At 49.3% G+C, this 120,193-nt stretch overlaps 1 protein-coding gene across 4 annotated transcripts; it reads right to left on the bottom strand.

Annotated features, from left to right (window-relative positions):
- Window positions 1-12,036: 12,036 nt before the first annotated feature.
- CPLX2 (complexin 2) lies at window positions 12,037-83,010 on the bottom strand. 4 transcript variants are annotated; one of them, XM_005879393.2, is made up of 4 exons: window positions 82,488-83,010; window positions 17,344-17,461; window positions 17,041-17,216; window positions 12,037-16,283 (listed from the first exon to the last, which is right to left on the bottom strand). In XM_005879393.2, the coding sequence occupies exons 2-4, from the start codon at window positions 17,372-17,374 to the stop codon at window positions 16,086-16,088; spliced, it is 405 nt and encodes a 134-aa protein (XP_005879455.1). In that variant the 5' UTR covers window positions 17,375-17,461; window positions 82,488-83,010; the 3' UTR covers window positions 12,037-16,085. The 4 variants fall into 4 exon arrangements, with proteins under 4 accessions (XP_005879455.1, XP_014405871.1, XP_005879454.1 ...); XM_014550385.1 differs by lacking the exon at window positions 82,488-83,010 and adding an exon at window positions 26,030-26,188; XM_005879392.2 differs by lacking the exon at window positions 82,488-83,010 and adding an exon at window positions 24,657-24,854.
- Between the last annotated feature and the right edge of the window lie 37,183 nt (window positions 83,011-120,193).

The following is a 120,193-nucleotide window of genomic DNA, read 5'->3' as shown; positions in this document are numbered from 1 at the left end:
TCTCTCTCTCTCTCTCTCTCTCTCTCTCTCTCTCTCTCTCTCTCCCCCCACCCCCTCCTCATCTCCCTTCCACTCTCTCTGAAAAATCAGTGGAAAAAATATCCTCGGGTGAGGGTTAACCACAACAACAACAAAAAAGAAGAAAAAAGAAAAAGAAAATGTGGCCAACACACCCGCAGGCCTTGGTGCTGTGGAGTGGTGGCCCCCAGGACAGGCTGGATTATGTGGGGCAGTGGGCACCCCAACCCCTGGCAGCTCAGGCAAGGGGTGATATCCTCTGCCTGGAGGACGTTTGTGATCAGGGGAGCCTTATAGAGGACAGGGCATGGAGCTTTCCCTGCAGTTTGATGAGTTGCCAGGTGGCCTGGAGGCTGGACAGTGGGGACTCATTTATTAAAAAATATTTATTGAGTACTTACTATGTGCCAGGCACTGTTCCAATTGTGAGGCTATAGCTGTGAACAAAATGCTGCCTTCAGGAGAACAGCCCTGGCCAGGTAGCTCAGATGGTTAGGGCATCCAGAGCCTTTGGGTGGCTCTCACAGGGCTGTGGGGTGCAGGAGAAGAGCACAGAGCCTCCCCACCCACCTCCAGTGCCCCACAATTGATGTGCTTGTTAGCAAGGAACGGTCCTCAGAGGAACATATGTGCTGTTATTTTTGGGTGATTAGCTGCATGTTGGTGGAGCGTTTGTTTGCCCGTCGTGAATAAACAAAAGCCATTTGTCAAAACGAGAAGTTCCAGCCTCCTCCTCCCCTCACAGGCCAGTTGCTGCTGCGAATTCCTGTTGCATCAGCAGCCAGGCTAATTGAATGCACGGCTCCTGAATAATGAACACACTCATGGAGCCAAGTCTGTGTGCCAGGAGCCTGCAAACATGCAAACCCTGAAGCCGCATGAGATTCGCAGGTGCATCTTTAATGGTCTCATTTTGGAGTTGGGGAAACTGAGGCTGAACATCTTCCCTGCCCCATCCCATGAGTGGGGACTCAGCCATGTCATGAGTCACCGTGGGGCAGCTCAGGAAATTGACTGACATTCCTCCTTTGGAGCCCAACTTGTAAGTGTCAGCAACAGTCAGCTGGAGTAGGTCTTTTCTCTTTTGTTATTTAACACTTTTTGTTTGTTTGTTTTAAATAGGTAATACATTCTTAGGGTTCAAAAATCAAAACAATATAAAACAGCATAGAATGAAAAGATCTAACGCCCACACTTCTCACCATCTGCTCTGTTCTGAACCCTTCATCACAAATAAACCCTTGTATTAGATAATTGTGTATGCTTCTAGTTTTTTTTTGTGCAGATGCAAACAAATATGACTAGGTATTCTTTCAACTCTCTTTTATTTATAATAGGTCCTGCCTTTGCTTTGATGACTTAATGATGTGTCTAGCAGATATTTTCAAACCTAGAGAGATGCTGGCCCTCTGAAGGGGCCAGGTTCTCGGTTAATGGAAGTCTCCTTTCCACCAGCTTTCTTCTTTGCTTGTCCAGTGGGCCTTTTGGGACATTATAGTTCAGTCTTCCTGGTATATCCTGGGGACACTCAGTGAATGCCAGGGCCCACGGGTGGGGACAAGAAAGTTGGGGGCAATGGGGAGCAAGATGCGTAGGAGGAAGTATTTGTAAGATTCTCTTGGTGGTCACAGCACACGCATGGATGCTTTAGTCTGGCATGAAGTCTCTCAACTGGACAGGAACTTGTACTCTCGTCTATCTCTCACCCAATAGTCTTTACCTATCCCTGTAACCCATCATATCTGACACAAAAGGGCAGTCCAGATGATTTCTCTCCTCATAACCCTCGGCATCACAGCAGGTGTTAGGACTGGCATAGGGGGCTTAACCACTGCTCTATCATATTTTGAAATCCTGTCTCAGGACCTACAAGAAAGCCTAGATGACACTACCAAAAGTTTAGTTCAAATTCAGGATCAGATAGACTCACTAGCAGCTGTCACCCTCCAAAATCAGAGAGAACTAGACCTAACTGTGGAGAAAGGTGGGTCTATGCCTCTTTCTGGAAGAAGAATGTTATTTTTATGTCAATCAGTCTGGCCTAGTCAGGGATGCCACCGAAAAATTAACAGAAAGAGCCACAAAGATTAAAGAATGTCAATGAAATTCATGGGACTACTGGCTAAAGAATATAAATTGGTATACCTAGTTACTTCCCTTCATAAGACCATTAACATTCCTATTCCTCATCCTCGTTTTTGGCCCATATATTTTGCGCCATGTTTCCTTCAGGACTGCTTGTGAGCCTTCGCCAACCAGTCCCTCAGGGAAATCATGCTCCTGCAACCCCTCACTCCAACCAGGAGGAATCCATATAGCGTTCCAGCTGACTACAATCAAGTCCATCCCCCTATGATCTCAACGTCCCCCCTCAGCAGGAAGTAACTATGGAAGATATGCCCTCCATCCCTATTCCATAAAACACAAAGGCTGGAATGTTAAGTCTGATCAAATAATTAAATCAATACCCTCTCCCCTGGGAACTGACCTTTAGACCACTTCACAACGGACATTCCCTTTCGCTTAGACCGCATTCCACGTGCCAAGACCATTATCCTTGCCCTCTGGACCTTCTCAGGGACCCACCCAGAGAGTTCTCTGCCCAGAACAAGCCTGCCTAGAGTCCTTTAACATTTCTGACTCCCCATCCCTGGTTGCTGGTGCCATTTTGTGGCTCAGCCCATCTGGTATCCAGATGATCTAAGAAATTTATAATTCTTTACCACTTTTGGCCTTGTGCGTTCCTTCTTTGGTGACCTTAACAGTGTTATCTTGGGTAAGTTAATTCAACTTTAAGTTTCTGATGTCTCATTTGCAAAACAGGGATATTTTAGTCCCCACATTTTAGGGTTATTATGCAGGTTTAGATGCAACAGCATAATGCCTAGCATATAATAAGCACTCATATACAGGGTGGAGCAAAAGTAGGTTTATAGTTGTGAGTATATGAAATACAGAGTTTATTCTTGTGTTAATATTTATTAATTATTTTGCATACAAACAACTGTAAACCTACTTTTGCCCAATCCTGTATATTATCTTTGTGGGGCACTGAGGTAGGGATGAGACTGTGTGGAAGTGACACTGAGTGGTGTTTTGAAGGCTAAGTAGGAGTTCATAGGATGAGGAAGTGGGAGTAGCACATTCTAACATAAATAGAATGAGTCTCCTGATTAACCTTCAGCTATTAACTCCATTTCAAAGAGGATGTAACTAAATCTCATACAGAAGATGTGACCTGCAGAGCTGTGGCCCACACCCTACTCTGTGGCTCTTTAGGTCCGTGGTGGCTGGGGTAGGGGTTGTGGTGTCCACTGGACACTCACTCATGTTCTGTCTGACTCAGAGCCCAGTGGACAATGCTTAACTCAAAATGTGAGTGTTGTTGCTCCCAAGACTCATTCATGATACAACTCATTCATGATGGAACCACTGGGGAAAAGGCTCCCTTTCTCCTCTGCAGTGGCTTAACTGGCCCAGTGAGGGCCTGGAGCTTCCAGCATAAATCTGTATTCTGGTTTCTTCTGAGTAATTGTGTCAGCAAACCAGGGCCTGGGTTTATAAGTTTGGTTGCCATAGAATGTGGGGCAGCCTTGCCCTCTGAATGAGTGTGCCTGAATCAAACAACACTTCTATGTACCCAGGGTTGTATTATGGACAATGCTCTGAAATCTTCAGGTCTGATCATCTGGTGCTCAAGAGCTCAAACCAGTAACTCTCACCATCTCTCAGCTCTGCCCTACTCTGTATGAGCTTCCCTCCCAGGTGGGTTTTCCCATAAGGTAGCAAGATGTCTGCTGGCAGCTCCGGGCCTTCACTGGGCCAGTTCAGCCACTACAGAGAAGAGAGGGAGCTTTTCCCCCAGTGGTTCCAGTTAAAGTCCCAAGTAGGGTTCTCACTGGTCACACTTGGGTCACATGACCATCCCTGAGCCAATCAAGTGGATAAGAAGATGTGGTCCTCTCATAGGTCAGACCAAGGTCACATGGCCACACCAGAGACAGCGGATCCAGAACTATAGGGCTGAGAGTGAATGAGGGGTAGTCCCCCCCAAGTAATATTGGGGTCCTGCACCCAGAAGAAGGGGAGATGGCTGGCAGGCAAACTCAGCAGATGTTTCTTAGGACACCAGAGATCACAGCCTGGTCTGTGAAGACAGACCTGCCTGTTGATCTCTATGACCCAGATGTAGCCAAGTAGTCAGGGAAGACATTGGGGAGCCCTTTAGGGAAAGCATCAGACTGAGCAACAGCATGTGTGGTACCATTAGCCCCTGACAGTGGAGGAGCTGTGCACTGGCACAGTCATGGTCAGCCCTGTGGATGGGGCGGGCAGCCTCCTGACTCCTCCCACATTGTCCTGATTGCAGTGTGGAGTAAGGAGGTGTGATGGAAGGATCTGAGAATCATGGGCCCAACCATCAGCCTGTCCAATGAGGCCTTCCGGGATATGCAGTGGATTATGCAGAAGAGCAAAAGGGTTTTACCAATTAGTACCCACCCTGGAGGAGGCCAGCCTAAGGGAAGCCAGAGAGGGGATTCCTGTCCCCATGGCATCCACTGACCCTTTGTACAGAGAAACCAGAGTTTCCAGGGCAACCAGAGCTCAAGGTCCAGAGGAAGCAGTTTCATTAGTCTGTCCCCAGGGGACTTGGCAGCCAGTTATTAAATGCTCCCAGGGATGGTGAGCCTGGGGGGCAAGGGAAGAAAACAACTGTAGGAGTTGTGGAGGGGGGTGGGGTTGGCTCTGTTGGGACCAGGAAGCCCCTTCTTCTCATGTGAAGGGAGCACTGAGGTGGGGGGATTTTCAGGGCCTAAACCTGTCACCATGGTGCAAACCTCTCCTTGGCAGTAGGGATGGTGTCATGGGCACCTTTGGATGCTGGCAGAGAGCTGGATCAACTCCCAACCTGGTCCCCAGGGTCTTTGGAGGATACACCCTACCCTGCAGCTCCTTGGGTCCATGGTGGCTGGGCTGGGGGTTGTGGTGTCCACTGAACCCTCACTCCCTGTCCTGTCTGTGTGTGAGAATCCTGACAGTTCTATTTGTAGCCTTTGAGGTATCTTCCTGCTCCCATATTGTAGACTATATCATTTTCCCTTTTCTGGTATAGAGAGAAACCTGTGAAGTGAACCAAGTTCCCCAGGCCTCTTCTCCCTTCCCACCAGCCTCTTGGGCCATCGACTCGTAGGACCTTGAATCTCATCAGTGATAACTCACATCTTACTTCCAGTTCAGACTCTCTGCTGGGCAACTGCCTCCTGTACTCTCCGGGGGATGCTCCCAGGCCCCACAGACTCCTCTTCATCACCACCCCTCCCCCCCACTCAAACCAGCTCACCTCTGAGTTGTCCCATCTCAGAGAAGGGTTCCACTGTCTGCCCACTAGCCCAGACCAGAAAACACAGTCATTCCCAGCTTCGTTCCTTCCCTGACTCACCCTAGCCAGCCACACCAGCCTGTTCCTCTTATCCTTAGCTCTCCACTGTCTCCTTCCTCTCCCTTCCCCACTGCTGTGCCCTCGTACACACAGCTTTTGTTCTCTGCTGGAGTCTCCACGTTGGTCTCTGAGCCGCCAATTGACCCTCCACGCTGCCTGTTCATATCTCTTCTTACTTAAAATCTTCAGTGGCTCCCCAGCACCTGTGGATGAAGTTTGGCCTCTGTGGCGGGGCACTCCAGGCCCCACATGGCCTGCCTCCTACTGCAGCCTCTGCTTTCACATCTCCTCCAACCCTTGTCATGCTCCAATTCCCACAATGTGCCATGTTCGCTCATACTCCGAGCCTTTGTTCATGGTGTTCCCTCTCCCTGGAAAGCCTTTCCCCATCTTTGGTTGTAAATCTCAGCCAACCTGAGAGTAAGCTCAGCTTTGACTCCTCCATGAAATGCTTTCTGAACATGCCCTCTCTCCCCGTCTTCCGCAGGATTAGGTGTCTCTCCTGTGGGCTCTGTAGCATCCCACACCCTTCTGATCATGGCACTTATCAGTCTCCATCAGTGTTGACAGCAGATCTGTCCCCTGCCCCCAACTTGGCTGTAGGAGCCTGGAGGGCCAGGATCCGGTATCTTGCTGGTCCTGCTGTTTCTAGCATCCAGCCCAGAGTCAGGCATATGTTTCTTGTCTGCCTCCTCTGACTAGAATGTCAGCTCCACGAGGGCAGTGGTTTTGTTCTCTGTGATGTCTCCTACTTTTAGAACATTGCGGGGCATATTGTAGGTGCTCAATGAACAATGGTCAAGTGACTCAATGAATACTGTGGAGGTACATGCATCCAGATGGGACTAGCACTTCCCCAACTTTGCAGCTCATTTGAACCACCCAGAGAGCTTGTACGAATACTGTCGTCCAGAGTGCACCCCTAACCAATTGAATCAGAATGTCTGGGGGCCCAAAGCAGGCATCAGTATTTTTTAAAGATCCCCAGGTTATTGACTTGCTGCAAAGTTTGAGAGCCACTGGCTGCATCAGACCACTCGGAGCATGGGGCACATGCTGCTGGGTGAGGACACGCACAGCAGCCCACACACACAGGAGGAGGGAGCCGGCTGCAGCGAGGCCTGGCTCTGGGTGGTGGGATGGAGACTTTTTGTCCTAAGTCTCTATCACACTCTCCGGACACCCGCCAAAGAGGTGATTACTTTGCTCTCACAGAATGGATTTTGGCCACGAGTCAAGAAGAGCTCTTGCTTCCTAGCTAACCAATGGCAAATCAATTTGAGGTCTCTGCTGGAGCTGCTGATTAGGTCTGGCGGCCAGGGAGCCTCTGGCTGTCAGGGCCATGGTGTGGCTCCACTGGGCCTGTGGGAGGAAGTGGCAGCCTTGGGCTCCAAGAGCCCAGCCTTCCCTTGGGGGACAGAGGAGACGTAAGTGGGGCTGCTGCCCAGGTGTGTGAGTACAGTCTCTGTTTATTTAGAGTAGTAATATTAATAGTGTTATTCATCATTTATTGAGAATTTGCTGTGTACTGGGCACTTTAATACATTTGTTGCATTAACTAGGCAGAACAGGTATTATTATCTCTGTCTGGGGACCCTGAGAGGTAAAATAAGGTGCTCAAGGTGAAGTGGCTTCAACATAACGAGCCAGACTTGGGACCAGGTCTGTTTGGAAAAAAATCCAGATGTTTGCTTATGATGCTCGGTGGTGTGTTGGTGTGCATGTCTGGATCTGAGCTCCTGTGACCATGCCACATTCAGGTCTGAAAGGCAGTGCCTAGCCAGTGTTTGGCCATGGGGAGGCCCCTGGAGAAGAGCTTGCTGAAGACACAAAGGAATGGATGAATGAAGGAGTATAGTAGGGGCTGAACAAAGATTTGTAGGTGGGCTGAGCTATGCATTTTGAGGTAGGTGGCCTCCTAGATGGTCCCCACCCCCCAATGATCTTCCATGCTGGTGTTCATGCCCACTGTATCCTCCCACAGTGCATCAGAGCTGGTCTATGTGGACAACAGAATACTGTAGAAGTGATGGTGTGTGACTTCTGAGGCTAGGTCCTGAAAGTCTTTGCAGCTTCCACCTGGCTCTCTTGCCAGCAATGTGACCAAACCGTTGTCGAAGTGGATCCTCCAGCCCCAGACAAGCCTTCTGGTGAGACTGTGGCCCCAGCTGACATCTTTTTTTTTTTTTTTTACATTGGCCAAGGCCATTGGTTGATTCTTTTTTTTTTAATATATTTTTTATTGATTAAGATATTACATATGTGTCCTTATACCCACATTACCCCCTACCCTCCCCCCCCCTGCTCCAGCTGATATCTTGATTGCAACTTCACGAGAGCCCCCGATCCAGAACTACTCCAGAGTTCCTGACCCTCAGAAACTGTGGGAAATGAAGACTTATTAGATTAAGCCACTGAGTTTTAGGATTTGTTATGCAGTGACAGATAACTAATACACATTTCTGAGTCTCTTTTGAGCTGAAGAGAGCTTCCTAGAAGAGACAGTCCCGTCTGTCCTCCTTCTCACTTGTGACCCTTGCCCCATTTTACAGTGAGAAGACGAGATATATCTGGTTTTAAACCAGCCGTGGGCAAACTACGGCCCACGGGCTGGATCCGGCCTGTTTGAAATGAATAAAACTAAAAAAAAAAAAAAGACCGTACCCTTTTATGTAATGATGTTTACTTTGAATTTATATTAGTTCACACAAACACTCCATCCATGCTTTTGTTCCGGCCCTACGGTCCAGTTTAAGAACCCATTGTGGCCCTCGAGTCAAAAAGTTTGCCCACCCCTGGAATCCAGGCTTTCCAATTCACTGTTTGGATGACTTGAGGATTTTGATTGAAATGAATTCTTCTTCTTATCCTTTTCACGTCTTCTCCCTCCTTTCCTCTACTCATCTTATTTGTCTTCATCGGTCTTGCCATAGTAATTGTAGCACCTCATAGTGGTGGCTGTCATTTTTTAAGTACCTGCTGCTTGCTGGGCACTGTAGGGGATCTACAGGTGTGACTTTAGTTAATTCCCTCACTGCCCCTGGTGGCGGTGGTAGAGTTAGGTATGGTTATACTCACTGTTATTTTTATTATTTATTTATTTATTTATTTTATTATTAAAGGTAAGGAAACCAAGGTTCTGAGCAGTTATGTCATCTGCCCAAGACAAGACAGGGAGAATCTGGATTCAAAGTTAGGTTTGTTAAAAAACTGAAGCATATTCTCCTTCCTATTATACACCTCTACTTCTGAGCCTTGGTGCCCTCGTGTGTAAAATGGGCATAATCCTGACCTCACAGATGAGCAGCCAGCCCTGTGGGTGGCATGTACCAGGGGCTTAGTAAATGGAGGCTCCCTTGCCTTCCCTCCTTGCCCTCTTAACCCCCCACCCTCCATGAACTTTAAAATGGGTTGTTTGACCCTCGTGTAGACAGGATCATGCCAAGTGCTTCTCACTATGAGAACACTGGGGAGTTGATGTGGCTGAGAGCTGGAGACCACTGGACCTGGAGTCCAAGCAGATGGTAACACCAGCTCTGGCCCCGCCCACTGAACCTGTATAATGTGCCACCTCTGTGCTTGGAGGGGGAAGTGCCCTGGGGGAGTTCACGCAGGGAGAAAGGGCTGGAGCCTGTCTTCAGTCCTGGAGAAGCCTGTGTGTAGAGATGGCTCCAGCTGGAGGATCCCAGCTGAGAAAACCTTGTCCTTGGGGGGTATCGAATCATGTCTCAGATCAGGCAAGAAGCCCCAATTAATTACAAGTGCTAAGTGAGTGGTTGGAAGCAGGATTTGGCAGTCAATTAAAGGTGTGCTGGAGGAGGCTTCTTTAACCCCCTGACTCCTGGTAGCTTGTGGTGTAGGAGAAAGCTGGGACCTGTCTAACTGTAACCAGCTCCCACTGTGGGGGATCCAAGCAGAGGTGCTGTCTACCAAGATGCACTGGAGGGACTCCGGGGACACGGGAGGGTGAATGTGACTTGGGAACTCCTTCCCATTCCAGGCTTCTTGATTTCCTGTGCTTGGGAAATGGTCAGGGCTGCTGGGGGGGCGGGGGCGGGGGATGGAGTGGGGGAAACACATAAAGTACGGTTTGTGCTTCTCCTCTCCTCCAGTGTGGAGAGCAGATGCCCACTGCCCACTGCACTCTCCTCAGAAGCCCAAAAACCCAGCTCATTATTTTCCTCCAGACCTGTCTCCCACTAGTACTCCCGATAATGGAGAGTGGAGCCACCAAGATGGACACACAGGCATTGGTCCTAGACCAGTGGTTGGCAAATTGCGGCTCGGCAAACTGCGGCTCGCGAGCCACATGTGGCTCTTTGGCCCCTTGAGTGTGGCTCTTCCACAAAATACTGACTTCTGCACATGGGCCACGAAGTTTCAATCGCACTGTACGTGCGCGCCCGCACGTGGTATTTTGTGGAAGAGCCACACTCCAGGGGCCAAAGAGCCGCATGTGGCTCAGAGCTGCAGTTTGCCGACTACTGGCCTAGACCTATTGCTGTCCCCCACATCCAATCCTCAGGTCCTGCCAATTTGCCCTCCTATGTCCCTCTAATCTGCTTACTTCTCCCTGTTCCATTGCCACTGCCTGAGGTCAGGCCTCTACATCTCCAACCTTGACTTTGCACCAGCTCATCCCTGGGCTCCCGGCTTCCTCAGCTAACTCCCAATTCATCTTCCTCAATCTGCACATCTGATCATGTCATACCTCTGCTCAAGATCCTTCACTGGCTCCCTATTGCCTGCAGGTAAAGTGCACGATCCATGCGCTGGCCCCCTGGTTGACATCCCAGGCTCTCAGCTTTTCACCAAGAACTCACTGAGTCCCTGCAGTCAGCCCCTGCTTCTCCATTCACATTGGACCACCTTTGTCTCCTCCGGGCCTTTGTTCATGCCAGCCCCTCTCTGCCTGGGATGCCCTCCTTCTCCTCAGGTTGAATCTTCTCACTGCACACTGACCTCTCCTGACTCAGGGTCCAGGGGACCCCCTACTGAGACCGCTCTCCCAGGGGTATGGGCAGATCTGGGAACAGGCAGGAGTGGTGATGTTAGGGCCTAGAGGAGGGAGGGTCAGGTTCTACCTCCACACCCCACTGTCCAGTCGGTGCAGAGAGCTAAAGGCAAAGTGACTGGCCACACAGTAAATGACATGGAGATTGATTGCTTGGGCCCCTAGTCAGCATTGGGGTTCTGGGATGTCAACCAGGGTGCCAGAGGATGGAGGACACTGAAGGCTAGACTCTGGTGGGTGCTGGGAGGCACTGGGGCGCTAGCCAGTCCTCCCCTGATAGGACTCTCAAGTTAGCGAGAGAGACATGTGCAGTGGCATAAGTTACAGTAGAATTTGCAAAGTGCCACTCCTTAAATGCTTGGCACGCTGTTCTAAGAGTGTGGGTGTGGGACCCCATTTACTTCTCACAGCTGTGGAAATCAGAACAGTTACTGTTATCCCCTTTTACTCATGAACAAACACTCAGAGGGGTTCAGTGGCTTGTTCAAGACCACTCTGCCAGGTGGGACAACCCACCAGCAAAGCCAGCACTGTCTGAGCACCCAGCCGCGATGCTCTGCACTGTGTGAGCACAGCACCAGACTCCGCGGTGGGCCGCTGGCCGGGGCTGTGTCAGGGTGGGCCTCACTCAAGAGGTGACATCTGAGCTGGATCTTGAGACTTTAGAGGAATGCACCAGTTGGGAAGGGGAGAATTCATTCCAGGCAGAAGGAACGGAGTATGTAAACATGAAACAGCATGGTATGTGTGGGCATGCTTGGAGCACAGAGTTGTGTGTGGGTCTGACCTAGCAGGTTGGGGTCGTAGCACATCGGGCCATTTTGACAACCTTGATGTTATCCTATAGGCCATGATGGGTGTTGGGAAGAGGAGTGATGCGGTTAAGTTTGTGTTGTTTTTGGTCAGTTTTCTAGGCCGGGTGGGTGGTGGGGATAGGATGAGTGGGAGGGAAGAGGCAGTGACTGGGAGACTAGTGTGTGGGGATGGGAGGTGCCCAGCCAGGAAGTGAAAAGATGAGGCCTGTGTAAGGCAGGGTGATGGTGGAGGGCAGCGAGGGTAGAGGGGGTTCTGGTCTGGTCCTGATTCCTCAGCAAGGCCTGGGAAGTGTCTGTGTCCAGGAGCAATGCTGAGTGATGTCCTTTCTGTGTCCCCAGCCTTCTGCTGCTGGCAGAGTGGGAACTCCATCAATGTTGGTGGGATGACCAATGACAGACCTTGTTCATCCATGTGACTTGGCTCTGTGCCGGATGTCACACCTGAGGAGCTTGGGGTGGCCAGAGATGGGGTGTGGATGTTGTGACCAGGCTGCACCACCAGCTCCTGAGGTTGTACAGTGGCTTTGAAGGGCAGGAGGTGAGTGGCTCTAAATCTCCAAGGCCATCCCTCACTGTGGTCTTGATTGATTTCTGAGGTCATTTCCACAGTGTCTCAGCCAGAAGCAAGGGTAAAACTGATTTTTTTTGTGGCCTCTTGAGCTCTATGGGTCAGCCCCCCTCATGCCAGCTGGGACCCCATATAGCCTTGTTGGTGCCGATGGACAGAAGAGACCAGACAGACCTAGAGCTGCTGTACAAGGTCTTTTCTTTGTTGTCATGGTTGGGTTGGTACATGTTAGCGTCTGCGTCATACAAAGGGGGAGCAACAGCCATGGCTTTTGGTCAGGTTCAGGGGGGCATAAGGGGTGCCCCTCCCCTCCCCCAGGCACTGACACATTTAAAGGAAGCAGAGCAACAAAGACACAGCACAGATATGGGAAAAGGATACCCCCGCATTAGCAGGATGGTCATCCTCATCAGGGCCTCACTAGGACCCCCACCTGCACCCCAGGACCAGCACGAGCACCTCCCATCTCTTCACCTTGAAGAGGAGTAGAGAGGGGAGCAGGGAACACGTGGTGGGGGGCAAATTGTCAGGCCTGGGAGATGTCCTCTCATCCGAGCCAATTGGACCCCAGCCCCCTTGTGCAGTCAAGGGCCTGTGGGATCCTAGAAGGATGGAGCAACTGAGTGGTGGGGGTCAGCAACCCTGCCAGCTGGGTGCCGGGGGCTCTTGGGGCTTGGGGTCTGTCTCATTGCACTCTAACCACCAACTTTTGGGTGGCTTTGCCCACATGAGGGCCCTGGACTGATAGACTTCTGTTCTCTGTCTCTCTTGCCCTTTCTTTCCCCTTTCATGTATCTGTCTGCCTGCCTGCCTATCTATCCACCCATCTGTGCATCTATCTATCTATATATCTATCTATCTATCTATCTATCTATCTATCTATCTATCTATCATACACACACATGGGAGGGTCTCTTGACTTCCTGCTTGTGTGTGGAGGAGACCCCATATGGCTTTGCTGGTAAGAACACCCTCCAGGACCTTCTGGAACTGGAGTGGAGGATGCCCACATCCTTCCTGTCTGAGGTGCATAACATGGCAAATCCAGAGAGGCCTGGTCCCTCCTCTCTGGCGGTAGCCTTCCAGGCCCACAGCATGTCAGTGGCCTTCCTGGAAAGTACACATACCCACCTCGGGCAGTGCGCACTCCCCTGCATCTTGTTCTGTTCTCACCATTTACAATGATTGCTCTTCCTATATCTCTAGCTAGCGGATGTCTGCTATGTATATTGTGTGTGTGCTGAATTCTGGGACTCCCCACCCGGCCTCCCAAGTATGTCACATGCACGTTGCCCCATTTGTGGCAACACTCTCATCCCCTCCCATCCAGTGGAACACACACATCTCCTACCCCAGGCACATCATGTGATTCTCCCTGCCCTGCTAGAGCCCTCCACACATATTTTGTCTCCTCACGAGTGTGCTGCACATTGGCTGCTCTCCAGAGTCAGGTCTGTGTCAGGAATGATAGTCATCATGTTCTCCTGGACCAGAGAGTGATCACCTGGCAGTGGTTAGAGCCAGGTATGCCCCAGGCTGAAATTCTCTCCTTGCTCCCACCTCCCAAAGAACTCCAGTCCTACTGCTGGGACCAGGCTAGAGGAGTCTGGAGAGTCTGGGAGGTGTCCCAGACTAAGCCAGCCAGCCAGCCTGGAGGGCACTCTCCTGTGGGAAAAGCCCCGAGCCCACTCTGGGGGTGCAGAGGGCTTCAGAGACCACCAGGATGCGCTCTGAGGCTCTGGGGTCCCTCAGGCTCATCTGAAATATCTTGTATGGCTGGGTTCCACTACTCATCTGAGCTCCCAGGCCTCGGTCTCCACTGTCCATTTAGCATGATCTGTGCCCTGGCCCCACCTTCATGATCAGTGGGTCCCTGTCAAGGGGGAGACCTCTTTGAACACTTGGGATCCACCCCTGTGTCCAGTGGGTCTCACACACAGGGTGTGTGGAGGTCTAGGGCTCCTGGACTGGGCCCTGCCTATCTCTGCTCCAGGACCCCAGGGCTCTAGAGAATGACCATCCTGCCCAGGATAATAGACATACTCAGACAAGCAGACAATAGGGGTGCAAGGTGGCTCCCCATCACAGACACAGGCACAGATACAGAGACAGGCCCCATGCGGGGCAGGACATGGGCACAGGGAAGGGGCGGGGGCGAGGGAGAAGGGCAAATCCAGGGAGCTGGAGCTGCTGAGGCCCGGCTCCCCAGAGAAGGGACAGACCAGGTACTTTTCTGGTTCCCTAAACATATGGATTGTTTTGTCTCGTCTTTAAAGTATTGCAGTCTAACTGATATGGCTTTAACTATTGGAAATGGACAGAGAAGACACATGTCTCTCTCTGAAATAAAAGCATAAATCCACTAAAATGGAAAACCTGCAGAATGCAAACTGGGGCCAATGGGGCAGGGGCACAGGGGCAGGCAAGTCGCCCCTCCCTAGCCCCAGCTTTGGGGGTAGGCCCTGGCCGGGGCCCAGCATGGCTTCTTGGGGCACTGCCTGGATCTGTCCCAGTGGACGTGTGAAGACCTCAGGCAGGAACCCCCCAAGGGTGGAAGGACTCTAGGCCAAGGACAAGGTCTCCTGTTGAATGTGGCTATTTGTGACAAATGGTTTTGGGGCCAAGAGGAGGCATCTTACCCATATTTTTTCTCTCCAAGAGCTTGTTCTGCATACACCTGCCTTTTTAGAGCCACATACATGCACACAACAGTCTTAGCACATCTAACAACTCTCACACACATTTCTACAACATCTAACACATACCCATCACTCCTAACACACATGATGCTTTGAAAACACATGCAAATACAAGCTCACACATGCAAGCTCTCCCACACATGTGAGATGGCTAGCACACACATAGGGCACAATGTCAACTCATATATACCACCTCAAACAAGCACATATACACAGGCTGCCTAACATACACAATCTCTAACACAGGGACTAACACACACTCACAGTCTCATCTCTCTCTCTCTCTCTCTCTCTCTCTCTCTCTCTCTCACCATATGCACAATCTCTGGACACATAATTGCTGATGCGCTCTCTGCCACGCATACGCATGCATGCATGGACACACAATTTCCTCTCTTGTTGCTTCATGGTCCTCAGTTCTCACAAAACTGACTGAGCAAGAGGCCTTAACAATTTGTGGTGGGAGGAACAAACACCAGTCTCCCACATCCCAGAGGAGAGTTTGTTCTTGGCCGATGAGATGAATGGACAGATGCCTCTGTCAAGTGGGGACTGGCTTTTCCCCAAAGGCTTGGGGCTTTAGCCAGGAAGGGTCCTCCAGGGGACCATGGGGTCCTGGAAGCACATAGACGGGACAGGGTGGTGGGAATGAGGGGTGGATAGGAATGGGGGCAGCTTGGCTGCACCAATGGGGGGGGTCCCATGGCATGGGCCATCGCTGCCCAATGGCTCCAAGTATTTTCTGGGGGGGCCTGGGCAGCCCCTTGTCTGGGCAAGCTGGGCCCAGACTGGCAGTGGGCCCCCCAGATCTAAGTGGAGGGTGGGGGGAACAAGGAGCTACCCTACCCTGGGCCCCTCCACAGATGAGTTAAAGTCCAAAGAGGATCCATTTGGAGGGACTGGCTTTGTGGGGGCTATACCTTTTCAGGTGGTGGTCGGGGCAGGGGTACTCCTGGGTGTCACCAGGGGGAGTGAAGAAGGAGAGCCTCAGCCTCCTTCCCAGAATACAGGGGGCCTCTCAGGCTGGGCCCTCACAGGGCAGGCTTACCCCGACTCCCGTCCTCAGAGCGAGACAACCCAGAACCCCTGCCCTGACCTGGAACCCACTGGGGGTCAGAGGCCAAAGGTCAGCATGCTGGGCAGGGCTGGAATGTGTCATTACTTTGGCTGGCTGGGGACAGTGGTCCTCCTGGCAGTGGGGTGCATGAAGGAATGTATGGGGGTTACCACACTAGCATGGACCTTAGGCTTCTAGAAGGGTGCCCCAGTGCCTCCCACACTGGATAATGCCCCTGCTGGGGAATAGCTGTCTTCCCTTTTTCAAGAAACTTGGGTGTGAGGTGGGGTTGGATACTCTGGGATGAAGGGTGTATGAGGGAGTGCTAAGGAGATGAGCCCCTAGCCAGGGACAGGTGGGCAGAGGCCAACTGAGGTTTTCCCTGTCAGAACTGAGACTTAACTGAATCAAAAGAAAAGAAAGAACCAAAAAAAAAATAGTAACAAGTGGAGTGGGGATGGGCAGGAGGGCTGGTTACTTCTTGAACATGTCCTGCAGCGGCCCGGGCAGGTATTTGAGCACCGTGTCCAGGATGCTCTCCTCCTCCTCTTCCTCCTCATCCCCGCAGCCCGCAGGGATGGCCTTCTTGGGCCGCGTCAGGCTCCCCTCGCAGGGCTGCTCCAGGGCTGCCTTCTCCTCAGCTTCCTTCTCTTCCTTCTTCTTCAGCCCATACTAGGGGGAGGGGGAGGGCAGACATGAGCATGAACAGGGCAAGGAGAGAGCTGATCTCAAGGTCATGCAGACTCAGCTGGGGCAACTCATGAGAACTCCCCCAGCCTCAGTCCTCTCATCTATAAAATGGGGATAAGGATACCTTCTTGTAGAATTATGTCTGTCCCCAGAAGTAGAGAGGCGGTGTGTGGGGTTTCCTTTAAAATCAATACCTGCTCATAATGACTTCTCTGCTCTTTTGAAATTGCCGAAATCTGAAAGTTCTCCCATATGTTTGGACCCGAATTTTGGTGACAAAACTTGACTTCAACTGATGGAAGGCTACTTATAATCTTGATTTATTGTAGTGGTGTGGCCAGACATGTATTAATCTGTTTGGCATAGGGTGGCAGTCGCAGACCCACTAGGAGTGATACCTAACAGTAACAGGTGCTCAGGGCCCTATGGTACTTTTCAAAAATCCCCAAATTCTGGATTCTAAACATATTTGGTCTCAAGGGTTTTGAATAGGAGATTGAAGACCCATAGCGGCAACATTAGGGAGCACTTCCTATGTGCATCATCATTTGTAATCACCATAGATCCTTGAGGGAGGTGTTCCTGTAACATACATTTTTCTGATGAGAATATTGAAGCTCAGAGAGAACTAGGTCTAAGGTCAGAGCTGGGATTCAGGGGAACTTGAGGCCAGGGTTTGGGGACCCATTGTTCCCCTGTGCCTCCTACACTCCAGGGTGGGCAGGTGGGTGGTGCTGACCTTGTCTCGGATCTGCTGCCGGACCTTCTCACGCTCGGCCTCCATGCGCGCATGCTTAGCCTTGCGCTCCTCCTCCTGCTGCCGCAGCGCCTCCTGCCGCTCCTCTTCCTTTTTCTGTGCATCTGGGTCCTTCTCCTCCTCTCCCCCCAGCATTTTCCCCATGTCCTTGGTGGCCCCTGCAGGGGAGGGGTTGGGAAGGGAGAGAATGAGGTCAGGGGTGCCCAGAGTTGGGATAGCAGTGCCTGGTGCCCCGAGGGCCTCTCCCATCTGGGTTCAGACCCTGGTTGAGGGGTTGGGCCTCACCTCCGAGGGCCTGCTTCATGACGAAGTCCATGCCTATGACTCCGGTTAGCGTGCCCTAGCCCACAGCTGAATTTGCATGCAGGGCTCCTGGCAGGCCTGGCTGGGGAGATTTGCCAACCTGCAAAAGAGGAGTTGGGAGTTAGATGGGAGAGACCTCTGCACAGGCAGGTTGCTGGAGTTAGACAGACGGTGGCCTCATCCAAGTTCACAGGCACCATGGGACACCATCAGTCTGAGGCCAAGACGCAATGCCCTTGAACCGCAGGGAAAGGTGCTATTTCTTGAGCACTTGCTATGTACCAGGCACACCATATGCTGCCAAATGGCTCAGATCCCTATTTTATTTTATATATATTTAAATTAATTTCAGAGAGTAAGGGAGAGAGAGAGAGAGAAACATCAATGATGAAAGAGAATCTTTGATCATCTGCCTCCTGCACGCCCTGTACTGGGGATTGAGCCCACAACCTGGGCATGTGCCCTTGACCGGAATCGAACCTGGGACCCTTCAGTCTGCAGGCCAATACTCTTTCCACTGAACCAAACTGGTTAGGGCTAGATCCCTATTTTAAAACCATCTTGACTGTATTGCTTGAATTTGATTATAGTCAGGAGTCTTAGAAAGAGCCTCTCATTTGGATGCAGGCAGAGCAAGGTTCTACTAGTAATGTCACCCTCATTTCTTATTTGCTATGTGTCTTTCAGGCAAATTACTGAACCTTTTTGAACCCCACTTTCCTCCTCTATAAGATAGAAATGGCAGTGCCTCCTTTCCCGGAGCTACTGTGGAGACCAGAGAATTCCAGCCTGGGCCACTGGATTGACCCCTAGATGGAATGAGAGTGTGCTCAGGGCCCCACAAATCAGGGCAGGTGAGGAAGTGAAAACAGCTAGCTTGGATGAACATATCCAGACTTCTGAAAACAGGCAAATGGAGAAATACATTATTTTTATTGTAGTATACATGCAAGTTTGTTGTTTATAGCTTAATATTTATTTTGAATTACACATAGGGGGTTAGAGACATGATACTCTTCTTGGGGCTTAGAACCTTTAAAGTACCAAGCACGGGGCCTTATAAGCACTCAGCTTATGTTAGTCCTCCTTCCCTCTCCCTAAATCACTGACTTTCAGTTTTATTTTATTTTTTAATTGTTATTATTTTGCCTCAGAAGATTTTATTCAAATAAAAGCTTAATGAGAATCTCAATATGCAAAATATGTAGAAGTGGAACTATTCCAGTGGTGGGGGCAGGGGTAAAGAGCCTGGAGCCCCCCCTCCACCCTTGGCCTCCTTTGTACCCTGTTTCCTCCACATCCCTAAGAATTTGAACACCGGTGCTCTAACTCCTAGAGGTTTCCTTTTTATTTTAACCATTTAGTATCACTGGTTCTTTCATAGGCAAAGCTGCCATAAATCTCCTTTTGGGTGTGGATGGGACATCCGTGAGCTGTCCAAAGTGTGATGTGGCTTGATGGTCAATTGAGGGCAGAATGACTTCCCAAGGCCTTTCATCCCACACAGCCTTGGGGTCTTTGTGTTTTGCTAGAAGGAAAAAGGTCCTGCGAAATGGTGGCAGAGAAGCCAGACCAGATATTGCAACCAGGTGGAGTTCAAGGTCACTTGGTTTTCAGTTGCTGATGGATTTCCCTCATTTCTTTCAAAACGAGAAAACATATTGTCAGAGTGAGATCTTTCCATAAAATGGGGCCTGAGAGTCTACTTGAGATGTCTTCATGGTCAGACCACCTGAGAAGTTGGTTGTTTTGAGGAGGGAAAATCATGATGGAGTAGAAAAAGTCCCCATGGGCTTTGGCATCAGACACACTGGCTCCAGTACTGACTGGGTCCCTGGGAAAGCTTCATTGTGTTCCCTACAAAATGGGGTATGTTAAGGCTACCCTTCTACTGGTGTTTGAAGGAGAAGACAAGAAACTGGCCCAGTGCCTGGTGTGTGGGAACTCATTAATATTAGCCACTGCTGACTGCATGTTGACGAGGACATACCCAAACGGACCAGCACTTGTAGGAAATGCAAGAGAACCCACCCTGACCCAACATTCTGAGCTTGAAGATTGCTCAGCTCAGTCTATCAAGGTGTTTCGTTTGGTTCCAAACATTGTAAAGAGACTGCATTTCTAAGAACAGGGATAAAACACACAACTTAAACATTGAATGGTTCCAGGAACCATTGGGTTCCTCCTCCTGTGTTTACTCGCTGCTCAAGGAATTGCAGGTGGTGGTAGAAGACACAGGACTCTAATTCGAGATATTTCAAATTGGTTGACAGGGCACCTGGACTTTAGTTCCAGCCTCCTCCCGAAGTTGCTGCTTTGGCACGTTTCTCGTGACCAGGTGTTCCTTCTGAGCCCTTTCCCGGGCACTTCTGTTCTAAAGTATTTGCACTGCTGGCCACTCCACCGTATCCTTAAACCCCTCTCCTCTCTTGGTTCTGTTATTCTCTCTCCCCACCACCCCATCTCCTACTGCTCTCTCTCCTCTACTTCTCTATTTTCCTTTCACTTCTGTCCCCTCTTCTCTATCTCTGTCCTTTGCTGTCTCCTCTTCTTCCTCTTGTGTCTTCAATGAAGATGTTCTCAGGACTCTGGACTTAGCCATTTCCTCTCTCACCTTCCCCTAGGGAAAAATGATCCTTTCCAGGGGCTTTAATAATCTCTGATACTGATGATACCTAGATGTTTTTTTCTGGGCACTGCTCAGACTCAACATGCTATCTTTCTACACCAAACCGTCTCCCTCTCCAGACTCCCCTGTTTCCATTCATTCATTCATTCATTCATTCAGCAAACACTGATTACCACCCCTCCCCCCCAGTATGCAGTGTATCCACTCAAGGGCTGAGTCTTCTCCATGCTTATGTCCATATTGCTCTAGGTGCATCCTACTCCGGGACTGCTGGGATTACTTAACCAGGCTCCTGGGGTCCTCCCCAGAGCTTGTTGCCCACTCCCCGTATGGTCCTCTCAGCTCTTAAGCAGTGTCTTGTTCACCCTGTCAAGACTTTACTAACCAATATCTCAAGGCCCAATGTCCTCTTATACCATCCCGCTCAGCAGGTGACCTTCCTCCACACTTCATGTGATGCAGGGGAAGGCTCTGTGAGCTTTGGGGTCAGGCATACCTGACAGGGATCCTCAATCTGCTACTTTTTAGCTGAGTGATAATGAGTAATTGACTTAACATCTCTGAGTCTCAGTCTTTGTTATAAAGTGAGGATTATAATACCACTTTGAAAGGTTGGAACAAACCTAGGAATGTGTTTGGCACATGATGGAGGCTCAGTAAATGGTGGCTGTTATCATTATCAAAATGATTAATGCCAGCTAGTATGAGCTCCTGTGACTTCCCCTCCTCCTAGCTCCTGAGGAAGAGGACCCCTCCTTCCCTGGGAGCCAACCCATCGGCCTTCACTCCAGATTTTCTCTCTTCGCACCTCCTCCTCGATCCATTCATCACTCCCTGTCCCTCACATCTCTAACCGCATCCTTAGGTCTTTTATCCCCTCCTTCTCCAACTCTTGCCCTGACCCCATCCTTTTCTTAATCGCTGCCCTCTTACTTCATGGCGAGAGTCTTTACCTGGTGTCTCTGCTTCTTCACCTCCCAGTTAAGCCCTACAGCTCTGTGAGATCCGGGATTTGCTGCTTCTGCAGTGCCACCCAAACTACCCTAGTCAGATTCGCCAGAGGCTGCCTAACCGTTAGACCCAGGAGTGTTTTCACAGCCCTGGTCCTCCTCCATCCCTGTGTAGCATCAGATGCTGGAGATGACCCCTACCTGCCCCTGCCCCCCAGGTTTTTTCTGCTTTCTTGAACTTCCTGAATTCCATGACACAGCACTCTGTGGTCTTCTTATCAGACAGGTTCTCTCTCTCTCCTTTCCTGACTCCTGTCCTTTCAAACAGCAATTTTCAACTTCTTTCATCTCCTGGCTACATAAACTAATTACTAAAATTCTGGGCACTTCAGAAAAAATATTTTTTTGCCAATCTGACAGAAAAAAAATAGGTGTAATTTTGATTCATTCACACCAGATGGCTATTGTTGTGTTGGCTGTTGTCATTTTTTGTTTCACAATCTGAGGGAAAAGAGGTCAGTGCCCCTGACTAAATAGGCAGGTATTGCATATTTTAAACATTCTTGCAGCTCACCAGTGTGCAGTGGCATGCTAGTTGAAAATCGCTGCTTTAAAATGTAGCTGTTCATTAGGGAATCTCTCTTCCTTTCCCCTCCTACTGCCCCTCCCTCCCCCACTATTTCCTTTGGGAATCTCACCTACTCTTATAGGTTTATGTCCTTTTATAGCCACAGATTGATTCCTCCCCCCCATCTCACCCTCCTCCCTTCACCCACTCTCCTCAAACCTGCACATTTAACTCTCGGCTGGGTATTGTCACATGGATAATCTCAATTTATCCTGTCCAGGGAGCAGTCTCATCCTTGCCTCCCCCACCCAACTATCTTCTCCTCCAGCATGCTTGGTTACACTTGCCTCAACTGAAAACTCTAGACTCAGCAACTTCTTCATTTATTCACTCACACACTCACTCACACTATAAATATTCTTAGAGCACCTGCTCTCTGCCAGGCATTGTTCTGGGTGCTGAGGCTGTGGCAGGGCACAAGGGAGTCCCAGCCTTTGCTGTCACAGCATTCAGCTGGCTGGGGAGGCAGACACTGGACAAAGACCACACAAGGAATTGGTGAGTTACAAATGGGATGGGTGCTGAGGGAGAAGTCCGGAGACTGTAGCTTCACAATCTGTGTTCACACCCTCCTCTCTCCTGTGGCTGCTATAATGCCTTGGTTGGGGCCTCAAGGCTCTGGATTTGTGCATACATTTAAACTGTCTCTCCTCCAGCTCTCATCCATCCTCCACACGACCGTCTGATTAATCTTTCTAAAGGGCAGGTCTGCTCATGCAAACACACCCTGCCATGGCTCCACACGACCTGTTAAACCAATCAGAGTCCTTGTGCTGACCTTCAAGTCCAGCACAGTCTAGCACCTGCCTGCTTTGCCATTCGTTTCCCACACCTTGCATGTGGCTCTGCCTCAGCTGTGCCCCAACACAGAGTATGCCTTCTAAACCCTGGGGCATTTGTTCATGCTGTTTCCACAGCCTCGAAACCTCTTAACCTCATCTCTGCCAGTTCAAATCCTGGTTCCACTACTTATAAGTGACCTTAAGCAAGTGATTTAATCTTTTCTCATTTGTAAAATGGAGACAATAACACCTATGCCCAAGGCATGTTGTGAACATTAAAGGAGATAATGCAGTGTTTGGCACATAGTAGGTGCTCAGTACATATTGGCTGTCATCACCATCATTATCATCATTGTCATCATCATCATCAGCAGCAGCAGTACTCATTTTCAAAGATGCCTCTAATTGTCACTCCTTCCATGAAATTTCCTGGGTCTCCTCAATGAGATATGATGATGTCTTCCCCTGTACTTGCTAAGGCAGCCTTGACTACCTCCAGCTCGTGCCCTCTGTCCAGTTATGTGTCTTTCTCTTCCCGGTCCCTCTGGGCTCCTCCCTGTATCTTGTGCATTTTTCCAATCCCAGTGTCTGCAGCATCTCCTGGTTCATGGTGGAGCCAGCTGGATTGAATTTAATGTTCTGTGTCAGCAAGTATGTGAGGATGTACGCGTTCGAGGTATGATCTGCATTCTGACTCTGAACTTAGGCAGCGTGTGTGCGCGCGTGGGCGTGTGCAGGCGTGTGTGTAGGGATTTGCCATATGCCTGTAGGAGTGCTGAGGTCCAGCAGGTTGTGTGCAGTTGAGGATTTCGTCTAGACCGCCAGGAGGCGCTCCTCAGCGGTTCTGCGGGGAGCTTTGGTTTATCCCGCTGCTGGAAGGGTGGTGGTGGTGGGGATGCTGGGCTGGGGGAGGGGAGGCAGAGCAGGGGGTGGGGTAGGGCAGCTGCAGCACCCGGTTTCCTTGCCTTCAGCATGCCCTGGACCCAGATCGCATCTGCAGCTTCTCCCTGACTCCCTCCCAGCGGGTCCCAGCCCGTCCCAGCCTGAAGGCTGCAGAGGCACCTCCTCAGGCTCTGCCTCCTGAGCCCCAGCCTGTTTAGGAACTGGGCTCCTGCCACCTGACAAGTAGACGCGAGGCACCTGCAGTGTGTGTCCTTGTAGAGGTTTTTCTGTTTTTTGTTTGTTTGTTTGTTTGTTTTTTAATGGCTCAAGTCCAGGCTACTAGTATATTCACTGAAACTCAATTCAACACTCATTTGCTTTTTTGCCACCCTCAACTAACAGGGATTGTCCGTCTATCCCCACCCCACCCCAAGCCCCTGGAAGGAAGCACTGGGGGAGGGGAAGGGGCTGTGGAGAATGGAAGGGGGTAGGGCACCTGCTCCGGGAGAAGAGCAGAAGTGGCTGGGGCTTTGAGCCCCCTCCCCCCCAACCCCCAGAATAGGGAACAGGAACCCTGGCGCCCCTCTCACAGACCAACATAGCCAGCACCTCTGCCCAGCTCTTCATAGGCCACCGAGAGTGCCCCTCCCCCAACACATAGGCTCCAATCTCAAGACCCAGCCAGGTCTCAAACTTTGCCAGGGGAGGGGGCAGAGTGGGGCAGGCGACGGCATAAAAGAGATTCTCCCTAATGACCCTAGGCGGCTTGCTGTGCTGCCCAAACCTGCGCGCCTCCTCTGAGAACAAATAGTCCCTTTGGTCCCCCACCCCCAAACGGTGGTTAGGCTTTCCCCTCCTCTTTGGTCTGTCTGCTCCTCTCCCGCCGACCTCTGACTCACTCCGGGAGCCCGAACTGTACCCCACGGGGGGGGCTTCCTCCTCTGGGGGGAAGAGGGCCCTGGCAGGCTCTCGCTAAGTAGCTTGGATCGAGATCCCCACCCCCACCCCAGCTCGAAGTTGTTCTCTGGGTTCAGACTTGAGTCTCCCATTGCCCTCGGGGCGGTCCTGACTCCCCAGGAGCTGGGCTGTTTGGAGCTTCTGCCCATGGCGGGGGCGCTCCTGGGGGTGGGAAGGGGGCCCATACCTTTTCCCAGTTTATGCGGCTTCACTCCCTTTCAGCCTGCTCGCTCCCCCCTCGCAGGGAGCTGTCCTTTCAGTACCACGGCCAGCGGCCAGCGCGCCCCGGGAAGGTGCTTGCTACTGCCATGCAGCCTCCCAATCCTGTGCCCGAGCAGTCTTGGGGTACTGTACCCCCAAAGCAATAAACCCCAGCCTCCCGGGATGCCCTGCGGCCTCGAGACGAGAGCCGGGACCCTGTTGCCCACAGCCCGGCTCCGCCCTCCCGGCCCATGGCCAGCACCGACCTGGCGGTCCCTGCTACCGTCTGAGCCACTGCAGGGCTCCGGCTGGACTCAGCGAGGCGGTTGCTTCTGCTATTCCAGCTCCCGCCGCTTCGCAGCCTCGTGCAACTCCGCCTGGCGAGCTGGGGCCGCTGCTGCTGCCAGAGACGCCCTCCAATCAGGCCCCTCAGCCAGGCCCTGACGTGCTACTGCTCCCCTTTCAGATGGGAAATTCAAATCTCTCTCCCTCTCTCTCCTCTCATCCTCTCTTTCTCTGCTCTCCCCCCTCTCTCCCCTCTCTTCTTCCTCCCGCTCCCTTTCCCATTTCCCCTGCTTTCCCCCTCTCTCCTCCCTCCACTCCCCTTTGTCCTCTACCTTTGCCTGCCCTCCTCTCCTTGCCAATCCCCCCTGCTGCCACCTGTCCTGGCCACATGTCTTAGGACCACAAACTAGCTGCTTTAATGCCCTGAGGGGCAGTGGGAGCAAGGGGATGGAGGAAGGGTTCTTTAAAGCAGAACTCAAAGGCCATCTGTGCAGGAAAGCCCTCCTTGATTCCGCCAGGTGGAATTGGGCGCACTCTCCTCACGGTTCCCACCCCCCTGAGACACACCCCGTTCCAGGAGCCCCTGTTCCTCTGTTTGCACGCCTCTTTCCTACAGGACAGGATTGCCACCAGATCATCTCTGCAGCCTCTCAGTACAGTGTCCCACTACATGGGCACTCAATGAACATTGCTGAATACTGGTCAGGTCCCCATAGGGGTGAGGAGCCCTCCACGTGGACCCCGAGGCTGAAGACAGCTGCAGCATTGCCGTGGACCGTGAGCAAGCCCCGCCCTTCTAGATCTGCTATCCTGTGAAGAATAAGGAACCCTTTGGGAAACTTTATTCTGGAAGGCCATTTCCTTCTCTCCTAGGCCCAGGGAAGAAAAGGGGACTCCAGGTGGCAGGACAACATCTGCCCCCACCCTTGGCCTTTCCTCCTCCTCTCCCACTCTTTTTGTTTGTTTGTTTGATTTACTACTGTCTCATAATGAGCCTTTCCATCCCACCTGCCATCTTTTGGCTCTAAAATGAGTCTTTTAATCCAGCCGGATGTGTAGGAAAATGGCTTCAGAGAGGAGGGCCTTGGCCCAGGACTTTAAAAAATTTGCAAGAGATTGCACATCAGTCAGGGTCATGCCAGAGTGGGGATGACTTCTGCGTTGTAAGGGGATGGCTTTTTTTCCAAGGAGGGAGCGGCAAGAGCTGCAGAGGACCGGACCTGGGAGAGGAAGGAGGCATGCTTTTGTTCCAGTGAGGGGGGACTGTTCCTTTGTACATGTTCACAGCAGAGGCCTCAGAGTAGGGAACCCCCTCCCCACAAGTCAGAGGCCATTGGTAGACCCCCTTCCTCACCTGCAGAGTCTCTTCTGAAGCTCATCTCTGTTCTCCCCTTACAGGCTGTGGGCTGGTATAGGGAAGGTCCTTCCTTTATGTCTGAGTGCCCTGCTTGGCACCATGTTGGGCCAATGGCATACTCATTCTTGATTTCTCTTCCCTTTCCTGTGGCAGACACTAATGGAGAGGGGCAGAGGGGAGAGTGTTTGGTTAGAATGACAGATTTGGCACTAATGCCTGAAGGGAGTTCTGGGCAGGGAGATCTGACATCCTGCCATTTCAGGAGCCACAGTCCTTCCTCCTTCCTTCTTTTTCTCTGTTCTTCTAGAATGGGATCTGGCCGGGAGCCTGTAGTTACAATTGGGGTTTTTCCATAACAGACATTGCCTTTGACATGGATGTCGACCAAGCTGGGCTAAAAACCCAACTTAACTTTCAGAAAAATATGGAGCTCAGTTCTGGGCACCACAATTTAAGATAGAATTTGATAAGATCAAGGCTGTTTAGAAGAGAAGGGGGTAGTTTGGTGTGGGCTCTGGACAGGTCAAATGAGGGAAGGTTGAAAGATCTGAGGATGTCTCCGCTGAAGGAGAGAGTACTGAAGGGGGATTAGCCCTCCCAGGGCTGGCAGGTCTTGCTCAATTTGTAATACTAGCACTTATGGTGCCTGGCGAAGTAGGTGCTAAGGATATGCTTGTTGGATGAATGAATGACCATTGAAAAGGAAGAAGAGTACTATTGTTTTTGCTGGTGCTGAAGACAGAATTAGGGCAATGGGGGAAAGGTAAAGGGAGCAGACAGATGCTCTAAAGACCGTCTACCAATTGCAGCTGTCCAGCCATAGTATGAGGTGCCTCATGCGAGGTGGTGAGTTCCCCAGCCCTGGATGATGGCAGTTGGGTGACAGGTGACAGCTAAAACCCCCTTTGAACCCAAGTTTCTATGAGTCTATTAAAACTGCATGAGCTGACACGAATCATATCTAGCTGCAGAAAATCTTACTGATGAATAAAAGGACAGTCAGTCAAGTTTTGGTGGCTTCATCCCTATTGAATGATTAGGGTAAATCATGACACATTAGCTATTGGTGCTTCCTGTCAAGAAAAGATGGTGGAGAGATGAGTACTTGCTCCTTATTCAGTGTTACCAGTTTGGACATGGTTCCCAAATGCTCTGTTATCACTGCAGAAAAGTTGCTAAATATTATAAGCATTTCCTAGTGATTATAATACTACTAATCAAAGCAACCAACTGGGTCCCCAATATATCTCAGGAGCTCGTTTTGGTGCTTTGCATAAATTACATCTTTCCTTTAGTTCACACAAACCCCTATTTTCAAGATGGGGAAGACAAGGCCCAGGGTAATACAGTGAGTCTTGGGCAGAGCCAGGATGCCAGCCCGGGCCTGCCTGTCACCGCACGCTGGGGTCCTTCCACCACACGAGTCTGCTCCTCTTCTGACACATCCCACAGCCTATGGAAATGTAACTTTTGCTCTGCAGATATTTTTTTACATTGACATTTACAGTCTTTCCTATCTCCAGTTTCTCACTAAAAAATAAAATAAAAATGAATTCACACCCAGATCAGGGTCCTCATGTCATGTGGGTTGTCAGCATTTTCTTCAATCTCCTGCATCTTTAATCCAGCCAGCTGCCAGTCACCTCCCCCACCCTGGCCTCCGGTCCTTGCAGAGCCTGCTCTCTGGACAGCTAAGAGTCACCTGGTAAAATATGGATATGGTTCTGCTTAAGGTGGCTTACCCTGGCTGCTGCTGCTGAATTTCTTCTTTTATTTATGAGCTCTCTGGGCTGGGGCAGGGGGCCAGATTTGAACAGATTTTTAAAATGATATGTACATGCCTTGAATGTTCACTAGGCAGCCAATCAAGAGAGCTAATGTCAGTACTTTGTGTGGGGATCGAGGAACAGCGTGTGACGAATGACAACTGTCACAGACCGTAAATGTGGTGATCAGTGAGAAGGGTGCTCGTCCAAAGGTCGGCCAGTTTTTTCCTGCAACTGCTTCAGTCCAAAGGGCACTCTGGATGCCACGCAGGAGGCCAGGAGGCATCTAGGAAGCGCTGGCTGCCAGCCCTGATCTGGAGCCTGCTGGCTGGGCCCCACCTCAGCTGGTGGGTGCAGGGAGACATCTGAAAGCTCCCAGTGCCAACTCCACATCCTGCTATTCTAGCGTGAGCCTGAAAGGGCAGAGTTGCTCTTGGTTTGATGGGGTGGCCATGTGCCCCAGACAAAAACAGAGCTGTGGGGTGGTGCACAGGGAAGGGCCCTCGGCCACCTGGCTCATCTGATGAGTGCTCCCCCCCTCTTGTCACTGATAATGGCCAGGGTGCCATCACTGACAGGGTGTGTGCTTAGGATCCCAGTCATTCTCACAGCATGGAGGCAGTGGTGCACTTGTGTGGGACCATGCAGGGAGTGATGGAACCATGGGAGAGGGAACTAGGTGCTAGCAGGGCAGGTGTGGGTCTGCGCCATGTGACTCAGTGTGTGGTGGTGGTGTGTCCCTCCTGATGGGAAGTGACTCTGCTGGAAGTGTATTGTCTGTGGTAGTGTGCAGCTAAGCGGGTTATTGTTACAGTGGAATATGTCAGTGGCGTTGTGCGATGGTTTGGGTGTAAGGCAAGGGTACCACATACAGTGTGCATGCTGTGCAGTGTACAACCACAGAGGGTGGCATTTACATTGACTGTGCCAGACACAAAGGCTCTGGGGACATGACACCATTTCTGTGTAATGGTGTACGTCTAACTATTGCTGACAACAAGAGATGACACAGGTGATATAGGATGTTACCGTTAGTATGAAGTGGTGCCCCCATTGGTGGTAAGTGTGCAGATGTGTGTCACAATGGGCTGGCACATATATCATTGCCATTATGTGGGGCAGCAGGGGTGTATGTGTGCAGCCAGGAGTGTGTCATCACCTGTGTGTAAGGCACGCAGGCTAAGTGTGTCGGTGAGAGTGACTAACCCATCCTCTTCCATTCTCCCCCTGCCAGACAGGCCTATGGCAACCCAACCTGCTAGCTCCTGCCCTACCTGGCAAGCTGCCGAAATCTTGGATTCTCTATTCTCTACTTTTGTTTCTCAGAAAAGGGTCCCAAGTTCCCATCCGAACCCTGACTCATAGGGGGCGCATGGAAGGTGTGTGTGGGAACTTCCCGAGGAGCTCCTCTCAATCACAGAACCCTCCCCCCACCCAGAGCCCCTCCCCAGCCCATACCCGCCCACCAGTTCCTCAGAGGTCCTCTGCCACCCTTCATCCTGTCCCCACGCTGCCAGCTCCAGGCCCTCATTAGCATGTCAAAGCAGTCCTCTGCCAGCCCATGAACAGTACCCCAGGATGTCCCCACACATTTAGCTCCCTCTTCTCTTAAGCTTTCTGAACCATGCATTTTTATCTCTGCCCCCCAGCCTGTAGTTCCCCCACCACCCAGCTCTACAAGGGTATTTTGGTAATAAATTCTTTCCCCTTTGCCTCTGGTTCATTTCAAGACCTCTCTGCTGTCTCCCTTCCTCTAACCTCAGCCCTTCCAACTCTCTGGGATGTGGTTGGACCTCCCTGTCCATCAGGAATTCTTCTTGATGACTCCAGATGCTCACATTACTCCAGAGCCAGCCGGTGACCCCACCAAGCCTTCTCATTTGAGTCCTAGTGCTGGATGTGCTCAGGCACAATGGAGACAGCATCAGAATTTGCTCTGTGCCCTCAGGAGGGTCCCCTTCCAGAATGTCCCTTGACCCTGATGGCACTTGTTCCCTTTTCCCCTCTCCTTGTGAAACCCATGCTCCGAAAGAGTCTGTACACCTTAGCATCCTCTCCTTAGGCACATGGAAACAGAATAACAGCGTTCCAGAACACTAGGATCTTAAGCAAAAGGCCATTTTATAATCACATCTAGAATCACAGAATTTACAACAACAGGCTTTCTAACCACTGTTTGTCCAAGAGCGGCCCACTCCTGCTCAGAACCACGGGGGTGGTGACTTGTTAGAGAAATGGCAGATTCTTGGGTCTCATTCCACATAGACTGAACCAAAATCTCTGAGATGGAGCCCAGGAATTTGCACCAGGCCCCCAGGTATTTCTGATGCACCCACTAGTTGAAAACCCTTGGGTCAACAGAATCTGAGAACCATATGGTTCTGGGCCCAAGTCTTATAGAAAAAAAAATAGCAAATCATGGAATCATAAGCTATATTAGGATTAATAAGAAGCCTACATTCAATGACACATATTCACTCACAACTTCAGATTCTTAAATTCTGTGAATCTTATCGTCCAGAATTGTGGAGCTGGAAGTGACCGTGGAGGGTGATTTTGTTCCTGGGCTGGGAGGAATTTCCCTTTTTAGCCTTGCTGCTCCTGTGGGAATGGAAGACACTTTTCCTTGTCCCTTGCAGGCCTGCCTCCAGGGTATCACCTACATTTGTGAAGATAAATGTTCTTTCCATCTTGGTGCAAAGGCAGCTGGCAGAACTCCTATATTCATGGAGCAAGTGAGCTGGAAATGACTTCTCGTTTGCAGTTAGGGCCAGCACACCCTGGCTCACAAGACCGATCTCCCTCTTTGATAAAATGAATATGAGGGGCATTATTGCTGTTCCACTAAAGCAGGCGTATCTGAGGAACACGGACAACAGAGACTAATAAGCTCTGGAGCTTCTGCTCAAGGAAATGAAAGAGAGAGAGATCGTGTGCCTAGGGACAGCAGAACTCGATCTTGAAGATTGATGGGTGGGCGTGTGTGTGTGTGTGTGTGTGTGTGTGTGTGTGTGTGTTGGTGGGGGGAGGAGTGGAGTGAAGGGAGGAGAGGAGAGATGCACAAAAAGTCAGCAAATGAAAAGGTACCTTTTTAGTCATCTAATCCAGATAGGAAAACAGAGGCACAGAAAGGGGATGGGACTTTCTCAACATGATACAACAAGTTAATGAAACTCCTAACTCCTGGGAAAATATCCCTTCCCAATTATAACCCAGTGTATAGCGCCACACTTCTTAAAACACCTCCAGCAGCCCAAGCATTGTTACAGGTGTCAGCCCTTTCAGCTGCATGGCAGCCTGGGGTGGTAGGTGTTTTCCACTCAATTATTGATTTATCAGACGTGTGTGGAGGGCCTATGACACGCCAGACACTCTCCAGGAAGACAGAGATGTGTAAGAAGTTTCAAAGTTACTCGTTCCCCTCTTTATTCTGCAGCGAGAGATGCAAATACTCTATAGAGAGACAGCACATGGACCAGTTCAGACACTCAAGAAGATCCTTTCCTTTTCAGAGCCTCTGATTGAAGCACTCAGAAGGGAGCGGGGGAGAGATGCCCACAAACAGTGGACGATAATACAACACGCTAAGCGCTGTCCTAGTGAAGAGGCAGCTCCGAGGAGGGGAGGCAAATACACACAGCTTGCGAGACAGATGGGACTGGAAGCCCAAAGCAGGGAAGGGACAGGGTGGCTGGCTCTGGGGCTGCCCAAGTCATCTCAGGTGCCGTGGAGGAGGCCACAGAGAAACATGGGTTACATCTCAGCCGCCCTCTGCCCCTTCCAGATGGCACCACTTTACTCGGAGACCCAGTCTCCTCCTCAGCAAAATGTGGGGGATGGCCCTGACCTCCCAGGGCGATTGTGAGGCTCAGATAAAACAATGCTAAGGAAGCAGCAGCACAGTCTCAGCGAATGTTAATTCTCTTTCCCTCCCACACCCGAGCAAGGCAAGGATTTCTCTGGAGTTTGGGGCAGTGTGACTATTAGACAAAGCCTCTTTCTACGATCTTCTTGGTCAAAGAACTCTGCCTCATGATTTTCCTGAGTTTAAGTTGGAATTAGAAAGACAAGAATTTGAAGCTTAGAGGAAAATGGGGAGATGTTTCCTCTTCTCCTTCACCCTTCCTTGGAAATGAAGGTACTGGGATATTGTATTCCCAGATGGAAACTGCCTGAAGGAAGTCAAGAGGGGGCTGGGACTTCAGGCTGAAGAACAGGAGGGATTTCCCAGCCAAGGTCTAAAAACAGCTGCTCTGTGCCACTCGACCTCCAGTTGTTTTTTCCTGGCAGAAAAACAAAGTAACCCCCCCCCCCACCTTTTATCTGGCAAACAAACAAGGGGTTGGAGAGGGCTAGGGAAGATGAAGCCAGGGAAAGGCTTAAAGGACTGAAGAGGAAGGACTTTTCATTTAATGAGCCTCTCACTGCTGTAGGGGATTCACAGTCTTTATTTGATTGAATCCCCACACCAGGGGCTCCATTACCTTAAATGTCATCACTTCAACTTTATATTCAGACAGGGATATTCAGACTCAGAGAGGTTAATTAAACACCTTGTTCAGGGTAACAGTTGAGAAATAGTGTTATCAGTGTTTGAACATGGTGGTGTCTACAGGTGGCCACATTTCCAGAGAGGGATTTGGTGGGTTTCTGGAAGCTGATCCTGGGTCTGCAGCTTCGGGCAACTGGCCCCAGAGTTTGGGTGACTCTGCTAGGGGCGCCTATATGAGAACCTTGCCACAAGCTGGTGCTTAACAGGGTTGGGTTGTCTAGGTCTGAAGGTGATCAAAAGTGATAGGGGCAGGCCCTGGCCAGTTGCTCAGTGGTTAGAGCGTTGGCCTGTGGACCAAAGGGTCGTGGGTTTGATTCCTGTTCAAGGGCACATACCTCGATTGCAGGTTAATTCCCCAGCCCAGGTCAGGGCATGTGTGGGAGGCAGCCAATCGATGTGTCTCTCTCACATTGATGTTTCTCTCTCTCTCTCCCTTCCTCCTCCCTCCCTTCCACTTTGTCTGAAAATCAATGGGAAAAAAAAATACTTGGGTGAGGATTTAAAAAAAGTGATGGGGCAGTAGGTCAGGACTGTGTCCTAAGGATTTAAGTAAGAAGTCCCCTCTGTAGCAGCCCTGTTCTCTGTTTGGCTCAGCCTGGCTCTTAACACCAACCATCTCACCATTGCTCCTGCTTCTGCTCTTGCCTTCAGATTGGCTTCCAGAGCTGTAGGAGAATCATAGCTTCTAAAACATGGTCTGATTGTATCATTCCCCTTCTTAAACCACGTGGTGGACACAGCTTATTTTGCTAGCTAGCACTCACCTCTCCCTTGTGTGGCATCAGCTTTAGAGGAACCAACCTTTGTATTTCACTTGAACCCATGGATGGATCATATGACCTGGGCTAAGCCAATCAGCATGAGGTCCCCTGGCCCCTGGATTAGTTCAGGGAGAGGCACAGGACTCAAATCAGACCGGTCAGGGCCAGAGAGACTCAATTCTGGAACTTCTGCTTCAGCTAAGAGAAATGGACTCTCCTTTTAGCTCCACTGTGACGTGAAGTGGGGTTCCCAGGAGCTGCCACATGGAGCCTCAGAATGGAAACCAGCTCGAGCCTGCAGAGCCAAGGAGAGGAGAGCGAGAGCCCCCAGCCTGATGACATTGTTTATACCTTGGATCAAGCTGTGCCCACAGCTCTGCCAGGCCTTGTTGTTCTTATGCGCCAATAACCAGTCCTTCCCTTTTGTTCCTGTTAAAGCCACTTTACATTTTTTTCTTTTACTTGCAACCAAAGAATCTTAACTGACACAAAAACCCTTTACTTGCCTTTAAATCCTTTGATTGTCTTCCCATTGCCTTCAGGAGAAAGTTTGAACCCTTTGAATTGGCCTTTAGGACCCTGCACCATCAGACCCTGGCCACTCTCTCCAATTGCTTCACTAGCCATCTGTGCTCCATGTCGCTCCAGGCACAGTGTCAACTGGCATTTCTGAGCCTTTGCCCATGCTGCTTGCTCCTGGAGGAATGGCTTTGTCTGCTCTGCTCACTTGACAAGCTTTTACTTTGTCCACCAGAGTTCAGCTAAAGCATAAAGAAACCTCTTCTGGGAAATAGGCTGAGCCAGGAGTGTCCTCTGTGCTCCCACCTGGACCTCGTCATCAAAGCACCAAGGAGACTAAACTTGACCCTTGTCTGACTTGCTCTCCAGATTTTGAGCTCTTTGAGGATGGGGACTCACTGAGGCTGAGAGACGTCCTTTACTCAAATACGAACTGAGCATCTACTACATGCCGGGGACTCCTCTAGGTGCTGGGGTTACCACAGTGAAGAAATAGACTAATTCCTGTCTGGTCTGGTAGGGGAAGCAGATGCTGCTCTAGTAAACACACATGGGGCCGGGCCCTTTCAGAAGATGGCTGTAACATAAGACAAGGGGATGCCTGCTTCATGTTTCTGGGCTCCGAGCCTAGAGGAAGGCCCGGCTCCAGGCAGGCCCTCAGGAAGTGGCCTTTGAATGAAAGAGCAGGAACATTCCTGGACACCCTTCTGCCCTCAGCCTTCCTTTGTGACTATCACTCTAGACTCTACCAGAACCTCTTTGTTAGCGACTTATGCCCCACTTCCAGCCTACACCCCTCTTGGGGGAGTCATAGTTATATAAATGCCATTTGTGTGTGTGCGAGACTCACCTTTCCTGATGGGAACTGAACAAAGCAGCATTCTTTGACTTCATGGGGCAGCTCTGTCCCCATCTCAGTCCAGCATCAGGAAGCAGTGTGCTCTTTCGCCTGACTTTGATCAAGGCTCCCCTGGCCGTCATCTTTCCACTCCTCACTCTCTGTCTCCCTCCACAGGCCTGTTGTCAGCCCTTTGATCATCTCTGTGACTCTCCTCTGGGCTTTGTCTGGCTCCATTAAGACGATGAAGCTTCTTCCTGCTTGTGTCACTCCTCTGCTCAAAAGCCTTCGATGACTCACCATTGCCTATGGCATCAAGTCCAGGCCCACAAGGGCCTCCCTAGATCCAACTTCTGCCTCCTGTGCCAGCCTGTTCAACAGGACCAACTCTTCTCTTACAGAGCACTCCCTGCTATGGAGCACTCAGCACCTTTGCTGTTCATTTTATTCTTTTATTAACTTGTACCTTTTTGGTTCCTCCCACTGGATCATAAGCTGCTTGAGGGCAAGGACGGTGTCTTGCTCAACCTTAAATCCCTAACATCAAACCGAGGGCCTTCCTCACTGTGAATGCTCAATGAATATTTCCAGAGGTGAAATCCGTGCATGGCATTGCCCTACTTACTTGGGTTGGAACAGCTTGTCCTGGCCCATGGGCCTTGAGGTGCCCATCTCAGGGTGAGACTTGCAGACCTAGGCTCTTGCTGGGCCCAAAATCACATAATAGTGCTGCCATCTTTGTTTAAATCTTAACAAATCTTTTTTTGTATTCTTGGTCCATCCATATAACCCCATGATTTCCTTCCATGTTTTAGTCGCACCACTGTGGCATTTTGTCATTGGGATGTTTTTGGTGTCATATGCTGTGGTGACATGCTTTTTTGGTATGTTTGGTATCTCTGGAGTCCCTGTACTCCCCCACTCCTAGGCTTTATGGTCTGGGTAGGGCTGACTTCACACTCTATTTCTGTGGTGGGCATTGGACCCATAGCCGGACAATTAGAGCACTATTAGCACTGGCCCCTGTGATTGGCACAGGGAGGAAAAAAATAACACAAGCTAAGCCAATGAGAGTCAGCCCTGGGACTTAGCTATATCCAATGGGAAAAGGCTTTCCATTTCTATGGGATTTGTAGGACTGGCAGAATGTGGGCCTGAGCAGCTGGACTGTTTTGCTACTACCTGGGGAGAGCCTGCCCCAGGATGATGCCATCACAAAGAAGAACAGAGTCAAGAGAAAAAAGGGAGACATTCATGATGGCAGCGTTCAAGTGCCTCAATCTTAATTGCCTTGAAGGCTCATCTGCCCATGTACCTTTCTGTTATGTGACCAATAAGTGCCACCTTTCCCCTTAAGTTGTTTTGAATGAGGTTTCTGTGTCTGCTACCTGGAATCTGTACCTTTGGAGCTGTGTGTCCCCCTCCTTCAGAAAATGTCTAATCAAGCAGGCCCTGACCCTGGAAGGACCCACTGTTTAATCGTCTCTCATTCCAGGAAGTTGCTGATCACTGCTCTCTGTCTCTAGGCTGCCTCCTGTACTTCGTGGCCCTATGGTCATGTCGACTTGAGAGAAGGAGCTCACACTGTGGATCCTTGCTCGAAGCTTTGCCAAAGCTCAAACTTCATACCCACAGATCCCAGTTCATATATCCACATCCCCTCAAAACTGCACATATTTTTTGGCCAATAGCTCTGCAATTTCACCCTTGAGTGGCATCTGCATTCTTGGGCTGGTGCCATCCGTGCCTGGCGATTTGTCTGCATCTCGTTTGTCAACTGGAGTTGGAACATTTGTCTGCCGGAGCAGTGCCTTTGGCGCCCCTACTTCCAAAGGACAATCTGGTAGCAGGAATTTCCCTGAGGAACTCCTCCATTAAAGCTGAGGCTGAGGCTTCCTCAGATGTTCCGGATCTCTCACTCTCATCTCTGCTCTCCCCCAGAGCTGTGATCATCAAGCATCTCGCCGGTCCTTTATCTCACCTCTTTCAATTCGATGGATTTGAAAGACCTCTGATTTTTGGACCCACAGTCCTTCTCAAGGTGATTTTCAGCGTGTCTCTAGACTGTATCATTTTAGGCCTCACTGCTTCAAATGGGCTTCCAGATTCTAACTCATCAGTTTTAAAAGATTTTCCAAAAGATGCCTTTTCCCTTACAATAGCTTCTTAGACATTTCTTTTGTTATGTTGTTTTGTTTCTCATGGTAATGTTCAGAACTTCGCTGTGGTTGGAAGAAGGAGGAGGTTCTGTGTTATCTTGTGAGGGCACCATCTCAACATGACTTCCAGGTCACTGTGTAGGAAGAGAGCTGGAGTGTCACAGAGGTCCCCATGGCTGGGAGGTGATCTTCTTGGATAGCTTCATTTTGCTCCTCCAGATCCACACTCCCCTCCCCATCCTCCTTTGTGCCCAGGAGGCTGGCCCAGATGCCCAGTCAACAGGCACCCTTTGTCCTCAGGCTTCTGGTTGTGTTCTGTCAATGGGAGGTGCTAGCAGGGATTGGAGGCAGGAAGAGAACAAGATCAGAGTGCCCCTCAGCCGAAGGCCACCACTCCTATCGTGTGGTCCTTCCCAAACATCTGTCCTCTGCAGACTGGGCAGCCACTTCCTCCTTTTACTATGTTGTTAGGTTTAGAGGTAGTAACGGCTCCCCACTGATGCTGACCCTCCACGATCAGAGAGGTGGGGGATCCAGGCCTGTGAGTCCTTGTCAGAATGGTGAGAGATCTGGATGTTACTGAACTGGGATGGGGGCCATCCATTGGGAGGCTTTAAGTAGCAAGCCAGACCTGCAAAGAGTCCCTGGTTGAATTCTCCTGTCTCCAGTCCCAAGTTCTCTGACCTCATTTGCAAATTTCTTTAGCAAATTGCCATGTTTGGAGAACTGAGAGCCTTCATTAAGGATCCAAGCATGTTCCTACCTCACTTCTGGGGAAACAAAGGCCCACGGTTTGTGAGGTCTGTCCCACCCATCTCCCTCTGAGGGAGACCACAGCCACCCTGCCTCCCACCCCAGAACCTGCTGTGCTGCAGGTGTGGTGTGACCATGCGCATGAGCTGTTTCCACTGTTTCCGAGCTTGGGCTCCATCTCCCGGGAGGCTGGCATCCTCATCTCCATCTGTAGATGAGGAAACGGAGGTCCCAGCATCTCCCACTCCCTCTTCACCTCAGGACATTTCCCGCTGTCATGCGACAACCCACACGGCATCCTGTAAATAACTGCATGTTCCCAACACCTCTCCTCCTTCTCCTTGGAAACCTGCTCTCTCTTTGGACTCGCTTCGGGTTGTTAAGTTCCCGGCTTGGCTCCGCGAGGAGCGTGGCGGGAGCTGCCAAGTGGCCCCAGCTCCGTGGTTCACTAACTGGATGACCTTAGACAGGTCACTTCACCTTTCTGAGGCTCAGGTTCCTCACCTGAAGGGAAGGGGATAGTAACTAACATCCGTGATGGAGATTAAATGAGAACTTGTATATAAGTGCCTGGATGAGTGTGGGATATACGCAGTGATTAATGACTTTCCTCTTTTCATCCTCTCATTCTCTTTTCCTTCTCCAATCAGTTCTGCCTCCTAGATATTTCTGGGGGTGGGCAGGGTCTATTAGTATACTCCCAGAAGCCTGCAGGTGACAGACAGGGACACTGATCGACTCCTTGGAAATGGCATGGGAAGAAGCCAGCTTCCCAGCACTAAGCCTGTGACTGGGGGAGGCTGGTCACTGGGAGGATGTGGTCTGGATTATTCATGGATCTCTAATGCCCCTTCCTAAGGGCGCTTTAAACTCAGGCTGACACCCCCGGATTGCAGGATCCACTCAGAGTTTCTGCTGCCCCAAAGTTTCATATTTACATTTGGTTTCATCAAGTGGAAGGGAGAGGTCAAATGTGCCCTTTCACTGGCTCTGACTGGATGTTGTGGAAGAAGTGGGAAGGGGCTTTACCTGCGAGGAGGGGTGAGTCAACATGGCCCTCGACATGCAGAGCCTGTGGAGTGATGATGATAATAGGAGCTAACTGACTGAGCTGCTCTGTGCTGGCCGCTCGTCTCCATGCCTTATGTATATGGTTTAAGCTGCACAGCAACCTTATGATAGGAGTATTCGTTTTATGCCTGTTTCACAGATGACAAAGAGGCAGAGAGAGGACAGGAACTTGTCAAGGTCACACAGCTAGAATGTGCCATTAAGGATTTGCATCCAGGCTGTCTGGCCCTGGGGTCTGCACTCACCTCTCTGCTCTTCTGGGACCAGGATGTCTGAGTGAGAGATGGGGCTCAGTCCATGGCTGGGTGCAGAGTGAGGAGACACATTGGTGACTCGGCACCCTCAGTGTGTCGCCAGCTCCGGCAGCACGGTGGCTTGTGTCTCTGTGTCATGGCTATGGTAGACATAGGTTGTCCTGTAGCCTTTCTTCTGTATGGTACCTTAATATTCCTTTGGGGATCCACCCTTCCCTTGTTCTCTGACCATGTAGTTTGGATGGAGCTCTCAACCCCCTTCCTTAAACTGTAGGGATTGGCACACAGTCCCAGCCTAGAATCTAAGGATGGACACGTGACTCAAGATGGTCCAGTGAGAATCAGTCTTGGAGCTTATTCTGGAAATATTAGAAATATTTCCCTTCTGTTAGAGTTACTGAACTGAGCGCACGTCTGGGTCACAGTATGGAAAGAGCCTGCCTAAGGTGGAAGCCAGGCCAGAGAAAAACAGAACTGATCGACACCGAGGAGACTGAGCTCGGATGACATTGCGTAGCTCCTGGAGCATGTCCTTCCTCAAGTGCAGTATCTGCCCTTGATTTTCTCAGTTATCCAAACGGATACAACCCTTCTTTTGCCCTTAAACCATTTTGATTGATTGTTCTATCACTTGCATCTAAAATAGGATTGACTGGCTCTGTGTTAACCACTCCATGTATGTTACTACATTTGGTCCAGTGAGGTAGTTGACATGGTGCCCATTATGCAAATGAGGGAACTGAGGCTCAGAGAGATATATTATGTTGGCTGAGGTGTCACAGCTAGTATGTGGCAGGCTGAGATGAGCCTTGCCTTACGGTAGAAGACTGATTTCACACCCCTACCCCAATATCTCTTGTAATGTTTCCTCTCCAGGTCTCACCCAACTGCTCTCCTTGCTTCTACTCTCACCCCTTTAATCCCACTTCCTTGGGGGAGAAGCCTTTCCTGGCTATACCTTTAGACTAAGTCTGTTTCCTGGTAGGCATTTTTATGGCACAATGTACTTTTTTTATATTTTATTGATTTTTTACAGAGAGGAAGGGAAAGGGATAGAGAGTTAGAAACATCGATGAGAGAGAAACATCGATCAGCTGCCTCCTGCACACCCCCTACTGGGGATGTGCCCGCAACCAAGGTACATGCCCTTGACTAGAATCGAACCTGGGACCCTTGAGTCCGCAGGCCGACGCTCTATCCACTGAACCAAACCAGTCAGAGCACAATGTACTTTTTCTTCTTAGCTCGCCTGAACTTCAACAATAATTTTTTCCAGGTTTATCTCCTCCTCTGGGTGGGAGTCCCATGGGGGCAGAGATGACATCTGTTTGGCCACTGTTGCAGCGCCAATGTCTGGCGCAGTGCCTGGCCTGTGGTGGGCACCTGGTAAATGTTTGCTGAATAAATGAATCGTGCCGTTCTTTCACTGCCCCTGTGGCCTGAATCCGTGTACACCTGCTTGACTGAAGTGCTGTGGCATTCTGACACTGCACAGCTTGCTCCTACTCTGCTGTTGGTAGGCTTTGACCTTGCACTCTTACTTGTCTTTGTGTACATATAGATGGTTTTCCTTACTAGACGGTGAGGTCTTTGAAGACAGGGGCAGTGTCTCCCAGCATCACCCTTTGAGTCATAGCAATAGCAACAACAATACAAGGAATAATACTAATAATGAGTACTTCCCATCTGCCAGGCCCGGCTCTAAGGCTTTGCAGGCATTGCCTGATTGGAGCCTTACATCAACTATCAACTGTCTGTGCAAGTACTATTATGGCCCCATTACACTTAAGGACAAACTGAGGCTCAGAGAGAGTATGGGGCTGTTTTGTTTCTCCAGTTTGACTGGGGGTTCTATCTCATGCAATCAGAGCAGAACCAGTTTTTCCCAGTGACTTTAATGGGGCACTGTCAGGCTGGGTTGGAAGGCAGTAAACGAAGCAGGATGGCCGATGGGGAGCTAACAGGTTGACCCAGCAGATGGAGGCCTGGTTGTGCTCTGTTGAAAGGAAAAGAGACTTCAATCTGATGATCAAAGGAGGGATGAGCAGTGAGGAGAAAGGAGGGAGCTTAGGGCAAGGGAGTGGGGTTGGGGGAGACCTCAGGGGTGATGGAGAAAAGGCACCAGGCATGAAACCAGAGAGCCTGGGTCCCTACCCTGGCCTCAGCTCTTCCTGGCTATGTGAGCTGGGGTAAGACACGCACCTCTCTGAGCCCACTTTGCAGGGCTGATGATGCCAGCCTTGACACACCTAAAAATTGCTTAGCCAGTGTCTGACACAGGGTGACGGCACCATGCATGGGGCACAGGCCAGTAGCCAGGGCTGCTGTAAGTTCTTCACTTGCATGAACCCAGGTGATCCTCCCAATAACCCTTGGAATGGGACCCCATGATGACCCTGCTCTGCAGAGAAGGAGATTGGGTAGGGCAGTACAGCCACTTGCTGAAGGTCATTTATGAGGCACCTGGGATCTGAGCCCTGGCTGCATGGCTCCAGAACCTCCACGCTACCAACCTGACCTTCTCAAAAGGTTTGAACTTTGCTATCATTACCAGCGAGAGAAGGGGCCATTGTGGACATTTGCTTACTTTGTACTATCGTCTCTTATGGATTCCAAATTTCTGTTTTCATGGCTTACCCTTGAGAGACAATCCCCCCTTTCCCTAGCACATCTCAGGATTCTGGTCAGCAAACCTGTGGTGGCCTGTGCTGGCCGGGAGCCCAGAGATGAACAGAACCCCGGGGCCCAGCCATTCAGCAGGAGGGGGCGTTGGAGCTGGGTTTCTCAGGTCCCATCAGTGACTCCTGGTGCTGCTGTGTGGGCTGGTGTCAGGCCTGGCCCAGAGGCAGGAGCCAGCACGTACCGCCCTCACTCTCCAGAGCAGCACCTCTGTGGTTTTACCACATTTAATACCACCTCTGCTATTTACTTAACACTGTCCTCTCATTTCACTCACTTGCAAGAATAAAACCATTGTGTTCATTTAAAAAGGAAACCTCATCGTGCCACTTTACACCGCGAACCAGCATCACTTGCTAAGAGTGGGTCACAACACATATAGACACAACGACAAGGAAATGCTAGCTGAGGTCCAGCTCTGTCCAGGCCAGCTCTGGCCCAGTCAGAGCCTAGCCCTCATGTCCTGTGAGGGACCCACTGGCACCAGCTGGAGACTCTCTCATGGGCACCACTGAGGCATTGGAAGAGAACCTAAAACAAGGAGTAAGTTCCTCCATGTTCGATTTGCTATTGCCAGACCACCTACAGTCACTGAGTACTGAGGCTCCCGCTCTGGAAAAGCCAGCAGCCTCCTGGCCCGCCCACCCTGCTTCCTCTGGGGCCAGTCTCACTCTCCCTCCGCCTGGGCTCTCCTTGGCCTCAGCTCCTCCAGCATCAAGGAAGCCAGGGCCTTGTAGTGGAGCTGCCGAGTGCAAGACCCCAGGCTGAAATGGTTTGCCTGGTAGCCAAAGGGAAGGCACTTTGTCCTTCTGATCCTCAGTTTCCCCATCTAGGAAATGGGAATAACATTTCCTCTTGCCAGGGCTGTTTGAAAGATTAAAATGAGATGCTCTGTCAGTGACTTTGCATGGTGCCTGCCTGGCACAGTGAGTAGGGACTTGAGCACATGCCTTCCTGCCCTTTGATCCTGACCTGATCAAAGTTAGAAACTGTGTGCCACCACCTTTGCTGCAACTCCATTTCCTCTCTCAGGCTCTTTCTCTTCACCTAGAGAGTCTGACTTGGACTCAGACCTCTCTTTCATCCCCTCCAGGATCAACTAACCTGTCTGAGCCTCAGTTTGCTCATCTTTAAAATGGGAGCAATAGCAATTATCTCACCATATTACTGTATAGGTGAGAAAGTACTTTGTCACTGGTAAAGTTTTGTACACATGTACAGATATTTTTTTATTATTTGTAGCCCTCCAGGATGGAAGGGTTATTGGAGTCTTCCTGGGCTCGGACTGCCTACTCCCGGGGGAAATTATCTGAGTTTGAGGCCACATGGAAGACTTCCTGAGTTCACGACAGGCTGCGTGCTGATGTCTGTGTTGTTGAGGGGAGTGTTGTGGGCTCCAGCTGAGGCAGCTTCTGTGTATAGCTGGAGCCGTTGTCGCTCAGCCCCCCATGTGGAAAAAAGAAATGCCGCGCAGAAATAACCCGTCCCAGGGGCTGCCCAAGAGAGGGCTTATTTTGACTCAGGATGTTGCAGAAGCTGTGGCAGGCTTGTCAAAATACATCTGCCTCTTCTCAGGCGGCCCACAGAGCCTCAGACTCATGCCAGGACCTAAGCTCGGCTGCCAGATGTGCACATCTGGAACCGGCCCCTGGGAGCTGAGTACAGTCCCAGCTTTGATGCCAGTAGTAACCACCTCCCAAGCATCAGAGGGCAAAGACTAGGTACCCTATTTTGGTGGCATCAAGGAGCCCACCTTGGTGTCGAGGCTTATTTGTCTCTGTGGGCCCTATGGCTGCACAGGGCTTGGCAGGGTCTGGCAGGGATGAGGGAGTGTCCACAGCCATTTCTCTGTGGACCCTGCAGAGGAGGCAGCAGTGGGGGTTGTTACACCCATTTTACAGTGGGGAAAACGGAGGTCCAGGCCATGAGGGGACTTCTGTGATGAGATCTTACTCTTCGCTGAGCCCTCCTCTGCACTTTGAGTGGCTGTGGCCTCTGTCTAGATGCCCTTCCTCCTCTTACAACTGATCACGACCCAGGACACACGTCACTTCCCCTGGCTGGAGTCGGTCCTTGCCTCCCTGGGACTTGGTGCAGGCTTCTTGATGGCCCTTATTGCCCTGCCAGGTGACGGGGCATAGCTGCTTGTCTCTAAGAAGGCGGTTACCCCTGAGGAGCTACCCAGGGGGGACCTGGCAGATGTTACTGATGGCCTTGGAGTGTTTCGTTGAGGGGCTCCCCAGCTCAAACTACAAGGTCAGCTGAGTGCTCAGACAGGGAAGAGAGGGTATAGGACCTCTCCCAGGCTCCTAAACAGAGAGCATCCTCAGGAAGACAAGGGAACAGGCTCTCCGCTCCAGAGTGGTACAGCCGCCTGCCCAGCCCATGACATTCTGAACTGGCTTCTTTCATCTCCACCAGAACTGCCATAGGTGGTGGCTCTGCCATCTCCCTGGTTCCTCAAACTTAAAGCCCTGGTCAGTGTGGATGTCACCCCATTCCATCCCTCCCTCCCTGCCTCCTTCCCTCTCTCCATCCCTAATTCTTGGGCTATACCAGCTGCTCCCTGCAGCAGCCTCCTCCTCCCACTTCCCCACGTTCACCTGTTCCCTTGGCCCTGTCTTCATTCACATCCTCTCAGATCCTCTGTGAGCTCAGATCGGATGATGCAGCTCTGACCCTGCTCAAAACAGTCCCCTCCTTTCTCCGCTGGCATCTTTCAAAGTGGATGGTGCAGGGGTTCTGTGAATAAGGGGCCCTTGGTCAGTGAGTGGGGATTGCTGGGATAAATGCAGTCAAACAGATTTTTCCCTGCAGGAATTTTTAGAACCTTTAATGTGCTCTCGTGGGTTGTGAGTCTCAGAGAGGTGACAGAGCGTGGGGCATTTCCAGAACTTACTTGATCATGGAACCTTTCCATGCGGAACACCAAGGGAAGGGGTGTTCTGAGGAACACACCATGGGAAATGCCGTTGTGCTGGCCAGAGCCTAACCTCCCTATCTTGGAGGCCAAGGTCCTGCACAGGGTGGCCCGAGCCAACCTTTCCAGCTGCTGCTCTGGCCATTCCACTAACGTCCAGAAAGTTCCAGCCAAAAAGAAACTCCAGCTGCTCCCTGTGCCTGCTGCGGCTCTCTGCCTCTGCCTGCCGCCCACTCACCCTCCTGCCAGACTCGCTCTCTTTGTGCATCCAAGGCCGCCTTCCTCAAGGCCCAGCCCAAATGTCACCCCTCCCCAAGCCTTTCTGAGTGAGGATGGCATGGGGGATCTCTCGGCCCCCTCCTGCTCCATAGCCACAAACCTGGCAGACTTTAGGTCATTCTGAGTGTGACGTCATTATAGGGAAATTTTTGGATCCACTCTATTTTGCTAAAAAATAATCATTTGCAAACTTGAGTATTTCAGTCGGCATCAGTGCAGCCCCTCCCCCATGGTGCATCACTGACATATCTTGACTCAGTGTTTGTGGCCCTGGCCCACTGCATAGACCAGTGATGGCGAACCTTTTGATCTCGGCGTGTCAGCATTTTGAAAAACCCTAACTTAACTCTGGTGCCGTGTCACATATAGAAATTTTTTGATATTTGCAACCATAGTAAAACAAAGATTTATATTTTTGATATTTATTTTATATATTCAAATGCCATTTAACAAAGAAAAATCAACCAAAAAAATGAGTTTGCGTGTCACCTCTGACATGCGTGTCATAGGTTCGCCATCACTGGCATAGACTGTTTCCCGAGGAGTTCCCAAGTCAACTACCACAGACAGCACCCAGCCCGAATAGACAGACATGTGTGCTCCCCACAAAAGGGACAGTCTATTAATATTCAGGAGGGGACCGGTGTTTACTGAGCGTCCGCCAGTAAGTGCAGGGCCCGGTATTTGGTGCTTTAGACACGTGCTGTAACCTGATGGCCGCAGCTCCGAGGAACTGAGCCTGGGAGGGCTGAGGGACCTGCTTGAGCTCACCAAAGCTGGGAAGTGATAATGCCAGGACTCAGCTGAGTCCAGGGTCAAACCTGGCGTCTCCTGTTAGGACCCCAATCAGGACTCATGTCAGAGGACTTCTGCTGGGGCCTCGCCCAACACTTACAAAGGGCCTCCTGCGCAGGGGGCTGTGCCCCTGCCCGGGGAGGCACTCCCATGCTCGGGTGAACCTCAGCTTGTGTCATCTCCCCCTCCAGGCTGGGAGCCCCTCATGCACCTCCGACATCTAGCCTGGGGTTGGCTGCATGCGTGAGGCTGTGTGCAGGAGGTGAGGGATAAGTGTTCGTTCCTAGGCCTGAGGAAATTCTGAGCCTTGTGGGAAGAGTCCTAGGGAGATAGGGACTGAGGTCCAGGGCTTTGAAACCACCATCCTGCATCCTTGTGAATCAGCAGCTCTGTTCCTCTCTTGTCGCTTAAAAGTAGCTGGCCTGCCAGATGACAAAGGACATCACTTTGAGCTGCAGACCCTCCACGGGAGGTGGCTGGTGACAACGGACAGGTTGGCACTACCCAAACACGCAAACTGACTGTTGTTCTCTGCTGACACCCTCTGAAACGTGCATGGTGCTACAGCACCCACAGTAGCACTACCTGGCATTAAACCACACACCGACACAGAATCCCCGTGGCAGGAATTCTGCAGAAACACAAATTAGATCATGGCACACCTCTGTTTAAAACCCTCTGTTCGCTTAGAAAAAACCACTGCACTTAGAATGAAATCCAAAGTCATTTCCTGGGTTCCCAAGTGCCACCTCTTCGTACCTGCTGTTCCCTCTGCCTAGAACGCTTCCCCCCACATCCTTACTTGGCTGGCTCCACGCAGTATTCACTTTTGGGCTTGGCTGTCCTCTCTTCAAAGAAACCGTCCCTCTTTTAATCTGTTTAAGTGAGTATGCCAATTCCTTATCTCGTTACTCTGTATAATGGTCTTCACAGCACTTACCATTGTCTGAAATGATTTTATCTTATTTGTTTATATTTGTTTGTGTGTTTATTGCTTGTCTCTACATCTAGAATAATCTCTAGGAACCTCATACTTCCTGTTCACTGCTGTGTTCCTCCACCTCCACTCCTTATAATACCCACTGAGGTGCAAAGAGGACAACCAAGATAACTGCTTCCTGAGCAGAAAGACAGCAAAGTGGGTTAGAATGCAGGGGCCAAGGTCCGGGTTCAAATCTCAGCCCTACCACCTACTGGCAGATGACATCCCCAATTTATAGATGAGGAAACTGAGGCAGAAGGAGGTTAAGTAACCTGCACAAGGGCACACAAAGTGCTCACTGTGGCCCTGGGGTAGGGTCATGGGCCCCCATCGCTAAGGATTCAGCAGGGGGGAAGGGGGCGGGCGGCAGGAGGGTAGAAGCTGTCAGTGTGAGGAGTTTGAAGCTAGTGTCCTTACCCTGAGGCCCCCCCCCCTTAGAGTCACCACCTCTCTCACCCACCATCCAGCTTGTCACTAGGCCACTCCCATGTGACCAGACCCTCTGCAGCCAGCTGGATTTTCTCTTGCACTTTGGTCTCACCTGTGGCACCCCCACCCCCAGATCTGCGTAGTGTCACCCCATTGAAAGAACACTGATAAAATCCCATCTCCTGCAGCCCTCCAAGGTCTTACTCCCCCGTGCCTCCCTGCCCCTCCATTAGTCACGCTGAACTGCCTGCAGTTTCCCGAAAACACCCTGTTTGCTCCTGTCTTTGTGCTGGATACCTCCCACTCCCTTTGCCTGGAGCACCTTTGCTCCTCTTGTCTCTGGCAAGACTCAGCTCAGCATCATGTGGTCTGGGCTGCTTACTGTCCCCAGTGGGTCTATCAGTCCCGTCCTGTTCTTGGCCCCTCGTTGTACCTCAGCCTGGGACACTCCTCCTTTCCTGCTCACCCCAGTAGCTGGCCATCCTGTGCTCCCCACCCCCGGTCCGAGCAGGTACAGCGGGCTCTGGGAAGCCTTCCTGAGTTCCTCAAGTATTTGCCTCCATCACAGCACTTCCTGAACCTGCAGCTTCCCGCCTTCACCACCAGCCTGTGGGCTGCAGGGCCTGGCACAAAGCAAGCACCGGAGACGGTTATGTGAATAAGCAGGGATTATCACCCCGGTGAGGCAGATGCCAGGAGGGGTCTGGAGCACTGGGGGCCAGAAAGCTCGTGACAGCAAGAAGGCCTGAGCTTCCCAGGGCACTGCCAACCACAGGGATTGGGGGCCCAGGCAGGGCCGGCAGCACCCCTTCTCCAAAATGATTGCCTGTGGCCTTCTCTTCACCCTGGTCACTAGCAGGCCTGGGAAGATGGGGTCAACCATTGCCTTTGGTACCAAGTGATGGTATCGGTGATCTGGACAACTTGTGCTCCTGCCCCTCCCAGGCTAGAGGGGCTCGGCTGAGCCAGGCCCCCCACTCTCTCTAACCCTGACCTGGACCAAGTGAAGCAGAGGATGTCCCCCTGAGGGACAGAGTTCTGGGGACTGTCCCATTTCCCCTGGAGCAGTTGTGACTCTGCACAGAGGGGCCCTGGCCTCAATGCCCTATAGCCCTGGTGTGAGTCCACATCCCAGCTCCCCAGCTTAGCTGCCGCTCTGAGCTGGACAGATGTAGCCAAAGGGATGTACCGGAAAGTGTGTGATAATTGCCAAGGGGCTGACGCAGCTCCCTGGACCATGCTATTGGCCCTGGGGCCTTGGACCCTTCTGGGTAGGGGAAGAGGAGGCCTGGGACCCGGTCCCTGCTTCTCAGATTGCCTCCTAGGAGGGCTGGGAGAGGGGGCCTCCTTTGTAAGCGTTTTCCAGCCATACGTGCTGCTCACACTCCTCCACACAGCATCTCCCACCCAACCTGGACTGTGTTGCCAGAAGAATCTTCCCAAAATACTCCTCTCATCATATCACTCCCCTGCTCAGAAACTTCCTGCAGTGGCCTCATGTTGCCTGGGATGCGCCCAGCCCCTTCACTGGCCCTGACGCCCTCCATGTGTCCTTGGTGCCATCGTCTTATTGATTCATCTTGATGCCCTCTAAGATAAGAGGCACTCTCCCTCCGTTGTATTTGGGGCTCAGAGAGGTTGACCGATTTGTTCAAGGTGTCCCAGCTGGGACCTAGCTGCTCCTGGAGACCTCCCGGGCCTGAGCTCAGCTAGGTCTGCAGTGGCGCTAGCCCTGCTGCTCTGAGGCCTTCCACTGCCAGGCGGCAAATCATCCCAGCAGCCCTGGAGGGAATCGGTGCAAAAGCAACCTTTTCAGACAGAGAAGGCATGGGGTAGTGGGATCAAAAAAGGCTCAGGCAGCAGAGGCTTTTAGAGCAACTGGTAAAGGGGAGCGTGGCAGACCTGGTGTAAGTCCCAGCTGTGAGGCAGGTCTCTATCCCTCTGAGTCCCTGAGTGTCTTGATGGGTTTGCTGGGAGAATACAGCAGGTTTCAATAAATATCCAGCATCTAAAAAATCCCTTTATTTCTCTTTGGAGCTGGAAGATTTCCTTTGCAGATGAGGGAACTGAGCCTCAGAGGAGGAAAGTGCCTTGCCCAACATCACACAGCTAGAGGGAAGTGGAGAGGGCTGGGTCCTGGGTCCTTCCGCTGTTCCTCACCCAGCCCTCTGGCCTCTTTCCACCACCACAAGGCTGAGCACGTGTGTTCCGTCGCCCCTGGGAACCCACAGGGATAGAGAATTGAGGTGCTGTGCTTGTCCTATGGAGTGAGGACTGTGATTCTAGGGCACAGAATTGCCAGTGTGGGGCTCTGTGCCCACCTTGGGGAGGCCTGGCCAGGCACCTGGCCGAAGTGTGCGTGTGCATGGCCCACAGTGTATGGCTGGCTGCAAGCCAGGCTCCAAAGTGAAGGAAGGAAAGAGCCTAGGGAGCCACATGGGAGCTCATCCCCTGACTAAAGCCTGACCCCAGAGATTCCAGGAGGGGAAGCGGGGTGAGGAGGCCAGTCACCTGTGTTACTCAGACTGCTGAGGATGAAGTCACAAATGACTCCCCTCTCCTGGGACCAGGACCACCCCTCCCTGGTTCCCTCAGAGCCCTGAGATTTCTAGCCTTAGAAAACCAAAGGCCTGGGTGCAAGTCATGCCTCTTTTATCTGATAGCCACGTTACCTCGGGCACATTGTCCACCCATCAGTCCCACAAATATCCCCAGGGCAGGCCCTATGGACCACTACCAGTGAGATCCCCCTGCCCTTAGGAGACTCACAGTCGATTAGGGGCAACAAATAATAACCTAAGCAAACAAAAGACAAGATAATTTTAGATGGTAAGTAAATAACACAGGGTGAGGTTTTGGGGGGATGGGACATGGGGAGGGTTTACTCTAGAGCAGTGGTTCTCAACCTGTGGGGCGCGACCCCTTTGGGGGTCGAACGACCCTTTCACGGGTCGCCTAAGACCATCGGAAAACACATATATAATTACATATTGTTTTTGTGATTAATCACTATGCTTTAATTATGTTCAATTTGTAACAATGAAATTGGGGGTCACCACAGCATGAGGAACTGTATTAAAGGCTCGCAGCATTAGGAAGGTTGAGAACCACTGCTCTAGAGGGAGTAGCCCTCATGAGGAGGCAACATTGCACGATGGGGGAATTTTGCCAAGGAGGGGAAAAGGAGGTGCAAAGGCCCTGGGGCAAGAAGGTGCATGGTGCTTCAGAGCATTAGACAGAAGGCTAATATGGCTGGGGCTGGGGAGCAGGAGGAGGGTTGGGGGAATGAGCCAGGAGAGGCCAGCAGCAGCCAGATCACACAGGGCCTTGGGGGTCCCAAGAGGACTGTGAGTTTTAGTCTGAGACTAGTGGGTCCTATAGGGTTGTAAACAGCAGAGGGACCGGTGGACACGTTTGATTGCCTTTCAAGAAGACTCCTCTGGCTGCTGTGTGGAGGACAGATTAGGGGAGGGGGCTGAAAGTGGGGAGGTGGTTAGAAGGCTCTTCCTGCTCCCTGTGAGAGACGATGATGGTGTGGACTAGACAGTGGAGATATAGAGAAGTGTCCTGTCTCCTAACACCTCGGAGCTTGAGCTCTGTGATCTGGAAAAGGGGTCTCCTAAAGGGGCCTCCTAAATACAGTGCAGCCCAGAGACTCAATTCCCAGCCCCTGCTGTTGACAGACACCCCATTTGGTCCTCCTCAGTGTCTCACATCAGCTGGCCCCTCCCTCCCTCTGCAACTGCCCTTTTCTACTCCCTCACCCCTTTTTAAGTCATTCACTTGATTTCAGCCACACAGTGGTTTTGTTCTGTTCCTCCAGGTGTGACAAGTTCTTTCTAGCCCCAGGGCCTCTGCATTTGCTGTTCTCTCTGCCTGGGCTGCTCATTCAGATGGCAAGACAAATGCAGGCCTCCCCTCTGAGGGCCTAGCTTTGACTTCCTACCCAACAAGCTGCCCGCCTCGTCGCAGTTGAACATTTTTCTACTTTATTTTTTCCATGGCACTTACTGTCATTGGGCCTCATCTGTCTCCTTGTTGACTGATTCCTCCACTAGACAGAAGCCCTGTGAGAGTTGGCCTCTATAACCCCAGTGCCTAGTACAGAGCAGCAGCTCAATGAAGGTTTATTGAACAAATGAATGACCAATTCTGTGAGATAGACACTCATTTTCCTGACGAAGACACAGAAGCTTCTTGCCTCTCTGCCCCCTCCCCCCCCATTTCTATCAGTGTCCCCTCCTGATTCAAAACTGTGACACAACCATTGGCTAGTCCTTCTTGCCTCTCTGACCTCTGGCTGCTATTGGTAACTACCATTGGACAGAGCTTTCTGTCTGCCAAATGCTCCCCAGATAGCATTTCATATAACCCACACCTCCGTTTTAACAGGCTCATTCACTTTGTCCTACAGATAAGGAAACTGAGGTCAGTAGAGATACTGGGTGTGCCCTAGGTCAGGAGGGTCCTTTCTGGAGTGGGTACACAGATCCTCTGTCCTCACATCTTCACCACACCAGGCAAGACCTCAAAAGAAGTTGCAGGGAAACAGAGGGGAGAGGAGGTCTCAGGGGTGGAGGGTAGCTGGGGCCTCCTCAGAGCTCTGCACTCAGGCAACCTTCTTTATCACTGGCTGCCCAGCCCCAAGGCTTGGAGCAAGAGGGGCGATCTGCATAATTTTGAAGGGTCACTGCTTAGCTCACACAGAACTGACCCTGGGTCCTACAGAGCCAGCCACCTGCTCCCTGCTCCCTCTTTAACCCTTTGCTGGTAAGGAGCGGCCACCTCTCCCCTGAAGACTTCCTTAGTCCTTTAAGTGATGGAGTTAGGTGAGGATTGGGGTTCCCTTGCTCAGGAGCCCCTCTGCAGGGGGAAATCTGAGTGCTTTCACAATAAACGCCTGAGCACCAGGGCGCAGTGTGTGTGTAGCATGTGCACGCGCGCGCGCGCACTTTGATGTGCAAATATGGGCGTATGTGACTATGAGAATGTGTTTGTGCAATATTACACAATATACATTTACATGTGTGCATGCATGTGTGTGTGTGGGGGGGGGGAGGAGAGGGAGACAGAGGGCTCAAGCACACAGTGTGCTCTTGGGGCCACTGTGTACAGCTCGGGGCATTCTGGCCAATGCTTTGAGGAAGGGCTGGCAATCACAGTGATGCATCTGAGCTTGGCGTGTTTCCCTCTTCTTCCTCGCGGGAAGGCAGAGATGGAGAGGGAGGCTTGGAGGAGGCTGTGAGCCAGGGCCAGCTTGCTGTAATATGACCAGCTGACCCTATCCAGCTGACTCAGAGGCTGCCAGTCTGACACTGGGTCGCTGATGCTGTCTGCCTGGCCAGCTGACCCTCCCGGACGCTGGCTGGCTGACCCTGTGAGGCTGAGTGACTCATCTTGCTCCCTAGCCTATTCTCTGGGAAGACTGCCTTAGTCAGAGCTCAGTCCTAGCTCAGCCCTGACTCCTGATTCCCTGGATGTGACAGCAAAAAGGGTCTTTGGACCTTCACACTCATTGCTTCCCTAGGGCCTTTGGCTCTCACTTCTGGGGCCTCTGGTCTTCCTTTACTCAGTTTTCTCCTCTGTGAAATGGTGTCACAAGTCAGAGGTGTAGTGAGAGCATCTTAGAAGGCAGAGCAGGCAGATGCACCAACACCCAGAGGTACAGGCCTGCTCTGGGGCCATTGCAGAGCCATCGTGCAACTGCTGGTGGGAAACAGGGCCTGTGAAGCAGGCAAGCAGGTCGGAGGGGGAGAGTTGGGGCATGGGGAGCACTGACCACAGGACAATCCTCCCACAGGTGCTGAGTGTTTGAAGAGATGTCAGGTCAGGAGGATACAGTGTGGCCTCTGTGAACTCAGGAGGAAGGCAGTCAAGACATGGGGGCTGTTTGTTACAGCAGCTAGAGGGGGACATAGGGAAAGAGCATGGAGTTTGGAGTCAGGTTTGACTCAGATCTCTGTGACCTTGGGGAGGTCATGTTCCCCCTATTGGTTTCCTTTCCTGTAAGATGAGATAATAATAGCTTCTTGGATGTATTGTTGGGAGCATTGACTCACTGAGTAGGAACATCTATTGGAAGATGTCTAGCACATAGTAGGTGCTCAATAAATAGCAACATTGGTAGTGGTAGAAAAATAAGATTGCCTGGGGCTCTAGGAGGCTTGCTGTCTTCATTGATATGTGGCCCTGTGGCCCCTCCTGCAAGGCAGCTCCAGCATCACCCCCTCTGGGCAGCCTGCTCTGCCACTTCCTCCTGTGGGCGCGTGCCCCTCCTCTGCTGCACTTTCTGTTGGATGGTTACCTCGACATTTGTATCTCTGTCTTCTCCCAGTCCTGGAGGGGAGGGGCTCTGGGAGGAATGTTTGTAGCTGATTGAATGGTGTTAGCCTGTCTGCTGCACTGAGCCCTGAGCACTGGGAGGTATGGTCAGGGGAAGATGGTCAACGTTTATTCAGTCTGTACTAGTACTAGATGTTCTACACACTTTATATTATTTCTTACTGAAACCTTGTAAGATAGGTATCATCCCCCTTTTGCTGATGAGGAAATTGAGGCTGACAAGATACTAGTTCAAAGTCACTCACAGCTGGGCAGGAGGAGCTGGATTCCCACCCATTCTGTTCTTCTAATCACTGTGCCATTCTGGTTTGGGGCAAAGAAGGGAGACCCCTGCCCACGTGTCTGAAAGCCATTGAGAAGACGCCTCTGCAGCTGAGGCCTTGATCCTCTGGAGCCTGCAGGGCGGAGGAGGCTGGGGGGCCTTTTCCTTGGTTCTACCTTAAAACATATCTGGCATGGCCTTTCTAGTTAGAGAGTTTTCGGTTCAAATCCCAGCTCTGCCATTTGCTGTGAGGGAGGCTGCTAAAGTACCCACTTTCCCTGGCCCTGGTTTCCTCTGTCAGAGTGTTGTGTCGACTGGAGATGCCCCCTGTGTGCCCAGTGCAGAGGGGATTCTTTGAGCTGAATGTGCTATAGGAAGAAGTCTTGCCCTGGCCGGTTTGGCTCAGTGGATAGGGTGTCAGCCTATGGACTGAAGGTCCTGGGTTCGATTCCTGATCAGGACACATGCCCGGGTTGCGGGCTCAATCCCCAGTAGGGGGCATGCAGGCGGCAGCTGATCAATTATTATCTCTCATCATTGTTGTTTCTGTCTTTCTCCCTCTCTGAAATCAATAAAAATATATTAAAAAAAGAACAGAAAGAAGTCTTGTCAAACCAGGTGCGATCCCTCTTACACGCATGTAACGGGGGTATTTCCTGGACACCATTGTAAGAGTCTCCTTGCTTCCTGGCCAAGCTTGTCCTTTTCTCTGGCACCAACTAACACAGAAGAGGCGAGACCCCCCTAGACCCGCTGCATGACTCAGAACAAGCACCCCCCATCCTTGGCCTTGGGATAACGTGCCTTGCATGGGCTTTCTCGACTCTGCCCTGTGTTGAACTGTGCTGATTTTTCATCCTGCATGGATGGCTAGACATTAGTTCTGAGACTGAAAAGAGAGGTATATTCTATTTTAAAATGAATGAGTTACATAGAATTTTTTGCAGCTACAGTCTTGATAAACTATGGTGTGACTTTGTTTGGCAGATCTTATGACCTCAGGCAGGGTCCACCTGGAGCTGAAGTTGGATATTGCAACCCAGCTCTACTCTGCCTTGTTAAATACCCGGGGGAAAGATTCGGATGAAAACAAATGCTTAGGAAGTGCCTCCACTGAGCCAAGAAGTGCATTGTCTTTGTCCCCATGTGGCCTCCTGTTCTCTGGTCAGATGGAGCCCCATTTTATAGGTGAAGTGCCCGTCCCATTCAGGGTCGCTTGCTATTGAACGATAGAGCCAGGATTTAGGTCTTGGTCTACTCCAGTCGTCTCCACAAAGACAGTTATTTTGCAACCTCTTTTAAATAAACAGAATCCTATTTTCAGATGAGTTTGTTGCGGAAGCCAAACGGGTAAGAAGGTTAGAACGAGGTAGCACTGCCCGAAGTGGTGGGGGCGGGCCTGGAGACCCTGGAGTGGGGCCCCTCTCTTCCCTGAGGTGGGCCCCAAGCCCTGCTGTGGAATCCCTGGGTCTTCAAAGAACAGCGCTGGAAAAGCATGTGGTCCCAGCCTCCAACTGCATAAGAAAGGCCCAGCTCTGCAGCTCTGATTCGGGACAGCTGTGTAAAGGTAACTGACAAAAGAGGGGAGAGGTGAACGTGCTAGAAACAACGGACTCCTACCAGGGAATGGAAGGGTGGGAAGCTACTGGTGTCTTGGGTTTGCCAGGGTAGGTTCGGATGCCCTCACCCCAACAAAATTCCTGGACCCAAGATTCTGTCCACTGAGGCCATTTCTTCCACTTTGGGACCAAAGCTCTGCTTTCTGGATGAACATTGCAAGAAACAGGAGTCACTTTACCAACCTGGAGCATTTTTGAAGTGTATCGTGTTTTAAAAAATACGATTACAAATTGTTTCCCAACAACCTCTCTAATTACCAGCTGTAATTCTCTTGCTTATTTGTTTATTTTCTGAGTATATCTGTCTCTCCAGTGTAGCCTATGAGGCATTAGGGAGCAGGAGCCTTGTCTGTCATGTTCAGTGTGGACACTCGGGCCTGGCCAGTGGCTGACACATGGTGTGCACTCAGTCAACATTGGCCAATGACCAATCAAACCAATAGGGAGCATTATTTCCACAGAAACCAAGGCTCAGAGAGGTTAAGGGGCTGCCATGCTCAGGCAGCTGGTAGACAGTCAAGTCACAATTTTGATCTAGCTTCCGGCTTTATTGTTAGCTGCGGAGCACTATTGAATTGGATGAATTTACTCACTCCACCCCCATCCTGCTACTAAGAGATGGAGAGCGACCAGGTTCTTGCCCATTAAGTCCCAATTCCACCCTCTAGCCTCCTAGCCCAGATCCCAACAGTCTGTCTGTAGAATGGGACACAAAGACAGGATCTCTCCGGGGCCTGGGGAGGATTAATCAGCAATTAGTGTGCAAAACATTTTCCAGGCAATTGTTAAGTATTATTAGTATTTAAATTCAGTTTCATCTTGCCTGGTATCCTGACAAAAGGGAACAGATGGCCCTGGCTCCAGGTGGAGAGGGGGTGGGGGTGGAGCAGCCGCTCAGTGCCAGGCAGGAAGTTTTCAAGCTCCAGGCTTCCAATTAGCCCCGGCCTGATGTGGGGCCCAGCGTAGCAGGGAAGTCTCTCTCATACAAGCTGAGTGAAGGTCGTGGGAGAGCATGGCTTAGGGTCTGAATTCCCTTTCCCAGCTGGGTGACCTTGACCAGGTCTTGGCTCCTCTCAAAGCCTCAGATCCATGAGATCAGCCTTTCAGGGTTGGAGTGGGCAGTGAATGAGACCCAACGTGAGCAACCCCTGGCTCTGGCGCCCAGGCCATGGCAGGTGCTCAGTGAACCCGACTTTATTCTCTCTGTTATTTAGGAAACCCAAGCTCAGGTCTGGCTTCTTCTAGAGAGGTTTTCTGAGAATTGAAAATACCCTGGGACGTGAAATCTTGCAGGTCTGACCACAAGTTCTGGCCCCACCACTGTGTGCTCTCCTGCAGCCTGGACTTCATGTTCCTTCTCTGTCTGACACTGGCACCTGCTCTGAAATGATGGCTTTGTAAACCGTGAAGGGCGGTACCAATGGGAATGATCACTACCACTTCCTTCCTGTTTCCTGCCCCGGGTCTCTGTCATTTCATCTGTGGAAGAAGTACTTGGACAAAATTAGTTTATAACCCACCCTGGCTGAACCCCAATTCTGGGCTTCATTCTTGCCTCTCCTCCCGCCCCCCATTCAGTTAGGAGTCCAGAACTCAGAACGAGAGCAGTGCAGCCAACAAGGCTGCTCCATGTGCAGACCTGTGGGAAGTGAACTTTCTACCTCCACGGTGCCCTGTGTCAGACCTGATGCGGTGAGCCCTGTTCCCAAGTGGTCTGTGGATTGTGGGCCAATCATGGGGCAGGGAAATGATGTGGTGCGAGACGCCAATCAGGTGTGTGTGGGTACATCCTGTCCCAGCAGCTGGTTTCCTCCCCCAGACCTCACTGTCTCCACCTGTCAGATGGGGGAGGCATCCCCAAGGCTATGCATCATAGTGTCTCCAGGAACAGAAGGGCTTCACACCTGTGGGTTTTCTGGGCTGCTTGGGAACCTCAGGATGTGCATGCGACAAAATCTGCCTGAGCCTGCAGAGGCTGGTGCGAATGTGAGGGGAGGCAGTTAGAAGAGGAGGAAGCTACAGGGTTATCTAGGTCACCAAGGCTCAGAGAGGGGCAGGGCCTTACCCAATGCCACACAGTGAGACTGAGCTAGAACTGCAGCCTGGCTCAGGAATCTCCTGGTAAGGAGGAGCTGAGGTCATTTGGTCCAACTTCCACCTGAGAGTCCCTTCTTACACACCGCCAGGGACAAAGAGCTCACTGCCTACTATGGGAGCATATTCATTTTGTAATAACTCTGGTCCTTAGGTATTTCTCTTTCACATTGAGCTAAAAATCTATTTCTAATTACTTCAGTCTCTGCTCTCAGGATCAACATGTATTGCTTCCACAGGTAGATCCTTGACCATAAAGATCACATGCCTGGAGTCTTTTATTCTCCAGACTCCAATTTTGCAGTTCTTGTCCTAATAGGACAGATCTCAGACTCTCACCCTCTTAGTTGGTGAAGGGACCATCACACCTGCTCAGGACTTAGAGCCAGATTTCCCAAGAACAAATCATGAAAACTCCAGAGGCTGCCTCAATGTGAATGTTCAATAAATGCAATAATCATGTATTTTTTAGTGAAGACAGAATGAACTCAGAAGTAAAGGGAATTTCAAAGACCTTTTCTGTTAGTACTTTTCATGTGAGTCAGCTAATCTGAAAGCCAATAAAAACATCGAAGTTCCAGGGGAAAAATGTAATGAAATGCATTTTTTGGAGGGTAAGTCTGACTCTACTAAGTTAACAGATAATTTATACTTAAAATAGACTCTACTGACTGAAATCCTTGGCGTATTTCTGTCACTAATGGCAGGCAGAGCTGGCCAGAGCACACAGGAGGCCAATGATTGTGTGAATTAATAGTTTCAGTTGGTGGTTATTTTGAATGTGCAAAAGGTCAAGTGCATCTCCCCACTTATTCATCTCTTGGACCTGGAGGTGTGGTGAGCAGGCCTAGTTATAAGACCATGATGTGGATACTAGATGCTAGAAGGAATGATGGCCACTCTGGATAGCCCCAGGCTGCAGGGCAAAGGTGATCAAGAGGATAGCTAGTGGTTTTGCATTCCAACCATCCATTACCTTTCTTTTAATAACAGCACCCCAATTTCTTTTGAGGGACTCGCTCTTCCCACAGTCTCCTTCCATGTGGTTTAGATGGGGCTGAGCCCTCAGCTTGGGGCTCCAGTAGAGGACATATGACCAGGGGTTGGCCAATTAGTGCTGTTCATTCCTCCGGCTACAATGATTGGTTCAGGGATGGACACGTGACTCAAGCCAATGGGACTCCGTTCTGGAACTTTTGCTGGTGCTGTTGAGCAGCCTGCTTTTGTGGTGGGTTGCTATGTTAGTGGGATCTAACTCTGGAGCTGCAGGAGACCCCATGAGAATAGAACCTGCCTGAACATGAAACTAACAGGATAGCAGAGCCAAGACTTGGGAAACTGAGGTCTTCTTTCATCATTTGAGCTTCCCTGATCCATCTGTGGTGGAAACCAGTTACCCATTGAGTGTCTCATCACATATGTTAATAAATTCCCCCTTTTGCTAAAGTTACTTTGTGCTGAGTTTCTTTCACTTGCAACTGAAAGTGTGTTGACCAGTATGGGAGTACAGGAGGTAAACTTCTTCTCCAGTATTGAAGGAGACAGCTTTCCTGGGGACCTGGGTAAGCCTGGACATCAGTGGGTCCTCTCTCCCCACCCCAAGCAGAGTAGAGGGACAGGTAGGGTCCCAAAACCAGGGTACCATCCTGAGAAATACCTACCTCTCTCATCCGCACATCCAATCAACTACCAACTTTGATCCACTCACCCTCCATAAACCTCTCCTGCCTAGTTTCTGGCCCCTCTGATTTTTGCATGGACTATTACTCCTGCTTTTAGACATCTGCCTCCAGTTTTGTCCTTGTGAATCTTTTTCTACAAACAGGGAAATCTTTCCTGAGCCCTAGTCTGACCACAGACACTTGTGCCATAACTCCCTATGGCCAAAGCCTGAACTCCATTCCCCCTGGCAATGACATTCAAGACCTTTCACCATCTGACCCAATCTAGCTATCCCTTGCATTAGGACAAATCTAGAATCTTCCTTAAAATGCTTTCTCATAGTCCTATCTTTCCATCTGGACCTCTGTCTGAAATTGCCTTTTCTCCCCAGGCTTAGCATAAAGGTTCATCTTCTGTGAAGCCTCCCCATGCTTCCTTCTCCACTCAGTCAGCCCTCCCCTCTCACAGTACCCTGCACATCCCTCTATCACAGTCCCCAAACCATCCCTTGAGGGCAGGGCAGGCCCTGGCCCCATCCCTGAGTCCTTAACACCCAGCCCAGCCTGGCACAGAGGTTTGCCTCACAGACCTCTGATATGTTGCGTTGTGCTTAAGGAACTGCTTAGTGCTCCTGCCCACGTCCCAAGTTTGTTACACTTATTTAAAACCTCTGCCAGGGGAGGGTGGTGGTGGAAGAGAATCAATTATTCAGTCCTCCACCTTGTTAGGGGAGCAAGTCTGGCAAGTCCATGAGGCCACCTTCTTTACCTTCTGGGAGCTGAGGTTCCCACCCCACCTTTCTTATGTTGCCTTGGAAATTAATTGGGTTTCTAGGAGGATGGTGGGAATTTTCAAGCTTTTTTTTGACCCAATGCCAACAAAAGCAGATGTGGAAGCAGATGATGATGACCAAGAGAGCATTCATGCTAGAGGGAGAGAGCCTCAACCCACAAGAGAGCCCTTAGAATTACTGGACCAGGGGAGGATAGTCCATTTAATTGATAACAGAGGGGAACAGGGCAGTGCTTTCCTAATCCACAGCTCAGGAGCTCCCCAAAGACATCAGCAGTCGGATCTCTCACCCTGGCTTCTGCCAGCTTGGATGGAGGATTTTTAACAAGGGAAGGGAAGAAGGGAGGAAGAGGACCCATCTCCAGCACTGTGCCCCAAGCTCTGTGTTGGGGCTTGAATCTCATCATCTCTTCTTGCCCTCCTCGAACACTCAAGGAACAAGATGCTATCCTGGGTGAGGGGAGGGAAGCTCAGATGGGTAAAATCAGTAGCCAGATTCACACAGCTGGTAAGTGGCGAGTGGAACTTTAAATCTGGTTTAAATGACCTCCTCGCCCTCATCCCAGCCAGACCAGTGACGTAGAAAAAGCATGAGTTTTATGGTCAGTTGCCAAACCTGCTGGAATCCAGATCATTCACTTTTCTGCCAAGTGGATTATGGAACCCATGGAGCCTCTTTGATACTCATTTTGCTCATATGCATAAGGGGAATGAAAGTCCCACCTCTGAGGGCTGTTGTGTGAGAATGAAACGGGAGAAAGCATCTACTGGGTCTGGCGCATGGTGGGAACGCAAAGGAATTCCTGGCTACAATGACTTTTTTTCCTGCCTTGATATATTGATTTCAGAGAGGAAGGGAAAGGAAGAGAGAGAGATAGAAACATCAATGATGAGAGAGAATCATTGATTGGTTGCCTCCTGCACACCCCACACTGGGGATTGAGCCTGTAACGTGGGCATGTGCCCTGACCGGGAACTGAACCGTGACCTCCTGGTTCATAGGTGACACTCAACCACTGAGCCATGCTAGCCGAGCTCCTGCCTTGCTCTTGACTTTATGTCTCTCAGATTACCTATTTCATTGCCAAATTCTAAGTCAGTTGAAACTAGAGAGGATCCCACTGATCCTGTGACCTCGGGCAAGTCCATTCACCCTTCTAGGCCTCAGTTTTCTCCTCTGTGAGATGAGAGTGCTGGGCAGGGTCCCTGTTCCCCAACCTGGGGTTCTTGTACCTGTGGGGTTTTCTAAAGATAGTCATGGATGGGTGGGACAGGGAGAGGCAGCAAGGTGGGCCTGGCTGACAGTGTTGTCATATTTCTTCCCTTTGGACCGGTGTGGTATCACCTCATGTTTTATCTCTTGCCAATGAAAGCTCTGACTGGCAGTTAAGTGTCTTTGATTAATAAAAATGGGGAAAATAAATTAATCATCATTTAAATGCAGTGTGTTTGGGAAACAGAATCTGCAAAAACTCAAATCCACTGGGGCCAAGGGAGGAAAAAAAGGTGTCCTTGATAGTGAAAGTTTGGGGACCCCTGGGTTGTATGTCCAGGAGCCCTCCACTTGTGGACAAAGGACCTGTGTGGCCCGGGGCCTCTGGGTGTTGCTGCTAGGTTTGGAAGGCCCGGTCCCTTTAAGGCTCCTCTCCCCCTCACCAAGCCCCAGGCCTCTGCGGAGGAGGACATACATTATTGAAAGCACATTTCAATACCTATTCACTTTCCTCCTCCTCCTGTGGGTGGCAATCACAGTTTACATAATCTGTCTCTCTGTCCTCCCAGGCAGATGCTCCCTTCTGGCTGAGTGGTTTGAGGAGTGGGAGGGAGGGGAGAAGGGACAGGCATTAACTCTGTGCTGCCACCTCAAGTGGTGGCCAGGTTGCCTTGGGATGAGGGAATGAGGGCAGGCTTTCACATCACACAGCCCTGGGTTCAAGTGTCACTATGTGATGTGTGACTTGGGTGCTCCACTTTGGCCTTTCCCTGGTGATCTTGATGATTGGTTTTGGGGCCTCCATTATCATCTCCATGTTAATAGCTCCCAAAACTCTGTTTCCAGCCCAGACCTCTCTGCTGAGCTCCAGGTCCATCTGTCAGAGGCTTGAGGGACAGCTCTGTTCATAGGTAGCCTAGGCTTAGCACATCCCAAACTGATCTTACCAGTTTTCTCTCTGTCTGTTTGTTTGTTCTTTCATTTATTTAGCACCCATCTATCCATCCATCCAAACACCCATCCATCTAACCACCCAACCATATGCCCATTATTTACCCATCTAAGCATTTACAAAGTGGTCAGCATTTGTCAGCATTGGAGGTACAGCAGCACATGAGACAGGCACTGTGTTTGCCCTCCCAGTACAGCATTGTGCTGTGAAGGAGACAGGTCAACAGAAATTATAATAAATGTGATGAGTATGATGATAAGGGAAGTGTAAGGTGCTGCATGAGCATAGGGGGATACTCAACACAGCCTTGGGGGATCAGAGAAGACTTGTTTGGAGGAGATGACAGCTCGGCTGAGATCGGAGGGATAAGGAGTGAACCTTCTTTTCCTTTGTGTTTCTTGTCTCCATTACCCAAGGGGATTGACACCCAGCTCCCATTACCACTTCTTTTGGTAACAGTGTAGCAGCACATCTTCAAGAGGACCTACTCCTTTCCCACTTATGGTCCTTATGGATTAGGGGGGAAGATGACATCATCACCAGCTCCAGGGGTGAGCGTGTGGCTATAGGGATTGGATAGGGATCAGTCCACTGAGATCCAATGCCAGAACCTTTCCGGAACCATTGGGAATGGGGTGTCCTATTTCCATTGGAGATGCTTAGCTGGGGGACAGGTGGCTGCTGTGTTGCCATTCCCAAGCGGGAGAGCCCACCCGACAGTGATGCCGACTAGAGGACAGCAGAATGGAGCTATGCAGAAGGAGAGTCCGCCATCATGTGGACTCCTGAATCCACATGTGTCTGACACCAGCAATGTCAGACTTTTCTTTTTTCCTTTCAGCCATTTAAGTTGGGTTTCTGTCACTTGCAGTCAAATTGCCCTCATTAACAGTAAAGAGTCTCATTAACAGTAGGAAAGCATTTTCCTATCCTTTGTCTTGTTTGATTTTCACAACCGCCCTAGGAGGCTGTTTACAGATGGTGAAGTGAAAGCATGAAAGCTCAGAGAGCTGAGTCAGTGGGACTCAACACCAAAGTCCATGCTTTATTCAGAAGACTCTGGGGATTAAATAAGAAGGATGCTGGAGAGTAGGATTTAGATTTGAGAGGGGAGGGCACTGAGCAACTCACCCATGGGAGAGGACCTTCCTCCCCACAGTCAACCCATATTCTGTTGCATGACCATGTTTCAAGGTCTGGCTAAAAGGTCACCTCCTCCAAGAAGCCCCCAAGAACCCCCCTCTTTTCTTGCTTTTCAGCCCCCATCAGTATGTACTTTGTAACATCGGTCACTTTGGGCCTCCCCACATCACTTAAGTGCATGACTCATTCCCTTCCAGGGAAGTCCATGCTGTACTCATCATCGATTAGACCCACGCTCCTTGCCCCATGCCTGGCACCCAGTAGGAGCTCAATGCTCTTTTTTTTAAAAAAGGGATTTGAAGTAAATTAATGTCCAGATAAAAAGTACATTTCGGATGTGAATTAGACTGGCAGGAGATAGAGGGGGAAAATTGAGATGAGACACAGAGAAAGAGAATGAGTCAGTGAGGGGGTGAAAGCCAGAGGAAGGGTGATGCCTGTGAAGGAGAAAGAGAAAGAGTCCTGGATGGGGATATCTGGGGCCTGCCAGTCTTGATGGGTTCAGTTGACCTGAGTTGGTGTTTTATGTGGGAGCCATCTGGAAAAGACTTGTTTTGCTTCAAACCCAGTAGAGTTAGAGGGATAAACCTATGACATGGGTGGGGAGAAGCTGCTGGAGATAGGAGAGGCAACATAATTGGGAGAACTGGTAGACCTGAGGAGTTGGTAGATTTGGCAATGAAGAAAGGGGAGGGGACAAAAGAACTGGGGTCAGCAGTAGCCGGACCTCCTGGGACCACATCCTGGGACCTCCGGTGGTGGATGCAGTACAACCCTTCCCCCAGGACCTGAATTTGGAGCCCAGGCCAGAGAAGGACACACCCTTGAAGGCAGAGTTGTCCCACTCTGCTCTGGGGCTGGGTGGTTGACCAGCTGCCCCTCTCCATTATAGCTTTGCCCTGCACTATCTCTATGGACCCGAGCACCATCCAAATGGATCCTATTTATTGTATCCATCTGCTTGTTTATTATTTATCTCTTCCCCAGTGGAAGACATGGCAGGGAAAACACCGTGAGGACAGGGACCTTCTGGGTATCCCAGTGCCTAGCACAGCACCTAGCACGATGCCTGCAATGCTCATCAAATGCTGATTGGATTAATGAATGGAAAGACAGGCAGGATGGCAGTGCGTGGTGTATGTGTGTGGTGGGGGCGGGGGCATTGCTTGGAGATGGCATTGACAAAGCACTTTACCAAGCAAGGCTCCCAAAATAAAGGCATCTGGGCTCTAAGATGAGAGCCCTTGAGAAGAGAAAGGCCTTCTGGGGCTGATTGTGTGGCTGTCAGCCTGAGTGCAGCAGCCACAGCAGCGAGAGGGAGTGCCTGGGGGAGGGATGCTCTTCTTGCCCCCGGCACACCTGCTCTTGCAGTGAGGAAACCTCGCTAGGGGCCTGCTGTAGCTGCATGAGCCAAAAGGATGCTGCCTCACTGCTTTGGGAGGAGGGAGCCAAAGGTCTGGGCTCTGAGCAAGACAGAGAGCCCCACAGTTCTGTTTTTGAAATGATGAAACTGAAGCTCAGACATATGAAGGTCTTGCTATAAATTTGACATATTAGGAAAGAGCTAGCATTTGAACCCAGGTCTTTCTAGCTCCCAAGCTTGCCCTCTTTCTAGAACATGTCTAAGATGTTTTCATTCTAAGGAAACATCTGCTGTTGGGTTGTGCCCAGCCTGACAAAGGCATGGCCAGTGCCTCAGAACCTCCTGCGGTGGTGTGTGTGTGTGTGGTGTGTGTGGTGGGGGGAGCGGCTGATGCACTGTCAGCCAAGTTTATGGCCAAGGCTGACAAGAAGGGTCAGGATCCCTGAGTGCATTGCATTTGATCACAGAAGAGAGACCCTTTGAGCAGCTGCAGTCACTCCCAGGTCATCATGGACCTCAAATGAGATGCCAGGTGGCCAGGTGACAATTTCATTCTAAATGGTTTGCTCATTGGCATTTGAACTCTGTGTTCTATCAACTTGAGTTTCATTTCCTAGTTTTTACTGATTGGAAAAATAAGGAAAGGTAGAAAGCTCAGGCTAATGAAATTCTCTCCCCATTCCTTTCCCACTTCTCTGGATGTCTTGAGTAAAACCTGCACATTAAGAGGTGCTTCCATGCACTGACCATGAAGAGTCCCATTATTATCCTTGAAGGCTGGCCCTGGCTGCCTCTGCCCTACCCGCATCCTGAGTCCACCTGTCGGACCCCTGAGCTCCCCAGCGCCTGCAGCTGCAGGCCAGGGTCTGTCCCCATGCACCCCACTCATATTTCTAGCCCTTCCTATTGAGACAGGTTATAGGACTACTGCTGGCCAGTGGGCTGTACAGAGAGCCAACACATACTACTTGTATGCTGTGGTATTTAGGAGTGGGTGTGAGTTCTTTAAGCGCCTTTCCCCCTTGCTTCCTAAGGGTGGAGCCAGCTTGCACCCCTGAGTCATATTTTGGAAGGAAGCTGCCTGGAGAGTTTCCAGCCCCACAGCAGACTTCATACAAGCAAGAAACAAACCTTCATTTTATTAAGCCACAGAGATTCCAGGATTGATTTGTTACCATTGTATAGCCTCGTCATCTTGACAAATGCTGTCCCTACAGCCTCTCTTTCATCATGCCACAGTGCCTGGTGTCAGGTACCATTCTGAGCATGGACATAAGATGTGGTGGGCGCCTATTAGGAGGTACAGTTAAGGAGCAGCAGATGAGAACCAATGAGCTTTTATAATGTAGAGTATCAGTGCTGTGATAGGAGGAAATACAGGGTCTGTGAGAGTACAAAGGAAGGATGGCAAGATAGAGGGAGGGGCTCTTTCCTAATGTGCCAAGGCTTCCTGGAGGAAGAGACTTCTCAGTTGGGTTGTAGTAGATGAGTACAAGTCTGCTGGCTATAAACTGGTAGTATGTATTGTTTGGTCAGCCCAGTATTTAAATTTTTTTCTGGTTGTTGACAATATTTAAAAATTAGAAGGTTCACATAAAAATCTGGATTTGGGACTTCACTTAAAATAAAATTAGGATATTGACCAACACCGGGTCTACGTGCCTGTAGGGCAACAACTGGCTGCAGCTCCCCTTTAGACAGGCATGCGTTTTCCAGGTCACCACTGCTCCCTTCGTGCATTTGCTCCCCGCGAGCCCTGCAGACTTTTGGGTTTGCAACCTTTGAGTGAGTCAGTTCTCATTAGACTTTCTCATCCCGGCAGATTCTTTTCAACCATGGGGCCAAGGAAATGTTTAGCCATTTCCCTCCCCCAGCCCATCAGAGGCTCCAGGGGCCCCCTCACTGGAAGCCTGCCTCGGATATTGCTGACTACTGGCCCAAGACAGGGACAATGGCCCTGGTCCAGCCAGGGTGGCAGAAAGGAAGCCTCAGGGACAATCCCAAAGAATCAGGCCCAGGGGACCCCATTGCCTGGTCCTCCCTTGGCTCCTCAGAGTGGAAATTTGATGGTTTTGGCTGCCCAGAGTCCATTCCTCCCTCTTTTAGTATCAGCCCCTTGATTTTCTTCTTGAGAACCACTCCCTCAGTGTTCAGTCTTGGAGGGAGTATAATCAGGCCTCTGTGCCCTCTGCCAGCCAAGAGGAGGACATGGGATCCAAGCCAGACTAGCTGGTATCCATCCTGAGGCTGTGAATCCTGAGCAGAGTGGTGCAAGGAGGGAAGAACAGTTGTGGCTGATGCATCTCAGAGGGGAACCTCGAAAAAACTGGCCTCCATCCCTGCTCCCAGCGCCCTGGTCGGCTCTGGTTCCTGTCCTTTCCTGAGCCTGAGCGCCTGCATGCCCTTTGATTCTGGGTGCTTTCTGATAACCTCTCCATCACTCCCACTTTTGTTTGAGTCGGGCAGATTTGATTTCTGTTGCTTGCTACCGACACATCTCATCTCATACACAGCCCCTCTCAAAGGCTGGCGTGAGTGGTTTGGGTTCACACCGGATTCCTCTGAACACCAAGCTGGCACAGGCTGCAGAGTCAGGCCTTGCCTGTTCTTACCTCCTGCTCCTTCTGCACCTGTGCTGGGTCATCCTGTGCAGGCCCAGCCAGAAACCAGAGACCTGGGATCTCTTCCAGACCCATCCTCTGAGCAGCCCTGACCGTACTGACTGCTGCTGGGCCACTCCCCTGGTCCCTGGACGCCCGGCTCGGTCTGGAGGCTCTGGGTCACCTGCCCAGCAATCTGGGGTCTCCTTTGTGCTCCCCAGGACAAGGCTTGCCTCGAAGCCTGTGGCTGAGCCTAGGGGCATCCTGCTTGTGGGCCCAGCAAGGGCTCTGGAGCCACGGACTCCTCTGGCACTGGGGTTTCCCTGGTCTTTGTCCGTGTGCACATCCTGCTTTATCTTGTCTCTGTGTGTACATCCTGCTTGTACTATGATTCACTTTATACTGAGCAAACCCTCTTTTTAACCTTTAATATATATATTTGAAAGGGAACATAAGGTTATTCTCATACACAGGAAGCCTGTATCATGGTCTATAAATAGAAGGTAAGAGTAAAAATAAATACCTGGAAAATACAATGTTATTATTTAATTGCAGCTAGATACTGCTGCCACTGAGGGCTGAGCCTCTGTTGAAAAAGAAGACCAACATGTGCTAGAGAGGCTTAATTAAGGAGATGCTCTCTTCCAACGGAGGCTGTCTCCTTAATGCAATCAACTGAAAAGGAAGTAACTCTCACCCAGTGGTATTTAACTTGAGCCTGAATAACTCTTAAAGTGGCCTGGTGGACCACTGACGGTTGGTCCCACTCTTTGGAAAATGCTGCCTCAGAAGCCTCTACCTGCTCTGAGATCATGTGACCAGCTGCCTGCCCAGACTTGACCACTATTACCCGCCTGGACTTGACCACTGCTGCACGCCTGGACCTGACCACTGCTATCATCTTGGATTTGAATCTGTTGCCCATTCTCACTGTGTTCCATAAGACCAGGCCTGGGTAGCTGCTTTGTCCCAGTGAATGAGCTTGGTTCTTGCTCCAGCCATCTCAGGGAGTTAAAATCAAGAGAAGGATGCAAGCACTAACCTTTTTGAGCTCTTCCTAAGTGACAGATGTTATGATAAGTGTTTTACACAGATTAACTCATCACCCCCCCCCCATTTCAGACATGATTTCTGCCATATCCGCACTATTTATTTACTTAGTATTTTTATTTAAATTGACTTGCCCTTTAAGAAGGACATAATTTTATTTAAAAGAAAATGCTATATTATTTCCATAAATCACAGAATTTGGTGTGCTAGTAAAATAATAACTATTCATCCACATACCACCTAAAATCATTGTGTACACCATCAATCACACATGTGCCAGACTTTGGGGAATAGTGTAGCATCTCAGGTAATTCTCACGCATCCCTAGAAAGATGTTTATAGACAAAAATATGGAAGCTCAAAGGGTTACCTGCCTGAAGTCCCACAAAAGGCTTGGGGTGAGATTTGAATCCAGACAGTCCTACTAAAATGCCGAGGCTCTTTCAACAAAAGTGCTTTCCAAATATCTTTTTTTTTAAATTCAAAGAATTCTTTAAAAATGAAAATGTGTGTGGAAATCCAATATATGCAACAGATCAAATTGGAGCTTTTAAAATGTAAATGGATTTGTTGGGTCCAGAGCTTCTTTTTTTGGGAACTTCCCTTGCCCCAACCTAGAATGGCCCTTGAGAGCCCGTCTCACAAGCCTGGGACTCTGAGGAACATCATTTAAAACCCACAGCACACCTCCCTGTGTCTTGACTCTGTTTAGTCAGATTTTCCCTGTTAGCCAAACTCCTGAGGGACAACTGCTGGGTCTGTGCTGTCTTTCCTGGCTGGGCACCTCTACTTTGGACCTTTGCTATGTTGAAATCTTGAAAATTTCCTTCTTGCCATCTTGAAGTCTTCCATTGGCGCTGTAAGCCATATTCAGACCTAATTATTCATTCATCGAACACTGATATCTAACCTATACCCAGGTTTTCAGGGGATAGGAGAGGGGGGAGATGTAGTGCCTCTGATGGGTTCCCAATCCAGCATGTAAGACAGACACGCACAGACACAGCCAAATACAATAAGGGTTTGAGTAGCTGCTGCTCACTAAATGTCACTGTTTCCTCAGTCCCTGCCTCTCTCAGGTGCCTGGTTGCATCCTGTGATGGGCAGTTCCTGAGATGGAACCAGCCGAGGGACCACCGTGATGGCAGCTCTCCATATTGAGATGCCAGAAGTCTTGTCTAATTCCCCACTCTGGTTCCCCACAACGAATGCCTGATGTAAAACTGGAGTTAGAATCATACCTTACTCAGAGACTCCCAAACTCTCACTCCAACAGGAGGACCAATTTATAACTGTGCCAACATCTACAATATGAAACTGCCTGGCTCCTGGCCTCAGTCTGCCTTCTCCTCTCATGGCGGAGTCTGTGGACACTCCCCCCACCCCAACCTAGAGACCATCTCCCACCGATGAGGGTATTCTCAAAGGATCCTTCTCTGTTGTGAGGAGAAGACTCTGTCACTCTAAAACTATGGAAAGAACCTGGCAGACTTCCAATAAGTTTTCAAGATTCCTAAAGGAATTCAGCCTTGTGGTGACCCCTGACCACGCCAAGATGGCTCTTTTCTTCAGTCCTCTCTGAGATGCCTCCATCTTTGGAAGACCTCACAAGTCCCCAGAACATCACCCTTTGGGTCTCCCCTGTGTTGTGGGATCAGGTTTAAGCTAAGCTTGAATTACAGGAAGCTTCTTTTTGGTAGGCCCTAGAGTTGGGTCCATTAACAAACTCAACACAACTCAAGTCAGTTCAAGCCAAGTCAACCCACTCAAGTCAACTCAACTAAAGTCAAGTCAATTCCACTTAATGCATACTTACTGTGTATCTCTCTTTGCCTATTCCATACTCAGCCAGGCTCTAGTTTGGGGGAGGAAGAATTGTACAATTAACAAGACACAATCTGTACTCTTAAAGAGTTGTCCTTTTTGAACATAGATTCCAGACTCAAACTTTTCCTTGAGCTGAGGAACTCCTTGCACAAGGGGCTGGAGAAAGAAATATCTTCTCTAGCCTGGAGATAGCCCCATCAACAGCCTAATTCCTGGGGTCCATTCCCCAAGACTTCTCAAACTACCCTCCTGGGGTTGTGTGACTTCAAGACTTCAGACTGCGGAGTCAGTTGGTGCCTCACCCATATGGGTCCTGAGTCATTCATTCATTTATTCCATCCATCCATTCATTCACAAACCTGCATTGAGCACTTACTATGTGTCAGATACCTTACAGACATTATGTCATTTAATTCTCAGCAATCAATGTGGACATAGAACCAGTATGCAGCCGGCTAAAATTTAACTCAGCCCTAGTTTCAAAGCCTGTGCTCTTTCCACCTCATCCCACTGTCTCTTAGAATAATTAAATAGATTTTATAATACAGGATGGACATCACTGAATGCTTAAATAAGCACATTCTATATGGAGGGAAAGAGGGCAGTAATGAATATTTTATATAAGGTGAAATCCCACCTGACCAGTTTATTAGAATTCTTTGAGAAGTGAACTATATCGGGAGATAAAGGGTGACTTTTACAAAAAAGCCTTTGTCAAGTTTCTACCCCAAAGCCTATTAATAAAATTGATTCATTGTAGAATTGGGCAGAGGTGGGTGGTGAGTGGGAGGGAGTCTATTTTTACATGGTTAGAGAACTGGCTTAGAGACAAGAAAGAGAGGGTGGAAATAAATGGGTGCTTGTTCAAATGGAGAACGAGTGTTCCCCAGCAATTGGTACTGTTTGGTCTTATATAATACCCAATGTGCACGCATTGAGCACTCAGTGTGTGCAGGTCATGCATTAAGCATGGGGGGGGGGGATACCCAAATAAGCCAGCCTCATCTCCCCTCCTGGAGGAGCCCAAGGAAGGAAGTACTCTGTGATATCTCCAAGTTTTCAGAGGACGGGAAGCACCTCGGTGGAGTGACATGGCAGGACATGGGAGATAAAACTGAAGAGGTGGCCAGGGAAAGGGAAGGCGCCCCAGGCAGCAATCAGAAGATGTGAGCTCTGGGACCAGCAGCGTCACTGACTTGCTGTGTGACACGAGGCACGTTCTTCCCCTCTTTGGGTCTCATTTTTCTCTCCTGTACAATGAAGGGATTTGCCTAGAAGCCCTAGATCTATGAGGATGTGGTGCTTTGGATGGAGAACAGTGACTTGAAAAAGGACCTGGTGATGAGAGTCTCCATTTCTTGTGGCCAAAATGTCCCCTTCTGTCCCTGCACCATGATGGGGACCACTCTTCCTCATTCATGAGCAGTGAGGAGGGGGCAGGGAGCCATGGGGTCTGTGATGCTGGGGCTTGGAGCCCAGCCTGGAATCCCTCAGTGGCATTAGCTACGAGTGACTCAGCGTCATAAATAGCTCCCATCTGGGTGAGCAACGATAGCTACAGCGATCGAGCGATCTCTGTATCCACACACACACTCTCTGTGCAAATATGCGGCTCTCTGTATGCTAAATATGAGGTGCCCTGGAGACGTTCCTCCTCTTAAAAGACTATCTGGTATGAAACTCAAGACTGTTTATTTAAAGAAACAAGTTTACAACTCTGCACGTTGAATTGCTGGTTGTGGGTGGTGGAGAAGAGGCGATGTGGATGAAGGGACGCTGGATGTGATCTGAGCTTGGGGGCCCTGGAAGTGGGGCTGAGGCTGCCTGCTCCACCTTCATCCTCTGTCCGCAGCTGGAGGGGCTGACGGACACCACACACAGATGCTTGAGATCCTAGAGTGGGTGTGTGTGTGGTGGGGGGAGTGTTGAGCCATAGTTTAGCAGAAATTGCATAGGAACTGGGAGTGACAGGAGAGCCAGGTTCCAGCACTGTTGTGTGCTGCTGTTGATCTGGGGCAGTTCATGAATTCACTCATTCACTCATCGAGCATGGACCAAGCACCTGCAAGGTGCAGAGGCCACTTGCGGATACAGACAAGAAAAAGTAAGTCTAAATTCAGGCTTAGTGAACTACCAGCTAGATGTCTTTGGGCAAGTCCTTTCCCTTCTCTGAGCGTCCGTTTCCCATCTCTGAACCGGGGAATAATAAAGCCACCTAAGGTTTTTGGGGGGGAGCATCACTGAATAAGGCAACACACAAGGAAGTGCTTCTTGGTTGCAAACAGCTCTAAAAAATGCACACTAACGCTATCCCACCACACTGTCCAGTTGATCCATCTCATTCCTACTTAGGAGTGTTCTTGGTGATTGTGGAGAGGAAACATCATCATGACCCCTGTACCAGGAGTGGGGGGCACTGGGCACCACCCATGGGGTGGCTCTGCAAGTTCCCTTTCCTTTGCTTCTTGGCCGAGCTGGGATGCAGGGACCTTCAGTCAGTGAGCAGAACAGATAGCATGCCAGGGACACACAGCTTCCTGGGGGAGGAGAGAAGGTGTTGCGGGTGATGGAGAGAGCTTCTGGGAAGCTGGCTTTCTGAATGGCACTGAACCCCAGACCCACCAAAGGTATGCCCTTGCCTCTCCTGAGGCCACCACTGATACTGTCGGTTCCAGCAAGGGGCTGGGCAGGATGCAGACCTGCCGGGCATTCCCCTGGCCCCACCTCACCTGCTTCCTGACAACAGTTGTCCATGTTGGTCAGTGGTTCAGCAGTGCTTATATTATACCACTGACAGCATTGCTTTCTGGCTTAAATGTGATTTCTGACTGGTGACAATGGATGGAATTTATTGTCAGCTATATCTGGGTTGGAATTCTGGCTTAATGGAAATCTATTACATCTCTGGGATCCTCAGTTTCCTTGTGTGTAAAATGGGGCTACTGATAGCACCAGTCTCATACATTAGGTGCCATGTAAGTGCACGTTATTGTTGTTAGTGGTGAACAGATAATGTTTGTGAGGATGTCTACCAAGTTGTAGCCCTCACATTTTAGTTACCATCCTCTGCATTTTTCTAGGAGGCGCCTAGCATTCCCCAAAAGGCACGGATTGGGACTTACATGACTGTTTCCACAGCCTTTCACAAGGCCTGGCACAGAGCGGGCACCCAGTGCGACCTGCTGACTGCACAGTGCCTGAGGAGTGTGCCTTCGCAGCATCGTTAGGGCTGGTGAGGACCCTGTCCCACTCTGTCCTCAGATGAGGACACAGGTCGGAGAGGGGAAATGTCTGCTCAGTTTCCCACAGGGTGAGCGGGGAGCCGAACAGGGCCCTCACTCCCCGATCTTTCCACCCTCTGCAGTCAGAGCGTTTCTTGGGTGGACACCAAGGCTCTGGCCAGTGCGGGGGCCTGAGATGTGTGCTTGGGGGCCCGAGTATAGCCTGTCGCTGCCTCCTCGATGGTTTCCCCTTCCTTCCATACAGCCCTGCTCATTGTGCCTCAAGGAAGTGGAGATTCTTGTCTGGTCGACAGAGGTTGGGACAGAGGACTTGGCCCAGACAACAGAGGTGGTCCAGGAAGCAGGGGTTCCAGCAGATCAGCCGACCAAGGGCCATTTACATTGCCGGCAGCCTTCCAGGAGCACCCTGGGTCATCCCACATCTAACCCCTGAGTCTCAAAAAAAACCCAAAAACCAAACAAACAAAAAACACAACAAAAAACAAAAAAAGAAAGAAAAGGAAAAAAACGAAACCATGACCCCTGGGTCTCAGCTATTCCACAGTACTATTACTTCCTAACCCAATCTCCTCCAGCCCCATCCCACTGCTAGGAGAGGAGCGCGGTGAGGCAGGGCCCCACTAGTTCCCCAGAGCCTGGCACTTAGCAGGACTTGATAATTATCTGCAGAGAGCATGAATGAATAAGTAATGAGTGGCTGAACGACTGGGCCCAGCCACGTTCTAAATGCTGGTGACTCCACAGTGAAAAGGGCAGGCCTGTTCCCTGCCGTCAGGGAGCTGACAGTATTTGAATTTAAAACTAGCTACTGGATTGCAAACAGGGCAGATGTTACTGTTTTCTGGCCAGCAAGGTGGGGAAGTGGGGAAAGAGTGTATGTGGGCAGAGCCTGCTGACTGCCCAGGGAGTGGGCACTGGGGAACAGAGGAGCCTCCCGGCCGCAGGCAGGGCCACCTGCGTGCTGGGTCCTGCGGCTGACCTTTAAGAAGGCGAGGAAAGAAAGGCGGAAAGACATTACGTGTTTAATGTCTCCTCCTGCTGAGTCCCAAACAGCCTGCACATTGCCTGGCACACAGTTGGTATTAAATACATATTGTTCAACGAATGCAGGGTGGGCAGAAAGCATGTCAGGATGCTTCAGGTCTGGAGGCTTGTGAGAATCAAGTGTTAACGATCAGAATTGTTATGACTTATACTTGAATGGGGTTTTACTGTCCACAGACCCCTTTCAGACAACAGCTATTATTCTCACAGGTGAGGAGGACAGTCAGTGCTCGTTCATTACCGAGCACTCGTGTGGGGCGCTAGTAGTGTCAACATAAACCACAGGGCAGCGGCAGCACTTGTCACGTATCGGCCATGTGCCAACCCCTTTACATCCACAGCCTCTAATACTCGCATTAGCCTGCAAGGCCAAGGCCATAATCCCCATCTCACAGAGGAGAGCATGGAGGCTCAGAGCAGTCTTGATCTTGCACACCTGGAACCTGGTCTTACTCTAGGCGTGAGGCATAAAGAGCTCACAGCCTAATGGGGACACAACAGGAAAATGGACAGTTAAAACACAGTGTGGCATCCACGCAAATGCAGGCTTGTCAGTGGCGCCGCACTGCAAGGAGGCCGTGGTCAGGGCTTCCCTGGGAAGCGGATGCTTAGAGGACAGTGGAGCCGGAAGGGCATTCCAAACAGAAGGAACAGCATCTACAGAGACATGGAGGAAGCCCGGTCTTCCCAGGCACTCGGAGGAATTTGGTTTGGCCTTGGGGAGAAGGAGGAGGCTCAGAGGTTGTTGGGGCCAGTTATGAGGAGCCTTGGTGGGGCGTGGGCTTTTAACAGGATTCTTGCTTAGTGCTCTGGAGCGCTCCTTCTGGGGGCAGGAGTGGGGGTGGGGGCATGGGAGGGGCAGGTAGCAGGACTTGTGCTTGCTGAGTGGTGGGGTAGTGAGAGAATGGACTCAGCTTCCAGGCTGGGGTGGTGCGTGGAGTGTGGAGATGCTGGTGCGGGAGATGCTGTGAGCACCAACCCTCCCATTGGTTGACCCACCATGTGGAGTTGGAGGTCCTCCTCCAGCTCCTGAGAAGATCACAGTGGCAAGTCCTGGTCTCTGCCCGAGCCCCAGCCCCAGCTCTAGCTCTATCCATGGCCTCTTTTGCCACCTGATTGCTCCCAAACTGTGTCCTAGCAACCTTGCAGCCCTCACCTTGGCAACGCGGGCTTCTGCACACTCATGATCTGATTGGGCTGCAAGGGAAGGTGGAGCTGGAATGCCTTGTGTCCACCAGGCATGCCCAGGGAACCAGCCCTGGCCGGCTGTAGGCTGTACCCCTGGGCTCAGCAGGCGGAGGCTGGCCAAACAGATGAGGGAGGTGGGTCTGGCCACTGGACAAGACTCTGGACTGGGAGCCTTTAAAGCTGAATTCTGACCTCAGGGGGATGGTCTGTCTGAGTGACCTTGGACTAGTCTCTTCCCCTCCCGGGACCTCAGTTTTCCCTTCTGTAAAATAAGGAGGTGGGATAACACCACCTCTAGAGTCAACTATTTTCCCATTTTTTATCTTTTCCATGGTTATTGCTTGGATGCTCTATTCTTGGCACGAATTTTAGTGTCAGACTCCAGGTTTTTAAATCCTGGTTTACTTGGACAAGTCACTTCACCTCTCTGAGCCTGAATTTTTCCCTCTGTGAAATGAATATATCTCATGCTGTCTCACCCAAAGTGTTATGAGAATCAGTTGAAGTGGTATAAACAAAAGTGCTTTATAAGTGACAAAGAGCTATACTGTTGTTAGCTGTGCTCAGTAATGATTTATTGAACTCCCTTCCACCCTCACCCCACCAGCAACAACAGTGTGTATTATTGAACACTTAGTGTATGCCAAGCATTGTGCTGAGGGTCTTACTCATATTATTTCATTTTATCTTCACAACAACCATATAAGGCACTTGCTATTATTATTCCCATTTTCCAGATGAACAAATAGAGGGCCTATATGGTTATGTATAGAAGGAGCTCAGCCAGGCTCTCTGGCTGCAAAACATAACCATTTAAAATGTTGTGAGGTGGCCATCTCAGGATCTTCTTTCCATCTTGGGTTTTCCTCTTGCCTGAAGTCAGGATCTAACTCAGCACTAGGTAGGCAGAGGCACTGCCATTTGTCAAGCATCCTTCCTCTATGTTACACGGATTGGTCCGCGCCTTAGACTTTCACATGCATGCCAAGAGTGTCCTTACAATGAAGATTTTGATTGAGGGTCTGGGGTGCAGCTGAGGTTCTGCATTTCTAATAAGCTCTCAAGAGATGCTGATGGTGCTGGCCTGTGGACCACACTTTGAATAGCTAGGTGCTAGAGGATTTAATTAAAATAGCATCTTATTGAATCCTGGAGTCTTGGTCTTATTAGCCCCAGGGTCACAGATGGGAAACTGAGGCTGGAAAGGCAATACACCTTACTCAGGGTCCCACAGCATTACTAGTATAAGGCGTCGGTTCAAACGTAAGCCCCTGTCAACCTCTCTGCCCTCATCTCTACCACCCTCTCTCTTGCTCACTTAATTATTCTTCTAACTTGACATTAACAGTGTCTGGGGCAGCAGGCCAAGCATCAGCTCCTGGCTGTGTGGTCCCTGCTCAGGTCTTGACTCCATGGCCGAGGCGAGCAGTGATCTCTGAGGCCCCTACTAGGAATCCTATCTTACTTTCAGTTCATCCTGAGCAGACCAGCTCCAATCCTGGCTCCCAGGATTAGATCCTGTGTATGTATGACTCATTCCATTTGCCTCACCCTCAACCTAGTTTTTTTAGAATCCTGGCTTTATTTGAAAATTTTGATATTTTATCCATCATGGATATTTTACATTAATCTTGTTTTGATTGCACCAGATGTTTACCTTGATGACTGAGTTTTTAGCATTTTGTACCTGAGGCAGGTGCCTCTTCCCTATCTCACCCCAGCCACAGCCGGCCCTGTGTCTTCTCCCTCCCCCTCCTGCCTCATGGCATCAGGATGCTGCCTGCACTGTGGTGCCCACCTGACAGCCAGCCAGCCCATGGATTTACTTCCCAGCAGGGGAACCCATTACTTTGTTTGCCCTTTGGCTGACCTACTCTAGAGATGGCAGCAGGGGCTGTGGGCCTGAAGGGCGGGGGGGTCCAGGCATTCACTCTGACCTGGGCTTTGCCTCTCAAGCCCCTTACCAGTGGGGTGGCAAGGGAATGACTCAACCACCGTTTAGATTATGCCAGCCTCTGCTTCCCCCAGTCCTCAAGGCTTTCCTGCTCTGGCCCCTGTTAACCTCCAACCCCCATCTCTACCTCTCTACCTCTCTCTCTCTCTCTCTCTCTCTCTCTCTCTCTCTCTTGCTCACTTAGTTTCTATCTTGCACCCTGTCAGGCTTCCTTCTACCCCAGGACCTTTGTATTTTCTGCCCGGACACTTGTCCCATAGCTAGCTGCTTCTTCCCATCCAGATGTCAACTTCAATGCCTCTTTCTTCAAGTTTCCCCTTCCTGCCTTAGGTGAACAGCCACCACTTTCCTTAGCTCACCCCTCTTTTAGTTCCTTCCTAGCACTTATATAACTTGGTGAAATTATTTGTTCACTCACTATTTTCTCTCTCCCCATTAGAATGTGAGCTCAGTAAGAACACAGACCCTTTCTTATTATTCATTTTCTCTCCAGCTCCTAAAATATTCACTGGCCCATCAGAGGTGCTCAGTGAGTGTTGAGAAATGAATGAGCCATTCTTGGGGCTTCAGTTTCCACATTTGTGAAATGGGATGACAACCCTAACCTCATGCTGCCAGAGTCAACAGCAAAATGGCCCAGGGGCGACGGCAGTGCTATCCCCATTTAATAGATGATGAACTTGAAGTTCAGAGAAGTGGTGGGACTTCCCCAAGACCACCCAGCCAGGAGTGCCAGGGCTGGCGTTCTCTGCAGTTTGGACGAGCACCTGGCTCCATGCCCTGCTCCAAGCGGGCATTCAGCACCCTGGGAGCTGGCTCTGACTTTCTCTGAGTCTCCTTCCATCTGCTGGTTGAACTGCAAGACCCTACTTGCCCACGTGGCTGTCCCAGCTTCCTGACGAGTCAAAGACAGGAATTATAATGGCTGGTTTTTGTGCAACACAAAGGCCTGCCTCTTGCAAATGTGGAGATAGATTTTCTCTGCGTTGGCAATTACTACGCTGAATGTCTGGGGAATAGTTTTCATCTTTCAGGCATTTTACCAAGATTAACTTCTGAACCCTGTGCTGCAATGCTTGTTGCAACTTGAGGGGGTGTCAGGGGGAGTGTGAGTGGCAGTGGCATTTGTCACAGAAGCTGGGGTTCAGAAGGGCTTGAGCCCCCCAAGGCACCATCTCTAGGGGTTTGATTTATTTTCCTGAGAGAGGTTTCACCACTGTCCAAAATGCACGGATTTTCTTGAGGATTCAAGGTTTTTGGCTTTTCCTGCTCTCTCTGGCCATCAATTCAGCAATGTATTCCACAAATATTTACTGAGAATATCCTAGGTATTCTTTTAACCCTGAGGATGCAGTGAGGGGACAAACTATATTCTGCCCTTGCCCCCTGCAATATTGGATCAGTAGGGGGGACAGATGTCAGTGCCCTGACAGTGACTGTCTATGTGACTGTGGATAGGCCCCTTTTCCTCTCTGGGTCTTTGGGTTTTAACTTCCTCTCCTTCCAAATCCCCCTGCTTAAAAGCCTTTGATGGCCCCTCATTGCTTAAAGAACAAGATGGGCATTTGGGCTTGATCTTCACCCCTCAGAGTCCAGCTCTAGTCAACTAGTTGACTTTTTACAGCACACGTTCTCTGCTTCCCTACCCCCTTTCACTCATTTTTATTTAACCAATATGTCACGTTCTAAATGCTAGGCACCAAGTGCTTCACAAATTTTAACTTTTTTAAAACATTAAATATAAATTTGTATTAGTTTCAGGTATACAGCATAGTGGTTAGACAATCATATACTTTACAAAGTGACCCTCCCAATATTTCAAGTACCCACCTGGCGCTATACATAGAATTTTAACTTGTTTAATTGTCACAGGAACCCCTTGAAATAAGTAGTATTGTGATTCTCATAATCTCCACTTTAAAGATGAGGACATTGAAACACAGAGAGGTCAGGAACTTGCCTATGTTCACACAGCTGCTAAGTGGCATGGCTGGGTTTGAACCCGGGCAGCCTGACTCCTGGTTCACACACTCCCCTTCAGGCCTTCTATTCTTATGAGCTTATGGCTCAGATTACTTTGAAAGGGAAGCTCTCACTTTTGTTTTATGGGGCTCAATTTGTCTTTTGGTCAGCTTGCAAATAGTTACTGTCCTCTGCCATGGTGTAGATAGGAAAGATAAACAATTTTGGCTTGGTCACACCTGTTGAGGGTTGATGTACACCCCCCCCCCCTTTTTTTTTTCTGAAATAGTTTCTCTAATGCACGTGGTTCATCTCCATGGTGTGGCCTCTCTCAAAACTTTCTGCTAAAAAACAGGAATGTTCAGAACAGATCAAGGAGGGAAAGTCATGATTCGAGTTAGTGGAACAACAACATTCGAATGGCAAAGGTTGTTGTTGATGTTAAAAATCCTTCTGCACTGAATGATGTGATGTCTTGTGTTTGCTTTAAAATAAGTCTCTCTGTGTGTATGATGAAACTGGGTGTAGGTATGGATGAAACAAAATTAGCCAATTGTTGAAGCTGGATGATAGATAAGTGGGGCTTTCTTATACTATTCTTTCTATTTAAAAAAATGTGTTTGAAATATTTCATCACAAAAGGCCCTTTGGAGACTGGCTCCAGCCTTTCTGTCCATTCCCATTTCACAGTTCCCATCTCGAGGCCCCTCTGGCACAGTGACATCACCCTGGTGGCTGTGATTTCATGCCTTTAGGCCTCTCCACACAGTCCCATCTGTCTGAGGTCCTTTTCTTTTTTCCCCACAGTTCATTGCTCCTGTATGGGAGAGCCCACAGCCTGGTATCCTCGATTAAAGCACTTACCACAGAGCAGCTGTTTTCTTTTTGGCTTCCTCAGCTGGTCTGTGTCCTTCTCAGGACACTTCCCTGTCTCCCTACTGCACAGCCAGTGCCCCAACACAGAGCATGTTTACCAAGGGAATAATAACAGGAATGGTAGCTACCATGTTTTTTGAGCATTTACTATGTGCCAGGCTCCATCCTAATCTCATGCAGGCTTTTCATTAAACCCTCATAAGTGGGACCATTAACTTGTCTTCTCAGAAGGGTACTTGCCAAAGGTCACGTGCCAGTGACAGAGCTGAGATTTGGACTCAGAATAAAAACCACTCAGCTCTGGGGCCGGAAGGAGTCAAATACGTATGGTGAAGTTAACGTTTTAAAGTCTTTAAATATACAGTGAAATTCAACAAAGGATGTTCCCCCACCCCCAGAACATCCAGTGGGGCTAGCGATACAGGACTGATGGCTCAGTGGGAAAAATACAGAGTCCAAACCTGCGTCATCCAATATGAAAGCCATTTACCTACCACCTGGGGCTTTTGCGCGCTGGGAGGGAGGCTAGTCTTTGGAAGAAGTGCTGTAACTGCGAAGTACACACGGATTTCTGAGATCTTGGTAAGAACAAAATAATGTGAGCTACCTCATTGACGACATTTCATATTTTTTGGATGTGTGGCATTAAAGAAAGCGTTATGAAAATCAATTTCACCAGTTTCTTTTTACATTTTTTAAAGTGTGGCTACTAGGGAATGTTAAATTGTATGTGCGGCCGTCATTTCTGCCTGGAGACAGACCTGTGTTTGATTCTCACGTCTTCTACTTACTTCTTACCCTCTTGTCACTAAGGTGGCCTTGCTTAAGGACCCACGAGCAGACCTGTCCTTAAAAGTTTGAAAATCTGAGATCCAGAGAAACCAATAAAATATTAAGGCTGTGGTCTTAAAACTTGCTCATAAAGATGGCAATGGTGATGGGCTTTTTGAATTCAAGAATGGGAACTCTTGAGCTCAGGGCTGTCCTCTGCCTGGCATCTCAGTGAAAAGGAGAGATGGACATCAGTCTGTAGCTGCCCCACACCACTTTGGTTTCAGCCTTCCATAGACTGACGCAGCTAGGCAGCACAAATGAGGAATATTTGTAATGTTGCTTGCTCAAGACGATTAAAAGGAACTATATTTGCAGATGGAATTAAGGTGGATTTTAAAGAAAAACAAAACAAAACAAAAAAACAACCACTCAGCTCTTCTCCCTGCATCTCAGATTTTAAAAGGCTTCTGTATGAATGTTATACAACAGACCCAGGATTTGGGGAGCCTGGGCTTTAGGCCCAGTTCTGCTACTAAATTGCTGCCTGACCTTGGGCAAATCCCTTCTGCCCCCTAGGCGGGGTCTCCCAGTGAGACCAGCAGTGAGCGGAAAGGATCACATGATCCAAGGGACCTCCCAGCCTCAGCTCACAGGGAAAAGGTTTCCACTTTCACATTTGGTTTTCTGCCGCTGAACTGGCTTTTCTATTTGGGAACCTCTCAGCTTCTCATACTTCTTCAACCTCTTTTCTTGCTAATTGCAACCTCCCAGAGCCAAACCTATTCACAACCTGCTGCCTACTCCCCTCACCTCCCTTCCTTGTGGCTTCACTCGGGAGGTATGGAGAGGAAGCCTGGGCAGGAGGGAAGAAGAGCATGTAGCTGCCCCATTTGTGAGGCTTCTCCGTGGTTTCTTGGTCCCCCTCCCCCACGGAAACTCAGCCTCATACTTTCTAGGGATGTTCTGGGGGCAGCCGGAGTCAGTGATTGCAGCTGCCAGCCTGGGGCATCGGTGTTAGACTCCTGGAAGGAAGTCCGTGGTCTTGAGCTAGAGTGGAGGTAGGAGCTTGGGGTAGAAGAGGGGGTGGCATCCTCCTTCCCCAGCTCACCCAGCTGGAGCTCAGGACCGTCTGTACCTATCTCTCCTCCCACCCTTTTCCTGACTTCCAGCTGGAACCCGCCATTGTACTGCCAGGCCTTGGCGAACTGTAGACCGAAGAGCGATCGCGACTAGGCCCCCCTCCTCAGCTCGCCCCTGACACTGCTGTGGGGGCGGGCGGAGATCCCCTAGCGATGCAAACACCCACCCCCATGGAGCGCGGAGGCCCCCCCGCCCCTCGGCTTTGTTTGGGGCTGGCGGGAGCTGTCCACTGCCGCGGTGCTGATGCGCCCAGCTGACAAGGAGCGGAGCCTGAGGGGGCGAGGGACTATCCTCCGAGGCCCTGGTGCTGAACTGGGACCGAACGGGAGAGGAGCCCGCGGGCGGGGCGGCTGCTGTCTGCCCGAGCAGTGCCGACCCCCACAGTGCACGGAACTGCCCCCGAGGTGGTGCTGAGCCCCGGCGCTCCCCACCTTGCCCGGAAGAGCCGGCGGCGGTGAGAGCTACGGGAGAGGGAAGGAGAGCCGAGGAGAGGAAGCCGCTGCCGGCAGGGAGCTCTGCGGCGCGGGCCTGTGACTAGGGTCTCTCGGGCGGAGGAGGTGGCGGCTCAGCAACAGAGAGCGAGCGCGCGTTCTACGAACCTGTTGGAGGCTGCAGCTCCTCTGTGGCCGACCTGGAGCCCGGACCGGACCGAAATTCTGGCACGCCTCTCCTCCCTCTTTTTGGACTCTTCCGCGGAAGCGCTTCCACCTGCCTGGGCTAGCACGTGTGCATGTGGGGTGGGTGGGTGGGGGGACCCCGAGCCCCTCTTCCGTCAGCCTGAATGTCAGCCGCTGAGCAGCAAGGCACAGAGCAGAGGCTTCCCCCTAGGGCAGACCTGCTCCCGGGGAGACCCAAGCTTCCTGAGAAAGGAGGCGGGGGCTGGTGACGGGGAGGAGAGAGGGCGCCAGCAGAGTTGTCTGTGAAAGCGAGAGGGAGACATGGAGGAGTTCCCCACAGTCAGTTCTGCCCTGAAGTTTGAGGACTTAGGGTCCTGTTACTTAGGGGACAAAGAACATCCTGCCTTGAAAATATCACACCCCCCTCCATTTCTGTGTCCAATAACCAAATGCAGGCCTTGTACCTGCTCTGCTGCAAATTTGACTCACTGTTCTAACTGCCTCTCATACATCATTCCTGTCAATCATCTACCATGCCTTAGAGCTTTCTAACTGTTCCATGTATTAGTATAGTGCATCTATAATAAGATGCAGTCTTCATTCCTTCACCAGCAAGACCCAGGACCTCCTCTCCAACTGTGTTCTTATCAGGACAAATGATCTGACCACTCATTCTGAACAGGTACCTGCTCTCCTTTTGGCTGGAATGTTCTTCCAACCATACTACTATGCTTTATCTTCAGGTTAAAGCATGCTCATTCAAATATTTTATTTTTCTCTGTATCTCCTCCATCTACTAGCGTGGTGACTGACACACAACAGATGTTGAATTACATCGGAATGAATGTACATGTGTGAAGCAGAGGGCAAAATAACTTCTTTTCCTTCATGTGATTGTTCATTTGTTATATATATAAAGCATAATACGCTAATTAGACCGGATGTCCTTCTGGATGAAGCCGGGGCTGCGAGGGAAGCCGGGGTCCCAGGTGCTAGAGGGAAGCTGGTGCCGGCAGCCAGGGGAAGGAAGGCCTACTCTTGCACAAATTTCGTGCATTGGGCCTCTAGTGCATATGATCTCCACAGCCTGCAAAGCCCCACATGGCAGCATCCTGGCCTAACCTTTCTGCCTTATCACCACCAACTCTCTCTTGACTCAGTAATTCTACCTCCAGTGGCTTCCATTTTGTAACAAGCTGCTTTTTAAAAACAAAAAAAATTTTTTTTTGCTGTTTGTTATTTTGGGGACCCTTATAACCTTGATCTTTACATAGCTGAATCCTTCTTGTCCTTTGAATTTTAGCTCAAACATCACCTCCTAAAGAGGCCTTCTGTGGCCACTCTAATATTTGCTCCCCTAGTTAGTCTATAACATTGCCTGTGTCATTTTTTCTTAGTAATTATTATTCTTTGAAATTATTTTACTGACATGTTTACTTGTTTATCATTGGATTTCCCTCAACCAGATTGAAACTGTCCAGGGGCAAGGATCATGTCTGTCTTGCTCACTGCAGGGTTCTCATTGGATAGCGTTCTGAGAGGAACTTGCCTCACACCAATGCATTCAGAGTCCCTTTCTCCCTGTAAAGGCGTGAGCTATTGTGAACGTCACTGTGGAACCTTCTGTTAGGTATAAATCAACCAAGAATGTTTTAAAAAAGAGGATCACATCAGTATTCCATGGGATAGGGGAGAAGAGGAGGGCGGAGGGCCACAGGTCTGAGGCTGTAAGATGCCAGGCCTGAATCACAGCTCCCTTTCACCGTAGATGGCAAAACCGTGGCAACAGCTCACTTCACAATCTCATTTGATATTCGTGACAAACTTACCTGGTCGGTATTATTCTCTCCAACACTGAAAACATCTGAGGCTGAGAGAGGCATACTGACCTGACCAAGACCACACAACTTGTGAGAGATGACACTCTTCCTGGTGCTGGGCTGCAGGCTGGGGATCTAATACAATTTGATGGGTCATAATACAATTTGATGAATACTCGGCAGTGATTCTCAACCTGGGAATGGCTGGGGTGAGCAAGAAATGGACAAACTGCCAGGTTCAGAATAAACCACACTTCTTTTCAATAATAATGACCATTCGTTCATCGCTTCCCAGATGCCAGATACTATACTGAGTGTTTTACACACTGTGTCTCAGCTAATCATTCCTGCCTATTTCTATCCCCATTTTACAGAGTTAACAGTACCTTAGGGAGGTTAAGTAACTTGGTCAAGGTCATGAAGCTGGTAAATAGCTGAGCTGAGACTTAACCTGACTTTTTTTTTTTTTGACTCAAAGCCTGGGATCTTAACCATTATGTACCCCAGACCTACTGAATCTGAGTATCTGGTAAGCAGGGAGGGGACTGGGATTTGAAGATGATTTTTTGGTCATTCTGTTATATTTTAACCCCTACTGAAAAAAACTCATGTCAAGAGTGCTGTGAATGGAGTGGAAGGAAGGATGGACCTATCTGTGGGGAGGAGTTGCAGAGGTTGAAATTAGATCTCGAAGAATGAAGTGGGAGTTTCCAGGCAGACAGGTAGAGAGAGAATTTCAGACAGAAAACAGAATAATCAGGGACCTTGGGGTATAGAAATGAAGGGACTGTTAGTGGTTTCGTGTGGAAGGCTGATGTAAGGGCTAGGGGATGGGGAGTGAGGCTGGAATTCAGTTTAAACTTGGCTGTGTGCTTTTATCCTGCAGGCAGTGGAGAGCCACTGAAAGGCAACAACAGCTGTGCATTAAAACTGCCACTGTCACCTTGATTACCCACAGTAGCAACATGGAGTTAGTCCTTTACAGTTTACAAAGTGCTTTCTACTAGTAGAATATCACCCTGAGTGATGTGGACCTGAGGCTCCACGAGGGCATCACACCTGGGGGTTGTTCTAGCAGAGAACCAGGAACAGTGTAAGTACTCAGCATTTGTCCGAGGGGAAGAAATTGGAGGAGTCCAGTGTAGAGGCTGCTGTAACAACTCAAGTAAGAGGGAAGTGAAGAGAAGCATCACTTAATCAGAGTTCTTTGAATTACTCCAGAAAGTAAAAACCTCTGGCCCCTCCCTCTGAGCACCTGGGGGAGACTGGGATTTAGCTGTCCAAATGGTTGCTGAATAATTACCATAATTTTCCTTTCCGACATACAGAAGAACATGTTGTCACCAGGTGGCCAACACCCCGCCAAACCAGGATTACCTCTGTTGTACGCACTTTATGTCTTTTGGCTCCTGGATTTCGGTCCTGATGGTCTCTATTATGTGGCAGTAACATATGCCACCCTTGGTTTCAGTGTTTTAAAGGGCAATCACTATGCTTATGAAACTCAGTCTTGGCTCAAGAATTAAAATCTACCTTCTGTTTCTCCATGCCTGTGTGAAAGTCCACATGGGCCCTAATAATGGCTAACTTACAGACAGATGACTTGTATCTTGTATCAGACCCCTTGAAAACCCACCGTGTACATTAACCCTATGGAGGTAGATATGATTCTTATCCACACTTTACAGATGAAGAAAAAGGAAGTCAAGAGACTTGCCCAAGGTTGTACCCTTACAGAGGCAGGCTTCAAACCCGGGCTGTGTACCCGACTGCCTCCCAGAGAAAACCTTTCCATTCTGTTTCCTCCGAGGCCTTATAAAACTGGAAAAATAATGTCATCTCTGAGAGTCTCAGCTTCCTCTCTGTAAAGTGGGGATAAAAAAATAGCTAACAAGGAAGGCTGCTGTGGGAAATAAATGAGGTAACATATGAAGGCATCTGAATAGTGCTGATTCCTTTCCTGTCTTCCTCCTCTGGACCATTGGTTCGGCATCTACCCAGCTGTGAGGGTCATAACCCATGGGCCACTGTTGAATTCTTCCGTTTCCTCAGCACCCAATCTATCAGCAAGTCAATTAAGCTCTTCCACCAAAATATATCCTAAATTAGTCTACTTCTGTCTCTCTCCACCTCATCCCTCTCGTCTACACCATCACAATCTCCTGCCTGGGTTACTACGATAGCTTCCTGACTGGTCTCTCTGGTTCCACCTTTGCTTCCCAGAGTGATTTTTAAAATATATATCCCATACAAAAAAGAGCACCAATCACGTGTACAGTTTAATTATCACAAAGTGAGCACAGCTGTGCAACTGGCACCCAGGTAGTGAAAAGGAAGATGACGAGTCTCCATCATGGCACCCAGTTATTATTGCCCCATTACTCCTCCTCAGAGGTAACCACAATCTGCCTTCTGACACTATAGGTTAATGTTGCTGATTTATGAAATCATACAGTATGTTTTATTTTGTGTTTGGCTTCAATGTCATGTTTGTGAGATTCATTTATGTGTGTCCCGTGTCTGCAATGTTTTACTTTTCCTTGCTGTGTAGTATTCCATGATGTGACTACGTATTTCTTAATTTGTTGATGCATTTTTGGGTTGTTTCCAAAATTTGTATAGATCTTTTGATAAATATATGTAAGATTTCTGTTGGTTATATTTCCAGGAGTGAAATAAATGGGTATGGTGTGCATACATTAGCTTCAGTGGATACTTTAAAAAGTATAGATACCAATTTATACTCCCGTAAGCTGTGTACTAGTATAGTAGTTGCTCCATATCTTCACCAACACTTGCTATTTCAATAAGTTCTTACTTTTAGCCATTCTCTGTATGTAATGAATATGTAGTGGTTTTAATTTGAATTTAAGTGATGACTAATGAAGTACTTTTCCACATGTTTAATGACTATTTGGAAAACTTCTCTTGTGAATTCTTTGTTCATTTTTTGGGGTTTGTTTTTCTATTGTTACATCTGTTGTTTTCTTATTGATTTGTGGGAATTCTATATGTATTTTGGCTAGGAATCCTTTGATATGATAGGTATAGGTATAGATATCATATATATATATATAATTCTCCCAGCTTGTGGCTTGTTATTTTCCTCTGTTGATGATGTCTTTTGATAAACAAAGTTGCTATTCTATAATAGTTAAGTTTATCAAATTTTTCTTCATGGTTAGTGCTGTTTGTACTCTGTTCAAGAAATTTTTGTCTATCCAACATCATGAACACATTCTCCTTGTTATCTTTTAGAATCTGTATTGTCTTACTTTCTATATTTATATTTACAACCCACATAGAATGATTTTCGTGTATAGTATACAATAGGGATTAAGATTTCTTTTTTTGACCATATGGCTTCCCTATTGACATCACATCATTTATTGAAAGAAATCATTTTCTCTGCACTGCTCTGTATGTTATTTTTGTCATGGATCAAGTGTCCATATTTGTTTGGATCCAATGTGGCTTTTAAAAGTATGAAAGTTATTAGCCTCCTAAAATTGTAAAGGCATTATTTCTGTTGAACTCAGAATAAAATCCAAACTTCTTATCATGACCTATGAGGTTTCACATGGTCTGATCCCACCTATCCTTCCAATCTTATTATTATCCACTCCACGCCAGCCAGAGTTCTTTTTCCTTTCTTGAGTGTACTAGTACACCTCTCATTCCTAGCAGCTCGGGGCCTCAGCTCTTTCCATGGCTGATTATTCCTCAATATTCAAGCCTTCGTACAAATGTCTTCTCTAAGAAGGTTTACCTGCCTACATTCTCCAAAATAGTCTCTTCTCCTCCCAAGTTACCCTTTATATGGTTACCTGTTTCATTTTTGGTAACACTTGCTGCTCTCTAAAACATTTGTTTGTTACTTTCTGTTTTTCTCACCAGAATGTAATCTCCATGAGAACAAGGACCATGTCAGTTGTGTTTATCTCTGAACCCACAGTGCTGGGAAAAGTGACTCAATGAATGTTTGTTGAATCAGTGAGAATGACACCTTTCCCACTATTTTCCATGTCATCTGGTCTAGTGTTAGTGCCGCGCATCACATCTCAAAAGTTATAGCATCGTGTGACACATTGAATAGGTTGGTAGACAATTTCCAACATTATCAATTTCACACTTGACTTATTTTCCTATATTTTATTGGTGTTCCTAAATCCCAGTTGTCATCGTTTCAGTAAATCAATTTGTATTAATTCTTATGGAGAAAAGAAGGAAAATGATATTTCTTAAGTAGTTATTATATCTCATTCAGTCCTGAAGGGACATGTGCTCACCCCCAGTTTTCAGATGAATAAACAGGACTCAGAGAGGCAAGTCTAGGAAGTGCTTGCAGAAGTTGTTCAATCAGATTGCCTAAAGATTACTCTAGTGAAGCCAGTTCAGACCATATCAGAATATTTCACAGAAATCACGGCACATGCAATGGAGGCATTTAGCAGAGGGTCACATGGGGCTTTGGAGAATAGAACTTGGGTTCTTGGACAGTTCTTACCCCTCACTGACTTTGTGACATTGTACAAACCACATGAAGCCAAATATTCTCATATGTAAAATGAGAACAAAACAATCAATTTTTTTTGAGGGGGGGCGGTTATTGAGAGGATTAAATGTTAATGTGCCTGTAAAATGCTTGCATATAAAGAGAGCTCGGTAAATGTTGGGTGATATTATTCTTGTTTTATGTAGTGCTCCTCCAAGATGTTGCTGAGGAGTTGCAATAGGAGGTAAGAAGCGTAGAGGCAGTTAATTTGGAGCTTTACAGTTGTATGTAAAATCTTCAAACCAGAATTTGGGAGTGTTCCTTTTCTGATGTCAAAGAACATATCTTAGCATGTCTCCACTTCCTTGTGCAGAGAAAGGTGACAGGCTCAGAGAGGTGCAGTGACTTGTCCAAAGTCACAGAGCTTGGATTCAAACCCAAATCCATTTGACTTTCAAGCTTTGGTAGAATTTAAGTCTTGAAGGTGCTGGTCCCCTCTCTCTTAGGATCTAAAACCATAGCCTGTGCCTTCTCCATTTTGTCTACCACAAGGCTAGAGAAAATCCACAGAGAATCCTGAAACCTCCTTTAAGGCTAATAATCACATGCAATTATGTCTCCACCAAGCTGCTTGTAGCAGTGGTCAGGGCCAGCAGCTTCTCTGGGTGCTGCCTGGCTGAGGGTCGAGAATGTTCTCATGAATGGGTAGGAGGCAGAGTCCCACAGAGAAAACAGCAGGTAACCAGACCCCAACTCACTGTCTAGGGGAGGCTTCCTGGGGCCGAGGACAGCAATACCCACAGCTCTCTGGGGCAGCTGAGAGACAGGTAATTTGTCCAGTCTCCGAGACTAGAGGGGAAGGACTTTCTGAGCCTCAGTTTCCCTACCTGCAAAATGGAGACACAGACATCTGTGTTGCAGAAGGTCCTTCTGAACATTCAGTGATACGATGTATGTGTAACAGGGTGTTAAAATAGACTGCTTCTATCTCAGTGTCAGCTGAGGCCACAGAGGCAGAAATCTATATATATAAAACCCTAAAATGCAAATAGACCAAACGGCGGAACAACCGAACAACTGGTCACTATGACGTGCACTGACCACCAGTGGGTGCAGAACATGGTGGGCGTCGGCTACAATGGGATGTTAGAGCAGGTGAGCGGGGGAGCTAGACCAAGACAGGGCGCCGGTCGCTGTCATCAGGGCGAATCTCTGGTGGTTACTGAAAATTCTTTGCTCCCACGTGCCATGGTCCCACTAGGCACTCACACCTGCTGCTGGCGCCAGCCCTGCTCACATCTGCTGCCAGCGCTGGAGCCACTGCTCACACCCGCTACCAGCGCCCGGCGCCGGCCCTGATGGCTTGGCGCCGTCAGTGGGTGCGAGTGGCAGCTGCCAGCCCTGATCGATTGCCCTTCAGGGCTTCTCCACCTCCCCCTGCTGCTGAGGGGCGATCAGGCAGAAGCTCGCACCCACTGCTGGCACCAGCCCCGATCGCTCCTTGCTGTCAGCTGCTGCAAGTGGGGCCAGTGTGTCAGCGTGTGGGAGTGGCAGCAGCAGGAGCGGGGCTGCCAGCAGACAAGGGACCAGGGGCTGCAGCAGGAGGGGCTGGGCGGGGGTGCGGAGGATGGGCCGAGACCTGCCCCTGTGCCCACTGCACCTTGAGGCCCACAGTTCCTTTTCAAGGTGCACGAATTCGTGCACTGGGCTCCTAGTAAAATACAGGTGCTAAGCACCCTCAGGCAAAGAGAGGTGCCAGTCCCCCCAGGAAGGATACACTAGTTGAATTTCAAGCAAGTTTGTGCAGCCTTGCAGGCATAAAAGGGTGAAGTTAAAGAGAGATGGAGAGAGGGTTTCTTTGGAGTCAGTGGCATTCTGGGTACCATTTGACCCCCCCCCCCACTGTCATGGGGATGGGAGGAGCACCTCAAGAGAGAAAGGGGCTCTAACGAGGGTCTCCTGACATGGAGGGCACTTAGGCTGGTGTCACCCATGTCTAGGAAACCCTAAAAGCAAGAGAGTATGTATGTATTGATAGCATTCACCAATTCCACAAATATTTATTGAACACCTACTGTGTGCTAAGAACAGTTACAGGTACTTAGAATTAATCAATGAATAAGGCAGACAAAGGCCCTGCCTTCAGGTGCTACCTTCTCATAGGCAGGGAGACACACAATAAACACATAAAGGTATGCAGACATTTGTCATGATAATTGTCATGGAAAAAAACTATAACAGGAATGAGGCTGGGGATGTGTACATTTGTTCCGATGGGTCAAGAAGACCTCACTGACAAGGTGATGTTTAAGAAGAAACTTGAAGGAAGTGAGGGAGTGAGCCATGTGGGTAGAGAACAGGGACTGCAGAGCCCTCAGGGGGGATTGTGCCCAGCATATCTGAGGCGAAGCCAGCTGGCTGGTGTGGCATGAGCGAGGGGAAGTGGTGGCAGGGGAGGTCAGAGGAGTAGAGGTGGGAGGGCTTGATTGCTCTGGTGAGGGCATTGAGGTTTAGTAAATATTTTATAAACATGAGATGAAGAAGACAAGAACAGAGTGGAGCTGGTTTGGGGACAACCAGGGATCTGACCAATGGGAGACAATAGTAAGATGTCAAGGAGCCTGAGGGTGGGCATGTCATCTCTTGGACTCACAGGTGGTGGAGTTCAGAGTGTCTAGAACCATGGAGGTCATAAAACAGGCTGTTGGGCATATTTCTGTGCCGAGTGGGGGACCAAGACCTTGTGCTCAGACCATGTTTTGCCATTTGGGGCAGCTTTGAATTTGTTTTTCTAGCAACTCATCTCCTAAGAAGCAAGTGGCTTCGTTATGAACAAATATGGACTTGAGGAGTTTAATCCCATCTTTGCCACTGACCAGTTATGGGCTCTTGGCCTGGATCTCAGTTTTTGCTCATCTGGACGTCGGGGTTACCAGTGTTTTTCTGTCTGAGAAAATGTCAGGCTCCAAGGAGATAAAGGATGGAAAGGAAAAAGTGAAAAGGTGTGCAGTTTAGTAAGATTTCATGAGTGTCAGCCAATGACAGAGGCCAGGTTGATAGACTTGATTTGATTTGGTCAAGAGTTAAAATAGGAAATAAAATTAATGATGCCTTAAGTTTAACAGCACATCAGTCATAATTGAAAGCATGTGCTGATTTTAAGGACAAACAAGAATCAATTTAAGTATTGGATTTTTTGAGGGTATGTATATTTTTTTCAGTAAAACTTGACAGCTCATTACAGAATTCTTTATTTTTCGTTTGACTTTGGCAATACACTTCTCAAGAGGCTCATTTCTGCACAAATATCATGAACTAAAAACATTTTCCCGAGGGTGTCTCTTAATACTTTCATATCAAAATCCTTGAAAGTGCCTTTTCCTCTATTTCATAGCGTTCCAGTTACTCTTGCTGCACAGTAAACCGCTCCAAAACTCAGTGACTTGAAAAGCCACACTCATCTGTATAAGTTACAAAAGCCAACTAGAGCCAGTTTAAGACTGTCGGGATAGAAGCACTCTCTCTCTCTGTCAGTAGAATGTACTAGTAAGTCTGGGGCTCCTTCAAGGGAAGATCTATGTAAAAATAAAGCAATTCTGAAGGACACAAGAACTGAGGGAGGTGATTTCTGATGATGTTATTTGAGCATCTGCTTTCTGAAGTCAGATCTACTATTAAACTTTTCAGTTACGCTTTGAGCCGATACATGTTTTTCTTAAGTTGGCATTCGACGAATGTCTGTCATTTCCAATCAGAGAGCCCTAACAGAGTTTCTCCTACACAGCACTTACAACGATCCCATGAGGTAGATTTACTGTCCTTCTTTTATGGATAAGGAAACCAAAGCCTGGAGTGAAAAGTGACTGCTGCAGCCCACACAGCTGGTAAAGGGCCAAAGCTCGATAAAAATCAAGCCTTTTTCGGGCTCCAGGTTTACTGAGTTGCACATTCCTCGCCCTGGATGAGGTCCACGTTCCTTCCCAGCTCTTGGGTTCTATCTCTCTGTCCTCAGAGTTGGACGGGTGCCGGGTCGGGGGCAGCAGGTAGGGGACCAGCTGCTGCCTGGGTCAGGAGCCCAGCATGCTCTCAAGGACACAGATGGGCTGGCAGCCTTGTGCATGGGCAGGGAGCCTGAGGTGGGGGTGGACACTGGTTCCTGGAGAAAAAGCTCATTCAAGACTCACTGATGCTCAGCCCTGGGCTCTAAGCCCCCAGGGCACAGGTTCGGCATGACTTCTCTATGTGCCCAGAGCCCAGCATGGAATGTCTGTTTAACTCAGCTCTCGAGAGCTCCTACGCAATTGGGAAGAGCCCCCCTTGGTGATTTTGACTGTCCGCTTGGGTGTGTGTGTGTGTGTGTGTGTGTGTGTGTGTGTGTGTGTGTGTGTGTGACAAGAGAGAGAGAGAGAGAGAGACACAGACAGACAGACAGACAGACAGGGAGAAGCATGGGAAACTCAGGAAGGTCCTCCTAAATTCCTAGCACCTATCACAGGCCTGAGCCCCCAGGGGAGCCAGGAAAGTCTTGTTGAACTGAGATGAATAAATATCTGTTTCTCATATCCCTTGGAATCACTCAATGCGCCCCCCCCCACACTCCAGAATTACAACTCTTTGACTGCTGTAGGGTTAAAATAATAGGTGACATTTTATAGATTACAAATAAAATACTATTGCTGGTTACTAGTTAGCATCATTTATTGAACATCTACTATGTTCCAGGCATAAGCTTGGTGCTTTATATCTATTTTCTCATTTGATTCTCAATATAGTCCATGAATGTATTTTTACTTCTTTCCATGTCATAGATAAAGAAACAGAGGCTCAGAGGAATGGAATCATATGTCCAAAGCCACATCAGCAGAGCTAGGAATTTCTACCCGGATCGGGATGATCTCAAAGCTGTGGCTTTTTCCACGCTAGCTCCTGCTGGGAGGTATTGAATGGAGCCAGGCCATTAGATACTGTCAACTCAGGGGGTGGTTTTCACCTGATTCAAGCAGCTAGAACAGCTCCTTTTCTAAAATGCCATCTACTCAGTAGGCCTGAATGTTTCTGGAATTCTCCTTATGTCTGCCTCTCAAGCTTATTAAATGGCCAACACAGAAGCCTTCATCTTCTTGACCCCAAAGATGCTTTCACTCTCATCTTCCCCATCTTACTTGGTGGATGGGACCAGTTGGTCAAGAATTCTCTGGGCATCATCAGAGACTTGCCTTTTCATTCCTCGTGTCTAATCCATTGTTGGACCTGGGATCATCTCCCCATTCCCACCTTACTCCCTGTCTTAGCTTAAGCCTCATCATCTCTTGCCCAGGTGACTGCAGCAGCCTCCTCAATGCCCTCTCTATTCCATTCTCTTCCAACTAATTCTGCATGTCAACTTCCTGGGTGACCTGTTGTTAGCACAGATTCAACCTCAGTCACTCCTCATTGCCTATAGGATCAAGTCCAGATGCCTCAGCCTGCTATCCAAGATCTTTGCAAACCTATGCCTGCCCACTCCCAGCCTCATCTTCTACCAGGTCCTCCTGTCTTGCCATCCCCTCACAACATGTGCCCTTTATAACTTCCTGTCACCAGTATGAGACAGGAACCATGAGCTGAGAGCTCTGAAAGTGTGAGACATGGCTGGGGCAACAAGCTGTCTCTCTGGCACAGTGACCCTGCCCACTAGTAAAGATGGTCTGTTCCATGTTGTAGGATCTTGCTAGTTAGTTCATGCCTTCCTCTTGGGAAAACAAGAAGGGAGACGAGGAGCACCCGGAGCATGGTCAGGTCCCCACCCCAAGTAGATGCTGTTGGGGATGGGGCTCCGAAATAGAAAATGTCGTCTCTAGCCTCCACGTAGCTGTCTGCACTGATAAACGACTCTTTCCCCTATTCCCTGAGGCCGGTGGCAGGCTGAAAACCAAGGCCAGGAGGTCACTCTCCAGCCGAGTTGACACAGTCTGTATGCCCTGCCAGCCAAGTCGCAGTTTAGCATGAATCAGTTCTCTTTGTTACCTTACAATAACTCATTTTTATGGAGTGTTTCCAAAGCGTTCAACTTAGCTTTCATCGGAACAATGACCTGTTTTGTGTGTGCTCATATTTCATCAGTTCACATCACATTTGGAAAATAAGCATAAAAATCTGGAAAGATTCTGCACTCGGGTTGCTTTTTCTTGTTCCATGTTGAGGACACCTCAAATGTTCAACTCCAGGTTGGGGCACGTATGGGAGGCAACCAATTGATGTTTCTCTTTCACATTGATGTTTCTCTCCTGTCTCTCTAAGAGACAATAAAAGCATATCCTTGGATGAGGATGAGAGAGAGAGAGAGAGACAGAGACACACCACATAGAGCTCCCTTACCCCTCCCACTATGGGAGGGTATAGCAAGAAGGCGCCGGCTGTGATCCAGGAAGAGAGCTCTCACCAGAATGCAACCATGCTGGCACCCTGACCTTGGACTTCCCAGCCTCCAGAGCTGTGGGAAATAAATTTACGTATTTTACAGGTCACCCAGTTTGTGGTATTTTGTTATAGCAGCCAGAACAGAATAAGACAAGCAGCATATAGTTCATTATTCAAATTATTTCCCACTTTAATTGACTTTCTTGATTAACTAGTCAACTCCCAGCCCCAACTGTGTAAATTCAATTATGATCACTATTGCAGCGCAGAATGGGGTGACAGGTTTGTTCAGGGAGTCTAGGCCACAGGAGACCATATTACGGAGATAGAGAAGTAAAAATATAGCTATAGTTATACACGTAGTCGCCATCCTGCCACAGTCCACTCATGAAAATTCTCTGTGAAGTTTTTCTTGCCCCTTCCCCAGGTAAGTCATTCACTCTGTCACCTGTGCCCTTTTATTTCGCTCTTCACACTGCATGATAACTATTCCTTTTACATTTGGGACATCCCAGTAGAGATAAACTTGGTGAAGTGAAAGGAGCCTGAGTTATGAAATCAGGTAGACGTGGGTTTGGAGCCAGTTGTGTGAGCTTGGGCAAGACTCATGGCCTCTCTGAACCCAAGCTATGACCTTCAACAGGAGCACATATAAGGCTCCAAATAAAGAAGTGGCCGCTGTTATAATTTTTATTTATTATGGGATACTCTATTGTTTTGTACATTTCTGATGCTGTATCATTTTTCTCTGGAGATCTCCAAGGGCAGGACTGTGTCATATTCCACTTCGTATCTCAATGCCCCTAGATCAGGGTAAGAATGCAATGAGGGTTTATAGAATTACATCATCTTGTACTTTTTGGTCTTAGTAGTTTTTGGATCATCATCAGAGGCCTCGGCACTGCTTCCGTGAAAGTTTCAAGGGGAGGGAGTATGAGGGAAATGTGGGAGAAGGAGTCTGAGTTGGAGAAGGGCAGTGGGGGGTAGGGGGAGTGGGGAGGGGGGGAGAGAGAGAGAGAGAGAGAGAGAGAGAGATCAGACCTGGAGGATCCGGGCTGGACCTGTCCCAGCCCCTCATGGCCTCATTAATTCTCGGTATCCAGGCGGAAGGAAGTTGCTGTGGCCAGGGCCTGGGCAGGCTGGGCAGGCTGATGGAGATGAAGCTGCTCTGTCAGCCAGAATGTCAGGTCCCGTCAGTCACTTGGGTCCCTCTGGCCAGGAATGAAGCTGGTGCCAGGAGCCCCAGGGGAGGCAATGACAGATGCACTGAGGGGGGCAGGGGAGGGAATGATGGCATTTTCTGAGGACTCACTGTGTGTTTGGCATGGTGCCGGGAACTTGTACACCATGCTCATTTCCTGCTCCCATCAACCCTGTGTCCTGAGGACTGAGGCAGTAATTGTACTGCCAAGTTCTATGTGGGAAACGGAGGCCCAGAGAGGTGAAATGTCCCAACCAAGATCGCACAGCTAGGAAGGCGGTTTGAAACCAGATCAACCTGAGACTGTGGACTAGGCTCTTTTCACAAGTATCTTCTAGTCCATTCTATTCGGGCAGACCTGACCAAGACATCGGGTCCTGTTGAGTGAACATCCGCAGGATGCTGGTGATGGAAAGGGCACTGACCTAGAGTTAGGAGCCCAGTACAGAGGGCCCAGCCCTGTGACCTTCGTCTAGCCATTTCCCCTCCCTTAGCCTCGCTTCCATCATCTGTAAGATGGAGGCAGTGGTACGCATCCTTGACTACCAAGTAGGCATTTGGGAAGATGGAAAATATTAGTAACAGTTATGGAGCACTTGTCTTGTGTCTGGTACTGTGATATGCCCTGCACATATTATCCTATTTAAACTTTACACAAGCCTAGGGTAGGGATTACTATTGGCCCCAACTAAAAGACATGGAAACTTATATGCATACATGCATGACCCATGGCACAAATAATAGTACGGTGAAGGCCTGGGTGGGGGTGTGAGCGGGGTGGAGGGAGTCAATGGGGAAATAAAGGGGTCATCTGTAATACTGTCAACAATAAAGATAAATTTAAAAAGGAAAATAAAAGACATGGAAATGTTATATAACTTTCTCCCGTCGGTCAGAGTTGGAGCCGAGATACATCTCAGACCGCCTGCTCCAGAGCCTGAATACTCACCTGACTCTCAGATGTACACAAAGGCTTTTTAGAACAAAGTCTATGGCTTATTAGGGCTATAAAGTGCCAGGTGTGCCTGACCCCAGTGGTGGCTTCATCTGCATCATTCCACATACTCCCAGCTGCCCTGGGAACCAGGCCAACAGTTATCATTACTGATCTGCTTTTTTATTTTTATTTTTATTTGAAGGGAGAGGGAGAGAGAGAGAGAAACATCAGTGATGAGAGAGAATCATCAATTGGCTGCCTCCTGCACACCCCCCACTGAGGATCGAGCCCGCAACCCAGGCATGTTCCCTGCCTGGGAATTGACTGTGATCTCCTAGTTCATAGATTGATGCTCAGTCAACCACCGAGCCATGCCGGCTGGGTGTCACTGATCTGATTTTAAGCTATCTTTCTACTTGTGTGATCTTGGTTGGAACATTTAACCTCTCTGGGCTCAGAGAGGTTAGTTTAGCTATCTAAGGTCACACAGCTAGAACTGGCAGAGCTGGGATATAAACCTGGGGTGCCTAACCCCAAAACAAAGGGATGATGCTACTGCAGTTGACAATGATGGTGACCGTGGGCCTGGGCCTGGGGTGACTGCAATCCAGAAGGCTGGCCCAAGGTCACCTCCTGAGCTCCTGGGATGAGGTCATGTCCTCAGCGGCACTCCTGTGCTCCCGCCTGGGGATGTCCCTGTCGATGCTGTTGTTTTGTTTTCCTTTTTGTTTTTCCACGAATGTTTCAGCTGGGCTTTTCTGTCCCGAGGCGCTTTAATCACCAAGGGCCCTGCTCCAAATGTGCTGTGCATAAATACCGAGGGAAATAAATAATGCCTGCTGCTGCCACAACAAAGCCAAGCAGGCCTGTGCGGTGGGGGCTGGGGGCTGGGGGCTTGAGCCCAGCTCTGCCTCTGTCCGGCTGCATGGCCTCCGACAGGCCTCTTAAGCTCTCTGTGCTTCAATTTCCTAATTGGCCAAATGGGGAGAAAAGCTTTTTGGCAATCCTCCCAGAGATGGTCAAATCAAATAGTTCTGCAGAAATGTTTGGGAAATTGTGAGCTGGTGAACACGGCAGGCCGAGGGAGGGACGGTGGCGACGACTGCTCACTGCCCTGCAGCTTAGTTTCTCGCCATTCCATCTGCTCTTTGCCGTCATCCAGCGAGGAAGCACCAGAGTCCTGGTTTCGCAGGCTCTGAGGGGAAGTGTCCCATGCAGCCTCCCGGGCCTGGGATCGAGGGCCACACCTCGTGTCCCCAGAGCTGTGCTCTTTACAACTTGGGGAACCTATGGCGAGCAGGTGCCCCAGGCTGTTCTTCACAAGCCCAGACATTCTCCCGGGAAAGAGGTTTTCCCTTGAGCAGAAACCTGCAGACCTGCCCAGCTCCTGCCAAGATATACACAAGGGTTTGCTGACGTGGACTAGGAAGGGCTTGGTGCCTCCCTGGGCCCCATACTTGCAGATCAGACGTCCTCAGAGATGCTTGGGGTGAGTGGGGGTGAGGGATGGTCTTGGAGGGAAGTGTGCTGGAGCTGGGCCCACTGTGAAAAGAGCAAGGACTGCCCAGGGTCGGGGGCAGGGGGGATGAGTGTGGGACAGGAGAGCATCCCCATGGGCCACGTTGGACCTTGAGGTCCTGGAGCCATCCAGCCCCACCCCCATGTTATCAGGAGTGCGGGCTCTGGAGGCCCTGGGATTGGGTACTGGCCTTGTCGCTTCCTAGCTGTGATCTTAAGCAAGTGACCTAACCCTTCTAAGCTTCTCTTTCTTCATGATGCCTCACAGACAGTGTTTAGCGGTTGGGTGAATATATATGAAGACCTGGCAGGTGTGAGCACTCAAGGAATTTTAGCTGTTATTAATGTTTGCAGAAGCAGCATCTGTATGTCTACCCAGCCATCTACCCATCCACACGTTTGTCCAGCTGCCCACCTGTCCATCTGTTAGTCCATTTGTTCTTCTTTTCTTCATCATTCATCCCTTTATTGGTGAGCTGTCACGGAGCCCTGACCATGTCTAGGTCTTCCCGGTGCCGACCACTGGGGTTCTGAGATTAAAAACAAAACAAAACCAAATGAAGACACACTGCTTTTGTGCTCAAGGATCGCAGATGTGAGTTGGGGATTGATGTGTGTGTCAGATCAGGGTTGTGTCAGGACCATCCAAGAAGGGCAAGTGGAGAGAGCTCAGTGAAGGGGGCATTTCCAAGGTGGGGACCAGGTGAAGGCGCTAACAGGAGATGGTCTACCACCCTCAGGGGCCAAAGGACAAGAGGAGGAGGAGTTATAGAGCCCTGCCAGAGTGGTGGCTGAGGAGAGAGGCCACGCCACACAGAAGCTGTGGCCTTAGGAAGAGGAAGTCAGGCTCTGCCAAGAGGGCCCTGCCAGGAGGAAGCCAGTGGGGGCTCAACACTGACCTTGCTCTCTTTCCCACTCCATCCTTGCTGGTGTCTGACACTGCTCAGCCAACCTGACTCAGAGGGCCAAGGGGCCCAGCTGAGAGCTAGGTGGAGAGGCAGGGATGGGGAGGGGCCTGAGGAACACCATGCTCTGTAAATAGACAGGTGTGGTGTGCACTGTTTCGTGGAGGGACATCCCAGCTTCTGTGGAATCACAGAGGAGGTTCCTTTAAATGCTGGTGGGAGGTAATGAGGGTTTCCTGGGGGACGGGGCATCCGAGTCCAGAGATGAGTAAGACTTTTCCAGGCAGAGGAGAGCTGCATGAGCACAGTGTTTGGGGTGAAACATGGAGAATGGAGGGATGGTGGAGAGTGTCAGCATCCTGGTGTGTGCACAAGAGAATGGGAAAGATAAGGGGTCACTGAGTTGCGGGGAGAGGACTGTCTGGTGGTCCTAGAGCAGTGATGGCAAACCTATGACACGCGTGTCAGAGGTGACACTCGAACTCATTTTTTTGGTTGATTTTTCTTTGTTAAATGGCATTTAAATATATAAAATAAATATCAAAAATATAAATCTTTGTTTTACTATGGTTGCAAATATAAAAAAATTTCTATATGTGACACGGCACCAGGGTTAAGTTAGGGTTTTTCAAAATGCTGACACGCCGAGCTCAAAAGGTTCGCCATCACTGTCCTAGAGCAAGCAGGGGAAGGGCTGGGGTCAGATCCAAGTCTCAGGGGCCTGCCCAGTCCCTTCCCACCTTCAGGACTGCATTCCCAGCTAGAGCAATTTTTGAAAAATTAATTTTTAATGACACAAATAAGCCCTGAATATATCCTACTTGTCAAAAGGAAAGCACTCTGGATCCACCACTCCTGCTGCACAGCCTGCCCCACACCTGGCGTTTGGGGTGTGACTTCCAATCCTTTGTCTAGTGGTTCTCAGCTGGGAGTGATTGTGCCTTGCAGGGACACTTGCAATTTCTGGAGACATTTTTGGTTGTCACACTGGGCATTGGTGCTACTGGCATCTAATGGGTCTCAGGCCAGGGTTGCCGCTAAAAATCTTACAAGGTACAGGACAGCCCCCCACAATGAAGAATTCTCTAGAACAAAATGTCAGCAGCACAGAGGTTGAGAACTTCTGGTCTAGGCTAGGAGTTCTTAACAGTTTTTTTCACTATCACTCTCCTAGAGTCTTTTGAGACATTTTCCCCCTAAACAGCCCCCTCCCAAGTGAAGTATCTTAATACTCTCGAGGTATCATTTATTGTTTGTGCACTCTATATCTGTGCTTTATATACAAAAAGGGTGAGATTTCTTAGCTTCTTAGCCCCCCCCCCCCCCCCCCAGGAATCTATTGTCAACCTGTTTGTGGCAATATCACCACCCTAGAGAGGCAGGGTGAGGGCATTTATACAGGAACCACACAATATGTGTGCATTTTAATTTTAAAAAAAAGGCGTCATACTGTATAAACAGTTCTGCAATGCAGCTTTTTAGGCCAGAGATACTTCTTTTTTCTTTTGGTTCTGCACAGTATTCTATTTTATGGGGCTGACATTATAATCAACAATTTCCCTATTTAACATTTAGCTGTTCTGATTTTTTCCCCTCTGAATATAAGCAATGCTGCAAAAAGTTATATTATTTTTTAATAAAATTATTTATTTTGACACAATCATAGGTTCACATCCATTTATAAGAAACAATACAGAGAGATCTCTTGTAACCTTTATTCAGTTAACCCAATAATAAGATTTTGCCAAATTATAGTACAATATCAAAACCAGGATGATATAGTGGAGATACAGAACATTCTATCACCATAGTCCCTCACATTGAACTCACTTATTAGGTTTATTTATATTTTTTGTAGATTTCTTGGTATTTTCTACATACCCAATCATGTCATATGTAAATACTGTCAGTATTATTTTCTTTCTGATCTATATACCTGTTATTTCTTTTTCTTGCCTTACTGCACTGGCTAGAACTTCCAGCACTATATTGAATAAGAGGGGATGAGGTCAGACATCCTTGTCTTGTTCCGGATCTTAGTGGGGGGGAAACATGCAATGGCCTTTCACCATTAAGGATATTGTTAGCTGTAGGTTCTGTGTAGATGCTTTTATGAAGCTGAGGAAATTCCCCATTTTTATTTTTCTGGGAGTTCTGATCATGAATGGGTGTTGAATTTTGTCAAATATCTTTTTGTATCAATTGATATATTATGTGATTTTTCTTCTTTAGTTGATTAATATGGTGGGTTACATTAATTGACTTTTCAAATATTGAACCGATATTTTGTCATGGTGGATAATATAATAATAATTTTCACATATTGCAAATTCTACTTGCTGATATTTTGTTAATGATTTTATACCTATATTCATGAGGGATATTAGTCTATAGTTTTTGTTGTTTGTTTTTTTTGGTGTTGCCGTAATACTAGCTTCAGAAAATGAATTGAGAAGTCTTTACTTTTCTATTTTCTGGAAGAGATTGTGTAGGGTTGGTATTAATTCTTAAATATATATATATATGTGTGTGTGTGTGTGTGTGTGTGTGTGTGTGTGTGTGTGTATATATATATATTATTGATTTCAGAGAGGAAGGGAGAGGGAGAGAGAGGTAGAAACATCAATGATGACAGAGAATCCTGCCTCCTGCACGCCCCCTACTGGAGATCAAGCCTGCAACCCAGGCATGTGCCCTGACTGGGAATCGAACTGTGACCTCCTGGTTCATAGTTCGACGCTCAACCACAGAGCCACATGGGCCGGGAGATATTAATTCTTTAAACATTTGGTAGAATTCTCTAGTGAAGCCATTGTGCCTAGAGATTTCTTTGTTGGAAGTTTCAAAATTATGGGTTAAATGTCCTTAATAGTTTTAGGGCTACTCAGATGATCTATTTCACAATTCAGGGAGTTCAGGGTAGTTTGTGTTTTTCAAGACTTGATTCGTTGCATCTAAGTTGTCAAATTTATGCGTGCAGTTATTGTAGTATTCTCTCGTTATCCTTTTTTTTTTTTAATATATTTTATTGATTTTCTACAGAGAGGAAGGGAGAGAGAGATAGAGAGTTAGAAACATCGATGAAAGAGAAACATCGATCAGCTGCCTCCTGCACATCTCCTACTGGGGATGTGCCCGCAACCCAGGTACATGTCCTTGACCGGAATCGAACCCGGGACCCTTCAGTCCGCAGGCCGACGCTCTATCCACTGAGCCAAACCGGTTTCGGCTCTCGTTATCCTTTTGTTGTCTGTAGGGTCTGTAGTGTTTCTCTACTCTCATTCCTGATATTAATAATTTGTGTCTTCTCTCTCTCTCTCTCTCTCTCTCTCTTAGTCTTACCAGGGGTTTGTCAGCGTTATTTATCTTTTCAAGGAACCTGTTCTTTGTTTCGTTAGTTTTTATTTGATTTACTGTTTTCAGTTTTATTAACTTCTGCTCTTGTGTTGATTTTTTTTCTCTTTCCTTGCTTTGGGTTTATTTTGCTCTCATTTTCTAAGTTCTCCAGGTGGGAGCTTCGATTATTAACCTGAGAGTCTTCTTTTCTCCTAATGTATGCATTTAGTACTAGACATTTCTCTCCCAGCATTGCTTTAGTTGTGCCTCAAATTTTGACATATTCTATTTTCATTTTTGATGGGCTCAGTGTATTTTTGGGTATCTCTTGAGACTACCTCTTTGACCCCTGGATTATATAAAAGTGTGCTGCTTAGTTTCCAAGTGTTTGGAGATTTTTCTGTTACTGATTTCTAGTTTTACTCCGTTGTGTTTAGAGAGCATACTCTGTATGCATTCAATTGTTTAAAAACTATTGAGTCTTTTTTTTTTTTTTTTTTAATGGCCCAGGATGTGGTCTGCCTTAGTATGTGTTCTGTGGGCACTTGAGTGTGTATTATGCTGAATACATTGGTAGACTGTTCTATAAATGTTGATTAGATCTTGTTTGTTGTTGGTGGTGTGATTTAATATCCTTACTGATTTTCTGTCCAGTGTTTTATCAGTTATTGAGAGGGTGTGTTAAGGTCTCTAAATGTAATTGTGGATTTGTCTTTTTCTCCCTTCAGTTCCATCAGGGTTTGCTTTATATTTTTTGGTGCATACACATTTACTAGTAAAACTGATCTCTTCTTGGTGGACTCTTTTATCATGATATAATGTTTTCTCTGTCTCTGGTAATTTTCATTGTTCTGAAGCCACTTTATCTGATATTGCTATCACCACTCTTGCTTAATTTAGAAAACTCGAGAGGATAAGGAAACTATATTGCATTTACCCATATTGCTTTCCTTGTTCTCCCTTTCTGACATTGCAAGATTTCTTTTATCATTTCTTATCTGTTTAGAGAACCATCTTTAGCCATTCTTCCAGTGCTTTTGCTGGTGGCAATTTCTCTTAGTTTTCCTTTCTATGAGAATGTCGATTTCCCTTTCATTCCAGAAGAATATTTTCAGTGTATACAGTTCTTTCCTTTCAGCACTTGAAAACTGTTGTGTCACCTCTTTTTGGCATTCATGGTTTCTGACCACAAATCTCACGTCGTTAAAGTAGTCAAACTGATGGTTGCCAGATAGGAGGGGGGTTGTGGAGCCGGGTGAAAAAAGGGAAGGGATTAAAAAGTACACATTGGTAGTTACAAAACAACCATGGGAATGTAAAGTACGGCATAGGGAATATAGCCAATAATATTGTAATAACAATATATGGTGCCAGGTGGGTACTAGACCTATCATGGGGATCACTTCATCTATACTAATAATAGAGAAATATGCAATTATCCGGGACACCGTCACAATAACAGTAATGACCAAACAGCAGGCTGCAATGGATGACAAGGCTGGCAGGGGGGTTAGTGAGGGATGACCAAATGACAGAATAGCAGGCTGCATGGGGTGACCAGGTCGGCGGGCCAGGCTGGTGGGGGGGGGCAGTTGGGGGCTATTAGGCCGGCAGAGGTGGTTAGGGGTGATCAGGCTGGCAGGGGGGCAGTTAGGGGCGATCAGGCAGGCAGGCAGGTGAGCCGTTATGAGCCAGTGGTCCTGGATTGTGAGAGGGATGTCCAACTGCCAGTTTAGGCCCGATCCCCGGGATTGGGCCTAAACCAGCAGTCCGACAGCCCCCGAGGGGTCCCAGATTGGAGAGGGTGCAGGCTGGGCTGAGGGGACCTCCTCCCCCGCTCCCCCGTGCATGAATTTCATACACCGGGCCTCTAGTAAGTGCTATAACTAAGTGCTATGTCTAACTATTATGCTGTACACCTGGAACTAATTAATATTGAATGTCAACTGTAATTGAAAAGTAAAAAAGCATATGAAAAAGTAAAATGAAATAGTTTTTTTCTCTAGAGGTAAAGTGATTTTCCTTATTTCATTCTTGTGTCTTGTGCAGGGTTTGGTCAGCTTCTGTATGTTTATGTCTCTTGCCGAGTTTGGGCAGCTTTTTGCCATTATTTCTTCCAGTGCCTTTACAATCCTGCCCTCTTTTTCTTCTCCTCTGGGACATCAATGACATGAATGTTGGATCTTTGTTACAATCCCATATGTCCCTGAGGTTCCATTAATTATTTTTCTATCTATTTTCTTGCTGCTGTTCAGATAGGGTAATTTCTATATTTCTATTCTATTTTCAAGTTCTCTGATTCTTTCCTCTGTCCTCTACATTCTACTGTTGAGCCATTTATTGAGTTTTATTTTTTAATTTAAATTATTGCATTTTTTAGTTCTAAGTTTTCCGTTTGATTCGTGTGTGTGTGTGTACTTTTCTGTCTCTTTGCTGAGACTTTCTGTTTCTGAGCTCAGCTTTCTATTTCTTCGTTTGCTTCCAGCATGTTCATGATTGCTTGTTAAAGCATTGTTAGGATGGCTGCTTTAAAATCCTTGTCACGTAGCACTAACATCTATGTCATGTTAGTGTTGGCATCTGTTGATGCCTTTTCTCCTGAGATCTTCGTGGTTCTTGGTATGGCAAATACTGTGATTAAAACATGGACATGTTGGGTATTATGTCATGAGACTCTGCATCTTATTTCGACCTTCTATTTTAAATGGCTTTCTCTGAAGCTTCTCTGGCAAGGCAAGTGGGTGCTACCTTTTACTGTCAGATGGAGGTGAAGTCCAGACTCCTCATCCAGCCTCCTTTGACACCTGAACTGGGGGAACTCCTTGTGACTGCTGTGTGGGTGTGGGAGTTCCGACTCTTCACGTGGTGTCCACCAACACCATGGGTACAGGTGGGGCTCATTCCTGCCCCCTGCTTGGGGTTTAACATCCACTGGGAAATGGGGTGGAGACGTGGGTACCTTCTTGTAGTCTGGTGAGGATGGAAGCCTAGGTTCTCCATGGCCTTTGAGGGTGAGGGTAGTGATTATCTAAAAGTTTCCTGTCTAGCCCTAACCGGTTTGGCTCAGTGGATAGAGTGTCGGCCTGTGAACTGAAAGGTCCCAGGTTCGATTCCGGTCAAGGGCACATGCCCAGGTTGTGGGCTCGATCCCCAGTGGGGGACGTGCAGGAGGCAGCCAATCTATGATTCTCTCTCATCATGGATGTTTCTATCTCTCTCTCCCTCTTCCTTCTTCTCTGAAATCAATAAAAAATATATTTAAAAAAATAAAATAAAAGTTTCCTGTCTTTCTAAGAGACCCATTTCCCGGACCTTTGGCTGAGAACGCAGGCTTTGGTTGGGCTTTTTTTTTTCTTCTAAATCTATGCTTGTTGGCATTTCTTTGTTGCTGGCTTCTTCAGCTTCAAGTCTGGGATGAAGGAGGCAAAAAGGAAACCCAGGAACTCACCCAGGCAACGCTGTTTCTTGGGTTCTGAGTTTCCTCTCCAGTCTGCCTTCTCTCACTTTTCAGAGCCTTTTAATGTTTCTTTTATATGTAATGTCTAGGGGGTTTAGTTGCACTTAGCAGACTCCATCTTCCTGGAAGTTCAAGTCCTCTTTGATTGGTTGATTTTTTTTAACATTCCTCCTTGTACAGACATGAGGATGTTTTTTTTAGGATAGATCTGAGTAGAATTGCTTGGTCATAGGCTATATGTGTTTTACGTTGGACTTGCCTTCCAAGATGCTGTGAGAGTGTACACTCCCACTAGCAGGGCATGAGTGTACCCCTTTTCCCCCAAACTCTTGCAATATATACCACTGTCAAACTTTTAGAATCTTACCAACTTGGGTGAAAAAAAATCACACCTCCTTGTTTCACTCTGCAATTTCTTTAATTACTAGTGAGGGCAAACATTCTTTTCATAGACTTATTGACTAAATTCATGGATTTTATATTCTCATGAGGGGGAGAGTCCAAGAGCGAGCAAACAGAGCAGCCAGGCATTTCAGAGAGTGATAAGCATTGTGAGGAAGGTAAAACAGGGTGGTGGGTAAGAGAATCAGGGGTTCAAGGGCGTTAGGGCCCATCAAGGGGAGAGATGACACACAGCAAGCTTTAGAAGGTTGCATGAGAGAAGTTTCTCAGAGCAGGAGACTGTCCCTAGGCTTATGGTGAGGTGGCTACATCCAGAAGGGGGGTGGGAAGAGGGGCCAGATGTCCAGGGTCAGGGTGTGACCCAGCAGCACAGCGGGAGCCTCTGGGTCAGAAACTTGGGTCTTACAACCACAGGCGCTCTCTTGTCCATGGCCAGATGTTGGGTGTAGTTTTGTGGAGTATGCAAAGCAGCAGGCCCTGAGCAAGTGAAAGTCTTCTTGCTTAGACTGTTTTTAAAGGGAGTGGATGTGTACCATTTGAGTTTGGTACCGGCTGGCTTTGTGCTAACAGGTCCTTCACAGCCTGCTGTGAAGAAAGGACCTCGGGCCCAGTGTGCAGGGAGCTGGCTTTGGCTCATTTACATAACAACCGTTATGGGGGTGTGAGGGCTGCTTTAGGTGAGGTGGTCAGGAGAGCTTCTCTGAAGAGGTGACATTTGAGCTGACACCTGAAGAGTGAGGAGGAGGCAGCTGTGGGAAGGTACAAAGGCCTGGGAAGCAGGAAAAAAACTCAGCCTGTGTGTTCAAGAGACAGAAAGAGGCCCGGGGGTGGGAGCTGAGTGAGGGAAGGTGGGACTGTGATCAATGAGATGAGGGGGGAGGGGTCGTGAGGCTGGTGTGCCAGGAAGGGGCGTGGACTTCTATTCTAAGCTCAGCACAAAGCCATCCGAGGCTTCCGATGAATATTTTAAACATTCTGGTTTATATTTAGAAAAGCTCAGGCTTTCGTGTGGAGGGAGAAGGCTGGGGTAAAGGGAAGCAGGTCTACCCAGGAGGATGGCCTCGTGAGTTGGGAGGTAGCCAGGGAGATAAGTGGGCAGAAGGCGGGGGCAGGATGGAGCCTGCAGCCCAGGTGAGGGGCGGGGTGTGAGGTGTGAGGAATGGAGACAGTTCAGGATGATTCCAGGGGCATGGGGTTCTGTTTCCCGAGGAGGAGCAGCCCAGGAGAGGGTGAGTTTGGAGGAAATGGAGACTTGTCAGTGTGAGTTTCATCCTTTCTGCAAGGTGGGGCCGGAGGGCAAGAAGAGCCCGAACTGGGCTGTCAGCTCCAGAGATGACTGATTCTTGTTTGTAGATTTAACGGGGGCTGCCTCGCCATGTGTGCAAGACTCCAGGGGACAATGTGTAGCCAACCAAGGAAATGAGAAACCAAACTTTAAACTGTCATTTAATCAAGCAGCAAAAATAAATTCTTAATTAGCCTCTGCTCACTGCATATCAATTGCAGTTCCATTTAACTGGCTTCTTCCTAAATGGAAGGGGGGGTGAGGTGGGGAGAGGGAGGAGGTAGGAAGCCGGCAGTGTGCAGGGTGCTCCTGCCCTTCTTCTCCATCCTCCCAGCCCTCGTGTGGGTTCTGTCACCTCATCTTGCACTGGGAGAAGGACCTCGGGATCTGAAGTGACTGGTGGGGGTCCCACATCTTGGAGCAGCAGAACCGGGATCAGTAAATCCTGCTATTTGGACTCCCGAGCTTCCTGCTTTGTTTTGCCTTCCCTGTCCTGCGCCCACCATGATGCATGTCCTCATTTTCTTTAAATCGGCTGAAATCCAAACCCCATCCCACCTGACAGACCAGCGGTCAGTGTCGGCCATTAGGCGAGCAGCCTTCCCCCGGGTTTAAGGCAAAGTCCACGCCCGCTAAGGCTTTACCAGAGCCTCCAGGAGGTCCCCGTGTCCCTGGGCCTCGGCAGTGCCCATTGCTCACGACGGAGACGTTCCCAGTCCTAACTCCAGCAGCACTGGTGGTTCTGTGGTTTCCGTGCTGCTCTTGGGACTCAAGGGGCTTTGCCAAGGGGGGGCCCGCCCAGGCGTGGGGAAGCCGCTCTGACGTCTCTCTCCCCAACTGAAGACACAGTATTTCTGCCTTCCTGCCCTGCCCCAGCCTCCCTGCGAGTCAGGGAGCACAAAGTCCGCCAACCTGTTTGAGATGCAGGAGGAGAAAAAACACAAGAAGCACAAAGCTCCAAGGATCGCCTCTGCTCCATCGACTACCCGGGAACACTCCCTTCCGCCTCCTCCAGGCCCGTCCTGGGCTCCAGGTGGAGCGTGCTGGCACCTGTCAGAGCAGCCCAACTGGGAGCAGCCAGGCGGCTGATTTTTCTTAACATCGTATTATGGACATTGCAAACCTCTCCTCTGCACAGAAGTAGAGAAACAGTACAGTAAACCCTCATGGATCTATCACTGAAGTTTCAAGAGCTCCTGGCCAATCTTGTTTAATTCAAATCTCGACCTGCTCTCTCCTCCATATGATCTCAAGGCAAACCCCAGATATTGTATCATTTCATCCATAAACACTATTTCAGCTTGTGTCTTTAGGAAGTAAGGACAGATATCTATCTATCTATCTATCTATCTATATCTATATATCTATCTATTAGATAGATATATAGATATATAGATATGTAGATATAGATATAGATAGATAGATATACACACATTTAATTGACAGATATACATGTTTTTTTAAAATATTTTTTTATTGATTTTAGAGAGGAAGGGAAGAGGGAGAGAGAGATAGAAACATCAGTGATGAGAGAGAATCATTGATCGGCTGCCTCCTGCACGTCCCCTATTGGGGATTGAGCCTGCAACCCAGACATGTGCCCTTGTCTGGAATTGAACCTGGGACCCTTCAGTCCGCAGGCAAACGCTCTATCCACTGAGCCAGACCAGCTAGGGTGACAGATATATTTTTAAAGGAAGAAAAAATTCTCAATTTCTCAGCTAAAACCTTTGCTTATTTGAAAATGGAAGACTGTGACCCCCCGTGAGGGAAGAGAGAGTCCAGCTCTTCTCAGTGCAGGTCAGTCAAGTCCCCCTCACTGCTGCCCGTTCCTCACCAACAAAAGACAGAGTCCCCACTTTACAGCAGAGGAAACTGAGGCCCCGAGAGGGAACAGGATTTATCCACAGTGGCCACAGGCAGGCTAGCTGGAGACAAGTGGGTCACTTAAGCAGACTAATATTTTGGTTGCCTTCAAATCAGTATTTTCTAAATACTTGGTCGACATTTAGAGATGAGGCTGGGTGCTGCTCAGGGAAGGCTGGAGAAGGGGCTGATGGTCCCAATGCCCTGCCGTTAACCTGCCCACCTTCCTTGGACGGTGGTTTAGCAACCACTTGTTACTCAGTTTGCACTGCGTCTCACTCTTATCCCAAGCAGCTTCTTCAATGATTCCTCCTAATTCTTCAGAGTTGTCTCTCTGAGGTGAGTTGGGGGTGAACCAACCAGGACTATTTCAGGTATAAGAGACAGAAAACCTAACTCTGACCTCAGCAAAAAGGGAAGTGTATTGGCTGATGTAAGTCCAATAGATTTTTCTTCAGGATTGGTTGGATTCAGGGGCAATCTGTTGTTCTCCCCTTGCTGGCCTCGTTGTCCTCGATGTTGGCTTTCTTTTCAGGTAGGCTCTGCCCTCGTGGTACAAGATGATGGCCTAGTCTGGTCCACTTTGTCTCTTTATCAGCCCAGCAGAAGGGCAAGACTCTTTCCTGACTGCCATTGGCTCATTTTGGGTCATGTGCCTGTGCCTGAGCCAGTCACCATGGCCTGAGTTGAGATGTGCTTGTTGGCTTATATCCAGGTCATCTGGAGGTGGGTCAGCCTCTGCCCAACCCCAATGGAGTGAGACTAGAGGAGGCTGGGTTCCCTGAGGAGAATCCGTAGGCTGTTCCTGAAGAAGAGGGAATGGATGCTGAGTAGGCAAGTCCCAGATTTCCACTCTGATTATATTTCCAGGGATATTGCAGGTCTCTTGATTGTGCCCTGGGCAGCCACCAGCTGCTCTGTCCCTCACGGCAGCTTGCTTGTGTCAGAGCTGTCAGTAGAACCGGGACTCCTGGCTCTCAGCCCAGTGCCCCCAGGTCCTTTCCTCCAGCTCTCTCTGTGCCCTTGGGCAGGGCCACCTGGGCCTCTCATCTTGGCTCAAAGTCTCTCTCAGTCTGAGGATCCTTTTCCTACTGGACCTGCCACCCAGTTTGTCTATGACCCTGAGCAGGCCCTTCAGGTTTTCGAGCATCAGGTTTATATTTTGGAACGTCTGTAAAATGGAGCTAGTGGTGCTGCTCACCTCCCAGGTCTGCGAGAGGCTGAAGTGAGCTTGTGACCTGGAAGTGATGGTAAAAACGGAAAGAATAATACCAACGATTACTATTGCTACCTGTTTCTTCCCAGGAGAGCAGCAGCGACTTGCTCAGGGCTTTGATCAAAATGAGTTTTGATGGCTTGGAAGCTTTCAGGGCCGCCCACTCTTCCTCCCCCCATCCCGCTGAGCCGACAGTTTCGCATGACATCAATTCCTCTGACAGCCGTGTAAACAGATGGTGGTCCCCGCTGCCCGGGGTGCTGGGGAGCGATACCATGGTAACACGTTAAACTGTGACAGGTGCCAGGACGGTGGGAAATCCAGGGCCTTCAGACATGTACGCACATGGCTCAGGCAGCAGGCTCTGGTAGTGGATTTACCTCCAACACTGGCTTGAGAACAGACCCTGCCCCTTCTCAGCCATGTGCCCTTGGCTCAATTGCTTCTCTCCCAGTCCATGGAGGGGTGTGTGTGTGTGTGTGTGTGTGTGTGTGTGTGAGAGAGAGAGAGAGAGAGAGAGAGAGAGAGAGAGAGACAGAGAGAGAATATGGTTAGCCCAATCCCCACCCCAGAGTAGCAGGAGTGTGGATCTAAAAGTGCCTGGCTCCAGGAGGGGCACGTTGCTGATGCCCAATAAACATTTGTTGAATGAAAAAACAAATGGCTGAGAGGGACACAGAGTCTCGCCTACCTGGAAGCTGCTTGTTAACTGGGCTCCTTGCAGGGCCTGATTGGGAGATGGCAACGTGTGCAGATGGGGTCTGAGATGCAGGGGCAGACTGCAGCTTTCAAGGATCATCCAGCTCCTTCTGTGAAGAGTTGAGACCTAATGCTTTGCAGGTGGTGGGACCACCATTCCCCAGTACCCCCCACCCCTGTCTGCACATGGCAGGGAGGGTAATTAGCACTCTCCACTGGGAATCTGGTAAGTGGGCCTGGGAACATCTGGGCTAGCTCTGCCTGCTTGCCTCAGTTTCTCCAATTGTCCTCTCTTCCTGGCTGGGCCTATCTCAAGCTCAGAGAGGGGCAGTGACTTGACTACACAGCCAGCCATACAAACCACCTGAGCATGAGGCAACCAGACCTTTTTACGACAAGGGTCCTCCTCAGCCTCCCGTTCGCTCTGTGAGGTCTGCTCTCTCGTTCACACGGCTGCCCCCGACCATCCCGCACTCCCGTCTTCCTCATTGTCCTCTGGTCCCACAGGCCTCGAGGCTGGGTTTGTCTCCTGCCTGAACAGTAGGGATGACAGCCAGGCTCTCTGCCACTGACTCGCTGTGGCCTTGGCCAGGTGACTCAGCTGTGGAGGTCAGTTCCTTCAGACATCAAAGGGGAAAGATGAATCCGATGGATTAACTTAGGTGATATATGCAAAGTGCTTGGGGAAGTGCCTGGTGTGCAGCAAACTTTCAGCAAATAGTGATTTTTGATCTGATGAAGATGAGATTCCCTCTGTGTTCTGCAAAGATTGCTTTCCACAAATGGGATTTACTTCACGCAGGATGCAGAGTGGCAAAAGCACAGGTGTGGGAGAGCTGGGCGTGGGTCTAGCTCCGTGACCGTGGCCAAGCCACTAATCTTCTTGGAACATCTGGAAACCGGGCTAATGATGCCACCCGCAGAGTTGTTGGGCCTGGGCGGGCACCTGGAGCAGGGCTGACAGAGCAGGGGCTCGGACATGCTGATGGGCTGCTGGTCGTGCTAAGTTCTCCTGGAACAAGGGTTGTTTCAGAGCCATTGAGTGCCCAGGTCACCCAAGACTGGGATGATGCCTCACCCTGCATTCCTGGAAGGCGGCAGTTGGCCGCTGCTTGCACAGCTCTAGTGACAGGAAGCTTGTGGGACAGCTCTGCTAGAAGTCAGTCTTCTGCAGAGTTCAAACTCGCCTCCATGTGGGGTTCCTAGTTCTGCCTTGGGGGCCACCAGGACCAGTGTCCCTTCCGCTCCACGGGCGTGGCATCCTGCTCCTCTATGTCAATGAAAACTAGAATGGAGGAAGTGGCCCAGGCAGCTGCCTCACGGCATCCCCTCCCCGGCCCCTGCCCCCTGAAGAGCTTTCTGACCTTGTTGGCCAGGCTGGGAGGCTTGAAGGGCTGGCAGGCAAGCACAGGAGATTATCCCGGGGCAGGCTAAGTGGGCCATCTGTCCTGGCTGAGCCTCAGGGCTGGACCCGCAGTGGAGGCCCAGAACATGGCTGTGCCTGCGTGGAGACCAGCGTGTGAGCTACACAGTCTCATGGGCCCCGGCGTGGGTCCAGTTCCTTGAGTTATGGCTGGGTTGGGGGGCAGGTAACAACAATTCTTGCCTCACAGAGTTCTTCTAAGAGTTAAATGGCCTGAGATGCTTTAATGTCTAACATGGCTTTTGGAATCTACTAATAATCGTTTCTTTAGAACCTGTAACCAGTGAATGGGTTAATCTGCTTCAGAGAGGAGCTTCAAATGAGCCAAGCTTTTAAACATTCATTACTCTTTCAGCTTCCAGGTTTTTTTTAAAAATTATTTTATGCTTCTTTTAACATTCATCAGCTTAGGGAAAGCTGGCTGCCTTAATAATAGCACAAAGAAAATGTTGATAAGGTTCTGCTAATAACAGATATTTCTCTGGCAGGGAGGCAGCATCCAAACAGTTTCTGGAGATTTCCAGTCTTCCCTTTTGATCTTGGAGCAAGATCAGACACTCTAGACCAGGGGTGGGCAAACTTTTTGACTCGAGGGCCACAATGGGTTCTTAAACTGGACTGGAGGGCCGGAACAAAAGCATGGATGGAGTGTTTGTGTGAACTAATATAAATTCAAAGTAAACATCATTACATAAAAGGGTACGGTCTTTTTTTTTTTTTTAGTTTTTTTCATTTCAAACAGGCCGGATCCGGCCCGCGGGCCGTAGGTTGCCCACGGCTGCTCTAGACCCTCTTTCCGGGGCTGTGTTAGCCACCCTGATGTCACGTGGCCACCACGGTCCCCACAGGGGACAGGGCAATTGGAGGGAGGGCCAGCAAAGACCCAGAGAAAGGAGGAGGTAGGCTGTAAACCCACCCTACTTGTGTGCTAGGTTTGCATAAAATCCGGGGACTTAGACAATAGTTCCTTTCCCCACTTTTGTTCTCATTCACGTTATACCTTATTATACTCACAGGAACAGGGGGCGCACAGATGCGAGAGCACAGGCCTCCCAGTCCTTCCCTTCCCAGAACAAGGTATAGGATCCTGAACGCGGAAGGGCACCGAGAGGTCGTTCAGCTAAACTGGCTCCCGAGGAGAGGGAAGTTATGATCTGAGTGTTCGTGCCTCCCACCCCCAAATGCATATGCTGAGATCCTAATCCCCAAGGTGATGGTTTCAGGAAGTGGGGCCTTTGGGATTAGTGCCCTTATGAAAGAGACCCCACAAGATCTCTCATCCTCTTCTGCCATGTGAGGACACAACCAGAACTCTGTGACCCAGAACAGCCCTAACCTGGATCTCAGCCTTCCAGCCTGCAGAATTGTGAGAAATCAGTTTCTGTTGCTTATAAGCCATCTAGTCTGTGGTGTTTTTGTCATAGCAACCAGAATGCACTCAGACAAAGATCACTGCCAGAGAGTCTCTGCAAGTGTTCCTGGAACCTCCCCGTGCTGGAGCCCATGACCTTACAGAGGGCTTACGCAGGAGAAATGTGAGCCTCAGTCTTGCTTGCACTGCCGAGTGGCTACGTGACTTTGGACTGGGTACCTCCCCTCTCCGGACCTCTGTTTCTTCACAAGTCAAATGAAAGGGTTGGACTAGCTGATGGTAATCATCTAGACGCCATTATTGCTTGGGTGCTTCGTATGCACTAAATTCTGAGTTAAGCGTATCACATACACCATCGTTTTCACTCTCCCCAATACTCTGTTTCTTTGGAGAATCCACGTGTCAATAAAGATAATATTAAATCTGAGGCCTTTTGTATATCTGAAAGTTATTGTAGCCACATATATTTGCAGACATAACACTCTTGATAAACAACAGGGATTTGCAATTGCATACAGTATCCAGTAGGATTAGGTGTTGCTGTATGTAACAGAAATCCCAAAGTAACAGGGGCTTAAACACACAAGGGTTTACTTTATTGCATTAAAGTCACCAGGAAGTCAGCAGTGCAGGGCTGGTATGGAAGCTTCAGGAATTCATCAAAGACCCAGGCTCCTTCCATCTCTATGCTCTGCTGTCTGAAGCTTGCATCCTCAGAGTCACCACATAGTCCAAGAAGACCCCTGGAACTCCAACCATCACAGCTCCACAGGGGACAGAAGAAGAGGAAGAGAGGAAGGGCTGGGAGACCTGTCCTCTTGTATTGGATTTGGCTTCATCGGAGGCAGCTGGCTACACCAGTCCCAGATCCAACAATATCCAGTCAAAGACAGGAGAGCATTATTTTTAAAGACTCTTGGGAGCTCCAAAGTGTTCTCAGAGGTCTCTCGTGTCTCAGTGGCCAGCAATGGGTAATAACGTACTCCTGGGCAAGTCACTGGCAAAGGGCAGGGAATGCAGGCCACCTGTGGAGCTGAGGTCAGCTTCCCTGAAGCATGTGGCTACTTGGGGGAGTACTAAATACCTGAACAAAATTAGGGGCCAAAAGAGGGAGCATGCTGGTAGGCAGTCAGTAGTGTTTTCTACCATCTGGAGGCAAGTGCTGTCATCTCCATTTTGCAGCAAGGGGATTGAGGCTCAGAGAGGTGCAGTAACTTATTCAAGGTTACCCAGCCAGTAAACGGCAAAGATAGAGCCTGAACCAGGGAGGGTCATCCCAGGTCCAACATGCTTAGCATCACACTCTGCACTCAGAGAAAGGAGAGGCCTCATAAGTCATCTCATCAGTGCTCCCCAAATTTCAGCCATTTATCCACCATCTGGGTGATTTTTTTTCTTGTATTTACTTACATTTAGATAACATTACCTTTATAGTTTTTGTTGACATAAGCTCACAATTTTTGCATAAACAATTGCATTTAAAAAGAAACAAAAAACACTGACATAAGTGGGAAACTAGTATTGCTTGCCAGACACAGAAGGTAAATAAAATGAAATACAATGATAACAAGCACCCTGACCATTCTAGAGAGGTACCGTTACCTAGTGGAGGTACTGAGCACAGGGCAGCTCTCTCTCTGTTATGAAGAATGAGCAGGAGGGAAGAAAGCATTAGAGACTTAGCAGCACCAGGCCAAGGCTTCCTCGGTGATGAGCTAAGAGGATGGAAAACAGCAGTGCTTTTGTCTGATGCAACCCAGCACCATGTGAGGCTTCCCCACGTGCATCCGAAGTCATCCCACAGACCGTTCTTTGAGAAACCTTAACTTGGGCTGAAACCTGGTAGGTTAGAGTCCCTGCAGTCTCTTTTTGCAGTGAGACCTGCAAATTACATAGCATTCAGACCTGGCCTCTGCCTGTAAGATGCGTAGAGACACGGAGAATTATCCCCCAGCAGCGGTCTCACTGGTGCAGGCTCCCCTGTGGCGATGTGATGGCAGACGTTCACGAAGTTACGTGGAAACACCTCAGTCTCTTAAGGCTCATTGTCACTTCTTCTGCCTTCTATTGGCCAAAGCAACTCATATGGCCAATCCCAAAGTCAAGGAAAGGTGAAACATACCCTATTATTATTATTATTTTATAGCACAAAAACATTTATTTATACACACACCACCAATGAAGGAAAGCAGTCTCTGTCAAGTGAAGAAAATCAAGATTCTTAAGTAGATGATTTGGGGGACCTACTACAATGGGAAGACTTGCTTTGTTGCCTTCAGATGTTGGTCTATTTACCTAACGCTTCAGCAGGCTCTTTAAATGGGCCTTTCTCCTCCCGGGCCTGGTTCTCTGATCCCTTACGATATCCTAGCTGGAACTGCAGGTCATTTGTGTCATCATTCTGTTCTTCCAGGAACTTTCCCAAGAAGCATAAGACACCATATTCATTTTTGGAAGAAGCTGTGGTCTTCAGGTCTAGCAGGAGCATGGTTCATTGGTTCTCCGATTCCAGGGCAGACTCTAGAGCTTTGATACCCATTTGCCAGTTATCTGTCTCAGGCCTTTTGTTGTCTCTGTGGTTGTCCCAAAGAGGCCTTCTTTGTTCAGGCTGGGGTCCGAGGTTTGCCCTGTGACTTCCAGAAGGCCCTAGGTGTCTTTCAAACCCAGGCGTAGATGAATAAATATCACTGATATGCAGCTCATAAGATGCCGAGTGATTAATAGCAACACTACACTCTTCAGAGAGCAGGTACTTGGCTGCCATCTCAGCTTCAGAGAAAACCAGGCATAAACAGTGCTGTCACCCTATTATTTTTTAATGAGAGGGATCTAACATCACATGACAAAGGGCTTGGATACAAAGAGAGGTGAAGAATTGAGCCAATAATGCCAGTGTGTCCGATAATGATTAGCCCAATCCTATAAGAGTGGGCTAATCATTCTGGCTGTTTGTACATCTCCAGTATCAAACAGCTTGTTATTTGTCCTATTAGTCCCCTGCTCCATCACCCCAGGCGGAGGCAAGGCAGAAGGTGTGTGTGTGTGTGTGTGTGTGTGTGTGTGTGTGCGCGCGCGCGCGCCACACTGCTGTGGCTCAGTGGTCGAGTGTCAACCCATGAACCAAGAGGTCCCTGGTTTGAGTCCGGTCAGGGCACATACCTGGGTTGCGGGCTCAATCCCCAGTAGGGGGCGTGCAGGAGGCATATGATCAATGATGTTTATCTCTCCATCCCTCTTCCTTCCTCTCTCTCTAAAAATCAATAAAAACATTAAAAGAAAAAAAAAAGACGACTTGTGTGTGTCCGAGGTTGATTTCAGGGGGCAGCAATACACATATAGTCTTTCTTCCCCCTCAACGGGTGCAGAGAGGCTGACAGCACCGATTCCATTGGCCCAGAAGCAAGGACTGGAGCTAGCTGGCATTTCGAGCGTCTGAGACAGCATGCCAATCTCCTCCCACAAGATCCAGGCAGCTCCCTTTCCTGAAGAGTCCTCTTGGGAATCTCAGTACCTTGGATAGCACCTTCATGCTGCAAAAGGAGAAAACGTCTGGCTCGAATTCTACTTGCGGAATTCTTTCTAGGTTTTAAACACATTTGAATAAATAGAGTGAGTCCACAAACATGTGTTTGCCTCGACCATTCCCCTGCTTAAAATCCTTTCCTGGTTCCTGCAGCCCAAGCTTGGTTTCACATCCGGGCTCTCTGTGACCTGGTCACCACCTACCTACACGTGTGACCACATCTGCTACCGTGAGCATGCTTTCTGTGAGCATCCTACCCCTCTCGGACACACCGCCCAACTTCCATCCCCCGGCCTTGCCACTGTCCCAACTCTGGAGGTCACCAATAAGCCATTTCTAGTATTTTTAAGCAGAAAAGGGAAATTATAGCTGCATACCCAGTGGTGTTGGGAGCTTCAGCCATGCGGGGGTGCTTAGATCATGCCTTTAAGACCACGCTGCCAGGTGTCGTTTGGGGCCACCTGCTCATGGAAGGTGTTGGTGAACATGGCCAAGAAACCCCAGTTCCAGAGCCTGTGCCAGTTCTCCCCTTCCTGATTTCCGCGCGCCCCCAGCTTTCCTCCCATGCAATCCTCAGCTCTGCGTCTGTGCGTCACTCAGGCTGGCTGCTGTGTGCACTGCTTGGTGCCCTTCCCGTCTCCAGACCGACGAAAACCATTGCGCTTGTGATTTTTGTGAGTTTGACAGCTTGACTGGAGACCCGAGGCTGACAGAGAAAGTGCACGGCTCATAGCAGAATCTGGTAGGCTGCCTCACCATCTACTCCTGCCCCCTTCCAAGAACACCCTTCTCCTCAGGATGTCCCCCCTCCCATGGGCCCAGCCTTGATTCCTTCCCCCTCGCCAGGTACAGATCTGCAGTCCAGTCTGCATATACCTACCACCCTCCCCTTCTTCCCTGCACCCTCTCCTCCTAATTCTGGTGAAAATTTACATGGTGGCAATTCTAATGGTCTGTGGGCCTCTCTCCTCTGAGCAGTGTCTGAGCTCGGTGAGGGCAGGGCTGTGTCCAGGTCATCTCTGCGTCTCCAGTGTCTAACACGGCATGGCACTGACTAGGTGCTCAGTAGAAGCCGAATCCAAAAACTAGTTCCAACTAAAGGCTGAATTTATAAAAAGTCTGCAAGAATCCCTTTGGCTCTGCAGGAAGCACAGAGAGTATGAGCGAGTGATGATTTCAGCAGAAATGCCACGGGACGCACAGGTTCTCCATTATTTATAGGGCTAAGGAGACGTGTTCCCAGAGCACCGCGATACATCCTGAGGATGTCAGGGCAGAATGTGAGTGACTTTAATCCTTAGAGGCCCTGCAACCCTGCTCTGCAGCTACCAGGCAGGGGTGGGGGGAGGGCTTACAGCTTTCTTTTGCAGCAGAACTGACTATTTGGGAGCTCAGTTCTGCTCCTGGCTGGATAGTTTCTCGGTGTGCTGGCAGGAAGGGTGGAGATGTCAGAGTAGGACAGCCTCTGGGAGCAGAGGGGTCTGCTCAAGTCCTGCTCTGCCCTGAGTCACTAGCTTCCCCCTATGGTTGAGCATTGACCTATGAGCCAAGAGGTCATGGTTCGATTCCCGGTCAGGGCACATGCCCAGGTTGCAGGCTCGATCCCCAGTGGGGGACATGCAGGAGGCAGCCAATCCATGATTATCTCTCATCATTGATGTTTGTATCTCTCGCCCCCTCTCCCTTCCTCTCTGAAATCAGTACAAAAAAATTTTTTTAAAGAAAAGATTTACAGCCCTAACCGGTTTGGCTCAGTGGATAGAGCGTCGGCCTGCGGACTGAAGGGTCCCAGGTTCGATTCCGGTCAAGGGCATGTACCTTGGTTGCAGGCACA

Source organism: Myotis brandtii, unplaced genomic scaffold (genome assembly GCF_000412655.1).
Source record: "Myotis brandtii unplaced genomic scaffold, ASM41265v1 scaffold6, whole genome shotgun sequence".
Taxonomy (NCBI): Eukaryota; Metazoa; Chordata; class Mammalia; order Chiroptera; family Vespertilionidae; genus Myotis; species Myotis brandtii.
Note: the sequence above shows the minus strand (reverse complement) of the source record. Positions and strands in the feature narration are given on the sequence as shown.

What these genes read in the sequence shown, in the direction of transcription:
- CPLX2 (XM_005879393.2), bottom strand. Translation starts at nt 17,374, where the DNA reads ATGGACTTCGTCATGAAGCAGGCCCTCGGAG. An exon ending in CATGAAGCAGGCCCTCGGAG is followed by an intron (nt 17,217 to 17,343) that starts GTGAGGCCCAAC and finishes CCTCCCCTGCAG; the next exon opens with GGGCCACCAAGGACATGGGG. An exon ending in GGCAGCAGATCCGAGACAAG is followed by an intron (nt 16,284 to 17,040) that starts GTCAGCACCACC and finishes CCCTCCCCCTAG; the next exon opens with TATGGGCTGAAGAAGAAGGA.